The sequence below is a fragment of the Schistocerca piceifrons genome, chromosome 4, assembly GCF_021461385.2.
Source record: "Schistocerca piceifrons isolate TAMUIC-IGC-003096 chromosome 4, iqSchPice1.1, whole genome shotgun sequence".
Lineage (NCBI taxonomy): Eukaryota > Metazoa > Arthropoda > Insecta > Orthoptera > Acrididae > Schistocerca > Schistocerca piceifrons.
In genome coordinates this window covers 799,433,401-799,577,579 of record NC_060141.1, presented here as the reverse complement: position 1 = coordinate 799,577,579, position 144,179 = coordinate 799,433,401, and positions in this window count along the sequence as shown.

Genomic DNA, 144,179 nt, shown 5'->3' with positions numbered 1-144,179 from the left:
TGAGTGTTGTTCTGAGTGTCGTCATGTCAACAACACGTTCAGGAAGACTCTTAAGTGTACCCAAAGGATACCTTGGTCTCCATAATGAATAGCACTTTTTCTTTTACATTCTAGAGAAAAACTCCACAATCTTTCACCAATTATCGCTAAGACTGGTAAGTAAAATTATGTTACAATGTTTCTCTTTATAAAAAGATTGAAACTGAGTCAAAACATACTACTTATGTGAGTACTAACAGTATTTTTACTTTACAGACAAATAAGGTTAGTACCGAGTATTTGTGAAAGATTCTAAAACACAGCAGGTGACTAAAATGCTCTGCTTATTTCCTTGCTTATTGCAATCAAAGAGCTGGAACAGAAGAACAAATAACTTCAGTCTATAATTATAAATATTTGGAAATGTTTAGAGACAAAGATTTACACAATTGTCTAAGCTCGAATGGGCTCACAGTTCAGACATTCAACAAATAAGTTGTAGCTCGGCAGCTTCTGGACACATATTTGTTCACTTGAAGCATACGTTTGATGTCTTATTCCCATTGTGTTGTTTGTGGTAAACTTGAATTTGACGACGCCTTCTGTTTCCACATCAGCCATCGCCGGTATGGTGTGCCTGCAAGGGAAAATTGGGTCTTCTCTGCAGTTTGTAGAGGGCAGAAAACTCATCTACATCTCTGACGATAAAATCCCTCCGTGAGATCATCTTAGAGATAAGTAACTTAAAAACCGTTGGCATTTATCATGGAAAGGTAAAAAAAATATTGCAAATCACGTGCACAGGCCATCGGTGGGTCCCAGCTTGGACACAGTAGTGTCTAGCCATTTAGTAAACTACACAGAAGCGCCGAAAAAACTGCTATAGGCATGCGTATTCAAATGCAGATATATGTAAACAGTCAGAACACGGCGCTGCGATCGGAAACGCCTATTTAAAACAGCAAGTGTCTGACGCAGTTGTTATATCGGTTACTGCTGCTACAATGACAGGTTATCAAGATTTAAGCGAGTTTGAACGTCGTGTTAGAGACGGTGCCCGAGTGGCACACAGCATCTGCGAGGTAGCGATGAAGTGAGTTTTTTCCCCATTAGAACCATTACATGAGTTTACCGTGAATATCAGGAGTCCAATAAAACATCAAATCTCCGACATCGCTGAGGCCGGATAAAGATCCTGAAAGAATGGGACCAAAGGTGACTGAAGAGAATCGTTGAAAGTGGCAGAAGTGCAACCCATCCGCAAATTGCTGCAGATTTCAATGCTGGGCCATCAACAACTGCCAGCATGCGAACTATTAAACGAAACATCATCGATATGGACTTTCGGAGCCGAAGGCCTACTCGTGTACCCTATATGACTGCGCGATACAAAACTGAGCCTCGCCTGGGTCCGCCAACATTGACATTGGTTTGTTGATTACTGGAAACTTGTTGCCTGGTCGGGCGAGTTTCGTTTCAAGTTGTATCGAGCTGATGGAAGTGTTCGGGTATGGAGACAACTTCATGAATCCATGAACCCTGCATATCAGCAGCTGGTTACGGCTCTGTAACGGTGTGGGGCGTGTGCAGTTGTAGTGATATGCGACTCCTGATACGTCTATATACGACGCTGACAGGTGACACGTATGTAAGCATCCTCTCTGATCACCAGCATTCATTCACGTCCATCGTGCATTCCGACAGACTTGGGCAGTTCCAACAGGACAATACGACATCCCATACGTCTAGAATTGATACAGAGTGGCTCCAGGAACACGATTCTGAGTTTAAACATTCCCGCTAACCATCAAACCCCCAGACATGAACATTATTGAGCATATTTGAGATGCTTTGCAACGTGCTGTTCAGAGGAGATCTCCACGCCCTCGTACTCTTGCTGATTTATGGACATCCCTGCAGGATTCATGGTGTCAGTCTTCTCCAGAACTAGTTCAGACATTAGTCGAGTCCATGCCATGTCGTGTTGCGGCGCTTCCGAGCTTACGGAGGCCATACACGGTATTAAGCAGTTGTAAAAGTTTCTTTGTCTCTTCAGTGTATGTTGACTCAGCCCTTAGTATCATTATAAAACTTAACAGATTCTGGGAGTTTCTTCTCATTCACCTGACATACAGCTTGCATGTTAGTCAGAATAAGGACTTTTTTCGTTTTCCTATGGTATACCGAGAGAAGACCTTCGTTTAACTTGTAAAACTCTTTGAGTGCCAATTAAACTTGTTCTTTCTTCTCCAGCTCGTCAGCCAGGTTCATTGAGGTGAAAAAAATTGTCAGTCGTGATGTTACGACCACAGTTGAGGAATGGCTGTGCCAGCTTGATAATGACATGGTGACCCAGACCCTTGCTTCGGTAACGGGTTTTCTGTTTGCACAGTAAGGGAATCCATTGTGGATGTAGTGCTTTCTAGCATCACACAAAAGCCAATATTTTATCCCATACTTAGCACGTTTACTCAGCATGTACTGTATGAGTGGGCACCTGTACTTACAAGGATTCAGTTGCTCGTCGATAGTCGTGGTCTCGAAGGCTTGTAGCATTCAGTGCAGTTGTCAGTAAATTGATTCCGTATTTCTGAAGCAAAGTAGAATCTATCAGTCTCCTTATATTGTCTCCTTGATGAGATAGAATCAGATCTAAGATAACTGCGTATTTCTGCAAATCTGTTCCCTGGCATGGTGGTTTGAAAGAAAGGAGGTCCTCACGTATTGCTCCATAAGTGTTTATATGGAGCGTCACACACTCCACGAGTGCCACATATTCCACGAGCGTAGAGTAATACAACGGAAGCATCTAGTTCTCCCAAGCTTAGGGACCACTCAGTACGCGCTTCCTTCGGTGTACTTTTTTATCAATTTCAGGATCATGTCGCTGACAAACAGCCGCAACGCGGACAGTGACGTGTAGTCTACAACATATCGTACGGCGTGTGCCGTCGGCCACATGTTTTCCGCAACACATTCCGTGCGCTGCGTCTACCTGCTGTGTCGCCTGGCTCAACCCGCGTCCACTTGTTGCCACTGGAACTCTCCAGATCCTTGCCAGGCAGTGGATGCCGCACAGCAGTTCTTCTTGCTCGTCCACGGTAGGCTGCTGCGTCACGTCTGGAACCCAACGTACTGCGACGTCGTCCCCCTCTCGCTGCTCCGTCAGCTGCACCCATTGTTACGTCGTCGCCTTCTTGTGAGCAGCTCACATCATCTGGATCCTCGCCATTGTCAGCTGCAGTTTAAACTTTATGTCAAAACTCTTTGTAATTGGTGAGAGATATGGAATGACGGCAAAAGAATGGCCACGACGCAGTTTGATTTGCATCGGCACATTAGACGACCAGTGCTATATAACTTCTGAGTAAAGACTTCGGTGACTTACCGACTCCATCAGGTAGCTGACCGATAACTCCTTTGCCTCACCGTCCTTGTCGAGGGCCCTGTGCTGCATAGGACACATATTTCGCTCATCAATGGGAGGGATGTCCATGCTCTTGAGTAGAATCCTTAAATCTGACACCTAAAAAAAGAAGGAACAAAGCAGTACATTGCACAACGCAGCAGGTAGAGTAATTCAAGCTTATATTGCGCAAGCAGTTTCTGCTTGCTGTTCCTCTGATGCGTGTGAATCACTTGTGTCAGCAATTTCCACTAGAATAAAATCGTCCTCTTCTGCATTCATCTCAGCACGAGATTCATCACTCGATTGGTCAGTGCAACATTCTCCACACAGTAGAGAATCTCGGCCTCCTTAAGGCCGCATCGTGTTGCCATCTTAGTTTTCTATTTCAAAAATGACCCACACGGTTATATATATATATATATATATATATATATATATATTTTTTTTTTTTTTTTAAGGCATCCAGTCGTCTGACTGGTTTCATGCGGCCTGGCCCAAATTTTCTCTCCTGTGCCAACCTTTTTATGTTAGAGTGTCACTTACAACCTACTTGCTCAGTTATTTGCTGCATGTATTTCAGTCTATGTCTTCGTGTACAGATTTTATCGTCTAAAACTTCCAAAGGTACCGTGGAAGTCATGCTCTGATATTTTAACAGGTGCCCTGTCATCCTGTCACTTTTCCTTGTCAGTGTTTTCCGCATATTCCTTTCCTCTCCAACTGCGCAGAAATGCCTCGTTCCTTGCCTTATCAGTCCACTACTTTTTAACATTCGCCTGTAGCACCACATCTCTAATGATTCGATTCCCTTCTGTTCCAGTTTTCCCACAGACCATGTTTCACTACCGTACAATGCTATGATCCAAACGTAGATTCTCAGACATTTCTTCCTCCAATTTAGATCCGTATGTAATACTAAAAGACTTCGCTTGGCCAGGAATGACCTTTTTGTTAATTCTAGCCTACTTTTGATGTCCTCCTGCTCCGTCCGACATTGGTTATCTTACTGTCTATGTCGTAGAATTCCTTAACATCATCTACTTTGTGACCATCAATACTGATATTTCTCACTGTTCTCATTTCTGATACTTCTAATTACTTTCGTCTTTCTTCGATTTACTCGCAGTCCATATTGGACTGCTCATTCCATTCAGGAGATCATGTAATTCTTCTTCGCTTTGACTTAGGATAGCAGTGTCATTAGCGAATTGTATAATTGACTGATCCATCTCGGCTCTTGTACATATTGTACATTCACTGTCTTTCCCTATGGCTTACTCTACTTCCCTCATATTTTCGAACATCTTGCATCGTTTGACATTGTCAAACACTTCTTCCTGGTCGAAAAATCCCATGAAAGTTTCTCGATTTTTCTTTAGTCTTGGTTTTATTATCAACCGCAACGCTAGAATTGCCTCTCTGGTGCCTTCATTTTTCCTGAAGCCAAACTGATCATCATGCAACACATTCCTAATTCTCTTTTCCATTCTTCTGTTTATTATTCTTGTCAGCAACTTGGATGCATGAGCTGTTAAGCTGATTGTGCGACAGTTCTCACACTTGTCACCTCTTGCAGTCTTCGGAATTGTGTGGATGATACGAGGCGTACATTTCTAAAAGAGGTATTTTGTTATACTCATACATTCTAAGCCGGCCGAAGTGGCCGTGCGGTTAAAGGCGCTGCAGTCTGCAACCGCAAGACCGCTACGGTCGCAGGTTCGAATCCTGCCTCGGGCATGGATGTTTGTGATGTCCTTAGGTTAGTTAGGTTTAACTAGTTCTAATTTCTAGGGGACTAATGACCTCAGCAGCTGAGTCCCATAGTGCTTAGAGCCATTTGAACCATTTGAACCATACATTCTACACAATAACGTGAATAGTCGTTTTGTTGTCACTTATTCGATCTTAAGTCCTCCGAAGCTCTTTTAAATTCTGATTCTAGTAATGGATTGCCTATTTCTTCTAGATCGACTCATGTTTCTTCCTCTATCACACGACAAATCTTCACCGTTGTAGAGGTTTTCAATGTATTGTATCCACCTACTCGCTCTCTCGTTTGCATTTGAAAATAGAATTCCCGTTGCACTCTTAATGTTGCCACCATTGCTTTTAATTTCACAGAAGATTGTCTTGACTTTCCTGTATGCTGAGTCTGTCCTTCCGACAATCATTTCTTTTTCGATTTCTTCACAATTTTAATGCAGAATTTTCATCTTAGCTTCCATGCACTTCCAGTGATTTGAAATTCAGTATTCCTGTATTTCCCTGAACATTTTCGCACTTTCTTCTTTCATCGATCAACTGAAGTATTTCTTCTGTTAACCATGGTATCTTCGCAGATGTCTTCTTTGTACCTGAGTTTTTCTTCTCAACTTCTGTGATTGCCCCTTTAGTGATGTCCATTCCCCTTCAGTTGTAGTGCCTACCAAGCTATTCCTTATTGCTGTATCTATAGACTTAGAGAACTGGGGAAATGTATCTCGTAACTTCTTAGTACTTCCGCATCCCACTTCTTTGCGTATTGATTCTTCTTGACTAACCTCTTAAACTTCAGCCTACTCTTCATCACTACTAAATTGTAATATGAATCCCTATCTGCTTCTGGGTAAGCTTTACAATCCGGTATCTGATTTCGGAATCAATGCCCGACCACGATCTAACTGCAGTCTCCCTGTATCACCCGACCACTTTAAGTATACCTCGTCCTCTTGTGGTTCCTGAACACGGTATTCGCTATTACTAGCTGAAATTTAATGTAGAACTCAGTTAGTCTTTCTCCTCTCTGATTCCTTGTCTCAAGCCCATGTGCTTCTGTAACCGTTTCCTCTACTCCTTCGCCTACAAATGCATTCCAGTCCTCCATGACTATTAGATTTTCATCTTCCTTTACATACTGTATTACCTTTTTAGTATCTTCACTCACTTTCTCTGTCTTCATCTTCTGATTGCAACGTCAGCATGTGTACCTGAATTCTCATTGCCGGTGTTCGTTTATTGTCGATTCTGGTAAGAACAACCCTGTCACAGTATCGCACGCTTTGTCGAACCTTCTTACTCCCCTTATACCATTTTTTGATACTGGTGATATTAGCCTCTACTCATCTGACCAGAAATCCTTGTCTCCTTTCCACTTCAATGACCCCTACTGTATCTAGATTGACATTTTGCATTTCCCTTTTCAGATTTACTAGCGTTCCTACCTCGTTAAAGTTTCTGAAATTCCACGCTTCGACTCCTAGAACGTTATCCTTTCGTTGATTATTCAATCTCTCTCATGGTCACCTTCCCCTTCGCAGTCCCGTACCGGAGATTCGAATGGGGGACTAATCCGGAACCTTTTGCGAATGGAGAGACCATCATGACACTTCTCCAATTACAGGCCACATATTATGCAGTGGTTTCCATTGCCGGCTGCATCTTCATGCCCTTGATCATTTCTGATTCTTCCGCTTTTAGAGGCAGTTTCCCACCCCAAGTACGAGAGAATGCCCCGGACCTCTCTCCGCTCCTATGCTCTCTTTCGCAACGCCGCTGGCAGAATGAGGGCGACTTCTTATGCCGGAACTCTTCGGCCGCCAATGCTGATAATTAATCAAAATTTTATCAATTGCGGGTTTCGATCCCGGGAAACGTTTTGAGTATTAACCAAAGATACTACCCCTTTTTTCTCCGTTATTGTTCGTTGTATTTGGTCGTAGTGGATGTAACATGACACCCGCTGAAGTTCGTTGTTGACCTTTTCACTCAGTTTTTTTATTACAGAGACCAGTGAGCTCTCTGACCGAACGCGATGAGCTACCATGCCGGCTGCCACTAAACAGCATTATTGCAGTTATTGATGTTACAGCTAAGTTTTTTGGTACTTCTTGGTAAGCTAAAGGATGAAATTCCCGTAAATGATGAAAAGTCACAGGTGCGATGATTATGGTGTGAGGTGGGTCTCTTGAAAACCCTTGTGGATCAAAAACGACGTACGTGGTACTTCTAGCCTTAAATATATATTCAGAAAGTAACAGTGACAGGTACACTCTAGTGACTGACTTCCGTGCTCATTTTCTTTTGCATTAAATTACAGAACACTAGGGATTCGAAACCTGTCACCCAAATAAACTACAATTCAATCTGTATAAATTACTTCTTGAGCTTTCTTTAAGCGTAGTCACAACACTAATAATGGAATTACAGATCTTAATTTTCTTAATTTTTCACGTTAGGTTATCAAAATAGTAACGAGATGTAGTTGGTAGGTATCTAAGTAATTGTTTTGTATCACTCCATTGTTGTTATTGATAGGATACAGTCCATCATATTTACTTATCAGGAACTGCCTCTCTACTTTATTTGTGTTACATTTAAAAATTCCGCATTAATCTTGTGATGTTACAAAATAGAAGTGATGTTGCTATTCAATGGAAAGTTGGAAATTGAGATTTAACTAACTGTTTTATCAATCACAATTGGCGTAAGAATCATGGATTGACCATTGTCATAAAATATTGCATTATGAGATGTGAATAGTTTTTACTTGCGGTTTCGCGTGGCTTGAGGCAGTCACAACTAGCGTGCTATTGATTAAGAAGTTGCGTTATCGTCTTTCTAATTACTTCATGATCGTAGATACGATCATACCCGGTTGTGAAGTTATTGTTATGACAAAAAAATTTCCTAAGGGACCAGAAAGTTCTTAAGGGCGCAAAAACAACTGTAACATCACACAAAAGAGAAATTCAATATTAAAGCTGGTGCAAGAAGACGATAAAACAGTTTTCTTTTTATCAATGTAACACGCACATTGGACTGCTGATCTTGGAGTCTGTAATATTAGCAAAATGCATAATTAAAATGAAAATAATACTGAGGAGATAATAGAAATGAGCACTGCTAAATGATTCAGTATTCCCAGAACAAATATTTATTATAACTAAACATATATCGTACCTTAAGCTTAATACTACAATGACGGTAGATTTTTATGTCTATATCATGTCCATTGAGCGCTCTTTTATATAGCCATTGTCCTCTTGAGTCGCTCGTGCTTCGTCACGGTAAGTTACAACAGTTCTTCTTCCTACACTTCACTCAAAACTTAGACGGAACACGTTTTTATTTATTTAGTAAAAATAATTAGATCAGACCGCCACAAATCTGCGTCCGTCTTACTCGAGAAAAACAGTAAAAGTCTTCTTAGCGCTGAAGGCTTCATTTGTTCTCCAGCGAACAAAATAGTGAAGGATCGCACATCTATCCGTATTTCTGTTTATATTGCCGCCCAAAGACGACGAATTACATTATTTAGAAAATTCCACCGTCGCTATGCGACGCCTCATTATACATTAATCATTATTTACAAACAAGTATTTGCTTCTGGCTGAAAGTATTAACTACTCGTATTTGCTGTTTTAATGAAGTCAAAAATAGCGAATATCACAATCTGAAGTTTGGGCTTCATTGATACTCTATTTTGTGTTCAATTTTAAGGCCAACAACATTTATGAAGTGATGTTTTGGCCAACATCTTACATTTTCTTTGTTGAGGTCAGCCTTATTTTCAGTCAGAAAAGATCAAAACCGTGTTAATGGGCTAACAAAGGAAACTGACGGTGTTATGTCATATGCAAGTTCCACATACACGCACGGTGATAAACAACTGTGGATTACATTTGAAAGTTGCAGACTTGAGCTGTTCACACAAAAACATTTTTAATATTTTGAAGGATGATGACCTCAGGGCTGAAACTAGTTGCAGAATAAAAAAGAAATAAATAAAATTCTTCGCACCGTATTGTGGTTATTTACTACATAACGTCTTCTGTGTCCAAAACTTTTGAGATTAACCTGGTAGCAATCTAATGCTAAGTCACACTTATAGTACCTTCAACAATTGACGCGTTTCTGGTTGCATAATCAGGATCTGCATTATCTTTGTAAATAAATGGACCAACGTTTCCAGTAACATACTCGCCAGACAACCATCTCTTTACTCGATAGCAAGATTTCAACATCAACACCATATTGACAGTTTGGCATGGCACTGTTTTGATTCCAAGACAAGAACACAAATGTGATAAGGATAAACATTGTATATGGTCAACAATGATTCTAGAAGTTCACATGGAATCACTTGTTGCCAGTATGTAGTGCACTTGAAACCACAAAAGATAGCGTGATCAGGCGAAGTTGAGGGTTAGCATTTCTTTTGCCGACCCCTTCTTTTGTTAACTGCTTTGTCGAAGGCACACTAAACTGCTGTTATCAAGCAGACGCAAAAGAGAAGAAATGGGGGTCAGTTTGGAGGACATATGTAATCCCATATTGCAAAGTTTTCAAAAATGGTTCAAATGGCTCTGAGCACTATGGGACTTAACATCTGTGGTCATCAGTCGCCTAGAACTTAGAACTACTGAAACCTAACTAACCTAAGGACATCACACAACACCCAGTCATCACGAGGCAGAGAAAATATTGCAAAGTTTGATGGAGCCTTGGGAGACTTACAAACGAATAAGTCATAGATAAAATTCCATCGTTATTTCTAAAATCACTGGGGAAGATGGCAACAAAACGACTGTTCAGATTGGTGTGAACAATCTATGAGACTGTCGACAGACCGTCAAACTTTCTGAAAAATATCATCCACGCATTTACGAAGATAGCAAGAGCAGGAAGTGGCAGCATTATGTTACAATTAGCTGAGCAGTTCATACGTCCAAGTTACAAGAAAAACTAGTATACAGAAGTATGGCAAGAAAACTGTCTCTTAGGTGCCGTTGAGCTCGGTTTTACGAAATGCAAAGATACCTGTGTGGCAGTTTCGACGTTCTGCTTGCTAGTGAAGTCAGAAAAATCAAGACACGTTCATATGATTTGTCGACTTGCAAAAAGCTTGCGTCAAAGTAAAATGGTGGAAAATCTGCGAAAGTCTCGGAAAAATTTGTATCATTGTTAGGGAAAGGAGAGTAATATATAATACACATAAGAAACACAAATGAACAGTAACAAACGAAGACGACAAACAAAGGAATCGGATCAAAAAAGCTGTAAGACAGGAATACAGTCTATCTAATCCATATCCACTAATATTCAATCCATAAATAGGAGAAGCAAGGACGGAAATGAAATACGAGTGTTGTCCAGAAAGTGAGTTCCGTTGGATGGAGAAATGGAAACCTCTGGGAAAATCCGTTAAAGCTTTGGACACATGTGTTGGACAGTGTCTCTAGTATGTCCGTCGATTGCGTTGCGTCGTTCTTTTCAGTTTTGAATGAACAGTGAGCACGTAAAGGTGCGCAGGAAATAGCGTCTCCCGCCAATTATGAGGGACTGGTTAAAGATTTCGCCTGTTTCATGCAGTCCACATAACACAACTGTCGAGCAGTTCCTTCTTCATGCCAATTGTCGGTCGCACACTGCAGGGGTAATGAAGACACTCCTGCAGCGTTTCGGATGAGAAGCGTTTGATCACCCACAATACAGTCCGTATTTGGCTCCCCCCGCCCCCTGCGTGTCGTCTCTGCTCGCAAGAACCGCTGGCCATGAATACAAAATTTTTCCAGAGACAACGAGCTGCAGACCAGTGCAGATAACTGGCCGAAAGTACAGGCGGCTGCTTTCTATGACGAAGATATAGTAAAGTTAATACAGCACTACGATAAAACTCGAAGTTGGAGTAGCGACTATGTAGAGAAGTAGGTGGAAGGTGTACCCAACTGTTGCAAATAAAACGTTCCTGGGGTTCACTGTGGTTTCTATTTCGGAACTTACTTTCTGGACAACCCTCGTATTGGCTCAGAATGGGGATTACAGCTCACGGTAAAAGAATGCCATGATGACCTTTGCTGATGACACTCTTATTCTCAGTGAAAGCGAGGATGAGTTACAGGACGTACCGGATGGTATGATCTAGTGAGCACAGAATTTGAACAAAGAGTAAAGCGAAGGAAGAGAAAAGTGATGATCAATAACAGAGACGAGGAGATTAATCAGATACTTACTTTCAAACCTGGGAACCAAGTAGTAGATGAAGTGAAGCAATTCTGCCACCTTTGAAGCAAAATACCTCATGGTAGACGAAGCAAGGGAGAAGTGAAAATTTTGACTGCCACTGACAAAGAGAGCATTCCTGCCGAAGAGAAGTAAGCTAATATCAAACATAGGCCTTAATTTGAGCACAGCATTCCACGGAAGAGAATGTGGGAAAGCCCGAACAGGTGCTATTAAAAGATGTTGAAAAGTGGCAGTTTGATCAGACAGGATACGAGGATGTTCTCCGCAGTGGCGGAGAGGAAATAAATATACGGAAAAGACTTACAAGAAGGAAGGAAGGAAGGTAAGGGTTAAACGTCCCACTGACATCGAGGTGACTCAGCTAACGAAAGGATGGAAAACGAAATCGGACATGCCCTTTCAAAGGAACTATTCGGGCATTTACGTGGAGGAATTTTGTCAAACAACGGAAAAGGTAATCTGGATCACCGGACGCACGTTTGAATCATTGTCCTACTAGATGAGAGTAAAGTATGCTAACTACGGCACCATCTGGATGGAAGAGAATGATTCATGTTTTAGGACACCAGAGAAATGCTTCCGTGGTACCAGACGCAGCTGTAGAGGGTAGTAACTGTGCGGGTGCCAGGGATTGGAGCATATCTAACAAACAACTAAGAATATTTGAGGAGACTGGTTGTAAGTGCTACTCAGAGATGAATAGGTTGGCACAGGAAAGGAAGTCGAGTCGGGCTGCATCAGAGCAATGAAAGGACTGATGAAAAAATAAAAATAGAAAAAGTAAGTTACAGGATTTCGAATTCTCCCTGGAAGGGATGAAGGTTCTATGATACTTCGTGAGGTCGGGTATCAAACGCTGCCGCCAGCCAAGCATCTAAGAACGGTGGGAGGACGGTTTCGTCATGACCCTTCCAAAAATGCGATTTAAAAGCGTTTACATTTTTTACATACGTAGATTTCGAGAGTCCGCAGCTAAGTTTTAGGAACTGAAGTAGCAGGACTACCGAGTCTCGAAATTAGCAAGGAATTCTACAGATTACAAACTGTTTAACGGAGGATACTTTTGAGCTGATTGCATGACGACTTGTCCAGGTGGATGGACTTGCGATCTAACAGCCTGCAGAGAACATGCCAACAAGGATAACCATACCTGCTGTCGACAATAAATCTATCGCTGAAACTTTGTGACAGATTAAAACTGTGTGCAGAATGGGTCTCGGACCTAGGACATTTATTTCCCTTTCACAGAGAAGTACTCTGCCAGCTATGGTTTCCAAAAACGACTAACAACCCGTCCTTACAGCTTTACTTCCACCGTTACCTGATCTGCCTTTCAAATTTCACAGAAGTTTTCCTGCGAAACTTATGGGATTAGCATTCCTGGAACAAAGCAGTAAAGACGGATCGTAAGTCACGTTGGGGTGGCTCACGTGTCAGAGTACTTGCCAGCGAAAAGCGAAGTTCCGCGGCTCGAGTCCCGGTCCGACACACAGATTCACTCTGCTAGGAAGTTTCGCATCAGCACAGAGTGAAAACTCATTCTGGAGATCTGTCCTTGCCCACGAGTCCTTGGACAGAACCGACGAACTATAAGATGTTGAGTGAAGAACACACACTAAGAAAAATATAACAGAAAGAATGACGTACTGAATGTAGTCGGAAGTAACTAATAGAAACAACATTCAACCAATTTATACGCACACGCTCACTCTCAGCCTCTTCCTCCCCCCCCCCCCCCCCCCACCGTCACGTCTCACACTCACAAAACACATCGTGCATATCTTTTACTCTGCAGTGCACTCCTCTTAGGTTTCGCGTGAGGTCAGAAACACAGATTTCAGCTCCAATGAATTCAGAAGCTGATATTAATGGGTGTCTTCATCAACTCCATTACTTGAACTGCGAAATGAGTTAATACTCGTCCATAATCAGTCCGCGTTTCTTAGAATTTTCCGTTGGTGGTCAGTTGGCACACCTCTCCGTATGCTAGATATACCCCTTGTGTCAGGTCTGCCTTCCATGTATGTACGATGCTCCTATGAAAATAAAAACCAAGAGATGTGCTACTACCACATCTAACACAATAGTCCCAAAGACGAAATACCATCTTCATGACTGGCCCTTTCAAGGGTATGTACGTACTTTCTGTTCGAGATAATTAATTATTTACGTTCATTATAAAACAACATTCTCCAGCTTGATTTTACTTCTTTCATCTACAGCAGTGTTGCGGCGCAGACGACTTAACATCACATTTCGACACATAAAGTACAGTTATGTATTTGTCCTTCAAACCTAAGTCGTGATAATAAAAATTCCTTAATGTGGAAGTCTTCATTTCTACTGAAATTTCCTCTTTCCTTTTGTTACACTGTCTCTTATTGAAACAAGGGCAATTTTCACGATATTGTGTACTTGTATTCTGCTCATCGGCAGCACCGTTTTACAATATTCAGTTCCATCGTGTCCGCTAAGGTAATCAGGAGTTATACAGTCTGCATCGTTTGGTTCTTCATTGCTTGCTTCACTTGGGATGCTAGAAGACGTGAGTTCGTTATACTGGGGACCACCAGTAGCTGATTTTCTATTGTCTTGCTGATCAAAGAGATGTTAATTATTAAAACTTCGAGCCGGCCGCTGTGGCCGAGCGGTTCTAGGTGCTTCAGGCCGGAACCGCTCTGCTGCTACGATCGCAGTTTCGAATCCTGCCTCGCGCATGGATATGAGTGATGTCCTTAGGTTAGTTTGGCTTTAATAGTTCTAAGTCTTGGGGACTGATGTCCTGAGATGTAAAATCCCATAGTGCTTAGAGCCATTTGGACCATTTTGATATTTTCGTTTTTATTTCCTTTTAGCCAGCCCTTCGATCCGCATGTCAATGCTATTCAGTCAACATAAACACGATTTGTAAAAGCAGTCCTTGAATATACTTTCGCACCACTGAATCATAGAGAAAACTGCCTTTAATATTAATTTGATTCATGAAACGCTGATGCAGGGTTTGATTAACTCCATGGGAGCGACGTGACAGACCAGGAAGCAAAAGGAGCAGACACAGCTGAAGTTGGACAGTTTTGGAGAATGTTCAGTTAGATCAGCGCTTGTGATGATTCGGTTTTACGAAACAGTGTGGCGACAACACTGACTATCCAAGATGTAAGTCGTGAAGGGTGTTCTTTGCTACTGTACAGAGTAGCTGTAAACAAATATTTCGGTGATGTTTCGCTCGTTATTTATAGGGTTAAAAACACACCTCAAAAGTAACCACTGACCTGGGAGGGTGGGCCACCGAAGTCCACAATATAAGTACGTCCACACCAGTTGAACATTTGAGAATCTGCTTCTGCGGGCTCGCTTTCAACTTAGGAAGTAGTGAAATGTAGGTAGATCTCAAAATGAAAGGATTTATTAGTTAAAGAGTTAAGAGGAAATTAATATCAGGAGAAATATGAATGAGGTATGTTGTGACTGCACGAACTACAATCCTCTGCTATGTGTGGGTTCTTTGATTGCTCTCAGAGACACAACATATGAAATGTTAGTTCACTTTATTACAAGAGAAACCTTTATACAGTCTGTTGCCACAGGAATGTGCCGACTGTTTACAGCTCCCTTTGAATATTAGAGCATCACTTGAGCTACATGTTTACTAAAGCCTTTTCTTGAAGTACATAGGTCATGAAGTTCTGAATCATAACCCAACCTAACTCATGAATAACATGTGTGTCCTAACTAGACGACGTTGCTGCCTTATCGGACGTCACGAACATGTGTTGCCCATTGTCCGCAGCTCGTGGTCGTGCGGTAGCATTCTCGCTTCCCACGCCCGGGGTCCCGGGTTCCATTCCCGGCGGGGTCAGGGATTTTCTCTGCCTCGTGATGACTGGGTGTTGTGTGATGTCCTTAGGTTAGTTAGGTTTAAGTTGATCTACATTCTAGGGGACCGATGACCATAGATGTGAAGTCGCATAGTGCTCAGAGCCATTTTTTTGTGTTGCCCATTCCTCTGCTCGGCTGCATGTCGGCCTATGTGCGGTGGAATATCGATCATTGGACAACACAGTAAGATGCGTACGACGTTTAGTGGTGCGTGTGTTTATGATTAACAGTATGTATGTCTGTACTGAACTAGGGACCTAGAAACGACGGAGAGGCTTCGTCCCCGCCGTAGTCCTCAGTGGTAAACAACCCCACAACAGGCTACAGCAGTCCACTCACCCCACCGCCACCCCACACCGAACCCAGGGTTATTGAGCGGTTCGGCTCCCCAGTGGAACCCCGCTCCCCCTCCCCCATCCGGAAACGTCTCATTCCAGACGAGTTTAACTCCAATGTTTGCGTGGTAGAGTAATTATGATGTACGCGTATGTGGAGACAGTGTTTGCACAACAATCGCCGACATCGTGTAACTGAGGCGATGCAGGTGGAAAATCGCGTTAAAAGCCATCCACAGGCTGGCCGGCACACCGGACCTCGACACTGATCACGCAGGGGGCACACATGCCCGCTCGGGAAGCAGTGCATTAGACCGTACTGATAGCCAGGCGGGCTATGATTAACAGTCATGTATGCAAAATGAGAAGTGGTACTTGCTCAGGAACGGCATTTGATTTAAGATTCAGTAAACTCAATGGGAAATATTCGAGAGTGACGATAACGAGAACTAAACTGCTGCTGTAAAGACAATGACGCATAGTAGAGGTAGCTGAAAAATTCAACAGTGGCTGCCATTCCAAGTATTTCTTAACAATTATTAACTGTATTCGTAGAAAATATAGTACCTTCCCTCTTTGACCTTTATGTAAATTTGCAACTAACTAAATAATTTCTCAGATTTATTTTCAACTGCGGAATCTTTCTGATATGACCTTCATCACGTATGAAAATGTTGCCTGTCGGTGACACACGAAATTATTTTGTGGACAACGATTCGAAGCCGAATTTCCCACTTGTCAATTGCAGTCGCATCCGACCCAAACCTCAGAGTAAAGCTGCGAGCGATGCGTTCGTAGTCAGTATGGCATATGGAAGTTAGGGTGGGTCACAGAAGCAGGCACGGATAGACCTAGTAGTTAATGAGACCGCTCGCGAGATGAGAGGAACCAGATTCGAGCCCGGAACCGGCACACATTTTCATATGTCACCGACAGTTAATATCTTTATATCCAACGCAGCTGTTGTCGGAAAGATTCCGAACTTGCAATATACGAGGGGCGTTCAGAAAGTAAGCTCCGATCGGTCGCGAAATGGAAACGACTATGAAAATCCGATAAAGCTTTGCACAGATGTGTTGGGTAGTGTCTCTAGTATAGCCCCAGTTAGCATCACGTCGCTCTTCTCATTTCTGAGCTCGCAGTGAGTGCGTAAAGATGTCTAGAAAATAGTGTCTGCCGCCAAGTACGAGGGCCTGGTGAGAAATTTCGCCTGAAGCTATGCAGCTAACATTACATAACTGTCGTGCTGTTTCTTCTTCAAGACAATTCTCAGCCGCATTCTGCAGGGGCAATGAAGATGCTCCTGCATCGTTTTCAAATGGAAATGTGAGATTACCCACAATACAGTCCGCAATTGTCTCCCCCTGAGTTTCATCTCTGGTCACATGAACCGCTGTCTTTGAAGACAACATTTTGACACAGACAACGAGGTGTAGGCCAGCGTGGAGAATTGCCAGAAAGCACTGGCGGCTGCTTTCTATGATGAGGCTATTGAAAAGTTGGTACAACGCTATGACAAAAGTCTAAGTCAGAACGGCGACTACGTAGAGAAGTAGCTGAAAGGTGTAGCTAATTGTTACAAGTAAAACATTTCTGATGTTCACTGTGGTTTCAATTTGGCAATCAATCGGAGCTTACTTTCTGAACAGGCCTCGTATTTCATAAATTTAGTATAGCTGCAGGATAGTCAGCAATTTCGTTTCTTCAGACAATGTTAAACAGAAAGTAAATAATTTCCGAAGGCCTTGATTAAATTTGCGAGGGCTGTGTGATTTGAAGCACAGCGTGTGGAAGAGAAGTGTCATACAGTCCGCCACGCACAGAACGTATTTAGAAAAGTAAAGGAATCTCCTTTTAACATAAAGTTGTGCTCGGTAATGAATAACTGTGATTATCAGAAGCACAGTTAATGAAGTAATCTTTACTTCAGGTATAATTTGTTGCTACAAAACACAGTTTAGTGAGTCATACGCTTTTCAGTTATGTCATAATCTACTGAACGGCGTCAGCAATAAAGGAGAATTACAATCAGGCGGGGAAAGTTGTTGAGCGAAACAGCAGCTGGCTGCAGCCGCACCTGCACTGCTCCACGTCGGGCCCATTGTGAGGGCGGCTGTCCCACGTGTGCGCAACAAAGGCCAACTGCCGCCGACGGCGTGTTTAATCAGGGTAAGCGCAATTTGGAAATCCTATTTTCCGCTGCGAATTTTGCTTTGTTTCCGCAGTGCGAAACAAAACAGACATTGGCGGTGGAGCGGTGGAATGAGGTAACGCCACTCCAAGCTGGACGCACGAGCTGCAAGTGAATGATTCTGAGCGAAAGGATTTGAGTCAACCTACTGCAGGGTGACCTATGGGAGCGGACGTTTTTACATTGGCTACTACATCAATGCGTAAAGAAGTGGGTTGCGGAACTACTAAGGAACGAAGTTCTGTGAAGCTGAAGAGATACACTTGAAGTTCTCTCAGGCTTCATGTACGGTGATAATGAATAGCTCATTAAGAAGTTGAAGAGGCATCTCTAAATTGGGCAATACAGATGTTGAAAAGAAAAACATAGCCACGGGTGTCAGAAGAAATACTTCAGTTGATTGATGAAAGATGGAAGTACAGATATGTTGGTGAAAATCAGGAATACAGAAATACAAGTCACTTAGGAATGAAATAAGTTAGAAGTGTAGTGAAGCAAAAACGAAACGGCTCCGTGAAAGCGAAAGAGAAATGATTGTTGGAAACACTGTCTGAGCACAAAGAAAAATCAAAACAACCTTCGGTGAAACTAAAAGCAAGAGCGTCAAAAGTAAGACTGTGACGGCAATTCCATTGTTATACGCAAAGGACAAGGCAGACAGGTGGAAAGACTGCAATGAAGGTCTCTGTGAGGAGGGCAACTTGTCTGATAACTTGATAGAAGAAGTAACAGCAGTCGATAGGGAAGAGAGGGGATCCAATAGTAGTATCAGAATTTGAAAGAGCTTTGGATGTGTCACGATCAAAAAAGGAAATGTAATCCCGTTGGAATTTCTAAACCATTAGTATATATGGCAACAGACCGACTATTCATATTGGTGTGCAGAATGTATGAGACTGTCGATATACCATCAGATTTTCGGAAAAACATCATCCACACAGATTCGAAAATGAGAAGAGCCGACAAGTGCGAGAATTATTCCACAGTCAGCTTAACAGCTCATGCATACAAGTTGCTGACAAGAATAATATGCAGAATAAGTCAATAGAAAATTAAGGATGTGTTGGATGATGATCAGTTTGGCTTTAGGAAAGGTAAAGACACCAGAGAGACGGCTCTGACTTTGCGGTTGATAATGGAAGCATGATTGGAAAGAAATGAAGACAAGTTGGTTGGATTTGTCGAACTGGAAAAAGCGTTAGATTATATAAAATGGTACAAGTTGTTCGAGATTCTGAGTGAAATATAGGTAAGCTGTAGGAAATGGATGATATCCAATAGGTACAAGAAACAAGAGCGACAAATAAGATTGGAATAGAAGAACGATTTCTCGGATTATAAAGAGTGTAAGACAGGCGTGTAGTATTTCGCCATTACTGTTGAATCTAGACAGCGAAGAAGCAATGACAGAGATAGGCGAAAGATTCGAGACTAGGAATGATGATAGGATATAAGTGATAAGATTAACTGATGATGTACACATTAGTGATCGTTAAAGCCACAGTATTTCCTGTCTCGCTTGGCAAAGCTAAAACTGCTGTTTACAGCTAGAAATACGTGAATATAATCTAATTAATAAAATCCAGGGGAGAAGAAAATGCCCTCTCTAGACACCCACGCAGTTCATAAAATAAAGAATGACCGCATTTCGTGAAAATTGTGATTTTATTTCAATGCACGCTGATTTGGAGCCTTGGGGCCTCATCTTCATGGGCCTCGACAGTCTACATAGCTTTTTTTTCTTTTCCCAGATGTGGTTTAATTCTGTTCCTGGTAAGACTACAATGATTTAATAAAAAGTGGCACATTGTGAATATACGTTTACAAATTAATACAAATCGAAAAATAACTTACTGTTTCCGATGTTGGATACATGGTTTAGAAGCACAATGTAAGCAAACATGTTTATTTACACACGTAAACTTTTCATTCTACAGCATTTTATAAAAGCAGGTAAAACAAGAAAAGAAATTTCAAATGTCAAGATGCTCTATTTTTACAAACACACAGGTGCCATTATTTCATAGATACAAAGATATTGCAGTATTAGTTATACAGGATATCATTTACAAAATAAATATTTGTGAATATGTTATTTTGGATTATGTTGTCAAATGGTTCCACTATTAAATACTAATCTCCTTAGGAAAGACAAACTTTTAAAATTACCGAAAAAATTGCGGCTGCTAAACTCTGTTAGTTCATTCAACATGTTTTCAGAAGATATTTCTTTGTGTAACATTATTTGTAACTGTTCCAGCACATCAAGTTTTTTACCATGGTTTCCATTGTGGAATACGGTTAGGATGTTGTGGATGTCACTTATTCTGTAGGCTTATCAATTAAGCTCCATGTGGTCGGCCTTTGTGGATCTGTCAAATTGATTAAGTCTAAAAGCATCTGTGTGCTTTTTGCAGCTTCTGTGCAAAGTTCTTTCTGTTTTGCCCAAGTAAAATGTAGAACGTCCGTGAAATTGTAATTTATATATTCTATTGTGTTCTGTAATTAGGGTGTTTGTGTTTTTCTGTGTGGAGTAAGAGGTGTTCAGATTTGTTACCTGTGGAGAAAGATATTGTAACAATTGTGTTTCTAAAGAGGTTAGAAATTTTTTGTGATACTGTACTGAAATGGAGAATGCTTGTGAGGAAATGTATTTTGTTAGTTGTTATACTGTAGTGCTTTTATTATTGATGGTGGCTCGTATTTTGTTGCATAGCTTGTCACTAGTTTTTTCTAAAGGCTGTTGTTGCGGCTGCCTCCGAAAGAAACACAAAAAAGAAATTAAGGAATACTTAAAACAAGTTGATAAAAAGTAACCATTTCGTGCAACAAGTGTATGGAAGATTTCACCACGAATGACAAAAGCGGGACACCTCAAGGGCGTCTGGAGCTGCCCAATGTATATCCACCTCAGACCAGAACCTGGAACAGGACCGGCATAAGAGCAAGCGGTCAATTTTTGGAACTCTTCATAACTATTTGTAGTGACGACAGCAAATACTAATTTTTGGAGATTACATCACCTGCTCCACTTTTCTTGGTTGGTGACCAGCAGGAAGATTTTCAGATCGTGGAGGACAAAGAGGATCATTTACAGCTTTTACTTACATCTTCAGTCTCCCTTTGGATACTGTCGTTTCTATTACGTTCCTGGTTTCCATGAAGCTTTTCCTTGAAGCTTTTTGTTGACTTCAGTCTCAGAACAGTTGTAATACCGGATAGTAATAGACGGTTTGTATTCGTGACCAGGTTTGTTTGGTCCACTCTAGCTGTTTTTGCACTACTGCTGTCTGGTGGAGTAATACTTACCAGGTGATAACCATTGAAATATCACGCAGGCCACAAACATACAGTAACAAGCTAGTATGTCTCCTTCAATGCCACGCTATCTTCACTGGTGTGAGCAGACATGTATTAGAGAATGCATGCTGAGAGCAGTAGGGAGCTGGTGTTGAGTGGTAAGGTACTGAAACAGAATACGTTTATTAAAATTTAGACGAAGCCCTTTATTTAAACAAAAATAATGTCACAAACGTAAAATGTAGCAGATAAGAAGAGGAAATACCACCACAAATTATTCATATGTTACAAGAGCGTACCGGTGGTATAATTTTCTAAAAAAATCTCAACACAGTAATTTAATGACTTCAACATTAAGTAACAGTACCAAACAGATTTACAATTACACTTACGAGAAGGAAACGTTGGCACTACAATTTTGAGCAGCCATTTCAAACAGAATTTACTACGGCGATTTACAGAAATCGCTGCTGGCAGAATTTAACAAAATGAGAAATGAAACGTGAAACGGCAACTACGAACTAGAGTTGCTGTTACAACTTAAAGAAACCAACTGTTGGCAGAACTTAATAGAATGATCAATATGCAAGATAGCATTTGTAAACACAATTTATTAACACCACATAAGAAGAGCAACTGTTGGTAGAATTTAGATATGATCCATGAGCATACAGTGAAACAGCAACTGCCAACCACGGAACTTCTTTTTACAAAAAAAAAGAAACAAAAAAAGCACTGGCGTGAATATGATTTAGTGTAGTACTGACAGTTAAAATGAAAGTTAAATGTTACTGATACTGGGTAGTCCACCGATATACGGGAGCAGCTACATTTACTATCATCGGCCCAGCGCGGCTCTTTTAAATTTGTAAAACGTGCAGTACACGGCCTCAATTAGACAAGTTCTTGCAGAAAAGGTACTCCAAACTTTGCGCGACGATAAAGGTCAATACCATTATCCATTCCCGAATATACTAACAAATTGCGTCTGTTAGGCGGGACTGACCGACGGTAGCTCCATTAGCGTAGCTTATCAATAAAGAAAGGTATTAGAAGCAATTCATCTATCTGTTTCAATAGAGGCTTTTCTAATTACACTATGTGATCAAATGTATTCGGACACTCCAAAAAACATGCGTTTTCATGTTAGGTGCATTGTGCCGCCACCTACAGCCAGGTATTCCATACCAGCGACATCAGTAGTAATTGGATACCATGAGAGAGCAGAATGGGAACTCACGGACTTCGAACGTGGTCAGGTGATTGGGAGTCACATGTGTAATACGTCTGTAGGCGACATTTCCACCCTCCTAAACACCCGTAGGTCCGCTGATTTTGATGTGATAGTGAAGTGGAAACATGAAGGGACACGTACAGCACAAAAGCGTACATGCCGATCTCGTCTGTTGACTGACAGAGACCCCCGACAGTTGAAGAGGGTGGTAATGTGTAATAGGAAGACATCTATCCAGACCATCACACAGGAATTCCAAACTGCATCACGATCCACTACAAGTACTATGGCAATTAGACGGGAACTAAGAAAACTTGGATTTCATTGTCGAGCGGCTGCTCATAAGCCACATATCACGCCGGTAAATGTCAAACGACGCCTCGCTTTGTGTAAGGAGCGTAGTCATTGGACAATTGAACAGTGGGAAAACGTTACGTGGAGTGACGAATCATGGTACACAATGTGGTGATCCGATGGCAGGGTGTTGGTATGGCGAATGCCCGGTGAACATCATCTGCCAGCGTTTGTAGTGCCAACAGTAAAATTCGGAGGCGGTGGTGTTACAGTGTGGTCGTGCTTTTCATGGAGGGGGCTTGCACCGCTTGTTGTTTGACGTGTCACTATCGCAGTACCATCTTGCTTACCGCTGTTGAAGAGCACTTCGCGGATAACGATTGCATCTTTCAACACGATCGAGCACCTGTTCATAATGTATGGCCTGTGGCGCACTGGTTACACGATAATAACATTCCTGTAATGTACTGGCCTGAACAGAGTCCTGACCTCGGTCCTACAGAACATCTATGGGATGTTTTGGAACGCTGGCTTCGTGCCATGCCACATCGCCCGACATCGATACCACTCCTCAGTGCAGTTCTCCTTGAAGAATGGGCTGCCATTCCCCAAGAAACGTTCCAGCACCTGATTGAACGTATGCCTGCGAGAGTGGAAGCTGTCATCAAGGCTAAGGGTGGGTGAACACCATATTGAATTTCAGCATTACCGATGGAGGGCGCCACGAACTTGCATCTCATTTTCAGTCAGGTGTCCGGATACTTTTGATCACACAGTGTATATATTGGCCCGGTTCCACGCTCCACGGACACACAAAATGAACAGACTGAATTGCAAGATCCCCTCTCTGTAACAATGAGGTACAGATGAAAATTGAGACTAAATTAACCGACTATGCATATGCAGAAGAGACCACCTTGAGATTTAGGGTCAGCTCGTCTTCACAAGGTGCAATACAATAAGGAACAGTAATCAATGCTTTAACTACGACGTTAGAGAAGTGACTTATATTACATATGGCATAGCCATACTTATCACGATCCAACTTGGCCTAGCAGCTCAACTGATACCGTGTGATTACGGACAAACATCGGTAGGGAGTGCCTTAATTGTCAACTTGGCCGAAGTACTACACTGGTTCTACTGTGCTTCCGATAGGGTTTTCGGTAACTGGAACAGCGAGCACAAGACGGGTAGACCACATAACGACGTAACAGCCGTAAAAGAAAATGCTTACCGAAATTTCTCAAACAGTAGCAACAGGACATCGAAACAGCACAAAGTTTTAAACGTAGATGCTGGCCCAGTTTGCCGCTTGTAGATGGAAGGATGGGCCACGTCGAGGTATTAAACCATTGATGTAGAGGGCGATTAAGTTACGTCCATGTCTGTGAAAATATCAAGTCAATGCTTACACAAATTTCGTTTACTGGCAATCGAATTCCAAATCAAGGAATCGACCCCGGTATAGTCAATTAATAAAATTTTTGTCAGATTAACTTTATATCTGAGGTTATCAGTCTCCTAGACTTAGATCTACTTAAACCTAACTAACCTAAGGAGATCACACACATCCATGCCCAAGGCAGGATTCGAACCTGCGACCGTAGCAGCTGCGCGGTTCCAGACTGAAGCGCCTAGAACCGCTCGGCCACAGCGGGCTGCAGTCAGATTCAATGACATCAGAGACACTCTACGCCAACAGCATGGCAAATGTAAATAGTTCGGTTAATCTGTTATGGACTTCTGATGACTTGAGTGTGCATATGTGTGTGTTTGGGGGGGGGGGGGCGGTGGGGGTAGGAGGTGCTAGGACATAATTCGGGATTCATATTAGTTTTCTATCAAGAGTTGTTCCACCATATTGTAAAGCATATATCGAATCGCTTGTATATAATGAGGTATAAGTCTCAAGGAGAATCAAATTCACATATTTATAAAGTCCGCTCATTTCAGATGTTCAGATCTGTGTGAATTCCTAATGGACCAAACTGCCGAGGTCATCGGTCCCTAGACTTACACACTACTTAAAGTAACTTATGTTAAGAACAGCACACACACGCATGCCCGAGGGAGGACTCGAACCTCCGGCAGAACGGGTCGCGCAATCCGTGACATGGCGCCTCAAACGACGCGGCACCTCCTCGCGGCAGGGCTATTTCACTTTGTAGCCAAATTGTTCACTACAGACCAGTGGCGTTTCTGCATGTAGTCTCTCAATGTGCACTATGGTGTTTTGATAGTGCTGGGTAGAAGTGGGCGGTTATGCGTGGCAAGAATTGTAATGCAAGCGTAATTAAGACTCAACACTGCCAACAAAAACTGCGTGGTGTAATCTCTGCCCATCGCGTATCAGTAGTATTTATATTAACTGCAGGGACAAAAGAACAAAGGAATAACTTCTTACGAAAACTGCAACTCAGTTCCAATCCAGTATTTAATGGAGGATGGCTCAAATGGCTCTGAGCACTATGGGACTTAACATCTGTGGTCATCAGTCCCCTAGAACTGAGAACTACTTAAACATAAATAACCTAAGGACATCACACACATCCATGCCCGAGGCAGGATTCGAACCTGCGACCGTAGCAGTCGCGCGGTTCCAGACTGAGCGCCTAGAACCGCTAGACCACCGCGGCCTGCATTTAATGGAGGAGTAAATTATGTCTTTGTGTGATAAAAAAGAACGTGAAGATTGATGTGATATTAATAAACTAAAGGAGCATCGAAGGAAAGGTCTCAAAATTAGTATCGCTTATTGAAGGTTACAACACCTATATGGTATTAGGAATAGAAATTTGGTTGAAACCGGAAGCGAATTGCAACAAAATTCGTAGACATGTTAGTCGCCTGTGGTAGCGATATATTTACGGTAGTAAAGGATTGGATAACACCTAGGGAAGTTATCACAGATTCCGGACGTTAAGCATCAAAGGTAGGCCAAAAATTGTAATCGGATCCTGCGGCAGGAGCTGTAGTGGCAGAGAATGCATTCGCGAAGGTGACGTCATAAACGTCCTAACAATAAAGAGACCTGAACTTATCGAATCAGTAAACGTAGTGGAAGGCATCAGTGACGGGAAGGCTGTGATAGCAACCATGACTACGAATTTTACGAGGAATGTTAAGAAAGGTAGGAAAATACTTTTGCTTCGCAGGCTTGACACGATACAAATTGCAGAATATCTGCGCAGTCATGCTGAGCACGAAGATGTGGAGAAGAAATGGGAAAAGTTCAAAAGCAACGTTCCGTATGCCTTAGATAAGTATAAGTGCCAGAAAATTGCTAAGTAAACAAAGAGATCATAAGCACTGATTCAAGAGAAGACTAAACTTAGCAGGCAAAGAAGAGATGAGGGTAAGGAGAGCAATAAGAGAAGCGTTCAGTGACTTTCAAAGTACAATTTTATCAAATGTTCTGAGTAAGAACCCTAAGAGAACTTCGTCTTACATGCAATCAGTAAGCGGTTCGAAATAAACTATTCAGTCTCTGAGTGACCACATTGGCACAGAAACGGAAAATGAGTGGGACAAGGCAGATATATTGACTTCGGTCATCCGAAATTGTTTCGCCAAGAAAGTTTGTTGCAACAATCATACGAACATCGAAACGGCAGAAATCGAGATAACGAATCGCGGAATGGAAAAGCAACTCCTATCGCTTAGTAATAGACTGGCAGCAGACCTAAATTAGATACCTATAAGATTCTATACAGATTATATGAAAGAATTTGCTGTCCTTCTAGAAGCAGTTCATTGTAATTCGCTGGAGGAACGAAGGGTGGAAAAAAGCGCAGATCATTCCCGTTTTCATGAAGGCTCGGATGACAAAAGCACCTATATCGTCACCTTCAATCTGTTGTAGGACTATGGAACATATTTCATGCTCAAGAGTTTGGACGTTTTTGGACAAGGACAATTTTCTCTGTAAAAATCAACGTGGATTTCGCAAACAAGAGATCTTGCGAATCTCAGTTCGCTCTGTTCCTCCATGAGATCCATAGAATGTCTCGGTGTATGCAAAGTCTGTGGTGGTATTGAACCAAGTTCGCCGTTAACGGCAGCTTTCTTCCGCAAGCAGAAGCCTATTGGAGTGTTATTCTATTTCATGTAATGTATAAGAGTTAACTTTGCACTCCTCTACACGACTGAAAAGCGAACTAGTACTTTGCATGTGTTGGGCGGCTTTCTTGATCAAGTGGAAATTTGAGAAGATCGTGCGTTTGCGGTGGAGCGTTATTGCCTCCCGTGTAAATTGTTGGGTTGACTGCTTCTGCACATTTGGTGCATTTATTTAGTCGAGGGAAGATCTATTGTGGTGTATAGAACACGCGTTTGCCTGTTCTGTAGACGTGGGAAAGACCTTAATTGGCTTGTAAATTATGTGGGTGATTTAGTGGTTTACAGAATGCTGCACATTAGTACGGTTTCGGCTTTGTAGAGAAATAATTTCCAGTGCATATCTTCGGAATTATGATGCGCTAGCTTTCGGTAAGCTACTGCTGTGTGATTGATATCGAGAAGTACGGCGAAAATGATATAATATTATGGCGAAAATTGGTGTGTTCATGTAATCCTACAGTCTGCAGATGTCTGTAGAAACGCAAGCAAGCAGGCAGGTCCGGACCACAAAGAGAGCGCACTTGTACCGATTGGGAAACGAGTGTATCTTTGTACATCAGTTCTGAGAGTTAATTCGATTCACTGAGAGCTTTCTCACGTAAAATGGGTGATTTTGTATGGCATACGATATGAATTGTGTGTTTACTAGATCGACACGGTACACGTTGATATATTGCTGAGTAGGAGATCGGTTTCACGCACTTTCAAGCTCCTGGCCCCAGTGGGAGGAGAGTGTAAATGAGTAGGTGTGTTTACGAGTTTGACGAAATGTATGGCACTTTGCGAAGTTTAGTTGTCGGTGCGAAGTGGCGATCAGTGTAGAGTAGTTTATTACTGCTGGATGCCGCGTCTGTAGAAAGAAAGAAAAGGCTGATGGTGCTTCGCTAGGACTGGGGAGCATCGTAACATATAGCCGGTGTGAGTGTAGGCGTACGATAATTATTTTAGGTGCTGTAAAGATATAAAATATATCTGCACGGTTTGTCTAAAATGTGTATATACTGTACTGTAAAGTTAGTGTGGCTTACATTGTGTAAAATGTCTATATATTGTAGTGTAAAGTTAGTATGGTTTATGTTATGGCATGCCTGTAGAGGATGACTGTGTCTCCTATCGTGAGTATAGAATGAGCAGATTGATAACGACGAGGATTTGAGCGAGAATTTTTAAGTGGAAAATTATATTCGCTATACATATTGAAGTACAGTCGTCAAGAGGAGAGATTACTTGTACATTGATTGGTGTCAGACTGTAGCAGCTATAGTAATATTTAATTGTAATTACAGTGGTAAATATCTTCCTCGCTTGCAATATTCTTGTGAGTTTGGAATGTATTTGATAATGTGGAGACAATTTTGGGGAGTTTAACTGTGAATGCAGTTTAGCGATCTGTGTAATATAATGGCTGAAAGCACCAGAAATAATAGGTGGATGGTGCTTCGATACCGGCAGCATAAGTAATTCGGCGTGTAAATTCGGTAAGAGCAAATGAGAATGCTCGATTCATTGACATCGTTTGTGCTGGGATATAGGGGTCTGTACATACCAGAGGGCACGTTTGTGTATGTTGAAATCTGGAGGGGAAAGACGTTAGGAGCGCTGGGATGAGTGCATTCGATGTTATTTTCGTAAGGAGGTCCTGTTAGAGTAGGAATTCCCGTGCATACAAGCTGGGACATATCGAAAGCTAGCATTAACTTTTTCTGGGATAATACACAATTCTGGAGATGTTCAGTTGGATATTATTTATTTTTACAAAGCAACGTGACCTAAGAATGACATTGGGAACGTAGTAAACAGGGCGAGCTGCCACGCAAACGTTTCGCCGGGAAATGTGGCGTGAGCCATGCTGGGGGTGGTACCCACAGCTAAACATATCACGTATGTTCCGTTAGATGGAAGCAGGCTGTGCTATTTTGCCATATGCGGCAAAGCCAATGCTGGCCTGAGGTGTCTCGAATACGGGGATGCCCCTTGGAGTTCTGTGATGTGGGTATAAGGGAAACTGTATACACGCAACTTCGCCTGCATTCGGGGGCAGCTCGCGGCTTCGCTCCCACCCGATCACGTCAGCACGTGTGTCTAAGTGAACACGTATTTGGCTAGGAGTTTCTCAGAAATGAAGTATGAATGAGATTTCGCCGCTTGAAACACCTGAGCGGGGGCCTGTACGTGGTTTGACAGCTAACGGCCGCGCCATGTCTGTGTGCTCTACTGGACAGAGGTTTGTGGAGGGTGCTTGCGGGCAATGACTGAATTATTTTGCGAGCGGGTGTGTAGGCTGTGCTATGAGTTATTTGGACAGTTTACGAGTACCTAGTGTGTCTCGACATAACTGTGTTGAATTATTTAGGAGGAGTATGAATTTCTGTAACTAAATTATTTTCTTTAATTAGGAGTTGTTTGCATTTCTGCCGAGTGTGTATTGTGAGCGCAAGCTTAAGATGGAGAGTATTTTTGCCTCAGTGTGATAAATATATTCGATCTCTAAATAAAATGTTATAAAGTAAATGGAGTGGACTCCTCCTTCCTCTCCACAGCAACGTAGCGGAGCATGAGTAATTTTAGCCCCTACAGACTCCAATGCGATTCTGTCTGTTTTAATTATTCGGGAGTTGACAGTCTGGTTTGAAACTTTCTTTGCTTGTAACCATCTATGAATGCACAAGATAAAATCTACTATCTCATTTTATTCTGCGTCTGGAATGCTGTGAAAAGAAACACTTTACTATTTTCCTTCACCTCTGCCTGTGCCCTTTTTAGGATATGGTTGTTATTGGGATCGTATACTTAAATCTGCCACTGCTGCAGACTGCTCGTTCGCGGCGCAGCTCTGCACCGCCAACGATATCCAATAAAATGCTGATAATTCTTAAATAAAATGGGTAATGTCCGGTGCGAACTTTACAGTACTTGTGACAAACAGATTTTACTAGATAAATATACTTTAACAGAAACAATTAAAATCTTTACACACCTTTTAGAAGACTAGCTACAAATGGCGTCATTCATCGAATTACGACAAATGAAGACTACCTAAGAGCCTAATACAAAATCACGGGTTCCTCTCCCATTCAAATCGTGCAGAAGACAAGCGATTCTATTACAATATACTGCCTATTTAGATGTTAACTAATTTTTGTACGGTCTTGGTCATTTTTAATTACAAATTCGTTTCTTCTGTAGCGGTTTTCACATCCTCCGCCACAGATAGTATTTCACACTCTTTGAATAATCGTTTATAATAGCAAAATTTATAATTATCTTTTTCCTCAAAAAATTAAGTGTCCTTTTGAAATTCAATTAACAGAAATACATATAAATTATTTTTAACAGTGAGGATTAGACATCGGAATGTTCTTTTAACTTTCACTTTGGATGCGTGCTGCCAGAGAACGTTACAAGACCACCATCTGGGATTAGGTTCAAATGGCTCTGAGCACTATGGAACTTAACTGCTGTGGTCATCAGTCCCCTAGAATTTAGAACTACTTAAACCTAACTAACCTAAGGACATCACACACATCCATGCCCGAGGCAGGATTCGAACCTGCGACCGTAGCGGTCGCGCGGTTCCAGACTGTAGCGCGTAGAACCGCTTGGCCACTCCGGTCGGCATCTGGGATTAGGTCATAGGGGGGATGACAGTATGATCTGATGGGAGTAATGTGTGCTATATCAGCTGGACAGTAAATCTCATGGTGGAGACACCGCCTGTAAAATAAAGACTTGTGTTCAGATCTGTTTTCCCACTATTTCGCTCCACCATCTTGGATGACGTCATATGCTGCGCACGTTAGTAAACGTAAGTACAGGTTAGTGCAAGTTTGCCCGCCAACATGGGTCGGTAAGGGGGCGTGGTGCTGGGTTGACGATCGTGGTGGAGACTTTAACTATTTGATTCTGCGGTGTCACCGCCAGACACCACACTTGCTAGGTGGTAGCCTTTAAATCGGCCGCGGTCCGGTAGTATACGTCGGACCCGCGTGTCGCCACTATCAGTGATTGCAGACCGAGCGCCGCCACACGGCAGGTCTAGAGAGACTTCCTAGCACTCACCCAGTTGTACAGCCGACTTTGCTAGCGATGGTTCACTGACAAATTGCGCTCTCATTTGCCGAGACGATAGTTAGCATAGCCTTCAGCTACGTCATTTGCTACGACCTAGCAAGGAGCCATTATCAATTGCTATTTATCCTGTGATGCATGTACAGTCAGACCGATGTTCACCAATTGTGGATTAAAGTTAAGTATTCCAGCAGCTACGTACGTTATTGGCTATATTAATTACCTTGTCCTGTTGCAGACCTCACGCCATCCTGCGTGAGCTTAACGCGTGCCTTTCGGCTTCCTCTCATAGTGACTTGGCTGTCTTGCCAAGTCACAACAGATTCCAAGTCCAGGTGGGTGTGGCATTGGTGAAAATTGATTCCAAGTCCTAGGGTCTATGAAGTCGAATCATAGGACTACTGCAGTAGCCAATAGGAATGCAGCATTCTAGGGGTGGGAGGTGCTAGGTCATGAATGAACACCGCTCTGATACTGGGAAAATGTGGAACTTCTCATTTGATCACTGAACATTCTAAACTGACTTATTGAATATGATTATAATTTAAACGGAATTAAGTATTTAGGTTAGATGAGCGAAGTTGGTGTAATTTGTGTTCAGTTACATTTGTTAGCATATTTACAGACTATGTCCGGCACGAGTATAAAGGTGCGGGCTTGAGGCAGTCGCTCGCTCGCGGGCCGATGATGCAGCGTGTGTCCGAACGAGAAAATACTACGTTTCCTGCCACCTACATATCGAGAAATGATCATCATGATGAAATAAAAGAAATCAGAGCTTTTACAGAAAGATTTGTGAGTTCGTTTTTTCCCGCGCGCTGTCAGAGAGTGGAGCCGGAGAGAAATAGCTTGAAGGAGGTTCGATGAACCATCTGCCATGCACTTAATTGTGAATTGCAGAATAATCATGTAGATGTAGATGTATGAACAGTAATCGGCGTAACAGACACGATCACAAACGTATTGAATTAAATCTTTCCTATACTCATTTCCTTGTATTACAACAGCCTCAAATTGTATGCACATTACTTGCTAAGAACATGTTCCACATTTGAAGATGACTGTCCCATAATGGGCATTCACGAATCCATGCCATTTCCATTCGACATTTATGCAACTGCAACTGATCGGTGCTAGCTGCACAGCCCATTAATTGTCAGCATTAGAGAACAAACAAATAGTCCTTATCTCACTTCTGTTAACCACGCAATAGCTGCGCTACATGCCACTCTACCTCTGAAACGCGCAGCAAAGTTTATTTAGTTTACGGCCGAATTCACCAACGCCATTTAAAATTAATCTCAAAATATTAATGCCTCGGTAGCCCTAGGAATTTTTGTTTGTTACTGAGCAAGAAAAATATATTCTTAAGAAGCTGTTAACATTAGTTGACGTTTTTAGATTCGGCTGTTAGTTTCTTTATCCATATTATTAAAAACCACGGCTGAGAACTGCAGGTCGCACAATACTCGGGACGCATGTAGCCCGCTGACCGTAGTTTGGCAACCACTGATCTAGGCGCTCAGTTGCTCAGCAAATGCTCGTCTTCTCGCCCGAACACATCTCTGCAGCCGTTGTTCACCCCTGTAGTCTATGGCCCGTGGTGCAACTCAGTTGAATGGGTGCCGGTGTGGACAGCACCGTTTTGCCACGCGCGGTATACTTCATCCACGGCGGCACGCGAATAGTTTATAAACTCAGCCTGAAAGCCATTGATCATGCCACTTTTGGACGTCAGACAAATCGCTCCGTTTCCGCATTACGACACCGACTGCACTGTTTTATCGTTCCTGCCCCCACCCTTCCGACCAAATATTATATACCACTCCCTGCTAGTGCTGCCACTTGCTGTCTGTGAGTGGTTATTGCATGTTGACGTCGGACACGGGCGGTGCTCACGGTATTGTGACTGGACCGTGCATTCTATTGCTTTCAGTAGGATAAGCCGCAGCTATACGCAAATTTGAAGTACATGGTGATTCAAAAAGAATACCACAACTTTAGGAATTTAAAACTCTGCAACGACAAAAGGCAGAGCTAAGCACTATCAGTCGGCGAATTAAGGGAGCTATAAAGTTTCATTTAGTTGTACATTTGTTCGCTTGAGGCGCTGTTAACTAGGCGTCAGCGTCAGTTGATGCTAAGACGGCGACCGCTCAACAGAAAGCTTTTTGTGTTATTGAGTACGGCAGAAGTGAATCGACGACAGTTGTTCAGCGTGCATTTCGAACGAAGTATGGTGTTAAACCTCCTGATAGGTGGTGTATTAAACGTTGGTATAAACAGTTTACAGAAAATGGGTGTTTGTGCAAAGGGAAAAGTTCTGGACGGCCGAGAACGAGTGATGAAAATGTAGCACGCATCCAGCAAGCATTTGTTCGCAGCCCAGCAAAATCGACTCGCAGAGCTAGCAGAGAGCTGCAAACTCCACAATCAACTGTATGGAGAGTCCTACGTAAAAGGTTGGTTATGAAACCTTATCGTCTGAAATTGGTTCAAGCACTGTCTGCAGCTGATAAGATTAAAAGAATCGATTTCTGTGATTTTATCCTTGCTCAAATGGAAACAGATAAATCTTTCGTTTCAAAGATTGTGTTTAGTGATGAAGCAACTTTCCACGCTAACGGGAAAGTCAACCGTCACAATGTCTGTATATGGGGCACTGAGAATCCGCGGGAAACAACTCAGTATGAACGTGACTCGCCTAAGGTGAACGTTTTCTGTGCCATTTCAGCCAATAACGTTTTTGGTCCCTTTATCTTCGAAGGTGCTACTGTAACTGGACTACAGTATCTGGAGATGTTAGAGAATTTGCTGTTCCGTCAGCTCGAACAAGAAGCACAACAATTCATATTTCAGCAGGATGGAGCGCCACCACATTGGCACTTATCTGTCCGTAACTACCTGAACGTCAACTACCCGAGGCGATGGATCGGCCGCCAGGCAGCCCATGACTGAGCACATCACTGGCCTCCAAGAAGCCCTGATCTTACCCCCTGCGATTTTTTCTTATGGGGGTATGTTAAGGATATGGTGTTTCGGCCACCTCTCCCAGCCACCATTGATGATTTGAAACGAGAAATAACAGCAGCTATCCAAACTGTTACGCCTGGTATGCTACAGAGAGTGTGCAACGAGTTGGAGTATCGGGTTGATATTGCTCGTGTGTCTGGAGGGGGCCATATTGAACATCTCTGAACTTGTTTTTCAGTGAAAAAAAACCTTTTTAAATACTATTTGTAATGATGTATAACTGAAGGTTATATTATGATTCTTTCATTAAATACACATTTTTAAAGTTGTGGTATTCTTTTTGAATCACCCTGTATTTCTTCAGGATTAACTTGTAACTTATGGCATTAAATCCTTGCGACTGGATTCTTTTTGGATTTATTTCACTATTATCCGTGCCTATTAGCAGCTCACTAAAGCTTAGGATACAAAATGTAATACCAGTTTCTTAAATTAAATAGAAAATTAATTAAAACCTACATTATGCTTACCGCTGGCTTTCTTTCCGACAGACGATAACATTTTCGCTGTAGCAAATGTACCGATTGTATTAGACTTCGGAAAAAGCGAAGGCAACAGATGTCCTATTATATAAATAGATACAATATAGTGAGTAAAGACTTTCTTCCCCTACGTAGCAAACGAAAATTATTTATTTTTAAACACTTCACTGCCGAAATTAGTTGCGCAGTTCATATACACTGAAGAACCAAAAAAGTGGTACACCTACTTAATATCATGCGCCGCAACACGATGTGGCATGGACTCGACTAGTGTCTGAAGCAATTCTGGAGGGAACTGACACCAAGAATCCTGCAGGGCAGTCCATAGATCTGTAAGAGGACGACAGGGTGGAGATCACTTCTACACAGTACGTTGCAAGGCATCCCATATAGTATTGTTCAAGTCTGGGGAGTTTGGTGGCCATCAACAGTGTTTAAACTCAGAAGAGTGTTCCTGGAGCCAATCTGTAGCAAGTGTGGACTTGTGGGGTGTCGCATTGTCCTTCTGGAATGGCCCAGGTCTGTCGGAATACACGATGCGGCCGGGAAAAGATCCTGCAAGAACAGGACCAACGACAACTCAAGAGAATCGTTCAACGTCACTGAAGTTCAGCTCTTCCGCAAATTGCTGTAGACTTCAATTATGGGCCATCAACAAGCGTCCGCGTGCGAACCATTCAAGGAAACATCATCGACTTTCGGAGCCGAATGCCCACTCGTGTACCCTTGATGACTGCATGACACAACGCTTCACACCTCGCATGGACCCGCCAACATCGACATTCAACTGTTGGAAACATGTTGCCTAGTCGGACGAGTCTCGTTTCAAATTGTATCGAGTGGATGGACGTGTATGTATGTGGAGACGACCTCATGAATCCATGGACCCTGCTTGTCAGTAGGGAACTGTTCATGCTGGTCGAAGCTCTTTAATGGGGTGGGGCGTGTTCAGTTGGAGTGATATGGGAACCCTGACAGGTCTAGATACGACCCTGACAGGTGACACGTACGTAAGCATCCTGTCTGATTACCTGCATCCATTGGAGATATGATGTTTTACCGGATTCCCGATATTCGTGGAACTCTCGTAAAATGGGCGTACGGGTAACCGCCACTTCATCGGCACCTTCGAAATACTGTGTCCCATCGCTCGTGTGGCGACTGTAACACCAAGTTCAGACTCACTTAATTCTTGAAAAACTGCCATTTTAGCAGCAGTAACCGACCTAACACATCCTGAAACTTCCTGGCAGATTAAAACTGTGTGCCAGACAGAGACTCGAACTCGGGACGTTTTCCTTTCGCGGGCAAGTGCTCTACCAACTGAGCTACCGAAGCACGACTCATGCCCCGTCCTCACAGCTTTACTTCTGCCAGTACCTCGTCTGCTAGCTTCCAAACTTTATAGAATCTCTCCTGCGAACCCTGCAGAACTAGCACTCCTGAAAGAAAGGATATTGCGGAGACATGGTTTAGCCACAGCCTTGGGGATGTTTCCAGAACGAGATTTTCTCTCTGCAGCGGAGTGTGCGCTGATATGATACTTCCTGGAAGATTAAAAGTGTGTGCCAGACCGAGACTCGAACTCGGGACCTTTGCTGTGAGGACGGGGCGTGAGTCGTGCTTGGGTAGCTCAGTTGGTAGAGCACTTGCCCGCGAAAGGCAAACGTCCCGAGTTCGAGTCTCTGTCTGGCACACAGTTTTAATCTACGGGGAAGTTTCATATCAGCGGACACTCCGCTGCAGAGTGAAAATCTCATTCTGCTAACACTACCTGTTTACGCATCTCTGTATTTGCATACCCAAGCCTGTAGCGGTTTCTTTGGCGTTTCAAAAAGAAAAAAAAAAAAAATGGTTCAAATGGCTCTGAGCACTATGGAACTCAACTTCTAAGGTCATCAGTCCCCTATAACTTAGAACTACTTAAACATAAGTAACCTAAGGACATACGTCCATGCCCGAGACAGGATTCGAACCTGCGACGTAGCGGTCACGCGGTTCCAGACTGTAGCACCTAGAACCGCTCGGCCACCCCGGCCGGCTTTGGCATTTCAATGAGTGTATTTAGCACGGTATTTTTCGGAGGTTCGAAAATTGTCGATTACAACAATTTGACTGCAGTGAACCAGTAATAAACTAACGGCATGCTGATTACAATTTCGGTTAACGAAAACATCAGATTTTCTGAAGTTAGCAGGTACCCATTGTTGTTAACATACGAAAATCGTACAAGTGCATTGGAAATGCAGTTTTTTCACCGCATTAAGAATTTCTTTCAGGGAAAACATTACTAATGAAGAAAGGAAAAACAAAAGTTATACTGGCACCAGTGATGCTTTCAGGCGTCGTGGTGCGACTCTACAATCGTACTCCATTGCCTGACAGTGTGAACCGTCCCTGTAATAGCTGAGCAGCACTAGTTTCTCACAGGCAAGAATCTGTATGCCCAAAGAGACCAGAGTCTTTCGCTAGACGGTATCTCGGAGGCTGGTGTCGATGGGAGGAGACAGTGCAAGGGATAGGCGTCGGTGTCTGCCACCGCCCTCATAGCACGGAGCAGCGCGACTTCAAAGCGCTGCTGTTTACCGAGCAGTCCTATTCACGGCGCGAGCAGAATGGGCGGCTGCCCACGGCGGGGCCCCTTCACCGGCCCCGTGTGTGCGTGTGAGCCGGACGACGGCGGCACCTGCCGGTCCACTGCCGGCGCCCCCCGCGGCTCAGCCCTCTGCGGTCCGGAGGGAAAGACGCGGCTAAAAGCCTAATCGTGTCGCAGCTGCGGCGAGATGCGCGCCCGCCGCGCCGCGTAGTGTTTATCGGCAGAAGTTGCGACTAACTGACTCCACTCGCCTTGCCGCACCGCGGAACACGCTCGCCACTGTACATCCGGCCGCCCGTGCTCCGAGGCGGTGCCGCTCAGGCGCTCTCCCTGCCAGTGCGGCAGCTCCTGTCCACTTGCTGATCGCTTCTGTAGCAGTAGAAAACGACCAGCTCCGGTGTAGGATGTGCCGCACGTCACAGTTGAAGACATTCCTGCAATAACCACTTCTCACCGAAATTAAGACAAGCAGAAAAATGCCCCTTTGGGGGCACAAAACGTACTAATACACACCTGGAAATGGAAAAAAGAACACATTGACACCGGTGTGTCAGACCCACCATACTTGCTCCGGACACTGCGAGAGGGCTGTACAAGCAATGATCACACGCACGGCACAGCGGACACACCAGGAACCGTGGTGTTGGCCGTCGAATGGCGCTAGCTGCGCAGCATTTGTGCACCGCCGCCGTCAGTGTCAGCCAGTTTGCCGTGGCATACGGAGCTCCATCGCAGTCTTTAACACTGGTAGCATGCCGCGACAGCGTGGACGTGAACCGTATGTGTAGTTGACGGACTTTGAGCGAGGGCGTATTGTGGGCATGCGGGAGGCCGGGTGGACGTACCGCCGAATTGCTCAACACGTGGGGCGTGAGGTCTCCACAGTACATCGATGTTGTCGCCAGTGGTCGGCGGAAGGTGCACGTGCCCGTCGACCTGGGACCGGACCGCAGCGACGCACGGATGCACGCCAAGACCGTAGGATCCTACGCAGTGCCGTAGGGGACCGCACCGCCACTTCCCAGCAAATTAGGGACACTGTTGCTCCTGGGGTATCGGCGAGGACCATTCGCAACCGTCTCCATGAAGCTGGGCTACGGTCCCGCACACCGTTAGGCCGTCTTCCGCTCACGCCCCAACATCGTGCAGCCCGCCTCCAGTGGTGTCGCGACAGGCGTGAATGGAGGGACGAATGGAGACGTGTCGTCTTCAGCGATGAGAGGCGCTTCTGTCTTGGTGCCAATGATGGTCGTATGCGTGTTTGGTGCCGTGCAGGTGAGCGCCACAATCAGGACTGCATACGACCGAGGCACACAGGGCCAACACCCGGCATCATGGTGTGGGGAGCGATCTCCTACACTGGCCGTACACCACTGGTGATCGTCGAGGGGACACTGAATAGTGCACGGTACATCCAAACCGTCATCGAACCCATCGTTCTACCATTCCTAGACCGGCAAGGGAACTTGCTGTTCCAACAGGACAATGCACGTCCGCATGTATCCCGTGCCACCCAACGTGCTCTAGAAGGTGTAAGTCAATTACCGTGGCCAGCAAGATCTCCGGATCTGTCCCCCATTGAGCATGTTTGGGACTGGATGAAGCGTCGTCTCACGCGGTCTGCACGTCCAGCACGAACGCTGGTCCAACTGAGACGCCAGGTGGAAATGGCATGGCAAGCCGTTCCACAAGACTACATCCAGCATCTCTACGATCGCCTCCATGGGAGAATAGCAGCCTGCATTGCTGCGAAAGGTGGATATACACTGTACTAGTGCCAACATTGTGCATGCTCTGTTGCCTGTGTCTATGTGTCAGTGTGATCATGTGATGTATCTGACCACAGGAATGTGTCAATAAAGTTTCCCCTTCCCGGGACAATGAATTCACGGTGTTCTTATTTCAATTTCCAGGAGTGTATATTCCAGTTTATTTCAAAGATTCTGACTGAAAAGTGTTTTACCAGCTGCCTCTTTCTATGTTCCTCAGCATCTTCAAAAATTTTCAGCAAAATTATGGCTTGCGAACATATTCACTCTTTCTTTAACATGCAATTAACGTCAAACTCCTGTAACTCCCCTAACTGTAAATTTCTCGTACACAGAAGTTCACCACTGTAAGTCGCTGCTAACCATCCACTCCTAGCTGCCCTTTCTCACTCACTCATTCAGCCACAGTCATTGTCATTATATGTTTGTGTCTCTCTGTCATTGTGTCTTATGTCACAGCCACAGTCCCCTCCTTTCTTTCCTACTACTACACTCTTCTCTCACTGTCATTCTCCTCTCTGCTAATATTCTATTGCTGCTGTCCTTTCTCACTCTCACTATTTCTCTCTTCATTGTCGTTGTCATACTGAGAGGTGGCATGAGCCCCCTCTGATATTTCTATCTTACTCTGAGTAATTCGATTTCCCTCCATAATTGCATGCGGTGAAAAGTTTCTATTCCTTGACACGCTGAGTTCCCACGAAGCGTCTATGGTCACTCGGGTGGCTCGGTGACAGGCGGGTGCTGCTGATCTTGAAAGGGTTAAGCAGACGGCTCTGAGGGAATGGAGTGGATGCTTTCCAGAAGCCGACATTGTTATAAGAGCGGCGGCGACACGCCCACAGGGGCCTCACGGAGCGGCAGGACTAAAGATTCTGTTACTTCGCAGAAACTTAGTGAAAACACTTTCTGGCGGGCTACCAGCGAGGCTTGGGAATGACTTGTGTTCCCAGGCAGTCTTGGCGGGCAAATCCCGCGTTTTGTGCAGAATCCTAACTGTGATTGGCTTGCTCACGGGATAGCTCCGTGACGTAGCAAAATCGGCGCAGAAATTGGCGCCAAGCATCTCCAGTGGTGCAATAGTAGCGCGTCGGCAGTAGAGTGGAATTTTACGCCAGTTTTTGAGTTGCTGATTGACACGTTTTAACCACGGCCACTGTCGTGGGGGCGGGAATGTTCTGTGTTCGGCTTGTACGGGTGCTCTTGAGGGAGTCGGCTCTCGCCTTTCGGTCGGAGTAGGTTACAAGACTGAGCTCTTGATGCTCTGGACAGCTTGCATTCCTTTGGCTGTCTAATATACTTTTATTTAATTATAGCTGTTTGACGAAGTTGCTGAAGTTTCGACTTCAACGTAACTTTCAGAGTACATCTGGCAATTGAGTGTTCTGCGTACAAGCGGCCTATGTTGTCTGTCTTGAGAAATTTTGCCTAAAGTTGACTGTATAAGAGTTACTGTGTGACTTCTCTTGTTAAAAATCAATCACTCTACCGTCAGTGACTGTGTGGCGAGCCTTCTTCGTCTCCCTCAGAGGCGCATTTGTATTGCTAGGATGTCTTTAGTCTGGAACAACCAGACCAGGATAATTTGTATCGGGCTATACTCGCGACATTGTCATCAGCATGACGGGACGTCGAAGCAACCACCCATCGCCTCCAGTACGCCAGATCGTATTCTTGCAGTTAAGAAGACAGCTTGGCAATGTATGTCAGCAGCACCGGCAGATTAGGGAATTTTCCTAGGTGATAGTCAGAGCTCAGCAGAGCGCGCCTGTTCGTCTTTTCTAACTTTGTTCTGTCTTGGGTGTTCATTGTCTGGGTTCTCACTACGGTAGCAGGAATTAATGTTGGGTTGGCTGTGAGTTTCTCTTAAGATTTGAGTTGCAAGGAATTGGCTCCACATACCACTCCGTCATAAACGTCACAATCTAGTTTATGGACAACTTCACCTTCACAGCATTTATTTGAGTATCCAATTTGATCCAATTTGATGTATTGTAAATGTTTCATGTGTTTTGTTTATTATTTTGAGTTTATTCGTAATTAATCAAATTGTTCTTTGGGACAGAACTTTCATTCTGTTAATCGGTAGAGCAACCCTTTCATTTCTCACTACGTTAATGAAACTTCCCTTTATTTAATTAATTTCTATTAAATTAATTTATTGCAGGTGCCAAACTCTTTTCTACTCCACTTGTAGTGTCGATTACAGTCAGTTCGCGTTTCTTCTTAATCCATGTTCAACAGCAAAAGTCGGTGTTAGAAAAGGGGGGGAGGGCTTAGAGCATCATTTATATATGAAGATTCTACAAGAACTTAGTGTTAAATACACTACTAGCCCCGGCACCTCGCAATATACTCTATCATTATCTCCATCTCTAACCCCCTTCCCCTTTTTCCATTTCTTTACTCCTCTCACTGGCACTGTCTATTTTTCTCCTTTCTTATCACTGTTGTGTCACTGTCAATCATGTTACACTGCTACTGTGTCCCTCTCTTTCTCTGTCTACCAACTTTCAGTATTTCTTACTTTTCCGACTCTTTGCCACTGCCACTGCCTTCTTCTCTCTAGGCATAAAGAAGCTCGTATATGATCACAAGCGAAAATTTTTGGGAAAATTTTTAAAGGTCCCCACGAAAGTCGGTAACCCACTTTTCACTTAGAGTTATAAAAAGACAGGAACATCTAGCATTTTTATGCTCTGATGGGATCATTTCTCCGCTGGTTTCCTTATATTTAATTATTTTACTAATATGAAATTGAAATAACGGGACAGTAGTTATACACCTCAGACCGGATTTAACGTGCGAAACATTTTTCAAGTGCTTTAGTACTACAAGACAGGGTTCCCAGATGACGAAGATACTTTACAGCATATTTCTGCGTGATACGTCACTTCATAAACTACTCTTTGCCCCCACAGCGGATTTTTCATGAGTATTTTACATTAACAAGTAGGGAAATCAGGAACAGCTCTATCTCGGAAACGGATAAATGTATCAAGAAAACTTTCAAGGTTGTTCGAGATCGGGATCTTAGCAATATATCGCAAACTTTCAGCCATTTTGCTGTGCATAGCTGTCTCGGAATCCTTCGCTGGGTGAAATATGACAAAAAACCTTTTTCTCGGAAACTCCCACGAAATAAGGGTGCCTCCAAAAGTCCCATCAAGTCCCAGGGGCTATCCATAACCTTAGAACCCACATATTTATCACTAATAGAACCCGAGGTACAAGCACCGAAAAATCCCGTTTTTATGTGCGGCGTTTTGCAACATATTAGGTACACATGCTGTCGCATGCATACTGATTTTACTATCACTGCATTGTTTGGAAATTATTCTGTCATGTAGTGCAGGAACAAGAACTGTCCATAGGACCAATTCAGAGTTTTTCGACGCCGGGTGTTTGAGGCAAGAAGTAGACATATGCAAAGCTTGCCTTGCTTTTGCACCAAGCAGTGGTCTGTTTCTGGTACCTGACATACACCCAGAGATTTCACTGAGGTTAATGTTAAACAAGATCTATTTTTAAAGCGGTTGTTCCACCTGAAAGAAACCTGTTACTAACAGGAAGAATGCTGAAATTGAGAAGCTGACTATTTGAAAATACAGGTTCTTTGCATGCTCCACGGAACATAAGCACGTAGTTCGCCGTAACATATCCTTACCACAACTCATTTGTAATGATTTCGATATTCAGAAAGCCTCAACTACGTTGACTTGTCCCAAGGAAAAACATTATAAAGTGTCTCTGCCGGTTAAAAACTGAGAAACAGGAAATTGGCATGAAGTTTGCCACGCATTATGTGCCTACTTCAGACATGGAGTTCTATAACAAGCTAGCCTGTGGCAGAGCTGTCACGGATGCTACAGTTAATTCATTAGGACAACTTCTTATCCTTCCCCAGCGGAGATTTTTATTAGGATACCCATTTTTTAAATTCTCAGGCTCATCATAACATTCCGAAACCTGCAAAATGCTAATACTTGGGTCTGTTGTGTATTTATTTCACGCCGGAGTAAGAAGACAAGTTTAGAATGAGAGAGTTCAATGAAGATCAAAATTGGTTTTGGTGTGGTTACGTAATAAGGCACTAGGAAGTTTTGCTGGCCTAAATAAAGGGTTGGGAACACACATGAGCGATTAATAAGTTTTTACAATTTCTGGACAGTTCTTTTGTGTTTTACTCGGGAGTATGTACATGTGGGTTATGTAGTTACTGCACCAGTGCCTGGAATTAACGGGAAAATCTGAAGCGGATGAACGTATGCGATATTTGACGCAATTAGTTTAAGAGATCACTGTGAAATTTAATCCATTTGGTAAACTAATCCAAGGCTTTATCTGAATTCAGCACCACAACTACACAGAAAATCGTTTTACCTTTAAGAAAAAGTAATTCGCTGATCTGTATTTGCCTGCAGACAGCTGTCATCACCCTTCTCAGATAAATGGGGTTCTAAAAACACTGGTACACAGGACACGCAGCATCTCAGACGCAGAGACTCTGCCCCAGGAGCTGGAACACCTCAGAACCGTATTCCGAAAGAACGGGTACATGGAATGTCTACACTATTTACTACATTTATTCCGAACACTGGCGCACTGGCGCACTATCGGGGAAAATCGGACGCATATTAAAGAGACACCGAGTTAAAACTGTCTTTTGCCGCCCAATAAAACACGAGCGTTGTTGGGATGTGTGAAAGATGATCTCGGCTTGCGGAAGGCCGCCGTATACCAGATTCCCTGTTAGTGTGGTAAGACTTATATTGGGCAGACAGTTCGCACCATCGAAGATCATTGCCGAGAACATCGAAGGCACACACGCCTGAATTATCCAAACAAGTCCGCGGACATAGGGTACTGTTTGTCCGAAAAGCACGAGTTGGATTACAAGCGTGCCAAGATCTTGGCCCAGACTTTTATATAATGAGAGAGCGTTGTCAGAGAGGCCATCGAAATTCGCACCAGGGACAAACGCATCAAGCAAGGCTTGGGAACCATTACTGAGTATAATGAAGAAGACAATCAGCAACGGAAACGATCCGGCGAGATGAGCGGACGTGGCAGCTACACCGACGCTGCTAAAGACGCCCTGCGTCTCCACGACTGCCGACGAGCGCCCGCGGGCGCGGACTGCGGAGGGAATGTCCGGGGGATAGAGGGGATATAAGGCCACTGCCCGCCCTCGGGAGCTCAGTTCGTCAGCGCACCTGACGACGGCGACATGTCTGATAGCCGAATTATTATGCCCGTTGGAGACTATGAACCGGTAGTACGCATGTTGATACTGTGGTGTCACCGCCAGACACCACACTTGCTAGGTGGTAGCCTTTAAATCGGTCGCGGACCGTTAGTATACGTCGGACCCGCGTGTCGCCACTGTCAGTGATTGAAGACCGAGCGCCGCCACACGGTAGGTCTAGAGAGACGTCCTAGCACTCGTCCCAGTTGTACAGCCGACTTTGCTAGGAAAGGTTCACTGACAAATACGCTCTCATTTGCCGAGACGATAGTTAGCATAGCCTTCAGCTACGTCATTTGCTACGACCTAGCAAGGCGCCATTACCAGTTTATATTGAGATTGTTATTAATGTATCAACAAGAGCGATGTTCTCCAATTATGGATTAAAGTTACGTATTACATCAACTTCGTACTTTATTTGCTACTATAAATTCCCTTAACTGTTCCAGACCTCACGCCATTCTGCGTGAGCTTAACGCGTGCCTTTCGGCATCCTCGCATAGTGACTTGGCTGTCTTGCCAAGTCACAACAGATACTTCAATGGAGTGTCTTCAAGCGTGTCTCTTTCCACTACCAATTATAACACACTTAGTATACAATGGAGCGCCATTCAATAAGTCCCAAACGGCAGAATGCTGCTTGTTTTATATTTGGTTCCTAAAAGGTGCCAACACGCGTCAGGAACACAGCCGCCATACAGAATTCCGTGATCGAGTGTTAATGAACTATCGCTACTACAAGGCGGGTGTAGCCGACGCGATCTGGGCTCAGTTGTGAGAGTTTTGAGCCAAGGTATTGCCGAAAGAGAATACTGACATTTGTATTTCATGGATAAACATGTTCAGCTTGATATAAAAATTCAGCTAAGGGCGAGAGAGAATCACGAACAAGCAGCATCCCGTACGACTTGTGAAGACTTTATGGGGTGCAACATTTTCATATTTGAAGAAAAATATCAGCGGAGATCACTACTAACGACGAAGAGTGTGCCTTAGGATGTACGATATAAACCGCTTGATTAATCCTTTGTAAACGGTTGCATTTTCGTCAAGTTTGTGCACGCTGTACGCGAGTTAAATCTTTCTTGGCAGGTAATGTCGACAATACGCAGTACTGGTTTCCGCAGCGTGGTGTAGGATGAGTGCAGCAGTTCTAGTCAATGGATCTTAGTGACGACGAGTACGCGATAGAGACACACGCGGAATATCGTTACTAAAATTTGCCGACTAACAAGTTATGTCTAACACAAGTGTTCTGATGGATTTTGCGAATCGGGATAGACGTTAACTGTCTCGGCGCGGGACTCGAACCACGATAATCCACTTAAAGCTAGCGGTCGCCTTAACATTTTTTCTTTTAAAAAATTATAATGCCAGAAGTGTTTTACGAAAATTGTAGGAAGACGAGGAGAAAGGAAAGGAAGGGCAAGAATTATTGATGTCAGCTGCATTGGGACTTTATGCAGAAGCCGTCAGAATGTGTGTCATACCAGGCTTCGAAGCCGGGAAATCCCGCTTATTAGGCAGTTTCGTTACCCGCTGCGCCATTTTTTTTTTTTTTTTGTGCAGGCGCTCCATCCGTCTTTTTTTTCCTGGATAGGAAAGGGAAACTAAAAAAATCTCTACTCGACACCGCCACTTGTGTCCTAACAAAAAAATTAATTGCACCTCTTCAGGCGTTGGAGCCTATCCCAAAACAACTAACCTATTACTACAAGAGTGTAGAAAAGGAAGAAAGTAGGGGCAAGAACATAGAGAGTAGCGATGAAAATGATAGTGGGTGTGTACGGACTTTTGTTTTTGTTAGTTTATTTTATTGCATTTTTTTGTTTATTTCCGTTTTTTGTATGCAAATTGTCATTTTCTTTTATTTGTGTTTGAGTTTTTAAGTTTTTTTACTCTTTTTATTTATTAATTGTTTTAATTATCTTAGTCTATGTATTAGAATTCCAGGAGTCGCTAGCGCCTTCCGATTGGCGGAACATCCAAACGTGTCTTCTTGAAATTTTAATGCAGATTACGTATGTAGTGCGTTCAGAACATCACGTCAGCAAAAAAAGCATCAGCATCTCATGGCTTGGACGTTCCAGCTGGAAGGCGGGTCATGAAAGGCGCTCCGTAGAAAATTGGAAAAGAACTGCTTGTATCTGGGGTTGCAAACAAGTGCACAGTGTCGATATTTAAGGTACGTCCAATAACCTAGTTCTATTTTCTCATCGGGGCCAAAAAGGTAGCGGACCGTATGACCCCATATCCAGTTCACAGCGTTAGCTTTGTTGAGGGGCAATGAATTACATCCGGGAATAAAAGAGTCAGGAAAGTGACCTGAGCAGGTGTCTGCTGGGTAAGGAAAGGCAAGATACGCTGCGCGAGCCTCCAGAAGTCCTACGACGGACGAGAATCGATCAGCGTCCGTGTCCTCTACACCACAGTGAACACAGAGGGGCGTGTCTGCGAGGCGGATGAGGTGCAAACGAAAACTGGTTGACCTGTTTGCCATTGACACTGATATTCCAGGTGGACTGAAGGCTGGTGTCGAGATAACCACCATGTACCGCTTTCCACAAACGACGCCATATGATATGGGGAAGCTTGTGTTCGATGGGGTTCGGGGTTCGACACATTGCAAATGTCTGGAGTATACGTGGAAGGGGTAAGGTGTGCAGGATGTAACTTAATTCAAAAAACAAGTGCCGAAAGTGATACAAGAGGGGTGGAATGTCTGGTATCACGACTGAGGCTGACTTGGAGACTGGCGCGTGTTCATGCAAAAGCAATCCGGACAGGCTCTGCGCTGCCAGACTTTCAGTTGGGAGCTAACGAAAAGTGCAGTAATTCCGTCTGGCACATGGATTAAGCCCACCCCACCACGCTCCCGCGGGAGGGCAAGGGAGGAATATTGAATTTGAAATAACATCCCGGTAGAGACAAGGGATCCCACCGCCACCAACATACACCGCGCGTGGGTAATCGGAAACGGGAACAGCTATGCCACATGGGGGATGCTTGAGGCGTGGTAAACATTCACGTATTGCGCATGCTGTACAATGTCGAGGGATCTATTCCAGCCCTGATCGTTTGGAGGAGACGTCTATTGCGGGTTGCCGTTGAGCAACGGAGGTCATTCATAAAATCAGTGCCCAAACAAAAGTGGCTCTGAGCACTACGGGACTTAACATCTGTGGTCATCAGTCCCCTAGAACTTAGATCTGCTTAAACCTAACTAACCTAAGGACATCACACATTTCCATGCCCGAGGCAGGATTCGAACCTGCGACCGTAGCGGTCACGCGATGACAGACTGAAGTGCCTAGAACCGCACGGCCACACCGGCCGGCAGTGCCCAAACAGAGGACGCTCCTGGCCACACTTAGAGGAGCGACATATGTCTCAGTTAGGCCCTCACCAATGTTGGATTTGGAGATCTTAAGAGAACTGCCCGATGCCTCCCCACATGTCACCACTCAAGTCAGAGCCGCGCGAACATCGTCTTCATTGCGCTGGTAGAGGACTAGATCGTCAGCACAGGCTGTACAACAGAAGCGGTGCCCATGCAATGTCATGGCGACCAGGCGTTGGGGAGGCCCCTGGAATAGGGGCTCTAATGCTAAGGCATACAGTGTCGTGGAAAGTGGGCAACCCTGTCGGACAGAGCGCCCAATCGCTAGTGGTGCAGTGAGGCGACCATTACAGAGTATTCTTGAAGTCGCCCCGCTCAAGAGCCGCATTGCCATTGTTACTATACGAGCCAGAAAACCCATGTGTTGAAGGACCGATTTCAGAAAGGTATGGTCGACACAGTCGAATGCCTGACTGAAGTCAAGCGATGCTAATGCGCCAGACAAATGTTCCGAGCGCGATCATGTCCATGTAACGGCAAAGGGCCGTATGGATGTTCTTGTTACGGCCCACCAAAGTGTGATCAAGGGAGTTGACGTCTCTTGCTGCCTTCTTGAGTCGTGAGGCCAACAAACGGGTAAAAATTTTCATGTCATTGTTGAGTTGAGCGATGGGCCGGTAATCACAGATTCGTGATCGCCCATGTGGCTTAGGGACCAGGATGATGACCCCATCAAGGAAGGTGGCTGGGATTGTCGTCGTGGGCGACATCAGTTCACGACAGATGGACGTCCAAGTAGGTACGAAAAGATAACTAAAACACTTGTAAAATGGGGAGGCCGTCGGGTCCAGGGGACTTGTTTGCAGTTCCCACCTTGATATCATCTCGGAATTCATTGGAGGTCACTTGTTCCTGAATTTCTTGAGCCACGTCCTCTGACACAGTGTTGATAGTCAGTGCTGCTACCTCCTCAATTAAGTTCAGGGGATACGGGACGGCAGCGTACAGCCGGCGGAAATGAGAATAGAAACCGTGACCAATGGCGCATTGCGCAGTGTATCATCGTCATTCCACATCGGTGAGGTCGTGGATGAGAGCTCGACGGCGACGTCGGCTTTCTGTGAGGAGGTTGGTACATCGATGGCGTTTCGTGAGGCATATGGTGACAGGTGCAAGATCTGACGAGGGTCCCTTCCAAGCGTCGTATAATGAGTGAAGTGATCTGCGTTTTAGCACGATGCACTACCGTCGGACAGACAGGAAAAAATTCCATTGAAGTGCAGTCACGAAGTACCACACACTAAAGGTGCTCGCGTGCCAAGCTTTGAAGTCTTTGCCATATCCCATCAGTGCAGGATCGCCACCAGGATATGGTGGATGGGTATGCGAGGTGACGTCGAAAACGGAAGACCCCCGCATCGTCATCGATCCATCGGCAATCAGGGACAGTGAGGTGGAAAACGTTTAATTTCCACGGGCCGCGGCGGTGCCACACCTGTCGGCGGGCGAGGACGACGTCGCAGATGTAGGCGTCGTGGTCAGAGAAAGCCAGAGGCCATACTTCGGCCTGTCGTGTGTTTGTAGCAAGTGAACGTGTGAGGTATGTATGGTCGAGGCGACTGGACGAATGCGCCGTATAGTATGTGAAACCTGCATGGGGGACAGGAACCTTTGTCCATGAGTCAACAAGCTGAGCCAGCCGCTGTGGCCGAGCGGATCTAGGCACTTCAATCTGGAACCACGTTACTGCTACGGTCGCAGGTTGGAATCCTGCCTCGGACATGGATGTGTCTGATGTCCTTAGGTTAGTTAGGTTTAAGTAGTTCTACGTTATAGGGGACTAATGACCTCAGATGTTAAGTCCCATAGTGCTCAGAGCCATTTAAACCATTTTTCAACAGGCTGAAGTCTGTCGATGATGACAGCCGCACGCGAGGCATGATGTGGAAGTTGGTCAGCAGGCCCCTGGGTGGAGTTGAAATCGCCACCGAGGACAATCCAGGGGACCCTCAAAAAGCGATGTTACCTGGTCTGCAAAGAAGGTGTGCCGGCACGACGTCGACTGGAGCCGGACGGCCCATATGCACTGAGGATGCGGACGCCGAACAGTGTGACAGCCATGCCTCTAGCATTAGGAAGGTACACTACATCTTCAGCAGCGAGTCCATAACGGAGGAGGATGTTAGTTAATATAACGTTACATTACCTATAGATTACCTGCCTCGTCAACAACTTCATAAGCATCCTTCTTCTCCCTCTCTCCATCATCACTTTTCTTCTTAGAGAAATTATTATATAATTCACATTCTACAGTTACTATTTTTCGGTTCCTTATCAATTTAAGCGATACGCGTGTTGAACATTTCTTAACTTTTGTAAATCATATCTGACCAGTTTTATTTCATGTATGTAGTGTCTATTGACGGATTCTCAACGCTGGTGGCTGTAGGCAGAGAAACTGTATATGCTGAGCATGTGTTTGCTGCTGCACCGAATGTGGAAGATCCAGCGTTATGGACAACAGTTCACAGGATTACATCGACGTTGTTGAAAATTACTTGTCTTTGCCAGAAAATGTTGCACGAGCTCCGTGATAGTATTGGTAATCCTGATGAAAAGGCTTCCGAATGGTTACCGAGATACAAAACATTTAATGTACATTGTTACTTTTGTTCAGTATTATTTAATATATTGTCTTGGTTTACAACGTACTGCACTAGCGTAGCCGAAATCCAAACGAACTGTTTAATATGGGACATTTGTGTTCAATCAGGTCAGGAAAATATCTCGAATTGGCCTACAAAAACTACGTAAGCTGCATATCGTTCGATATTTTCAATGAGTCCTCGTTATCTTCACGCATACTATTAGCTCTAGAGAAGTTTAACGTAGTTAAGTGTTTCACTGCAACACATTTTTGCTAGAGGCCTCAATTTTCGAGTTAGTCAACAAAAACGTACAGAGCTATCTTAGCTCGGAAATCATATGAAGCTTTTTGTTCAGAATCACTAATACTATCACCCTCAAGGCATGTACCTTTCCCCCTGACTCACCGTGTATGACAGTGACTAGGAAGGGTTCCCAAAAAAATTTTAATTATTGCCTTGAAAAACAAAATCATGTTATTGAAAGTTCTGTTTGTTTGGTGTTCATGATTGTAGTCCTGACACACATTTAAACGCGGAGGTAATAATTGAAACTTTTATTCTATCCCTGCAATCAGCGTTGATAAGTGTGTTTGGTAGCAAGTACGCGATGAATCTCGGTGACGACGTAACTCCTGAATCACCGTTACCGTTCACCAGCTATTTTTTTTAACGAAAACAGAACTCTTATGAGGCTATATTGGACTGAATTGCTAGCTTGCTTTCTGCCTGTCATGTTGCTTGTTCATTTGACGCTATATATCATCGATTAAGCTTGGTGGTACGTTTCGTGCACTTCGGACCCTGTACTAATCCCCTTACCTTTATGAATCTCACGTGGAAATTGGTGCAAATTTCAGCAGTGTTCTCGTTAGATTAACGTTGGCTACCTACATAGGGCCTTAGATTATTCATCACTCAGCACTTTCGTGACAGCTGAACACCGGAACCGTATCACGATATCAAGGCAAATAGGTGCGCAGTCTTGCAGCATTCTATGCAGCACAGCGGGTTATTTCTGTCTGGTGGTTTCGAGAACATAAATCTCGAGAGAAGCGTTCCCGAACAAGCTACAAAGGTGTTTTGCATCAGTCCTCCATTATTTCTACATCAAAGCAACCTGCTGCTTTCTTTTTTCTGTCAATATATCCCTGCCTTTTGAAACGTGATCCTCCAAACCTCATCAATAACCAGTGATACATTTTGCATTCTTTGTTCTTATGTCTATTGCGTAATATATTAGCCACTTTTTTTGCTTGAAAAATAAGGTTTTAAATAGGGCTTGTATTGTATACAAGTGTTTTCCTTAAAAGTATTGATTCATCCTTTTACAGTTGATTATGAAAAATTGACGAGTCAAAGGACCCTTACTATAAGGTTCTACGATACAACGAGTGTATACTGTCCATCTCTTGGAAGTTACAAAGAACTTATACCATGCATTTGATCAAAAATACATGGACCAAAAGGTACACCCAAACTGCGGATTACCCTCTACACTTTTCAAGACATATACTGTTAATATAATGAGACGTGTCAAGAAGAAGCCCTGTAGTTAAAATAAACATAAGATTACATGTAATACAGCTTCCTGAATAATAACTTGCTCGTCAAATCGCAGTAGGTATCTAGATCAATAGATCTGCTAGAGATATAGCATGAAAATATTTCCACAAGAGTTCAAGACTACGGGTAATATTCTGTCTGAAAAATAATAAACAGAGCTCTTGAACGAATGTCTCATATCCAAGAACTTGGTTTCGGCGTGACGTACGACATCATGATACTTATCACAAACATCACAACCACCAAGCCATAAATGTAACAATAGGAAGTTCAGCGAGAAGTAGGAAAGGGAGGGTTCATCGATCCATCTTAATACTAATTTTCTACCGTTCCATCAGGAAAAGCGGGTGGGCTATATGAACACTTTCCCTGGGACCCTAATGCCTCTCATTTTAGTGTGATGGTCATTTCTCACAGTGAAAATTCGCAACAAAAGAATATTTTCGCATTCGCAGGAGAATGTTGGTGCCTGAAATTTCGACCAAAGACCTCACCGCAACCGAAACCACCTTTGTTTTCAATATTGTTGCCGTAACTCGCGTATCAAATTCGTGACACTCTCTCCCCTGTTTCGCGACTGTTCAAACCGAGCTACCCTTCTGTGAAACCTTTGATGTCTTTGCCTCCTATCTGGTACGGAACCCTTACCGCACAGAAATACTATAGATGAGGACGAACAAGCATAGTGTAGGCAGTCTCTTTAGTGAATTTGTTGCACCTTCTAAGTGTTCTGCCAATAAAACGCAATCTTCGGTTCGCCTTCCCCACAACATTGCCTATGCGATAGTTGCAGTTTAAATTGTTCATAATTATTATCCCTAGGTATTTAGTTGAACTGACAGCTTTATATTTACGTGATTTATCGCGTAACCGAAATTCACGGATTGCTTTCAGTACTCATGTAGAGGACCTCACATTCTTCATTATCAAGAGACTGTTTCCACTTTAAGCACCACACATATATCTTTTCTAGATCACTGAGCAATAGGTTTTGACCTTCTGATGACTTTACTATACAATAAATAACAGAATCATTTCAAAACAATCTAAGAGGGCTGCTTAGATAGTCTCTTAATTTTCTTATGTAATTAAGAACAGTGGAGTACATACATCATTTCCTTGTGGAACGTCAGATATCAGTTCTGTTTTACTCGATGACTTTCTGTCGATTACTTCGTACTGTGACCTATCTGACAGGAAATCAAGAATCCAGTAGCACAAATACAGAGATTCTCCGAATGGCATTCAGTTTGGTTAGAAGTGTCTTGTGAGGAAAGGTGTCAAAAGTCTTCAGGAAATCCAAAAATAATCAATGTGAGAATCCCTGTAGATGGCACTAATAACTTCATGTGAGTAAAGAACTATTTGTGTTCCCAAGAACGATATTTTCTGATTATCTGTCAGCAGAACGTTTTCTCCGAGGTAATTCATAACGTTCGAAAATACGGTGTTCTCCAATTTGCTACTGACGTCAGTGAAACGTTTCTGTAATTCAATGTATAATATCTATTTCCTTAACTTAATACTGGTGTGGCATGTGCAACTTTCCACTATTTCAGCATAGATCTTTCGTCGAGACATGTTTGCTAAGTGTGGAGCTATTCTGTCGTCATGGTTTGGAACCTTCACTTATTTTGATTCATACCTCCATTTTAATCTTCATCTGCACACCTGTTTTTTTCTACCTGCATCTTCGTTTTCTCACGACGGTGCTAATTTCACTTCAGTTAGACACTGATCCAAAACCAGTGTTTCAGCATCGTCTACTTTCAACGTTTTGCAGTGTTTGGACTGAGTAAAGCATTATTCCACATAATAAGCTTATATCCTCTGGAAGTGTAGTCCTGTGGCCGTCCTTCGTTCATTTACGGTTTGTGATCTGAGGACTCCACTTCCAAAAGTCTGCATTCCCTTTATATTATTATTCTATTATTCATTACTTAGTCGGGTTGTGCAAGTAACTGAAAGTTAGAATCTGCCCATGTACGTCTTGAAATTGTATAATAACATGTGTTGTCAAAATCATGACGAGTCTCTAAGTTGTGACTCGATTTGAACGAACCGAAGATTGATAATCAATAGCTGAGATCAGTATCTTCAATAAAAATACGTATTTGATTTGTGACTGATTGCTGAATTTCTTCGCCTTCTCTGAAATATACGTTTATGCAATACGGTGATAACACAGTGCTGTGGACATGAATGCTGATATTATTTACTCACTAAAAGTAATCTGAATCGGAAAGTTCATGATATATTGATGAAAGTCTGATTGTGATCAAGATACACGCTCTCATTATTTGCTTGGAAGTCGCCCCTACGTCACATCAATAGCTCAGCATCCGAGTTTTTTGAACACATCATATATATTGTCAACTCACTTACCGTTTGGAGAAAGGTGTAAAGACGGAGTGATAAAGTTTCCGCTGCAAAAGGTACACTCCTATACAGCTTATCGTGCCTGTATTATTCTCGCTAATCACATGCCTCGATAATAGATGTTACTTCCTTAATGCTTCGTGAGCTATTTCTTTGATGTCGAACTCTGGAATGGGAGTTTGTAGCAATGGTTTTGACCACAGGTAGCAGTGAATCACGCCTGGTCGTGGTAGCATATGCATCTTGTCCCTATTAAGGGAAATAAACTGCTGTCGGAACCTCTCTCATTAGCGTCTGGTCTTTGGTGAGTCCTCAATTACCCGGCCATGTTTCTTTTAATTGATCCTTGTTTCACTAACGATCCATATATCTTGGGAGGGTCGTTGAATTAATTTACACCATTTGGGAACATGCTTACCTATTAAGTGCTCTAGAATACATTACCTTATAAAGTTTCCGGATACGAGAAGCATTCCAAATAAAGTCTGCAATGGATCACTTTCGCATTCTACGGAAGAAATCGTTCGTCACGGCATTCAATTTTACATCACTGCCGCTCTGAAAGCACTCGGCAATACCAAGATTTCAACACTCATTTTATCCCTGGAAGTAAGTTATTAGTACTAACAAAAAGTTAAGTTACTGAGATACTGGCCAGTAGGCGTAAGTATTTACCACTTTAACGTTTCTGCTTTACTTCTGGTATTTAAGGAGGGGTTTGTGAGCTTTACATTTTCGTTGGATGTGCCATTTTTCATATTTGTACACTGAGCAAGTTTCAGACAGTAGTTTTCGATAGTCGATACTTTGCACCACAGAGATCCTGAGTATAAGCACTGTGATCTTTGGTTTTCAGCAGCATTGTCGTTGCGGTACGCATCTACGTGAGGCTACTGGGAGAGTGGGGTGATAGCAATGCTAGTGAGCGGCTGGAAGTAGCTTGCAGAGCACAGAGATAAAAACAAAAATTATGAATAAATTGTGAATTATAATTTGGTAAAAGTTAATTGGACAAGTGAAGATTATGAGGTAAAGTTGTTGCTGCATTCCTTGCTTGCGCGTGTTTGTGATGTGTTTGAAAAACGGGAAGTTTTAGTGAATTTTTCTCCTCAGTGGTTTGTGTTAGTTCACTGTTCAGACGAGAACAGGTTGTAATCAGAGGCTATACATCTTGCCACTTCCTTAGCATTTTCAGAAATGAATTTCCCCACAGAGGAAAAGTTGTTGTAAAAGATATATTTTTGTAATAGGCCACGAGTGTCAGTTTCTGCAATAGAGTTTTTTTTAATGACAGTTACTTTCAGTCAGTTAGCAAATTCAAATTTTACCACCGTGTCCGCACGAAAGAATTTTCACATTTTTAATTACGTGTGCCACAACATTGCACAGATCGCACTATAGTTACTTCAGGTGTTAAGCATGATGTGTTTAGAATAGTTGCATGTCCTTTCATTGCACTGCGCAAGGCTCCTCCTTTCCTGCTTAGCTTGCTTGCTGCTGCTCTATATATTTAATGTTCATCACATCGAGAAGTAGTGAGTTTTCGGTGCCGCAGCTAATTCATATGAAATTTTGCTAGGACTAGTCAGGTTACAATTGGATCATTGACAGTCTGCTTCGTTTTTAAAAGATTAGGGTTAAGTAAGGAGTACATCAGATTTCTCTTCATATGCAGACAGTCTTAATCTCACAGAGCAGTGTTGTTATGCGTGTGCTCTATTTGGTGTTTTGTACATTTGCTTAGTCAGAATGCGTACGTAATTTCACAGGAGATCTTAGTTGAAACGTTTTGGTTACTTATTGTTTCAAAATTCGGATGGTACTTTATGTAACATTTTTATTTGTTAGCTTTATGGGTGGGAACTGCAAGTCACATACTGTGTCATCATGCATTGTAGCACTGCTCACAGTACCGCACAATACGTAGTTTCAGAGTATAGCTCACTTAGTTCACAGATTTGGTTTTCTGATTACTTGGCTGAAGTTTTTGGAAAAATACAGTTATACTCACAGTTTTGGTTATTCCTTTTATCAGATAGCCTTTCCGTAAGTACCACTTGCATTCTACTAATAATTTTCGGTTGTGCAGACGGATCCCGTCACGTTCTGCACATTTTCAGGTGAACAGACAGTATTTGTGGCGAATCTGGAACATGCGTAATGCGCTGGCGTCGTTCGGCGCATGCGCCGGGCGATCCCATGCGCAGGACAGCCGAGTTGTGTGTGCTTGCCATCGGTGGTAGGAGTGAGGAATGATATAATCATTGAGCACCCAATGACCCCATCGATTTCGCTGTGACTCCAATTTTTATCCAGTTGAAAGCCATTGCCACGGTCTAGAGGATTATCGGCAAGTCGTATTTCCTCCGGTTCTTTGGTTACTTAATCCCCAAAACTGGAAACTGCAGCTAAAATTTTTGTTCCCTTATATTACATTTAGTGTCCCATGGAAATATAGCGTTCTACTACTGCTGATTTTAATGGTTGTATCTTTCGTGTTATATACAACACTTCTGGACATTTCGTGTCGGCTGGCCTATACACGCAGCGTTACACTCACAGGGAATTTTGCAAACGCACGCTTCTTTTTAGTTGTAAGTCATCTTTAACGGGTCGAACCAGGGCCAAACTCTTAGCTGGTGGACGGAAGATAACCTTGATTTTATTTTTCGTAAGGAATCTGCCTATTTTAGAGGATACATTTCGCATCCGCGAGATTCGGCGTAAATACATTGAATGCACCCGGTCTCTTCAGTAGTTGTCTGATCACCTGAAGACGGCCCAACATCTCTGGACCGAAATATCTTGGCAGAATGTCGACGGGGTCCGGCTGTACACCCGAAAATGAACAGAAGAAGGAATACGCCGGGAAAATTTCAGAAATTACTCCAATTGCGTTGTTCAGCATTACAACACAAATACACGGGTTGTAACGAATGGCAGTCCAGTTCACTCCAGTTTCGTTCACAAAATTAAAAGAAAAGGTACAACACAGCACTAGCCCCCACATGAACAGCGACGTATTTAGTTTCCGATCAGTAGCTTTTAGTCGATAGTTTGAGTAACAAAATAGATACCATAATATTGCGTCGTGACCATCCGTCAAGACCTGTACTTCCCAATACGCTTGTTAAGGTTATGTCCCAACCCGTTTAGAGTGGTACTTTATGAGGGCTGTACACCTACATTGCATCCATACAACGGAAGACTCCGTGCTGAGGAAAAAATACGCGAGAGTGACTGCTGGCAACAATGTCCGTATCGTACCAGAGACATTCGAGAGTGACTGATCTCTGAGTGAAGAGACTGGCCGCGTATCTTATGGTCGGATATTTTGAGTATTGAGTTACTCCATGAGCCTAAGAATGTTCCCTCTCCTCTGCCAAGTACTGTGGTATTCAAACATAACGATACTCGCTCACTGTAACTTGGTAACCTGATATTTCTGTTCTGTTGTTTCCGTGTTGCAGCAACCTTTATTCTAGATGTCGATGAATAAGGTCGACTGGAATTCTAAATATCTTCGAAGGAGACAATACGGTACGTAAATTATCACAATAAGCGAAGTACTGTATCTCGTCCTTGCACCACATTTGTTTTCTCGAAAAATTTTCCATTATCAACCGTAGACAAAATTTTTATAAACAAACCAGTGCCAATCGAATTCTTCAGCTGCGAGATGTCGTAATTTAATCTGATCAACAGTTACGCAAAAGTAATTTAAAAGGCGTATCTTTCCCTTTGAACGTAAAGAATTTCTGCGCTGGTAAAACTTCTTCGTTACTTGAGTTTCAAACTCCAGAGTGAAAGTGAACGGACCGAGACTGTTTTCTCTGTACTTACTCTCAACATTTCTAAACTGATACACAATACTTTAGCGCAACGCATTCTGACTTTCAGTAATCCCTACAAAAGAATAGCCCTGACTAAAAATAGCGTATGCCCTTCATGAATCACTTACCTCACCTAAATCTTCGTTACCTGATCTACTGCAATACAGCGAGCACCAGTATTGTCAGCTAAATAAAATATTCTAACTACTGAAGGCACTAAGAACTGATAGGCATATAGTTAGCAAATGAAAGATTTGGATTGAGAACAAACAATGTATTTACCTTAATAGTGTTCAAAAGTTATAATATGTATATGTATAAGTTCCTGACATCCAGTTTAACAAATTTCCTTTTTCTGACGGACACACGTCCAGATCGTCAGCTCATATTAACACCTCAGAACTCTGGCATCTCTCTCACCACCTCCAACTGCCGAAGCCTACGGGCTGTTTGCATCCAACTGCCCAACACTACACTGGCGAATAACTTCCAACAACGAGTCCAAACAGCCACAGACTACACACAGCGCAGTCAGCGATTTTAATGGAGAGCGCTGCGTGGCGTCCCAACATAAAAACCTAAACAGCCTGCATACAAGGGCTCGAGTTCAGTATGGTGTGTACAGAAGAGAGGGGCATCACATTTCAGTATATTCATAAAAGGTCTAAAATCAATATCGGCCTGTGAGTAAAGAGAAACAGCTTGCGGATACGAGATGACCTACATCTCACAAGGTGTGTTAAAGGTCACAAGAGCCAGTCTATTCTAGTTATCAGTAAGCTTCAGGTCATGACAATTCTGTCGCTGTCGTTGTTACAGTATAGTGGGATATTAACACTGTTAAGGAGGTATAAACACACAATGACTCATCAGCTCATATCAACGTAAAAATGAGTAGTGTAGGAATATACTATGGCAACAATTTCCTTATCGTTGCCCTTCTAAAGAATCAAGAGCAGTTTAAAAAACCGGTAGCTACCATATTGGATACACATTCCTTTGACAATGGTGAACGCAGCAGCTCAGTTTATCAAATGAATATGGCGCCGGCATGTGTGATGAGGACGAAGTACTGTATCTCATACGGATGGCAAGAGAGTCCAGACACACGATGTCAGCCCATCTGATCACTTCCGGTGCGTAGAAGTTTTTAGGTGCCACCGTTCAAGGTTATTGCTCATATGCGTAATGCCCTAAATTCAGGGAGGAGAACGACGCCAGGCATGCTGTCGTAACTACGAGCAGACTGATAACAGGGACAGATGGTCCACAGTGCAGTCTGGAACCACGAGACCGCTACGGTCGCAGGTTCGAATCCTGCCTCGGGCATGGATGTGTGTGATGTCCTTAGGTTAGTTAGGTTTAACTAGTTTAAGTTCTAGGGGACTAATGACCTCAGCAGTTGAGTCCCATAGTGCTCAGAGCCATTTTTTTTCCACAGTGGAGTTAATCTCTAGCCCGTGGAATGTCTGAAGACAACTCGTGGGCAACTAAATCACATATCAGATCTCCTCACTACCAAATACTGAAGCCACTTCCCCATAAACTGTAACTCCACTCACCATAAAGTAGCGAGTGTTACGAAGATGCACAAGAACTATTGGGAGAGTAATGTATTGTGGTAGTTCACTGCTTTTTTATTGTACCGTTAATTAAATTTGAAATATGAGAAGCGTAACGAATATCGTAAACTAATCGAGAACATTATTGTTCGTTTTCTTTCGTGTTTAGATGGTGACACACGTGTGATCCTCTGTTATACTGTTACAGTCGTTCAGTGGCGACGGAACAATACTCAGCTGAAACTTGAATTACGATCCTAAAGCACCGTACTTTCCATCGGAGGAGAAAGCTACTCCATTCCCATTATCAAATTATTTCACCAGTTGTGAACACTGCGAGACAAGAAACAAACTGTTATCATTTCAGCAAACACAACACTGGAGGACCAAGCACCGCACTCACGGTGCCTGCTGACTTACGAGTCTACCCCCGTCACCTGACACCGGCGGCCCAGGGCCTCATTGAGGATGTCCGCTCCATGCTCATGGCGCTCTCCCAATGGTATCACCTTCTGCGCCCATGTCGATGTTACCTTAACTATTGGATAGAAAAGTTTAACGCTCCAGGTAACATCATAAGGGTCTCAGTTCCACAGAAAAGAAGGTCCACAAGTTTTATAAAGATTATATCCAGTAGATGCTACTCATTTACGATTAGATTCCGCAGGATTACCACATTGTGGGGCTCTACATCTACATCTACATCTACATGGATACTCTGCAAATCACATTTAAGTGCCTGGCAGAGGGTTCATCGAACCACCTTCACAATTCTCTATTATTCCAATCTCATATAGCGCGCAGAAAGAATGAACACATACATCTTTCCGTAGGAGCTCTGATTCCCCTTATTTTATCGTGGTGATCGTTCCGCCCTATGTAGGTCGGTGTCAACAAAATATTTTCGCATTCGGAGGAGAAAGTTGGTGATTGTCATTTCGTGAGAAGATTCCGTCGCAACGAAAAACGCCTTTCTTTTAATGATTTCCAACCCAAATCCTGTATCATTTCTGTGACACTGTTTCCCATATTTCGCCATAATACAAAACGTGCTACCTTTCTTTGAACTTTTTCGATGTACTCCGTCAGTCCTACCTGGTAAGGATCCCACACCGCGCAGCAGTATTCTAAAAGAGGACGGACAAGCGTAGTGTAGGCAGTCTCCTTCGTAGGTCTGTGACATTTTCTAAGTGTCCTCCCAATAAAACGCAGCCTTTGGTTAGCCTTCCCCCATAACACTTTCTATGTCTTCTATCCAGTTTAAGTTGTTCGTTATTGTAATACCTAGGTATATAGTTGAATTTACGGCTTTTAGATTAGACTGATTTATCGTGTAACCGAAGTTTAACGAGTTCCTTTTAGCACTCATGTGGATGACCTCACACTTTTCGTTATTTAGGGTCAACTGCCACTTTTCGCACAATTCAAATATTTTTTCTAAGTCGTTTTGCAGTTTGTTTTGATCTTCTGATGACTTTATTAGTCGATAAACGACACTGTCATCTCCAAACAACCAAACACGGCTGCTCAAATTATCTCCCAAATCGTTAATATAGATAAGGAACAGCAAAGAGCCTATAACGCAACCTTTGGGAACGCCTGACATCACTTCTGTTTCACTCGATGACTTTCCGTCAATTACAACGAACTGTGACCTCTCTGACAGGAAATCACAGATCCAGTCTCATAACTGAGACTATATTCCATAAGCACGCAATTTCACTACGAGCCACTTGTGTGGTACAGTGTCAAAAGCCTTCTGGAAATGAAGAAATACGGAAACGATCTGAAATCCGTTGTCAATAGCACTCAGCACTTCTTGTGAATAAAGAGCTAGTTGTGTTTCACAGCAACGATGTTTTCTAAACCTATGTTGACTGTGTGTCAATAGACCGTTTCGTTCGAGGTAATTCATATTGTTCGAACACAATTTATGTTCTAAAATACTGCTGCATATCGACGTTTATACGATATGGGCCTGTAATTTAGTGGATTTCTCCTACTACCTTTCTTGAATATTGGTGTGTCCTGTGCAACGTTCCAGTCTTTGGGTACAGATATTTCGTTGAGCAACCTCTTGTATATGATTGTTAAGCATGGAGCTAACACATCAGCATACTCCGAAAGGAACCTAATTGGTGTACAGTCTGGACCAGACGACTTGCTTTTATTAAGTTATTTGAGTTGCTTTACTACTCCGAGGATATTTACTTCTACGTTACTCATGTTGGGAGCTGTTCTCGATTCGATTTACAGAATATTTACTTCGTCTTCTTTTCTGAAGGCATTTCGGAAGGTTGTGTTTAGTAACTGTGCATTGGCAGCACTGTCTTCGATAGTATCTCCATTGTTATCGCGCAGAGAAGGCATTGATTGTTTCTTGCCGCTAACATACTTCACGTACGACCAGAATCCCTTCGGATTCTCTGCCAGGTTACGAGACAAAGTTTTGTTGTGGAAACTGTTATAGGCGTCTAGCATTGAACTCCGCGCTAAGTTTCGAGCCTCAGTAAATGATCGCCAATCTTGGGGAATTTGCGACTGTTTAAATTTGACATGTTTGTTTCGTTGTTTTTACAACAGTGTTCTAACCCGTTTTGTGTACGAAGGAGGATCTGCTCCGTCGTTTGTTAATTTATTTGGTATAAACCTCTCAATTGCTGCCGATACTATTTCCTTGAATTTACGTCACATCTGATCTTCGCCTATATTATTAATTTGGAATGAGTGGAGATTGTCTCCCAGGAAGGCGTCAAGTAAATTTTTATCTGCTTTTTTGAATAGGTATATTTTGCAATTATTATTCGAGGATTTGGTGGCTACAGTATTCAATATCACTACGACAACCCTGTGCTCACTAATCGCTATATGTTGACTGCTATGTTCCAATCACTGTTCCAGTGGTCCCACAAATTTTCTGTGGAATGAAGTTCGGGTGATTTAGCGGGTTAATCGAGATTCAGTATAGTATACCTTTATTTTGTTGGCCTATTTGGTTTTTACGATGTACCATGGGTGATAGAAAACTTTTGACCAGCAGTGTATACATAACAAGGATTTGGTTGTGTGTGAATATGCGCAGGGGTCGGAGTTTGCTAGACACTAACGTTTAGGCTGTAGTGAATTTACGCTACGCTGTCAGCACACTACAGTAGTGGAGAAAATAGTCTGTTACAACATGAGCACATGGCCACATACACCAAAAATACATTCCAGAACATCATGGCTCTCCCAGCTAACACAAAATAACGTATCCTGTTGAGATATTTGTTTGAGGACCGGTGCTCGGTGAAGACCTCTTCATCCTACCTTGTTTCGATCATTTATGTTCTGTAAAGTCAGTTGTGTAGACATTCCTCGTCCATATCGACCTTATTAGTCATCTGCTGAATGAAAGTTTTCACAATACATAAACCATGGACAGGAAACGTCAGCTTACCACTTTAAGGCATGGACGTATTTTTCTGTGGTAGTACAAAGCGGTGACTATTATTCTGCCAAATTGTTCCCTTATATTCATTCCATGAAAATAGAGTAAAGGTCGTTAACGAAGATACTGGGCCTGTGAAACGCACGCCAGTTCCGCAACACATCCCCCCTTTCTTGCCACGTAGCGACTATAATAAGTCTTCAGTGATTACACCTTCGTATCAGAAGAAAACGCAACAGTTATATCTACATAACAAAACGGAGTTTTAGTTACCAACACTACTGTTCGCGGCGTGGCCTGTCTAAGGCGGTGTGGTCACCTCTACCTTACGCTTCAACGACCACCACACGAGTGCCATGTTCGCACACAGAATTTGCTTGCGAAAGAGTCAGGGGATGCACATTTCCGGCTTATAGGCAGACCGAAGGGGGCCACGTGTCTCTACTCAGGTGCCAAAGACTTCCTAGTTCTGCAGAGGTCAGTTGTGAGAGGAGCAAGGATACATTAACAGTAAACAAAAATTGACAGCAGCACCGTGACAAAGGAAAGAGAAAAATGTTAAGTGACAGAAATAAATATAATGTATTTGCCCGAATAATGTACGTAACTATATAACGTACCTATACCCCACGGTGTATGCAAGGTTTTAATGTGACAGGAGTGCGTAATGTTCTACTATTAATTAGATACAAGGCGTCGAGTGCGAAGGTCAGTGCTTACCAACAAATATAGGTGGTTACAACCTGGTCGCTATCACACAGGTGCTTATTACTACTTATAATAACGACCAAAATGGTAATAAATTAAAGTTTGATTGTAGCTGGCCGTAATTTAGAATGCCACAATATGGTTTGAGTGAATTCAGATTGCAGAATAAAACGGTAGGCATCTCCAAAGACAAGCAAGAGTCATTTTTCTTAAAATATGGTAATGACTTTGAAATCACGTAAATATCTTATGAGGAAGACAAACTAGCCATTGGACAAACTGCACACGCTGTAACTTACATGTAAAAGACTCGTGCTTAGAACGCAAAAGACATTAATTTGGAATGCAATGACATTAGCTACCTAAGCAATGAGTAGCAATAATTTATGGAACCTGTCTGGTGTTACGTAACTTGCTTTGTGATGTGTTGCTTGTGGCGCGAATTAGTTTCTATTATGAGATCCATTATTGGCAACAGACTCTTCTTGATTAGCGAACAGCTTAAGTGCATTTGTGCAACACAGAATTCTTCCTTACTTCCAAAACCTTCTTGCGACCATATGCTCTGCCCATATACTTGCTCGCCCACTTGTAATTTGCCTGGCCACATATTACTACAACATTATCGACGCAGAACATTCTAGCGTTTGCTCCTCAACATATACTCTGTTCCGAGCTACAGATGCTTCGTAACTACTACTCTGCCTTCACCTCTACGACTGCGTGCACTCGTACTAACAAAGTTAGTGTTACATGAAAGCTATTCTCTGTGCTTCACACAGTAAAAACTGCCCTGGCTTGGCCAGAGTGTTTACAAATATGATTTGACGTAGATAATTCTTACTTATCCCATCACTTTCATAAACACTAGTTACTCACAAAATTCGTTAATATACACATTTACAAAAAAATGTTATAAATTCGGGAAATGAGCTAACTGAAAAATACGCGGGGCACTGTGTCGTAGTGCCACAGCTAGACTACCCACTCTCTTCCATTTCCTCTTGCCAGCAGAACTGTGGCAAAAGCTCCGTCGGAAGCTGCGTTGCGGTGTATTCCGACCAGGAGTTCGCCCCCCTGTGGAGCGATCCCGAGACGGATGGGATGTGGCCAGCGCGCCCTAACCCTACCGGAACACACAAGTCGGCCCCTCTGATGATGATCGATCGGACGTAAATTGACACCCGCCCCTCACGGACACCACCACAGAGCTCTGCCCTCCAGATTTCTTGTGCCGCGGAGAGAGACCAACACATCTTTCTCCGTCCCCTGTTGGAATGCAGCAGTGCTTCCGACTTCTCGAATGTATTTGTCGGTTCACTGCTCCCAGAAAAACCACCTCGTCAAAGCTTTCCGAAACATCTTGGCAACTTTTATGATAGAGAATACAACTTCATACATTTTCTTTTGTCCGGAAACTTATTGTTATTAGAAGCTCTCGTGACTTCACTTGTACATTTATTAAAATATTCAGAGCTATCAAAGCGTGGTTCGATGAATTTCTTTAATTCATATCTTCAGCTGATCGTTTTTCAAGAAGATATATTCACAGAATCAACACGAGACTTAAAAATTTTGGTATCTTCGGTAAAAAAAAGAGGAGTAATTCTTATCCATTCTACAAAGAAACACAGTGATGCTTGAATCAATTATTGCATGAAAACACTTTTCCATGTCCAATTTTATCAACAGTTTTGATATCCCATATCCCGCACTGTACTGCCCTAAAGGGCTATGCCAGTCGTTTTACTGCTTCCGTACGACCAATTCCGCTCTTCACAGATTTACTAATCTTAGATGTCTTTATTCTTCTTAATTTAGTCACCTCTCTGTTCCCATTCCTGGCTGCAGCAGTGAGAGGGAGAGCCTATACTTAGTAGCGATCTGGAGATACGGGAAGATTCAGTGCGGATTACGTGTTCATACAGATATCCCGAAAACATGTTGTTGGACGTCAAGGCGTACACAGCAAATAATTACTGTCGCAAATAATAATACAGTAACAATGAAGAGTAGCCTGAAGATGTACTGAGGAATGATGAAGTACATTTGAAGTTTTCTAAGGCTTTAGATACTGCGATAATGAATGTTACAATAGGGACTTCAATTGAATAAGAATGGACACCTCTGAAATTGGCCACCCTAGAAATTGCACATACAAATGAAGAGAAAAGAAAAATAAGTTAGAAGAAACCTTAGTTAACAGAAGAGGTACTTCGGTTGTTGGGCCAATGGAGGAAGTACAAAATTGTTCAGGGGAATACAAGAATTCAGCAATATAACTCATTCACGAATAAAATAAATAGGAAGTACACGGAAGTCATGGCGAAATGACAGCAGGAAAAATTCCAACCAGTCGAAGTACGGAAGGACTGATTAAGTATATTAGAAAGGTAAAACAACTTCCAGTGAAATTAAAAGCGAAATCGTCACATAATAGTGCAAGAGAAATTTCACACGTGAACACACACGTACACACACACGTACACACACACGCACACACATACACGCACACGCACGCACACACACGCACACATACACACACACACACACACACACACACACACACACACACACATACATATACACACACACACACCCGCGCGCGACACATTACGTAATATGTCCAAGAGTTCTCTCAGATTCTGGGATAAACCTCGTCTGCTAAGCTTGACTCGGTTTGTTGCCTCCGGTGTTGGAAATGTTACAGTTCTCCCCAGCGAGTGTCCTAATCGCGCAACATATCTTAATTCTACGAGAAGAACATCTGACTCATCTATTGTTGAGAGTCTCATTGCATCTTCACATTGATTATATATAATCTGTGGGTGGAAAAGCTTTTGATGACTCTCTTCTAAATTTTCATTAGTACAGTCTCGATTTGTACTGATTAGTATAAAAGCTTCAATTCTTCTCTGATGCCAACCCTGGGCATGTTCTTTCTATCAGCTTAGCCTTCACATCCATGCCCCACTCCTACTGTGCTTTGTCCCGTGTTATGTTCTTCTTCTTCTTCTTCTTCTTTCTCTTGGGCCCTTTTCCAGCATCGGCGCAGCGTTGGCATGGTTAGGAACGAATTTGGCAGGGTAATTTAAGGCGTGGCCGGATGCCCTTCCTGTCACCACCCATTCCACTACACATGAAAGGAAGAATGAGGAGGATGATGATGAAATGATGAGGACAACACAAACACCCAGCCCCCTGGCAGAGAAAATATCCCAATCCGGCCCGGAATCGATCCCGGGACCTCGTGACCCAGAGGTAGCAACGCTAGCCACTAGACCACGAGCTGAGGACTTTGCACCGTGTAATGTTGTATTGTAATAATTGCATTCTGATTACAACTGTCATCGGTGTTACATGTTAAGCTAGTCCTGTCCTCGATTTTTATATCTTCTTCCCAGTTGGGAGTCTTGAAGCTTATATCCCAACATGGGTCAGTCGAACAAGTAAGTGTTCCGTTTCCGACGCCTTTGTTTCCCTTCGTGTTGATTTCTTCAGCCTAAGTGACCTTCGTATTCCACGCCAGGGATTTTTTCCGGTTTCTTTTGATCTTGGATGGTGGTTTCATATTTACTTTCGTCTAGTGCTCGTTTTTCAGTAAACTGATTATTATATATTATTGATTATCCAACTTCTTTCTATTCTGAGTTACTTTTCTCCCTGTGGACCACCTCATTTGCATCTTGTGACCTATCAGTTCCAATCTATGTCTTCACATTTTTTTCTTAGCCCAGTAGGAAATATATTTTAGTTTACAGGCTTTCTCGGCGTATTGAAATGATAAAATTTTCTACGTGGTCAGCCGAGTAGTAGAATCGACGCAACGTTTCGATGAGTCTTGACCCATAGAATTCCGACTTCGCCTGAAGATGATGGTTACAAAACTCATGGCAATGTCGCGACAAGACCATCACCTGAGAAGATTTTTATCACAAGAAAAGTGTACTGTCATAGCGCCTGTTATGTAGGATAGGGCTTATTTTTCCTCTTACTAGAAATGCACATTGAAGGAAAGACTAACATCTTAAAGCCCTCGTTTCTGTGTCCCTGTTTTCCACTGTGTGAACAAACTGCGTTCTCTTTTTACAATGTCAGAAGTGTGTAACCTCGGCATTTCACACACTATGTAATAATGCATTCAGACATCCCAAAAACATACGTTTTTTACATTAGGTGCGTTATTCTGCCACCTACTTCCAGGTACTCCGAATCAGCAACCTCAATAGTCATTAGAAATCATGAGAGAGCAGTATGGGGCGTTCCGCTGAACTCACGGACTTCGAACGTGGTCAGGGGATTGGGTGTCACTTGTCATACGTCTGTACGCGATATTTGCACAATCCTAAACCGCCCCAGGTCCACTGTTTCCGATGTGACAGTTACGTTGAAACGTGAAGGGACAGGTACAGCACAAAAGGATACAGGTCGACCTCGTTTGCTGACTGACAGAGACCGCCGACAGTTTAAGAGGGACGTAATGTGTAATAGGCAGACATCTATCCGGACCATCACACAGGAATTCCAAACTGTATTAGGATTCATTGCAAGCACTATGACAGTTAGGCGGGAGGTGAGAAAACTTGGATTCATGGTCGAGCGGCTGCTAAGCCACACGTCACGCCGGTAAATGCCAATCGGCGGTTCGCTTGGTCTAAGGAACGTAAACACTAGACGATTGAACAGTGGAAAAACGTTGTATGGAGTGACGAATCGCAGTAAACAATGTGGCAATCCGATGGCAGGGTGTGAGTATGGCGAATGCCCGGTGAACGTCACCTGCTAGCGTGTGTAGTGCCAACAGCAGAACTCGGAGGCGGTGGTGTTATGGTGTGGTCGCGTTTTTCATGGACGGGGCTTGCACTCTTTGTTTTTCGCGTGGCACTGTCACAGCACAGGCCTACACTGATGTTTGAAGCACCTTCTTGCTTTCCACTATTGATTCGGGGATGGCGATTGAATCTTTCAGCACGATCGAGCACCTGTTCATAATGCATGGAGTGTGGCGGAGTGCTCACACGATATTAACATGACTGTAATGGACTGGCGTGCACAGAGTCCTGACCTGAATTCCTATAGAACACCTTTGGAACGCCGACTTCGTGCCAGGCCTCACCGACCGACATCGATACCTGTCCTCAGTGCAGTACCCAGTGAAGAATTGGGCTACCATTCCCTAAGAAACCTCCCAGCACAAGATTGAATGTATGCCTGCGAGAGTGGAAGCTGTCATCAAGGCTAAGGATGGGCCAACACCGTACTGAACTCCAGCATTACCGATGGAGGGCGCCACGAACTTGTAAGTCATTTTCAGCCAATTTATCACAATTGTGGATTTGAAGGCGATATACACTTGACTCCGTTCCACGAACAGTTTCCGTATAGCTGAGGCAATCCCTACAACATGAAGTATTGTTGGCTTCCTTTCAGTCCTATTTGGAAATTGGCCTTAATCTACCCATCAAATTCATCTCATTTCCGACCACTTTCTAAATAACTTCTTGCATATGGTCAAAGAATTCTTTTTCGCGGCATTTGTGTTCATATAAAACAGATTAGGTACAGATTATTACCTTTTGATGGGGTTCATATTTTGGAACCTCATTTCCCTCAGCATTTTCCAAAATTTTCTTAGAGTCCTTTACATTCTCGGTCTCAATTATTAAATCATCGTTTGTAGTCCTCGTTTCCTGATTTTAATATTTTGTTGTCTAGATCTTTCTTTCCTCTCTTTTCCTCTCTAACGGTTCAAAACAAAGCCGGTGACATTTTCCTAGACCGATTTAATAGATTCAGAAGTTCAGAGAAGTAGTGTGGATTCACTAACAAACGTGTCCGGGTAAAAGTGCACATTACATTGTGTGCTTTTTAACACACGGAGAACACCACCCGGGACACGCGCATTCTAACAGCGGCCGCGAGGGGATCTCCGCGCGAGGGCACAGTGGCAACGAGATGTTCCAACCAGTCTGCGACAGAAATGGGAAAGTGTTGCTGTTTAGGTGTTCATTCTTAAGGCTAGCCTTTGATGGAAACTCTCCACACTGCTTTATAATGTGCAGGGCTCATCATCTCTGCGATGCTCTATTCAAACTTCTCTCACACTTCCTTCGATTTCCTAACTCACGGTTCAGTGATGACTCAGAATGTGTCCTAGCAACGGATCCCTTCTTTTACTGAAGTTCTTCCACCAATTTCTTTTTTCTCAATTCGAATGATTACCTACCCGTCAGCTATGCGATCTGCCCCTACAATTTTCAATATTCTTTCGTAACACCACATTCTGAAAGCCTCTATTTTCCTTTTGCCTGAACTGTTTACGGTCCACTTATCACTTTGGTAGGGGGCAGCACTCCGTACAAATGCCTTAAGGACAGACTTCCTAAATATTAAATTTGTATTAGATTTTAACTCACTCCCATTTTTCAGGAACGCGTTTCTTCCCATAAACTGTGAACATTTTATATGGAGCGTAATTCAGCCTCCATCCGTAATTTTTCTGTCCCAATAGCGAACACCATCTATAACTTTTAGTAGCTGATGGTCTAACCTAATAATATGATTTAAACTGATTACATTATATCACCCTTGTATTACTTTCGTTGATATTCATCTTGTTACCTCTTTTGAAAGCATTGTCCGTTCCGTTCAGCTACTATTGCGCATCCTTTGCTGTCTCTATCAGTATTACAATGACATCGGAAAACCTCAAAGTGATTACTTAACTTCCTGAATTTTAATTCTCTTTCAAAATTTCTCCTTTGTTTCCGTCGCTACTTGCTCAATGTACAGACTGAATAACGCTGGGGGAGGGTAAGACCCTAAAGAAAAAGATGGGAAAACTTTCTGAAAAGCGAATCCAAAGACGCTACACAAAGTGTGTCTACCAGTACCAATAGCACGCAATTCAAATATTCTATGAGAATAGTCTGGAAGTGAATCTTACCTGCTGCTTCGATGTCTATTCGCTCCTCCTTCAGTGACACCTACTTGTAGCAGTTGTGGACTGATGTTAGTGTTCAGAAAATTTCTCTCTGCACGTGTATGTAAGTGACTGTGGTCGGGAGTAGTCAGGTTCCACTAGCAGTAACGTTAAAATATTTTCCCGTGGAGCAACGGGCTCCACTCAATATCATAAACAAAAATGTCTTGAAACAGTAAGTCTTTCATCCAGTACATTACAGCAACAAAATATTATTCACAAATATTACTGATTTTATTAGTATTGCTCTCTTATGGGTTGTGTGTTAGCGATCAATAGCATTTTTCAGTCTGAATCGCATAGTCAGGTAATAGGCGGTGAAAAGGTTTAAGGAGGTGTTTACGTTTGCCAGATTTCATCGATGATACTGCTAGATTCACTGATAATCATTATTTGATACTGTTGTAGAGTCCTAGTCTATGAGGTCCCCATAGACAACAGACTCTCACGAGTGCGAGCATAGTCCATCCTGTTGCAACCTACGTCCTCAATTATTTGCTGGATGTATTCCAATCTCTGATTACCCCTACAGTTTTTGCCCTCTACAGCTCCCTCTAGTACCATGGAAGTCATTCCCTGATGTCTTAAGAGATGCCCTATCATCCTGTCCCTTCTCCTTATCAGTGTTTTCCACATATTCTTTCTTCTCCGCTTCTGCGCAGAACCTCCTCATTCCTTACCTTGTCAGTCCACCTAATTTTCTACATTCGTCTGTAGCACCACGTCTCAAATTCTTTGATTCTCTTGTGTTCCGATTTTCCCACAGTCCATGTTTCACCAACATACAATGCTGTGCTCCAGACGTACATTCTCAGAAATTTCTCCTCATATTAAGGCTGGTATTTGATATTAGTAGACTTCTCTTGAGCAGGAATGCCTTTTTTGTCATATCTAGTCTGCTTTTGATGTCCTCCTTGCTCCGTCCGTTATTGGTTATTTTTACTGAATAGGTAGCAGAATTCCTTAACTTCATTGACTTCGTGACCGTCAACACCCTAATGTTAAGTTTCTTGTTGTTCTCACTTCTACTACTTCTCATTACCGTCGTCTTTCTTCTATTTACTCTCAGACCATATTCCGTTCAGCAGAACTTTCACACAGCATAGCAATGTCATCAGCGAGTCGTATCATTGATATCCTTTCACCTTTAATTCTGGTACAATTTTGCACAGAGCGCAACTTAATCATAGCTAACACTTGGTTCAAGAATCATAAAAGAAGGTTGTATACATGGAAGAATCCTGGAGATACAAGAAGGTATCAGAATGGTACGACAGAGATTTAGGAACCAGGTTTTAAATTGGAAGACAATTCCAGGGGCAGATGTGGACTCTGACCACAATCTATTGGTTATGAACTGTAGATTAAAACTGAAGAAACTGCAAAAATGTGGGAATTTAAGGAGGTGGGACCTGGATACACTGAAAGAAACAGAGGTTGTATAGAGTTTCCGGGAGAGGATAATAGAACTATTGATAGGAATTGGGGTAAGAAAGACAGTAGAAGAAGAATGGGTAGATCTAAGGGATGAAGCAGTGAAGGCTTCAGAGGATCAAGTAGGTAAAAAGATGAGGGCTAGTAGAAATCCTTGGGGAACAGAAGAAATATTGAATTTAATTGATGAAAGGACAAAATATAAAAATGCAGTAAATGAAGCAGGCAAAAAGGAATACAAACGTCTCAAAAATAAGATCGACAACAAGTGCAAAATGGCTAAGCAGGCATGGCTAGAGGACAAATGTAAGAATGTAGAGGCTTACTCACTAGGGGTAAGACAGATACTGCCTACAGGAAAATTAAAGAGACCTTTGGAGGGAAGAGAGCCACTTGTATGAATATCAAGAGTTCAAATGGAAAGCCAGTTCTAAGCAAAGAAGTGAAAGCAGAATGGTGGAAGGAGTATATAGAGGGTATATACAACGGCGATGTACTTGAGGACAATATTATGGAAATGGAAGAGGATGTAGAAGAAGATGAAATGAGAGATACGATACTGCGTTAAGAGTTTGTCAGAGCACTGAAAGACCTGAGTCGAAACAAGGCCCTGGGAGTAGACAACATTCCATTAGAACTACTGACGGCGTCGGGAGAGCCAGTCCTGACAAAACTCTACCATCTGGTGAGCAAGATGTAAGAGACAGGCGAAATTCCCTCAAACTTCAAGGAGAATATAATAATTCCCATCCCAAAGAATGCAGGTGTTGACATATGTGAAAATTACCGAACTATCAGTTTAACAAGTCACAGCTGCAAAATACTAACGCGAATTCTTTACAGACGAATGGAAAAACTGGTAGAAGCGGACCTCGGGGAAGATCAGTTTGGATTCCGTAGAAATGTTGGAACACGTGAGGCAATACTAACCTTACGACTTATCTTAGAAGAAAGATTAAGAAAAGGCAAACCTACGTTTCTAGCATTTGTAGACTTAGAGAAAGCTTTTGACAATGTTGACTGGAATACTCTCCTTCAAATTCTAAAGGTGGCAGGGGTCAAATACAAGGAGCAAAAGGCTATTTACAATTTGTACAGAAACCAGATGGCAGTTATGAGAGTCGAGGGGCATGAAAGGGAAGCAGTGGTTGGGAAGGGAGTGAGACTGGTTTGTAGACTCTCCCCGACGCTACTCAATTTGTATATTGAGCAAGCAGTAAAGGAAACAAAAGAAAAATTCGGAGTAGGTATTAAAATCCATGGAAAAAAAATAAAAACATTGAGGTTCGCTGATGACATTGTAATTCTGTCAGAGACAGCAAAGGACTTGGAAGAGCAGTTGAGCGGAATGGACACTGTCTTCAAAGGAGGGTATAGGATGAACATCAAGAAAATCAAAACGAGGATAATGGAATGTAGTCGAATTAAGTCGGATGATGCTGAGGGTATTAGATTAGGAAAGAAGTTTTGCTATTTGGGGAGCAAAATAACTGATGATGGTCGAAGTAGAGAAGATATAAAATGTAGACTGGCAATGGCAAGGAAATCGTTTCTGAAGAAGAGAAATTTGTTAACATCGAGTATAGATTTAACCACCAGGAAGTCGTTTCTGAAAGTATTTGTATGGAGTTTAGCCATCTATGGAAATGAAACATGGACGATAGGCAGTTTGGACAAGAATAGAATACAAGCTTTTGAAATTTGGGGCTACAGAAGAATGCTGAAGATTAGATGGGTAGATCACATAACTAATGAGGAGGTGATAATAGAATAGGGGTGAAAAGGAATTTGTGGCACAACTTGACAAGAAGAAAGGACCGGTAGGTAGCACATGTTCTGAGGCATCAAGGCATCACAAATTTAGCATTGGAGGGCAGCGTGGAGGGTAAAAATCATAGAGGGAGACCAAGAGATGAATACACTAAGCAGATTCAGAAGAATGTAGGCTGCAGTACGTACTGGGAGATGAAGAAGCTTGCACAGGATAGAGTAGCATGGGGAGCTGCACCAAACCAGTCTCAGGACTGAAGACCACAACAGCAACAACACCTTGAATTTTAATTCCACTCCTGAATATCTCTTTTATTTACATCATTGCTTCCTCAATGTACAGATTGAACAGTGGAGGCAAAAGGCAACATCCTTGTCTTACAGCCTTTTTAATACGAGCATCTCGTTTTTGGTCATTCAATCTTATTATTCCCGCTTGGTTGTTGTACAAATTGTATACGACCCGTCTCTCCCTATAGCTTACCCATACCTATTTCAGAATTTAGAACATCTTCCACAATTTTATATTACCGAACTCTTTTTCCAGGTCGTCAAATCCTTTGAAAGTGTCTTGATTTTTCTTTATCCTTGCTTCCATTATTAACGACAACGTCAGAATTGCCTCTCTCCTTTTCCTAAAGCCAAACTGATCGTCATCTAGCGTGTCCTCAATTTTCTTTTCCATTCTTTTGTATATTACTCTTGTAAGCAATTTGGATGCATGAGCTGTTAAGCTGATTGTGTGATAATTCTCGCACATGTCATCTCTTGACGTCATCGGAATTGTGTGGATGATGATTTTCCGAAAGTCATATGGTACGTCGCCAGACTCATATATTCTACACACCAACGTGAATAGTCGTTTTGTTACCACTTCCCCAATGATTTTAGAAATTCTGATTGAATTTTATGTATCCAAAAATGGTTCATTGGCTCTGAGCACTATGGGACTTAACATCTGAGGTCATCAGTTCCCTAGAACTTAGAACTACTTTAACCTAAACAACCTAAGGACATCACACACATCCATGCCTGAGGCAGAATTCTAACCTGCAACCGTAGCAGTCGAGCGGTTCCGGATTGAAGCACCTAGAACCGCTCGGCCACCGCGGCCTTCGTTATCTATCCCTTCTGCCTTATTTTACCTTAAGTCCTCCAAATCTCTTTTAAATTCTGGTGCTAATACAGGATCCCCTGTCTCTTCTGAATCGACTTCTGTTTCTTCTTCTATCACATCAGATAAATCTTCCCCTCATAGAGGCTTATAAAGTATTCTTTCCGTCTATCCGCTCTTTCCTCTGCATTTAACAGTGGAATTCCCGTTGCGCTCTTAATGTTACCACCGTTGCTTTTAATGTCACCGAGGGATCTTTTGACTTTCCTATATGCTGAGTCTTACAGTCATTTCTTTTTCGATGTCTTCGCATTTTTCCTGTTGCCATTTCGTTTTAGCTTCCCTGCACTTCCTATTTATTTCATTCCTATGCGACTTGAATTACTGTATTCCTGAGTTTCCAGGAACATTTTTGTACTTCCTCTTTTCATCAATCAACTGAAGAATTTCTTCTGTTACCCATGGTTTCTTCGCAGTCACCTTCTTTGTACCTATGTTTTCCTTCCCAGCTTCTGTAGTGGCCCATTTGTGAGATGTCCATTCCTCTTTAACTGTACTGCCTACTGAGTTACTCCTTATTGCTGTACCAATAGCCGTACAGAACTTCAAGCGAATCTCATCGTTCCTTAGTACTTCTGTATCCACTTCTTTGCATATTGATTGTTCCTATGTCTTAAACTTCAGCCTAGTCTTCATCACCCCTCTATTATGATCTGAGTCTATATCTGCTCCTTGGTACGCCTTACAATGCAAAATCTGATTTCGGAATCTCTGTCTAACCATGATGTAATCTAACTCAAATCTTCCCGTATCTCGTTGCCTTTTCCACGCATGCCTCCTCCTCTTGTGATTCTTGAAGAGAATGTTCGTTATTACCAGCTAAAACTTATTATAGTACTCCATTCGCCTTTCTCCTCTCTCATTCCTTTTCCCATGCCCATATTCTCCTGTAACCTTTTCTACTCATCCTTCCCCTATAACTGTATTCCAGTCCCCCATGAGCATTAGCTTTTCAACCCTCTTTACATACTGTATTACCCTTTCAATATCCTCATACACTTTCTCTATTTCTTCATCTTCAGCTTGCGACGCCGGAATGTAGGCCTATATCTGAACTATCGTTGTCGGTGATGGTTTGCTGTCGATTCTAATAAGAACAACGCTGTCATTGAACTGATCACAGTAACACACTCTCTGCCCTTCCTTCCTATTCATAACGAATCCTACACTTGTAATACCATTTTCTGCTGCTGCTAATGTTACCTGATACGCATCTGCCCAGAAATCCTTGTCTTCTTTCAGTTTCACACTGACCCAAGCTATACCTAGATTGATCCTTTGCATTTCCATTTTCAGATTTTCTGGTTTCCCCACCACGTTTAAACTTCTGACATTCCACGCCCTGACTCGTAGAACGTTATCCTTCCGTTGACTATTCAGTCTTTTTCTCACGGTAACCTCCCCCCTTGGCAGTCCCTTCCAGGAGATCCGAACGGGGCACTATCCCGGAATCTTTTGCCAATGGATAGATAATCATGACACTTCTTCAGTTACCGACCACATGTTCTGTGGATACACGTTACGAGTCTGTAATGCCGTGGTTTCCATTGTCTTCTGCATGCTCATGTCGTTGATCATTGCTGATTCTTCCGCCTGTAAGGGCAGTTTCCCACCCCTAGGACAAATGAGTGCCCTGAACCTCTGTCCGTTCCTCCGGCCACTTTGACAAGGTCGTTGGCAGAATGAGGCTGACTTCTTATGCCGGAATTCCTCGGCCACCAGTGCTGATTATTAATCAAAATGTAAGCAGCGGTGGGATTCAAACCGGGACAAAGACGATTTGATTATGAATCAAAGACGCTACTGCCCTTTTTTGTGCATTTTGTTCGGTGCATTTGGTCTAAGCGGACGTCCACTGAAGTTGGTTGTTGATCTTTTCACTCAGTTTTCTTTTATTACAGAGACACGCCAGGTCTCTGAACGAACACGCTGAGCTACCGTGCCGACATCCCTAGACCACCAAAGTAACCTTGAACTCTGCAGCACTAACTCTGATTTAGTGATCAGTAGACTCAACCCGTTAACGATAATATCTGACACAGAAACTGGCACACGCACGCAACATCGTGTAGGAACCCCGCGAGCACTCGGGAAGTGCCGCAACACGACGTGGCATTGACTCGACTAATGTCTGAATTAGTGTTGGAGGGAACTGACATCATGAATCCTGCAGGGCTGTCCATAAATCCGTAAGAGTACGAGGGGGTGGAAATCTCTTCTGAACTGCACGTTGCGAGGCACCCCAGATATGCTCAGTGATGTTCCTGTTGGGGGAATTTGGTGGCCAGCGGATGTGTTTAAACTCAGAAGTGTGTTCCTGGAGCCACTCTGTAGCAATTCTGGACGTGTGGGGTGTCACACTGTCCTCCTGGAATTGCCCAAGTCGGTCGGAATGCGCAGTGGACATGAATGCGATCAGACAGGATGCTTACGTACGTGTCCCCTGTCAGAGTCATATGTAAACGTATCTGGGTTCCCATATAACTCCAACTGCACACGCCCCGTACCATTACAGAGGCTCCACCAACTTGAACAGTCGCATGGTGACACGGAGGGTCCATGGATTCACGAGGTTGTCTCCATAGCCGTACACTTCCATCCGCTCGAAACAATTTGAAACGAGACTCGTCCGACTAGGCGACATATTTCCAGTCATAAACAGCCCAATGTCAGTGTTGACGAGCCCAGGCGAGGCGTAAAGTTTTGTGTCGTGCAGTCAACCAGGATAGATTGGGCCATCAGCTCCGAAAGCCCATACCGATGATGTTTCGTTGAATGATTCGCTGACACTTGTCAATGGCCCAGCATTGATATCTGCAACAATCTGCCGATGGGTTGCACATCTGTCACGTTGAACTATTCAGTTCAGTCATCGTTGGTCCCGTTCTTGCAGGATCTTTTTGCGGCCGCAGCGATGTCGGAGATTTGATGTTTTACCGGATTCCTGATATTCACAGTACGCTCGTGAAATGGTCATACGGGAAAATTCCCCATTCATCGCTACCTCTGAGATCTGTGTCTCATCGCTCGCCCGCCTATTACAACAGCACTTTGAAACTGATTTAAATCTCGATAACCTGCCATTGTGGGAGCAGTAACCGATCTAATAACTGCGCCAGACGCTTGTCTTATATAGTATTTTCCGACCGCAGTGCCGTATTTTGCCTGTTTACGTATCTCTGTATTTCAATACGCAAGCCTCAACCAGTTTTTTTGGCGCTTCAGTGCACATGACAAGCTTCAGTAATGTATCAGAAAGAGTTATCACATAATAACGAAAGCTAGGTTCAAGATATGTACTTTCCAGAACGAAGCCATCTGAGAAACTAGGCAAGAGTAGGAAGTCACCTATGGTAGCGAAACTAGATCTAACGTGTTTTTCCTTAGCCTCTTCGCTTCCGGCGCGTCTTATACGACACACTGAACTAGTGGCTTTTATCTACATACGGAATCCATGCAAACCAAAGATACACGCATCAATACTTCGCTCATCTTCCGTAAGGTATTATTAACTGTGTTCTCAGTTATAGGTAATAGCAATTATATACTGAAACTGAAGACTTTAAGAAGAAACAGCATGTTGGACCTTATTTAAGACTCTCCAGCATATTTCTCGTACTGGAAAGCTTGTGTGAATCGGAGATTTCGTCTTTGAGTACGGGAGTCAATTCGTGGGAAGAGAATGTTGGATGCTGATGATTGAAGAAGATTTAAGTAAGTTGATGGAGGAGAAATTGTGCAGAAGCAATAAGGTCCTTAGTTATAAATAGAAGGTAACTAACCTGTTCACATTAACGTATCCAGCAGGGCTAACAGCTGACTGCTTGAAAAGCTCTGAAGCTTTGCAATTCCTGAGAAAAATAAAGTTAACCAACTGCAAAGATGTGGTACAAACAGACTGTCGTATGTTAGAAAAAGTAGTCAGTGTAAGGGACAAATTTAGGTAGACAGTACTAAGGCAGAAAGATACTGGGATGGGCCATAGCGCATAATAATGAGAAACATGCTGTTGAAGGAGAGAAAGAAATCACTGGGTTTAGTAAATACTGCGTGGATTCAAAATATATCAGAGCAAAACTGATCACTACACTAAAAAATATTAGTAGTCACTAATACGCAGTCCAGAGTAATATTTCTTGATGTAAAGTATTGGGTAGAAGCCTTACCTTTTGTAGACATTTGACAATATTAAACTGAGCGGAGTCCATTGTAGCTGATGTCTTTGCAAGAAAATCTTTGCACGTAATTGGTAGTCGAACTCGACACCCCGTATATAATCAAGGAGCATTTCCTTCGGCTGAATTCAATTGATAATCAGTACTACGGCGAAGTATCGAATGAAGAGGGCAGAGATATCAGAGCAATAAACGTAATATTGACATAACGCCCAAATCCTTTCCAGGGAAAAACTTTTGACCCCTCAGTTGAGTGTTAATGGCTGCATGTAAACAGTCTTCGCTGACACAGCACAGCAGTTTTTCTCTCATCGCAGAGGAAGACTGCGTCAACTCGAGCTCCTATAAATGTACCGGCGCTGGAAAGCTGAGTTGGGGAAGAATAATCTCGAGCTTAATGCCTTAGCGCACCGAGCCAACATTTCAAATTAGTTACGACTTCTCAAAATGAGCCACGCAGCAAAAAGAGGATGGAGGTTAATAAAGCTGCCCGAACAAAACCATTGCTTAATAAGTAGCCCAAAGAGAGACAGCAACGAAACTGGAACTTGGAGAAAGTAGCGAAAGCACAGCCACCAGCTTTTGTTTTTCTCTCCTCTGCAGATTTAATTAAAGTTTTACGGCGGGCTGTCGGGTGAATTATATCGAGATCGCAGCCCGAGGCACACGCTGCTAATTTCAGTTGCACCCGCCCCGCGTGCCCGTCCACCGCTTTAAACTCGAGGCGTGGCAGTAAGGGACCCCTACCGCCTCCACTTGCCTGCTGTGCTGTCCGGCGTCGAGTATGTCGCGTCATCTAAAACACATGTAGGCAGATTTGAACTACTGATAATATCTGAAGACAAAACTCCTAGACTTCGAAGGCCAGGTCATGTTGTACATCAATTTCTTCTTGCAACCCCCTTTCAAATCCTTTGATTTTTCAGAATCTTCCACTGTCCCTAGTTAGGTCAACACCGTCAAGACATTTTATGCGTTCACTTATAAAAAGCTTCTTCTGAAGATGAGGTGTTATTGGGTGATGTTTTTCGGCTAATCTTGGTGGCCAAAGGTCACTGCATAGGTACCAAAAGAGTCGGATTGTTTACCAAAATACTATTGCAGTGCCGCAGAGGTAGGTTCCTGGTAATTGCTAGTATACATCGCTCGCAGTGGCCTGATACCTACTTATTAATGATGCAAAGCCACGAAGATGAAAGGCTGTAGTCAGCATCTCTACTGAAATTACTTTCACTCTTAGAAATCTAAATAGCCTCCCCGACTTCCTTACCATAAACACTGCAGTCGTTGCTAGCACTCCTCCGTTGTTGATATCTACTTGGTCCAGTCACATCAATGAGGCCGACGCCTATGTTCGACTTCAAAGCACAGTATCCACTCGGCGGCTGCATTGGCAGCACTAGCAGCGAAGGGTACATAAATCGTGACGTTGAGACGTGGATAAAAGGTGCAGTCGTTGTTGTAATGCGGAAACGAAGCAATTTGTTCGACGTCTAACAGCACATGACCATTGTCTTTCGAGCCATGGTGGTATCATTTCCGAAACGGATAAGTTTGTAAACTAGGTAAAATACACTCCGAATGGCAAAATGGCAGAATCGAAAACTGATGCAGAGGCAACTGTGGTGCATCATGGACCTAGATGACATGAGTCAACAACGACGGCGGAGATGTGTGCGGCCATGAGGACGTGAAATTCTAGAGCGATGGACATCCGAGATGAACCATGGGGCTATTTGCAGGGTCTCTTCAAGGAACGTTCGACGAATGCGTATGGGCCTCCGCAGCATGCGCCTTTTTCGTGCAGCCTTACTGACTGCTTTAAATCGTCTACAAATGTTGGAATCTGCACGCCAGTACCGAAAATGGACGTCCACTGAGTGGCGACATGTGGCCTTTTCAATTAATCACATTTTATGCTCCGTCGGACTGATGGCTGTAGGCGTCTAAGGCCTTGCAACAATCATCGGAATGGTCCAGGCCGTAGGAGGAGCGCTATTATCTGCGAAATGTTCTCGTTCAATTACCTGGCTTATATTGTCATTCTGGAAGCCACAATCTATCAACACATGTAAGCATCTATACACTGTTTGCATCTGCCTCAGCAATATGACATCTACCAGCAGAACAATGCAACGCTACGCACAGCTGGCAGCGTACGTGCATGGTTAGAAGAGCATCAGAATGTTTACCGTACTCCCCCGGCCACCAGACGCCCCAGATATAAAAGTAGTCGATAATCTTAGCGATCACCTCGATCGGGCTGTCCACGCCGTGGATGCTCAACCAAGAAACCTAGCGCAGCTGGCCACTGTATTGATGTCGACACAGTTTCACATCCTTGTCGGTACCTTCGAAAACTTTGTTGCTTCTCTTCCAGCACATCTGCGCTACAAAAGACAGTGGTCACATTAATGTCACTGGAGCGTGTGTATCCTCACTAAAACTTTCCCGATGTTGGCCGGCCGGAGTGTCCAAGCGGTTCTAGGCGCTACAGTCTGGAACCGCGCTACCGCTACGGTCGCAGGTTCCACTCCTGCCTCGGGCATGGATGTGTGTGATGTCCTTAGGTTAGTTAGGTTTAAGTAGTTCTAAGTTGTAGAGGACTGATAACCTCAGAAGTTGTCCCACAGTGCTCAGAGCCATTTGAACTATTTTTTGTCCCAACGTTACACTACTACAAGGTTTCTCATTTTGTTGTAACGGCGTGTGGCCTTTTTCCTTCTTAATACGTTCCTTAACTGTCCCAGTTTCACAGTTTTCCACAGCCACACGTCTGTCACTGCAAAAATTTCGAGTCACTCCCGCAGTGTGGAGGCGATCAGGTGCCCCCGTTTTGGGCTGGACCACATCTTTAATCATGTTCTGGTTGAAAAACATGGTGTCAGTGCTATTTTTTGGAATAACTCTGTTAATGTGCAAAGTAGCTATAGAAACGAACGGTAATGTAACAGAGTGAGAAGGTGGTTCCCCGTCCTCCTTATTCGCATAATTAATCATATCTAATTTGAAAGCCCTATCTGTTGACAAACCAGTGTCTCTTCTAGGAAATTCATTTCTGGTTCCAAACTCTTTTGCATCCGAGGACAATGTACTGAACACTGCTTGATTCTGAATTGACCTGCTAACACCCAGGAAACCCACTTTCGCAGGACAAGCGCGGGAAACCGCCTATTATAAGTGAAAGCGAAGTTGAGCCTTTGGCTATGCTCAGATAGCCAGGGAGCAACAGAAGATCCTGAATGATACCTCAGCAGATTTACCTTAGGGTAGACGGTTGAAGAAGAAGGTGTAGAGGAACTTGATGCAGCCTAACAACGCAGAATATTTTACGTTGTGACAACAGTGACGGAAGTGTCCTTGCACACTTACTAAGAATATTTGCTTTAGAAACCCTGTAGACCAGTCACTGCTCATGGCAGATCCAGAGGAACTAAGACTCGAAGGAAAGCTTTTTAAGGGAAGCAGTGCGACTAAGGGACGAAGTGAAAATTTTTGCAATCGGCTGCACTAAAAATTTCTGTTATGTACAATTAGGACGTATAAAGATTGCAGTGGCGTTTATCCAGTTTTTTCCGCTGTTTAGGTCTTACATTGGTACCCTAATACGCAAAAGTTGTTTAGACTTTTAGCATTTCTAACAGATCCTAAGAGACTAGCAGACTGTCCTTGGAACAGGCAGCTAAGTTTTAAAGGCAATGTTCTAACAATTGGCAGTGAAGAGAGGCGAAAATTGGCGTCACAGCGCCAGTAACAGTAAAAAAAAAAAAATGGTATTGGGTAAGTTGATTTAACTGTTTATTTCCTGCTAAACGAGGTCGAGCTTGAATGAATCTGATTATCTGAAATTATTTACATTGGACTTAAGTTTCAGACCATCTGATCAGATAACTGAACAGTGGAAATTTACGTCCGATGTACAGAAAAATACAAACTTTAATCATGTGAAGATGCCTATGGTTGCAGTATATGTCAAAAGAGTTGTTATTTTACGATACACTCATATGTACACTTTTGTAGTGGCGTTGCGGCATCGGCTTGAGCGGGCCGCAGCAGACATGTAAGTGGGTCGTCATTTACGAAATTCAAGCATGAAAACCTCAGGGGACATGGCAACACTTACTGGTTTCCTGGTAAAGTGATGGACAGTATGCTTTGCTAATAAGTCGCTTGAGAAAAATGCACTGAGACATCTTAAGCAAATATGCTTTTTACACTTGTATTTACGCAGTTGAGATAAAAGGATTCGGGACATATTTCTGGTTGAAACGCAGTGATAATCGTCTCCTTTGGAAAATAACTGCATGTTCACATGCAACTTATGCTAGCCTGCAAATTCAGAGAAGTGAAAGGGTCTGACCATTTTGTTTGTAACTTTACCCTCTCTATATGGCTTGTTCTCTTTCAGGTCATAAAGATAAAACGAAATTCTGATAATCTGTGCCTCTAATTTACGAATGTCCTAAATCTTAATGAGGAACTCATTACTGTCAAAATTATAAAACCCACACTTGTCAATACTTCTGCCTTATCATGATACGTGCTGTGGATATTTCTAGTAATTTTTCCCACATACCAAAATTGACCATCCAAAACAATAGGCGTCTTTTTCATTTTGGACATTAAAACATGCCTTCTTATTAGTTATTTCCTTGGGATACACGATACAGCTGGATCCCCCTTTCATCAGAGCAGACATGTGTGTGGGTGTCGAGGTGTAGTCCATGCATGGCTGAATACTTCACCTAAGCCTCTAACCTCCATCTCAGGAAATGTGTCATATATAGCACTCAAGATGGTGAAACCACTTAGCTTGTTTGGGAGGATGCTTGAGTTCACAATACAGCGAAGTTCTGCACTTAATTGTGGGATGCCATGGTTCATTAATGATTTTGAGGAGCTGCACTTTCAGAACAGAAAGGTTTGTTTTCGGAAATCTGGGCCCTGCTGTTGCGTGCTTTATGCGAGAAAACAAGATGAGCTCCTCAAATGAATCCTCTATCACCTCATAGTTTAACTATGGCATCACATTACTGACCTGATGTCCATCTTTAATAAGGCAGGAGGGGGAACAGCCACTAGCCCAGGATCACTATTACTAGCACTACGACTAGCATCTGAGGACTGCAACCATGCTGCTGGTGAGGCCAGCTGTAGGGTGAAGCAATGAAATATGTGGCGTGGTCCAGAGGAGGACGAGCAGATGCTGTCGTGCCAGGAGGGGCCTCAGGGCTGTGGTGAGAGCTGCCATGTGGAGGAACAGAGCATTATGGCAACTTCCAGCCTTGACAAAGTTGGCGGCGACGTGTTATTGACCAAGTAGCATTTGGTTAGTGGGATGGATGCCTACCTTCAGTCGCCAGAGTGATGGCACAAGTGAGGCAGTGGTGGAGGGTGTGTCCCACAACCCAGTTAGGAACGTCATAGTGGCCTGGTGGAATGTAGCTGAAGTGATGGAAGCCTATGGCCAGCAGAGCGGAGCCGTGGCGACGGTGGTACGACAGTAGCCACAGTGGTGTCGACTGATTCGGCAGCGGCTTATGCAGCTACAAACCTCATCCTGGTCAATGACGCACGTTGCACAGGACCGTGTTTCGGTGATACCGTCTTCACCTGCCCTGGTACCTGGGCCACAGTCTACTGAGGGCATCGTGGAGTGGATCGCGCCCATGGCAATGCTGGGTGCCCAACTGTAAAGAAAGAATGAGGTCTGCTTCGCGACTGAGTAGGTGTACCGTTTTTATTTGCGGAGGAGGCAATAAATTTGACAGGTAATCTGGGCGTGTTGGAACGGTTTGCATTTCCACAGGTCCAAGAACTGCAAACTGACATCAGCCTGCTGCCCCTTCTCACACGGCCTCGATGATAAGGAAGGCTTGGCAACCACACATTTCCATGTCATCGGATTGGCAGAGGAGGAGCGATTTACTGGCCTCCGAGGTCACCAATCTGTGAGGAGAAGTCGCTACGGTCGATATGCCAGTTAGAGGACAATATCTAGAATTATGCTTTACCAAAACTATGGTTGTATGATTACTGGTAGTATTGGTACCGTTTGGAGGGAGAGGGACATAAACGAATGCGGAAAAGAAGACTGGGAGCCGACGCCTTCTCTTTGTTTTTCTGCTTGTTTGTTTTGCACGTAATTAGAACCGCACATCATTCAATGTTAGTCCAGTATGTATTATATATCCTTACAAAGATATAAACTACTTTCTATAAGAAATAAAAATTAGTCATACTTAACAAAAGCAGTTAATTTTGATGGGAGTACAATTCACATGGGAAAACACAAGAATGTATATAATTAGCTTTATTTTGTACTTAACAGAACGTTCTGCATTACGATCATAGGCAAGAAGTTCCAGTTATTACTAATAAATGCGAAATTTGTTTATGAATAACGGCAACGTGTTTTATATAAGTTTGACGAAGTACTGAAGCGGTGTTTGATATATTCTGGTTATGCGGTTTCATTTTTCCATATAGTTGAGGAAGTTGCTATACTGTTCGTTTTATTTTTGCTACAACATACTTCTGTTTCATGTTACTCATCATTAATATTCGAATTAAATCTGAGTTAAACATTTCAGGCCGGGGTGGCCGAGCGGTTCTAGGCGCTACAGTCCGGAACCGCGTGACTGCTACGGTCGCAGGCTCGAATCCTGCCTCGGGCATGGATGTGTGTGATGTCCTTAGCTTAGATTGGTTTAAGTAGTTCTAAGTTCTAGGCAAGACCCGTGGTCTAGGGGTAGCGTCTTTGATTCATAATCAAAACGTATTTTGATAAATAATCAGCATTGGCGGCCGAAGACTTCCGGCATAAGAAGACAGCCTCATTCGGCCAATGGCCTTGTCAAAGAGGGCGGAGGAGCGGATAGAGGTTCAGGGCACTCTCTTGTCCTAGGGGTGGGAAGAATCAGCAATGATCAACGACATGAGGATGCAGAAGGCAATGGAAACCACTGCATTAAAGACACGTAACGTGTATCCACAGGACATGTGGCCTGTAATTGAAGAAGTGTCATGATGATCTCTCCATTGGCAAAAGATTCCGGAATAGTCCCCCATTCGGATCTCCGGGAGGGGACTGCCAAGGGGGAGGTTACCATGAGAAAAAGATTGAATAATCAACGAAAGGATAACGTTCTACGACTCGGGGCGTGGAATGTCAGAAACTTGAACGTGGTAGGGAAACTAGAAAATCTGAAAAGGGAAATGCAAAGGCTCAATATAGATATAGTAGGGGTCATTGAAGTGAATTGGAAGGAAGACAAGGATTTCTGGTCAGATGAGTATCGGGTAATATCAACAGCAGCAGAAAATGGTATGACAGGTGTAGGATTCGTTATGAGTAGGAAGGTAGGGCTGAGGGGGTGTTGCTGTGAACAGTTCAGTGACCGCGTTGTTCTAATCAGAATCGACAGCGGACCAACACCGACAACGATAGTTCAAGTATACATGCCGACGTCGCAAGCTGAAGATGAACAGATAGAGAAAGTGTATGAGGATATTGAAAGGGTAATGCAGTATGTAAAGGGGGACGAAAATCTAATACTTATGGGCGACTGGAATGCAGTTGTAGGGGAAGGAGTAGAAGAAAAGGTTACAGGAGAATATGGGCTTGGGACAAGGAACGAAAGAGGAGAAAGACTAATTGAGTTCTGTAACAAGTTTCAGCTAGTAATAGCGAATACCCTGTTCAAAAATGACAAGAGGAGGAGGTATACTTGGAAAAGGCCGGGAGATACGGGAAGATTTCAATTAGATTACATCATGGTCAGACAGAGATTCCGAAATCAGATACTGGATTGTAAGGCGTACCCAGGAGCAGATATAGACTCAGATCACAATATAGTAGTGATGAAGAGTAGGCTGCAGTTCAAGACATTAGTCAGGAAGAATCAATACGCAAAGAAGTGGGATACGGAAGTACTAAGGAATGCCGAGATACGTTTGAAGTTCTCTAACGCTATAAATACAGCAATAAGGAATAGCGCAGTAGGCAGTACAGTTGAAGAGGAATGGACTTCTCTAAAAAGGGCCATCACAGAAGTTGGGAAGGAAACCATCGGTACAAAGAAGGTAGCTGCGAAGAAACCATGGGTAACAGAAGAAATACTTCAGTTGATTGATGAAAGGAGGAAGTACAAACATGTTCCGGGAAAATCAGGAATACTGAAATACAAGTCGCTGAGGAATGAAATAAATAGGAAGTGCAGGGAAGCTAAGACGAAATGGCTGCAGGAAAAATGTGAAGACATCGAAAAAAATATGATTGCCGGAAGGACAGACTCAGCATACAGGAAAGTCAAAACAATCTTTGGTGACATTAAAAGCAACGGTGGTAACATTAAGAGTGCAACGGGAATTCCACTGTTAAATGCAGAGGAGAGAGCAGATAGGTGGAAAGAATACATTGAAAGCCTCTGTGAGGGTGAAGATTTGTCTCATGTGATAGAAGAAGAAACAGGAGTCGATTTAGAAGAGATAGGGGATCCAGTATTAGAATCGGAATTCAAAAGAGCTTTGGAGGACTTACGGTCAAATAAGGCAGAAGGGATAGATAATATTCCATCAGAATTTCTAAAATCATTGGGGGAAGTGGCAACAAAACGACTATTCACGTTGGTGTGTAGAATATATGAGTCTGGCGACATACCATCTGACTTTCGGAAAAGCATCATCCACACAATTCCGAAGACGGCAAGAGCTGACAAGAGCGAGAATTATCGCACAATCAGCTTAACAGCTCATGCATCGAAGCTGCGTACAAGAATAATATGCAGAAGAATGGAAAATAAAATTGAGAATGCGCTAGGTGACGATCAGTTTCGCTTTAGGAAAAGTAAAGGGACGAGAGAGGCAATAATGGAAGCAAGGCTAAAGAAAAATCAAGATAATGTCGCGAGTATAGTTCGAAACAAATTATCCTGGTCTGGTTGTTCCAGACTAAAGACTTCCTAGCAATACAAATGCGCCTCTGAGGGAGATGAAGAAGGCCCGCCACACAATCACTGACGGTACAGTGACTGATTTTAACGAGCGAAGTCACACACCTTAACTCCGATACAGTCAACTTTAGCCAAAACTGCTCAAGACAGACAACATAGGCCGCTTGTACGCGAAAACGCTCAATTGCCAACTGTACTCGGAAAATTACGTTGAAGTCGGAACTTTTGTGGCGGTGTTCGTAGCGACAAACACTTGGCTGTAGAAATGGCTTACGAAGTCACCGCCACACTTTTAATAGCGGGCCGACCGGTCCGCTGGAACAGTGAACAGAAAGATGAAAACCCAAACACTCATATTAAATAAAGGTCAGTACTTATCTTTTATTAATGAAGATACAGTAACACAGTAGTGAACTCGGTGTCTACAGAAATCTGTCTAGTTCGAGTCGGAGCGGCTAGGTCAGCGTCGGCTGACGACAAACAACAACTCTGCTGCGATGAACACACAACTGACTAGTAAGTACACAATTTGGTGGCGAGTATACAACTGAGCGGCGAATACAGAACTGTCCTAGCGCTCGCGACTCCAGCGCTTAAGAAGCCAGAAGCCAGCGGTGGCGCGCGCAGACTTGCGGCGATTTCCTGTATCGCTGGCGCTGCTTATGCGGACGGCGCCCGAACTTTGATGCTGCCAACCTTTTGGCAGTGGGCTCGGGTGGCATTACTGGCTAGGACATAACACTCCTCCCCCCCAAATCGCCGCACCGTCGTGGAATAATGACGTGGCGAGCGTCGACGGCGGGGGAGGGGTCTGGCCGCAGGCGTAGCAGAAGAGACCGGGGCGGAGACTGTTGTCGGTGGCAGTCCCCGGTCCGCACCCCAGCATTGGCTGCGAGGGGCCTCGGGAAACACCGACTGAAAACCGAGGTCAGGGTGCACGCCTGTGACCACGGGCGCAGCTTCTGGTACTGGACGCGACGGGGCGTCGGGACCCACGAAGAGAGGCAGCGTCTCCCGACGCTGCGTCGACGGCTGCTGAGTGGGCGCCGGACAAGGCGCTGCGGTGTCAGACTCCTTGGGGGTGACCAAGGAAAGCGGCTCCAGGACAGGCTGCACAGCCACCGCTTGGGACGGCGGCCCGGCTGAGGGGTCGACGTCCATCAGCTCCGAAGGCGGTGGCGACTGAAGAGGGACCGCAGGCGCCGGAGCGACCACCTGGGGCGCTCCCGAATGAAGCTGCGCGGGAGGCATCAACGGGACGGGCTGTCGGCGTGGTAGCGGCGACGGCTGCTGCTGCTGCCCTGGGGGCGGCAGCGAAGTCGGAAGGCGCGGCTGGAACCCGCCGCGGACCAAATCTGTGGACAAAGAACGAGCGGCAGAATCCGGACGGCCAGCGCGGCGCAACTGGTTCTGATGCCTCCTGTGCACCCCAGTAGCACCTTGAACAGTATAAAAACCGCGACCCTGGACACGTATCACGGTACCACGTTCCCAACGACGGCGACCGTGATAAACTCTGAAAAAAACGGCGTCGTTGCGCTGAAAACGCGTGCGATGCTCAGAAGCGGCGGGTCGATCCGGGGGGTGCAACAACCGTAGTAGGGTGCGATGACGACGGCCGTGGAGAAGTTCCGCAGGCGAAGGGCCGTCGCGTGGCGTGGTCCGGTACGACGACAGGAACGTGATGAGGGCAGCTGACGAGAGTGTGTAGCACGAAGGCGGTCCATATGATCCTTGAATGTGCGTACAAAACGTTCCGCTGCACCATTCGATTGAGGGTGGAACGGCGGAGTAAGAACATGGCGAATGCCATTGGCAGAACAAAAACTTTCAAATTCAGCAGAGGTAAATTGTGGACCATTGTCAGACACTAAAACTTCTGGAAGACCCTCAATACAAAAAATTGAAGTCAACGCCTGTATAGTTTGTGCAGACGTTGTAGACTGCATGGCCACAACAAACGGAAAATTACTAAATGCATCTATCACGATGAGCCAACGAGAATTCCAATATGGACCAGCGAAATCAATATGTACTCGCTGCCAGGGACCGGCAGGGCGTGCCCACTCAAAATAGCGTTGAGGCGGAGCAGCTTGGTGTTCGGCACACGTCGAACAATCTGTAGACATCTGCGTAATCTGCTTATCAATGCCGATCCATGTACAATGACGGCGGGCAAGCTGCTTGGTGCGGACCACTCCCCAATGACCTTGATGCAACAAGTCGAGGACCTTGGATTGGAGCACTTGGGGAACCACTACACGAAGCTGGTCATTCTCGGTGCGTAACAGCAAAGCTCCGTGCGAAACAGACAACAGATGACGTTGCGGATAATAGCGACGAACCACAGGATCCGATATGTCCTTTGCCGTGGACGGCCAACCACGTTGAACAAAACGTAATAGTAAACTCAGATGAGGATCCGTAGCTGTCTCACGTGCCACCTGACGATAATCAATCGGAAAATCCCGGAGGGATTGATGCTCATCGGCGTCAATCTGATGGCAAGAGTCGTCAGAGGAATCGAAGACATCATCCGCAGCAATCGGCAATCGAGAAAGAGCGTCAGCGTTTGCATGCTGAGCTGTAGGGCGATACAGTATCTCATACTGGTATTGTGATAACAAAAGAGCCCAACGTTGTAGTCTCTGAGCTGTCCGCTGAGGAACTGGTTTAGACGGATGAAACAGTGACGTCAGGGGCTTGTGATCTGTTACTAAATAGAAGGGTCTACCATAGAGGTAGTGATGGAATTTTGTGACACCGAACACAAGAGCCAACGCTTCCTTGTCCAATTGGCTATAATTACACTGAGCTTTGTTTAGCAATTTAGATGCGAACGCAATAGGACGTTCGGTGTTACCGACTCGGTGAGACAACACAGCACCGAGGCCGAAAGAAGAGGCATCACAAGCTAACACCAGAGGCTTGTTAGGGTCGTAATGGACCAGACAACGATCATTCAATAAAGCCTCTTTAAGCTGCTGAAAGGCTGATTGGCAATCAGCTGACCACACAAACGGTACATTCTTACGGCGGAGACGATGCAACGGTGCAGCGATCTGTGAAGCATTAGGTATAAACCTAATATAATAGGTCAATTTGCCAAGAACTGCTTGCAATTCATGCAGATTGCGAGAGGCGGGCAAATCACGAATAGCTGCTAAATGTGACTGGGAGGGATGAATGCCTTGAGCATTAATAACATGTCCCAGATACTCCATCTCCGTAAGGAAAAATGAACATTTATCTATGTTGCAACGTAGGCCTGCCTGAGACAACACTTTAAACAAACACTCCAAATTACGGAAATGTTCAGCAGGCGTCCGACCGGACACAACAATATCGTCTAAATAATTGCAACACGATGGCACATTAGCCAGAAGTTGTGACAAAAAACGCTGAAAAACAGTTGGAGCTGACGCACAACCAAAAGGCAAACGCAGAAAACGGAACAACCCCAACGACGTGTTTATGACAAAATACTGTTGTGATTGCTCGTCGAGGGGCAATTGCAAATATGCTTCACGGAGATCAATTTTGGAAAAGAAACGAGCTTCCCCTAACTTATCCATCAGCTCGTCCGGTCTAGGCAAAGGAAAAGAATCAATGACAGTCTGAGGATTAACTGTCGACTTAAAATTAGCACACAAACGTAACTTGCCAGACGGTTTCTTTATAATAACTAAGGGAGAAGCCCACTGGCTCGCTGAAACGGGTTGAATAACACCGTTGTTTTGCCAACTTGCTTAGCACAGGCAATTTGAGAAATACATGGCTGATCTAACTCACACTCAGCATAGTCAAAAGTATATTGGGCTTCAATGATGTTCATCACAGTCTCTAATGACGGGTCAGGCAACTTTAAGATAGCAGCACGAATACGAGAATCTGCGATGTTTTGCGTAATAGCGTCTCGTAACATGACATCACTGTAGGAAGCTCCACACACACAATTAAATCGGCACTGACGGGTGAGGCCCCGTAAATCTGTTAACCACTGTTTATTAGATTGATGTGGCAGTTTCTTTAATCTGAAGAACTTGAATCTGGCTGCTGCCACATGAACTCGCGACTCGAAATACTCAGCAAGCTTGTTAACAACAACGTCATAGTCTAAAGCTTCTGGCTGGGATTCGGGGAACAACTTACAAAGTAGTCGATAGATTTCCACGCCTGCAGTGGAAATTAAATAAAGCTGCCGCTCAGTACCTGTGATTTTGTAGACTGTCATGTGCGCCTACAACTGCGCGAAATATTCTTGCCATTCTTCTCTGGATTCATCAAAAGCCCGGAACGGTGGTGCTGCCTGTGCTTGTTCCTTTTGTGTTGGAGGATTAGCCCCTTGTTTGGCGATTGCTTCCACCAGACTTTGTATTTGCTGAGTCTGTAACAAGATCAACTGTTGTAATTCGGCAGACATAGTGAACACAAATTAAACCAGCACACAAAATTTTATCGCTATAATTAGTATAACCAGAAACAAGTTGAACCAGCCCTGCACACGAGTTCGGAAGTCCTCGTCGCCAGTTTTGTGGCGGTGTTCGTAGCGACAAACACTTGGCTGTAGAAATGGCTTACGAAGTCACCGCCACAGTTTTAATAGCGGGCCGACCGGTCCGCTGGAACAGTGAACAGAAAGATGAAAACCCAAACACTCATATTAAATAAAGGTCGGTACTAATCTTTTGTTAATGAAGATACAGTAACACAGTAGTGAACTCGGTGTCTACAGAAATCTGTCTAGTTCGAGTCGGAGCGGCTAGGTCAGCGTCGGCTGACGACAAACAACAACTCTGCTGCGATGGACACATAACTGACTAGTAAGTACACAATTCGGTGGCGAGTATACAACTGAGCGGCGAATACAGAACTGTCCTAGCGCTCGCGACTCCAGCGCTTAAGAAGCCAGAAGCCAGCGGTGGCGCACGCAGACTTGCGGCGATTTCCTGTATCGCTGGCGCTGCTTATGCGGACGGCGTCCGAACTTTGATGCTGCCAACCTTTTGGCAGCGGGCTCGGGTGGCATTACTGGCTAGTACATAACAGGATCTTCAGCAACTTCGTCAAAGAGCTACAATTAAATAAAAGTATATTAGATAGCCAATGGGAGGCAGGCTGTCCAGTGCAGTGAGAGCACAGTCTTGTAACCTACTCAGCCCGAAAGGCGGGAGCCGACCTCTCAAGAGCACCCATACAAGCCGAACACAGAACATTCCCACGCCCACGACAGTGGCCGTGGTTGAACGTTCCAATCATCAACTCGAAAACCGGCGGAAAATTCCACTCTATTGCCGAAGCACTACCTTTCCACCAATGGAGATTCTTGGCGCCAATTTCTGCGCCGATTTTGCTACGTCATGGAGCTATGCCCTGAGCAATCCAATCACAGTTACGATTTTGCAGAGAACGCAGGAATTTGCCCGCCAAGACTACCTGGGAACACGAGTCTTTCCCACGCCTCGCTGGTAGGCCGCCAGATACGGTTTTGACTAAGTTTCTGTGAAGTAACGGAATATCTAGCCCAGCCGCTCCATCATGCCTCTGTGGGCGTGTCGCCGCCGCTCTTATGACAATGTCGGCTTCTGGAAAGCATTCACTCGACTCCCTCACACCCGTCAGCTTAACCCTCTCAAGATCAGCAGAACTCGCCTGCCACCAGACCACCCGGGTGACGGGAAACGCTGTGTGGGAAGACCGCATGTGAAGGAATAGCGTCATTTCACCGCATGCAATTAGAGAGGAAGGTCGAATTACTTATAGTAAGACAGAAAAATGAGAGGGGGCTCATGCCACCTCTCAACTCTAGCATTATGTCTTTCAGTACCATGTAAGCTTATCTCTTGTCAAACTTTGTGCACACTTTTTTCACAGCAATTGAGAAGTAAACGGTTGCTGTAGCAAATTTAGTGCCGAAGCTGGAGTACCAGTTGTGACTCTACTCGTCACTGCGTCCTTAGGCGTCATTCCACTAGGAACCTATACCTCTGCGCCGCCCCGTGTCGTGCTCGACAGCGCCGGCAGTCGGGACAGGCGCGGACAGCGGTCGCCGCACGGCGGCGGTAATCGCTACCCCATCTCCGGATTATCCCGCCCCGGTCCCCGGAGGCCGACGCGGCCGCGGCCGTGTGACATCGGACCAGCATTAGCGCGCTGTGTACGCGGCCGCACGCAGGCCGGCCCCGTCTGTGAGCGGCTCCCTCCCGTCTGGTCGGCTCTGTCGGCCGCGGCTCGGCGGGTGGCGTGTGACGTCACTGGTGCGGCCCGCACTGTAACCGCAGACAGCGCCGCGCCCCACCTGCGGCCACGTGCAGGTACGTGTTTGTGCGGCCGCCGCTGTGCTGCTGCGTGCTGCGTGCTGCGTGTGTCGATGGGGCAGACGGCCCTTACCGTGACTCTCTAATCACCACTGATGCCGTCTCGTTGCCCACACAAGGGCGACCTAACATTTTCAGCGCGCAGCGAATAGCATTACTAACATTACATCCAATTCAGATATACGAAAGTAGGCTTTAAGCGGGAAAATTATAAATCACCTCAGAAATGTTGGATTGAGCACTGAGTGAAATACAGTGAGTCTAAAAAGTATTCGTCAAGCCGTAATTTTTTCAAAAAGCTGAGTAGATGTTACGTGAAAGAAAGGGAACATAAAATGTGAACATCCAGTCATATGCTATGAACCTTGGTCAGTCATTTTGATTGATGACAAGGAAATAAATACATCCATAGCGATAATAAATTTGACAAAATGGAGAATTTAGTCAGGGACTACTTCAAAAAATATTCGTCCACTCATTTTTTTTTTTTTAAATTTGCAATCTGAAAATTTGATTTCAGTTACAAAAATTAATATTTAGTGGGGTTTCCCTTTGCAGTTATTACCGCTTGCAGTCGTCTGGGCTCCGACTTGACCAAGTTTGCCGTCAGAGAGGCTGGAATTTTGTCCCATTCGTCTTGAAGTGCTTTTTTTAGGTCTCTCTTCTTAGAAATGTTTCTTCTTCTGATGATATATTCCAGTACTTTCCGAAGGTGTGCAATAGGATTAATGTCTGGGCTCTGAGGAGTGGTGTTAAGTTGTTTTGGGGTATTGTACAGGAGCCACAGCCTTGAACTTAGAGTCGCATGCTTTGAGTCGTTACCTCGTTAATAAATTTGATTTCCTAGTAGATCTTTTTTTTGGCGCGAGGATTCAAATTGTCTTTTAAAATGTTGATTTACGTATGGCGATCCATTGTGAAACCTTCCCGTCTCCTCTATATCTCTTTTGCTACGCAACCTTCCCTTCTACAATAACCTATGAAACCTTCCCTTGGGATTTCAAATGAAATCTTCCCTTTGACATTAGTTATCTTTCTCAATCATCGCATACAAATTTAAATGCTGCTCATTAAAAATGATTTTCTGATTATTTCGACGAAACATAGAATGTGTCGTCGTCGTGGCCCTCAGTCGTTACCTACAATAACCCAAAACTGTTCTTTACCTTTTTTTACTGTTACTGGATCGCCATCTGACTGCTACATCGAACTGCGACATGAATATGTTTTACTGTACGGTACTCTATTAGCTGCTGGTGGGCTGTCAAAATAAGTGGCTGTATTTATTACCAAAGCTGACGTTATTCTTTAATGGCAAAGCTGACGTTATTCTTTAATTAATTTGACTGAAGTTACGTAATTCACAGCTACACTTTTTCTTGACCACAATAAAATTTTGCAAAGCTTTACGTTGATAGTTTTTGGGATGGATTATAATCATTAATGCAATATTGCTGGCAAAAATTAATTATAATCTGAATGAAATGATTTTACAAACGTTCAAATGGGACTTACTTTTTACAATAATCTTACAACTAGCATTGCTCAAACATGCCTTCAGTAGTTTCTCAAATTATAATTCTATAATATTGGTTCCTCTTATGGCAATAGTTAGCTGATGTCTCCGTACACCCGTGTATAATCTCTTGTAAATCATAGCTGGTGGCTGGCAGGGACACCGCTTCTCTCAACCTCTCGCTTCAGACCTGCTACCGACTCGCTTCACATCTCGCTTGCTAGTGACTTCCTACGAACGTTAAAGTGCGGTCTCTCCCGCCAACAATGCTTTCTGGTGCAGACAATCTCTGCTACCACTACAAAATGTATCAATGCGCGGTCTTTCCCGCTCTTTTCTTAAAATGTATCCATACGCGGTCTCTCCCGCCCTTTAAAATTGTATCAATGTGCGGTCTCTCCCGCCAACAATACTTTGGTGCAGACATTCCCTGCTACCACAATTATTTCCAAAATGACAAATATTAATTATTCCTATTAATAAAATATAAACATCTTCCATGAATTGTGGTTTGACAATAGACAATAGAAATATACACGTCTTACAATTGTACCTTCTATGAAATGTAATGTTCCAACACCTGCAGCACTCATACAGCGCCACACCATCAGGGAGCCGCAACTGCGTTTAACCGTTGGCACAAGATTGCGTGGGGGCATCTCCACATTCTTCTTACGCCACACCATTCGCCTGCCATCCGACCCGAATACGTTAAATTTACTCTCATCAGAAAATATTACTCTATTCTAGAAGTCTTCCTTTTTGAATTTATGTTCCGTCGCAAAATTAAGACGTTTCTTTCGAATATGACATTTATTGTGAAAAGTCATATTCACTACTAAGATTTAGATTTTTTGGATAAGTTTCACTGGAAAATTTAAAATAGTTACTAAATCTGACATAAGAAACCATTAAAAACAACAAATATTTTTTCGAGTGCTTAAAATACGATGTACCACACTACGTTACGAAATTTTCAGAAGGTGGACACGAAGTACCCCACCCCGACGCCTAGTCATACCCTTAGTATTGCGAGGGTTAAGTGTTTTTACTTAGAGTTTCACTGTACATGACTTCCTGCCACCATCCGCCTTTCATGTTCCTGCTCACCCAAATTAGCTGGTAAGGTTTCTTTCAGTTGGCGAAGTGCACTCTGCCCACACGAATAGTCGCTCTGCGAGTCCAACAGTTGCGGTAAACAGCCGTTATCAGTCGAAGCATCCTTCTCACTTGCTCTCAGGATGTGACAAAATGCTTTATCTGTAATCGGTTCCCTGCCAAATCCCATGAAGCAAGTCTTGATGTATGGTGGCAACTGTTTGTGTTATCCGGTATAGTAGCTTGTCGAACTTTCCCGTAAGCATAGGTGGAAACACACTCTCTTTAATGCAACCCCATACACATAAGTCCATTGGGGGTTAAATCAGGCGATCGTCGTGGGCAATTCAAGTCGGCACATTGCTACGGAGATACGAGATAACTTCTCGATGGTAATCTGGTGGCGTTCCATCTTGCTAGGAAAAAAAAGTTCTGTGAACTTATGCTGTTTGTAATTTAGGCACCAGTTAATTTTGAAGCATGTCTAGGTACGATGCGACAGTTGCACTTGACTCGCAAAGAAAGTAAATACCGTACATCTTGTTACAGCTTAAAACACAAGAAAACATTTAACTTAGGCGAGTTCCACTTTAATGTATGTGTGGAATGTGGCATCATTACTTAATCTTCAGTCTGCATTCCGTTAAAAATTTCTGCGCGGAACACAGCTCGTTTTCCTTTGTCGCTTTATTTGCAACAGTTCCTGTTTTTAGGGTTTGAACGAAAGGTGTTTCAGTAATACCTCCCACGGACTACGAATGTAAGACTGCCGAGCCTTACCAACTGATGCGTCGGAGACTGCAGGTCTACACCGGCCCTGCGTCGTATGTGATACACCGCCAGTTTAGGTGAATCCATTGCACCATTTAATAACAGTTTGGCTTTGAGGTGGTGGATTGCGATATTTAGACCTTAATTGTCTGTGAAGAAGTTGATTTGTATTAATGAAACTATGAACAGCACTGTGCACGTTCTGCTCCATTATAGGGCTCCATATTGACTGTTTGAATGACTTACTCCTGCATGTCAACCAGTGGGGACGTCGGCAACTAACATGTTAAGCGGGAATAAAACTTGAAAATATATGGCATCCCGTGTCGTATCAAAGAGTTCTGTAATTTAATTACTCTTTTCACAATCAAGAGTTACTTCTGTATAACTGATTTATTTAAACCTTCTTCTAACGGATTCGCAGAAATACTGAAAAATGTTAACGATACTGTAATTCCTTGTCTGCCTTGGCTATACAATAAATTCTCCAACAGGAACCACTAAAATGTTGATATAAATAAAATTTTGTTTTTCATATATTTTCGTGGTTTAACCTACAGCATTAAGTGAGCAGTTATCGTATTTACTGGTCATCAAACATTAGTGTAAGTTACACACTCAATCAACAGACTCATTTCAGTACTGCTGTGTGCTTGGAGCATTCTGACATGCTCAGACTGCCAGTCAGCAGCCCTTCTCCGCGGAAGACGATATTAAGCCGTCCTCACATGGGATGGGGCGGCTAACGTTGACATGGAAAAGGAGAGGAAACCCAACCTCAAAAGACACAGACCCTGGCTTCACACGAAACGTGCTTGTTACTATGATTTGCGACTGTAGCGCTCTCCAACAGCAGCTGGCAGCTGCATCTGGATCGGAAACCATACTCGTTGTTTACGAAAATGGACTCGAGGAACATTCCCAAGTTATATGTATTAAAATGCTCATTTTCTACTTTATCCATATGCTGGTCTTTTTGTTCCGCCTCTAGAATTCATTAATAACAGCGTCAATACCCATGAACATGGTCTGTGCAAGACAAAAAAGGAAAGCTCTGTGACCAGTCAGTAGGCACATAAATACATATTTTCAAAATAGAGGTAGCTATGAGTGAATGTATACACACACATCAAAAAGAGTTTTCCACCACCTCGATTCCTAGAGTTCCTGAACATGTACAGAAAATTGCAATAGAGATCAACATAAACATCATTTCCGCCCTTTTTATTGCTCATGAAAACCACATATTGCATGTTGTACCACCATATAGCGAGGCCTTCAGAGGTGCTGGTTCAGATTGCTGTACACACCAGTACCTCATACCTAGCAGTGTGCCCTCTTGCATTGATACATACCTGTATTCATCATGGCATACTATCCATAAGTTCATGAAGGAACAGTTAGTAGTAGAACAAATGAGGTGCTGGGCCATTTTGTTAGTGTGCGTTACCTACATCAGGGGCAGTTATACACTCAGCGACAAATCTATTGCTCTCCTTTGATTGACGGGTCCTTAGCCTATTGTTCTGTTAAGTGGTTTTCCATGTCACCTCCCTTAACCTATTGTTCCCATCCCCTCACCCTCCCTGCAAACCTCCAGCCCCTCCCTGCTAGAGGTAGACTTTCATGTCTGAGTTTTTGAAATAGCCTGTATCACTACTATCAGTTGATTGACTACTTAATTTGATTAATTAATTAACCCCCATCCCCTCTGATAAACCCCCTCCAATCCCATCCTCTCCTCCCACTGTTTTTTCCTGCAAACTAAAATTTTTAGTACATATGCTTCATTATATCATAAACTATCATAGACAAATGAATGAAACTTTCAGAGACTCTGCATAATATGAAAAGCCACCTCTGGTACTACATTCATTAATAGTCTCTCATAAGGAAGTTCACAAAAAATATTTTCTGCAGAAAAAACTTAATAGTTTTTGTTAATATATTTAAAAAAGTATTTCTTAAAAACTATAAAATGGATAAAGTAGATTTTACTACAGTTGACTCTATTAGCATCATGTAACATACAGCAAAAATCCTACATCAAATAGTTTTTTCACAAATGGGCCAAATACTTGCCTAAATTAACATGGGTTCGATAGGCAGGATGTGGTTCCCTTAAATATTTACCGCTAACACTATGTTGATATAAAAAACTTACCCAAATTAATTAAATCGATATCCTTCACATGCATGTGGTAGTTTTTCTCTTAATTCGCAACGTCCTATTGGTCTTATAGTATTGTTCGTCTGTATGGGCTGGGGCGCCTTACCAGTTGGGTCTGATTCAAGAGATCGAGAAGGTCCAAATAAGAACGATAAAATTCGTGACAGGTACATTTAACCATCACAGGAGCATTACATATCTGACTGAAAAGTTTGAAGTGGGATACACTTACAGACCGACGACACGCAAAATGGAAGGAGCTGCTAGTGAATTCCAAAATCCTATCTTCGCTGGGGATGTAGAGCATATATTATTACCACCAGCTTTTATATCAATCAATAGTCACCATTCAAAGATAAGGGAAATCAGAGCTCGTACCGAGGCGTTCAGACAGTCGTTTCTCCCTCGCACAAACTGCGAGTGGAACAGAAGGAGCGAAATATAACATTGGTGCGAATAGTGCCCTCCACCAAACACTGCTTGGTGGCTAGCAGAGTATATTTGTAAATGTAATATAGTTTCAAAAAATTGCTAATTATAAAAAACACATCCCGCCGCCCGACACCTGATGCCGACACCGGAGTACGGGTGCACTGGCGCTCCCAGTGAAGCTGCGACGCGACAGTTCGGGCTCTGCAAGGATGAGGCGCTGACATCTCCTTCATACTTTACACTTGTGAAATTCCTATCGAAATACATATTCACCTAGGTACCGTTGATGGTGCGATTACACTTAGCTGCTGTTCGGTCCACCGCCTAGAGATGTTGCAATACTTCCCAGGGCAAATTCCTAACGGTGACAACCTGTCAGTCTGTGAATTTACCCGTCAAACTGCCGGTCTGGGAGCTCCATCCACCATTGTTTTTTGCAGACAAGACTTTCAGAGGCAAAATTATTTTGCACAGATCGCTACATTGCACTGACAGTTAAACCCCGCAAAAAAGTTGTCTACAGATTATCAAATACATACAAGATTCACAACAATATTTACCAGTCTAACTACGATTAAATATTACGATTGCTGCTGCAGTCTGAAACCGATCGATTTACAGGTAATGTTTCCTCTGGAACGAATCTCAGTGTCTACAGTACACATAATTTTCCACCTAAAAAAAATCTCTCGCGTTTATCGATGTCCTTAATCTTTACGTCCCTCACGATAGGACACACACTCAGGTCCTCTGGTCATGCCACAACATAAGCCACAGTAACATTACACTGCAATATATACACATTTTACGCAAACAGTGCAGTTATCTGTTATATCTGTACAGAACACGAAAAAATTGTGGTATGCCTACACTCACACTGGCTATATGTCCCGATTCTCCTCAGTCCTAAGAAATTATCTGACGAACTCGTCGAATCACCGCTTCAGGAAGGTGTTGCCAGGATTCTCTCAAACACGTGTTATGAAGGACAGATGTCCGGAACTGTGTGATAACGAATACCGCACCCGCGGACGTGATGCTTAGTAAGGCATCACCGACGCGGGTTGATGTACTGTCATCTATATCACTACCGATAGAGCAACAGCGAAAATGCTAGGATCCGCTTAGGGGTGCCAATGAGGAGGTGTATTGTTACAGCAGTATTCCCCTTCTTGTTGTACACTATAGCATGTCCAGTTGAACACTTGCATTGCTATATTGTGCAGCTGTTTACGAAATGAATCTGTCACCACTTACGTTAGGATATACTTCTCAGTGCGTTTAAATCACAATTCCAATGAATCATTCCGTTATGACTAGACATACGCATCTTTTATTGTTTCGACGTGAATAGTAGTTTTATTACTTCCCACAAACATATGTCGGAACATAAGCCACGGTACCTTCACGGTCAAGCAGCAGCATTACATTTTTCACTATCAACTATAGGTGTATAAAAAAATTATGGTATGTCCACACTTGCACCAGCTGTTTGTCGTTTTCACACTGCAAAAAAGTCTCCCACAGTTACGTATTTGTCGATGAATAAAGGATTTAATTACAATTGAAAATGCCCTAGTGTATTTTCGGTTTATCGATTTCACCACTTCCACGAAACCTTTTGGTATTTCCGGTACTTGTAAATGCAGCCAACACACACCGGCGTCTTTTATATTTTCAGACAACCAAGTCGAGATTTGTGTCAGTGCATTCCATGCATAGCTTCCACCACACGCATACACACACACACACACACACACACACACACACACACACAAAAAAAATCCCCCCCCTCCCCTCTGACTAAGAAATCATTGTCAGTGCGAAATGTTCTAGAGTACTTTCATTCTGAGTTAATTTTCACGAGCAGAGCAGGTGGTGGAGAAACTGCGAAACTATTTCAGTCTAAGCGCATTTTAAGTTCATGTTGCTAAGCACCGTAGATGTTTAACACTTTGGAATAGGAGTAGGATCATCGCGGGCGGATATGTTGTTTCAACTGCAAAAATTGAGTTTGTTACGAAAATATACAAATATTTTGTTTATTACATTTGCGAGGGATGGTGATACTGCCCTGTTTAAATCCTATAACGTGTGTGTGTGTAGGAGCTGAATTTTCAGACAGGAATATCATGTTGTGTAGAAACCTGAATGCGAAGAATGCTTTATTACAAGTGTGTAATAGTCTCGTGTGTGTCTCTTTCAACGCACTAGCTCTATCTAACTGAATAATCACCGTGGTTTCATCGTAATTCAGTTATTCAACTTCAAGTGTGTCCTAGATATCTGTGCATAAGATAATGCTGTAGTTCTGAGGAGCGGCAGTGAGTCTAGTGTGCAAAGTATGGTCATGCTTTAGTTATCGCTATTGAAGGGGGATTAGTGACTGCTTGTTCAACAACAGAGCTGTAGCCGCACATTAGAAGAAATATTACATAGCTCTTTCTTCCATAATATGTTACGAGAATTAACCTTGAGAACTACAGATTCAGGGGGAAAAATGTTACTGCTTACATCGTATTTGAGCTGATGAAATCAAGAAATGCGTGTGATGTGTTCTTGCATATTTGTATGAAACTGATGAAGAGCCGTCGCCACGTGAACCCTTTTGATTATTACATGTTCCCTACACAACTTCTACCATTACTACGTGATATATATTTTACTTGCACCTGACATGAGCCATGCTTTAAGCACTATGACTCGAATGTGCGATGCCACACTGATGGGCCGCCATTCAGCGTCCCTTATGTCACTTTAGTTTAAGCTTTACAGTAACGTCATTCTCCGTTTTCTGAGTTGTGTAGCGGTTAATTTTTTCGTAAAACGAGGGAGGTGTGACTATGAAGTAGAATGCGGATTGGGGGGGGGGGGATGGCAAGTATTAAGTATTATTTAGCTGACGTAAAAAACTTAAAGATCTGGACAGTTACTTTGGTTCGAATTCATTCAAACACAGGCAATTAGTAACAGCAGCGAAATTACTAAATATACCGTCATACCGCAAAAAATCATAGTGTCTTTGATATCGATGAACTATAATTTCACTTTCACGCTAACAGCAATTCTAAAATAATTGTTGGCGCCCGACACCGGAAGACATATACGTAGCTGCAGCTGTAGTAAAAATTCAAATTCCGCAATCATCTGGACGCAGGCATTGCTGGCAGACGGGCACAAACGTTTCCAGCGTAATCAGACTGGCACCGACCTGTACAGCGCTCAAACAAGTTTTCCCCTACTGGTAGGGTAGAATCCTGCGTTCCTACTGGCTCCCTGAGGGAGGTGATTGGATGATGGGGTGGAGGCTATGTCAAGACCATTTTGCCCTCAGTTGACCTCATTCTTTCGTCAAGCATCGTAGTGTGAAGTCGATCATCTTACCTTGCTCCTGTGCATCAGTTTTCTCCTGTCTTGTGTACATGTTACCAGTTTAGGTAAAAAAATAAAAGAGAAACGTTCAGCAGCGGCATCAAGCACCGTCGGTAGTGGCAGTGGCGGCAAACTGCAGAGGCTCTTAGAGCATGATGGGGATTTACCTGGTGAGTATAGATTCAAATAGGTGACTTTAGCATTTCTCTTCCGCTATGAATTTCATAGTATTGAATACACTTCTTCTTATTGTTTCAGCGCATATCGACCAACACCAAAGCGTGGATGATATGAACCCTGTCGTGGAACAGCAGACACAGTGACACCATGTGCTCCCTCAGCAGCAGCAGCATCGGCAGCATTGTAAGTATATATACCATCTTTACACTACTGGTGTGACGAGAGAGTCCGTAGATGGTTTCGAGAGAGATCAAAATCGATAACGATAACTTTTTTTTTCTTAGAATTTCATGTGGAATACGTCTTATTGCTTCAGCATACATCCAGCGGGTAGCTGATGAAGCTCAGTGGCAACAGCAGCAGCAGTGGTGCCTCAATCATTTCTCCTCAGACAAGTTATTAGCTACGCATCTAGTAGACTACACCTACAAGGATCCGGTACGTGTTATTGTGCCTATTGAGGAAAAGAAATTCATAAAGTTTAAAAATGCTTACCACCAGGAGCGATACCCGTTTGTCGTGTACGCCGACTTCGAATGCCTCCTCGATCCCGTGACCCTCTGTGAAGGCGACCCTACATCCTCGGACACCACCATTACAGAAAACACGTACCGTATGAGGCAGCGTACCAAATTGTAACTGCTACAAAGCTTACGTCAGGGATAATCCCGCTGTTAGGTTGCTCTCTGAGCTCGACAAATTTTCACACTAGGTTGATACGCTTAACAGCGGTAATGTTCCCATGACAAAATCGAAGGAGAATGAAGATTTGTATGTTGAGGCCACTGATTGTCATATTTGTGGGCCGCCTTTAGACAGAAAAGCGGGAAGTCGTCATAGGGACTACTGTCATCTTATGTGGAAATTCTGTGGCGCAGCTCACAATTCATGCAATTAGCAGTACCAGTTACCAAGACACATACCCGTTTTCTTCCACAGTTTAGATGGGTATGACGTTCACTATAGTTGAGTACTTAGCTGATTTCGGTTTTGAGAGTGTCGAGAGTTATATTTCATTCTCCAAACGAATGACGCCAAGAATTCTGCTCCGCTTCCTTGATCCGCTACGTTTTACGCAGGTGCCACTTCAGAAACTGGTTGAAACTCTACCTCGGTGGGGGGGGGGGGGATATGCATATCACTCGACCTGCATTTCCCGATGACGAAAAGTCGACTAGGAAGGGGGTTTCCCATATGAGTATGTGGATAGTACGGCCAAACTCAACGATGCCAGACTATGCAACATAACTGCATTCTCGAGCAACCTCACAGGCGACGCCATAACGAATGCAGAGTGTGTGCATGCTTTGAACGTCTGGCAGGAATTCGATATTTCCACTTTAGGAGAGTACACATGGCTTTAGATGCACAGAGATGTGTGCTTGCTTGCGGCCATTTTCGAGAAGATCCAGAGTCTATGTATGTCCACGTATTCTTTGGATCCTGCCTTTTATTACACGGAACCAGGGTTGTCTTGTGACGCGATGCTCAAGAAAACGAAGTGCAGCATTGAATTATTGACCAATGCTGACATGCTTCTTTTCTTTGAGCAAGGGATCCGTGGGGGAATTTGCCATGGTGTCCATAGGCATGTGAAAGCAAATAACCCATGGATGGGTGACAGGTTCAATGCATTCTTCGATTCAAGTTGTATAACGTACCTCGACGTGAATAACTTATACGGGCACACCATGCAGCAATCACTGCCAATTGGTGAGTTTCGATGGCTGTCCAAAGAGGAATGCAAGAGATTAAGTGGAGAAATCATGGGGGTATGGCAGCTGATTCTGATGTAGGGTATGTGGTAGAGGCAGAACTCACATTAGTTTGCATGATGCACATACCGATTTGCCACTGTGTCCAAAGCAACTAATTCCGCGAGGAGGTTCCACACGAAAACTTATGACGGCGCTGGGGGATAAGCAGAGGTATATTATTCAGTAATCGTAACCTCCAGCAATGCCTCAGCTTGGGTATGGAGCCGATTAAAATCCCCCAGGCTATCTCCTTCAATCAGTCCCCATGGTTAAAGGAGGATATTTATTTGAATACGAGACGGAGAGCTTCCATCACGTGTGACTTTGAGAAAGGTTTTTATAAATTAATGAATAATTAAATTTTTGGTAAAACTATGGAGAATTTGAGGGGGCCACGTGAAATTTTTATTAGAACCGAATGGGATGGGCGTATGGCGTAAGAAAATGCATTACCAGACCGAATTTTAAGCAGGTCACCATATTCCACAAGAACTTTGATGCTGTGGAGATGTCGAAGACTGTAGCAGAGTTTAAGAAACCTGTCTACATGGGGGTGTGCATACTAGAGCTATCCAAACTCCACATGTACCGCTTTCATTATGAATTTGCGAAAACTCATTTCACAGATCCTAAATTAATTTATATGGATACATATAGCATGGGTGAAGAACTGCAATCCATATGAAGTAATCACGTGCCACAGTAATGAACTCGACACGTCCTCATATGCGACCGATAATCCTTATGGTATTTATGGTATTGTTCCACAGAACAAGAAGGTTATTGGTCTCATGAGGGACGAGTTGAATGGATTGCTGATTGTGGAGTTTGTAGGTCTATGGTCAAAAATGTATGCATATCACACATTGTAAGTTGCCACCTGAACCGTGATTTATTTTCAAAGAATATTCTTAAGAATTTATTTTATTTACTAGCGATTCATCAATCAAGAACATTAACACATTTAATCACGCTATGTAAGCATGGAAGTACTTGCCAGGGAGTAACTTATGAAATCATAACCAAATTTCTTTTAACAAATGGGAAGTTTATTCACTTTAATAGTGCCTAAAAGCATTTTTTTTTAAAGAAACAAATTGAAAATTATAATCAGAAAGCACCCTCTAAATGTCAAAGTTACAATTTATTCAGAGGCAGAAAGAAACAAGTTTTGACTGTAAGAGCTTTCGGGCAGAGAACCTTGCTGCTCCCTTTTGACACGGCCGTAGTTACGACCGCTCACAACAGCCTCTGAAAGACTACACTGGTGCAAATCTGCAAGACACCAGATTAAACTAAGAGTTTTAACAATTTACGCAAGCACACAAACTATGCAACCCCAGTAGGAGGGAAAGAAATGGTCCAAAACGCTAACAATTAAATATTAACCTTGCCAACGAAGGTACAACTTGATTTTAACTTCTAAGAAAAGTCTTATGGTGAAAGGGTGGCAACTTTATATACTAAAATGATCACTTAAATAAAAGCCCATGAAATGCAATCTTATATAAAATTCTACAAGGTTGGCAAACAATAGTTAAGATCGTCTACAGTACACAGATACCGCCTCTCGAGATCATAGGCAATAATATCAAAGTTTCCAAAGATAAAAGCATATTTCAGGTATTAGGCCGTTACACTCCAAGCAATATATTCCTTAACACACCAAATCCGACAAACATGACAGAGGCAGCTACTACGGTAGATTGATAGGGAGATTACTGAACAACCAGAACCGCAGGTTGCTCTAACCCACCCCTACTCCACAAGGGAAAACCGGACCACTCAATTTATAAACAACCACCTTCCCGCGGGTGGCCAAACGGAAAAGAATGGTGGGACGACCCCAAAGCAAAACGGCTGGTGACCTTAGCAAGAAAACAAGTAGAATTTAACAAGAGTAAATCAAACAACATATCACCAATGACAAAACTTCAAATAAACTGCGACTTCTCGAGAAGACCAGGCGCAGCACCCCCCAAGTCGCTCTCCCGAACCGTCCGCTGCCAGCCGCTTCAACGGACGCAGGAAGGCGCGCCGTCTCCCGTCTCACGGCGTCGCAGCTCGCACCGGCCAGACTGATGTCGTGGGTAGACTCCTGTTGCTCTCGTGTCGACCACGAAGTCACTACCCCTCGCTATACGCCGCGGCCCACTGGACTCACGTGGCGACCTCACATGAGCCGACACTCAAGACGTACAAGTCATCTTGTGTCTCAGTACGCGACCGACCAACCGATCGATCCAACCGCCAATGACCATTGCCTGAGCAAACTCGAGCAGACTGGCGGCCTAACGCGCAGACTCAGATGCAGGAACTAAGCCCCGATCGCGCGACCAGTCGCTGAGTTCTCTTACTGGTGGAGTGGAAAGACTCTCATTTTGCTTTAAAGGTTGATCCGAACGACAGACATACTAGCACTCCGAACGACAGACAGAAACTAACTGCCTAACAAATTGGGACGAGAGACAGACTAGCAGGCTGGGGACGAGAAACTGACCCAGACTGACCCCTTGGCGAGCTCATAGCGCCTCTTGAATGCACGTGAATAGGTAACCTTTCCCCTTTTCCCACGAGAGGAAGACACCAAAGCTGCAATTGCCACAGCGGCGTCACCACCAGAAACGGAAGGCGACTACTTCACACTACGCTCTTCAAAACAGCAATTTTTACCACGGCTCACCACCCAGAGGCTGAGAGCTCCATGTATGGAAGACTATTTGCAATGCCTGCACAGAAGTGTTCGTAGTGCTGCACCGCAGCCACCGCATATGGTACAGCAAACCAGTATTCTATCGATAGCACATGAGATGATAAAAGGGTCATTTGTGATGACGCGATTGAAACGCGCCCATACTCCAGCTACTCACTTGTAGCGAGAGAAGGGGTCGGGGACTAGAGAGAGAGAGAGAGAGAGAGAGAGAGAGAGAGAGAGAGAGAGAGGGGGGGGGGGCGGGAGGGAGACAGTGAGAGGGAGAAAGATAAAGTGCCTGCAGAGTGGTAGGATGACCCTTTTAGCACAGTGTAAATAATGGATGAGTATGTTGTGTGGTGTGTATCAGTCTGCGTGCTTCCGTGTATGTCTGAGTGTGCGAATGAGTGTGGAAGCCTGTGTGTAGGAAATAAATCTGTATGTCTGTGTAAATATACATATCTTCATTATTACAAATTAGTATATCAAGAGAAAAAGCATTAAAAACTTTTAAAATGAAACAACTGGCAAAAAAGTCTGTATGTAAATATATTTCATTAGTAACCAATATGCCAAGAAAAAGGAAAAACCAATTTTTCGCTCTTCATATGTGCGTGTGTGTGAGTGGTTATAGATTAGATTTTAGTTCCTAAGTTTCAGCTTCCGCTAGCCATTCAGTCAGAACTAGTTTTAAGTATATGAGTTCCACCCAGTTAAACTGTTTATATTTATATGCTCACTTGCTTGTGGTAGTGGAAAATGTTTAGAGCCACCAACTTCAATGAAATACGTTCACCTGCTTGTTGTATTGGGAAAAAAAAAGTGTTCAGCTCTACCTAAAAGTCTTTTCTGTTTCGGGTGAAACTTCACTAGTGGTAGTATTTAGCGCGTAAGATAGTGTAATTAGTTTGTAGTACTACCACTGCATTTGTTGTAAGCTGATGTAACGTAAATCTGAATATTGTATCTGTTAACTGATATAATGTAAATCTGAATCACGCCTCTGTAAACTTATATTTCTCAAACAGTGCTAAATCTGAATTTAATAATAAGTTCGATTATTTTATTCTGAAAATGCCGAATGTTATTATTTGAAACCTCAGTCATCATTCTTTTGATTAAAATGATCACACACATACAATTTAAGAGATCTGACTGCAGTTACACCTGCATTGGACGCTCGGCTACATGACGTACCGCTTTGAGAACATACACATTTTCAGAGACTTCCCTTTAGCGAGGGGCGAGTAATATGAAAGCACACCTATTAATAGCACAGGTAGCGCTACTCCCCAGGTGACAGCCGCAAAGGCTGTGGTAAGTGGGTCAGACAGTTCGGTGGAAAGCATGTATGGATGGATGCAGGTATAGTATCACCGATAAACTTACTTGCTAAGGACATAGGTGTCGAAATGAAAAAGGAAATATACAAGGATTGTTAGGGAAGAAAGAAATTATTTATTTCTCATTCAACTTAAAAGTAATTTTACATTCTGATAAGCAGATACAACAGCACTTTTTTTTATACATGTTCTTGAGTCGATGGATATATGAACATCCGTAGAATTCCAGGTCTTGAATAGCCGCATACTTGAATATTCGACGCATCCATGAGATGTAGTCCTTCACGTAGACGTTGGTGTCCATGTGATTGAATAATTTAAGTGCAGTCAACATATCTTTATAGGTTGTACCAGGATCATCCAAGTGAATTTCATGGAAGAAATGTGTTAGCCACTTCACACTCTTCCGTTTTTTATTACACTTCATCTCTTTGAAAGTTCTTGGTCACGCAATGTTTCCGGAGAATGTATCTGCTAAAAGTTCTGTGTACACTCTAACCGCGAAATCTTTAAATACGAACTGACTACGCTCACCGACATAGAAACCCAGAAGTAAAGAAATACATCATTAAAAAAGCAATAACATCTTACTGGGCTACAGAACATACATAATTATCACGGTGCCAGTTTGACCACGCTGGACATGTAGGTGCCGGTCTGCGAGCACTGTCTGCGTCCAGATGATTGCGGAATTTTTCCTATAGCTGCAGCTACTTATTTGTCTGCCGGTGTGGGGCGCTAACAACTATTTTAGAATTGCTGTTAGCGTGAAAGTATAGTTCACCGATTTCAGAGATATGATGATTTTTTTTAGCAGTATGACGGCACATTTGGTAATTTCGCTATTATTACTAATGGCCTCTGTTAGAATGAATTCCAAACAAAATAGGTGTCCAATCAATTCTTTAAGTGCTTTACATCAGCCAAAATAATACTTTATATCTGCCATCTACCCCCCTCCCCCCCCCCATCCGATCCGCATTCTGCTTCATATCACACCTCCATCGTTTTGTGAAAAAAATTAACCGCAACACGACTCCGAAAACGGAGAATGGCGTTGTTGTAAAGCTTAAACTACTCGTATAATGACGTAAGGGACGCTGAATGGCAGCCCATCGTTGTGGTACCACGCATTCGAGTCATAGTGCTTAAAGCGTGGCTCATACTTTGACATACGTCAGGTGACAAGTGATATATATATCACGTAGTAATGGTAGAAGTTGTGTAGGGAACATGTAATAATCAAAAGGGTTCACGTGGTGACGACTCTTTATCAGTTTTCATGTAAATGTCCAAGAACACATTAAACGCATTTCTTAGTTTCACCAGCTCAAACACGCCGTAAGCAGTAACATTTTCTCCCCTGAATCCGTAGTTCTCAAGGTTAATTTTCATAACATATTAAGGAAGTAAGAGCTATAGAAATTTCTTCTAAAGTGCTGCTACAGCTCTGTTGTTGAACTAGTAGAGTCGCGCAGACACTATCACCCTTCAATAGAAATAACTAAAGCATGACCATACTTTGCACACTACACTCACTACCGCTTCTCAGAGATACGGCATTATCTTATTCAAAGATATCTAGGACACACTTGAAGTTGAATAACTGAATTACGATGCAATCATGGTGATTATTCAGTTAGATAGAGCTAGTGCGTTGAAAAAGACACACACGACACTATCACACACTTGTAAGAAAGCGTTCTTTGCATTCAGGCCTGTAGGAGGTTTCAACATAACATGATATTCCTGTCTGAAACTTCTGCTCCCACACACGCGTAATAGGAAGTAAACAGGACTGTATCACCATTCCTCACAAATGTAACAAACAAAATCTTTGTATGACGATCGAACGGGTTCTTTTGTTTCTCGTAACAAACTCAATTTTGCCGGTTGAAACAACATATCCGTCCCTCGGTGATCATACTCCAAAGTCTTAAACATGTATGGCGCTTAGCAACATGAACTTAAAATGCGCTGAGACTAAAGCAATTTTGCGGTTTACCCACCCACCTGCTCCGCCCGTGAAAATTGTCTCTGAATGAACGTACTCTAGTGTATTTCGCACTCACAATGATTTCTTAGTCAGGGGGGAAATTATGTGTGTGTGAAGGAAGATATGCGTGGGAAGCGCTGACACAGACCTCGACTTCGGTGGGTTTCTTGGAAGTGGTGAAATCGATAAACAAAAAATATTCTAGGGATTTTTTAAATTGTAATTACATCCTTTATTTATCCACAAATACGTAATGGCAGGAGACTTTTTTTGCACTACGAAAACGACACCCAGCTGGTGCAAGTGTGGACGTATCATAATATTTTTATACACCTATAACTGATAATGAGAAATGTTATGCTGCTGCTTGAACATGAAGGAACCGTGACTTATGTTCCTAGATACGTTTGTGGGAAGTAATCAAACTACTATTCATGTAAAATCAAAAACAATAAAGATTGTGTGTAACTAGTCATATTGCAAGGATAGATTGGACAAGGTGAATTGTAATTTCAACACACTGAGAAGTATATGCCAACGTAAGTGGTGATAGATACATTTCGTAAACAGCTGCACAATATAACAATGCAAATTTTCAACTGCACATGCTATAGTGTACAAACAGGAGGGGGAATACGGCTGTAACAATACGCCCACTCTTCGGCACCCCTAAGCGGACCCTAGCATTTTCCTTGTTGCTCTATCGGAACTGATATTGATCACAGGACATCAACCCGCGTCGGTGACGCCTTACCAAGCATTACATCCGCGGGTGCGGTATTTATTATTTTCTTTTATTGGCAATTTTTGTTTAAACTATATTCCATGGTTTTCACCAACCAATAGGATGCGGCGAATTAAGAAAAACTACCTTTACATATGAAGAATAACGATTTAATTACTTTGCATGAATTTCGTATATCAATGAGGTGTTAGCGGTACAGCAGTTAATGGGAGGGAATGCGTGAGTGGGTGACATGTAGCTGAACAGCTTGTTAAGTGCATAACACTAGGTTAATTTGTATAATTTTTATGTAAAACGTAGTACAAATGTTTAAGGAGGTGAGTGACAAAGAAGAATGCACCAGAAATGACGTTGAAAAGGATGTGGAATCCTAAAAGTGTACCAGAAAATGGTGGGAGGACATAACTAATTACTTAATTTGGTATCAATGTAGGTAGAATATTTTAAGTGCAGTGACATGGAAAACCACTTAACAGAACAATAGGTTAACTGCCGACAAAGACCCAAACATTAGGTTAAGACACCCAGAATTCAGTGCCTAATATTAGGTTATGCAGCATGTTTGCGTCATGTGACTGCTTCTTACAAGACCTACATGCTTCCAAACACGTGAGAATGGTGAGCAAGAGAAATCCAACCACCACAAACAGAATATTTTTTTTAAAATGGAGAATATACCATTTCCATATATTCCATACATTGTCTAAATTGTTTAAACAATATTCCACACAGAACAATCGAATTCTCTCCAAATGATCCATCAACTTAGTCTTTTTCCCGCCAATTCCTAGGAAGAGGTGACAATCAGATGACTTAGGTTAGTGGAGGTAGCCAAATTGCCCTTTTTTCCCACCAAAATTCAAACTTCCAGCCAGGGGTGTGTGGCCCTTGCATCAAGCGCTGTTCATGTTAGAACACATTAGTACACGTTAGTGCACATTAGCCTGCCAACATGGGTTGGTAAGGGGACGTGTCGGTCGGTTGATGATCGTGGTGGGGACATTAACTATTTCAGTCCAGGTCCAGGTGGGCGTGGCACTCGTGAAAATCTGACAAAATTTGATTTTCCCACCTGGGAGAGGTATGTGGCATAGGATGGGCTTGGCACTTCCCCACCAGAGAGGTTACTTAACTGATCAATTCAATTAAGTAATCAATGTGACCTGTCTTCCTGCCTTTTTTTCTTAGGTTAGTAGAGGTTGCATTGTCCTAATGGAATTTGAACTTCTCACCAGGGGGGTGTGGCACTTTTGCACCAGAGAGGTTAATTAATTGATCAATTTAATTAAGTAGTCAATCAAACTGATAAGAGTGAAAGGGTGGCCTATTCCAAAAACTCAGACCTGAAAGTGTGCCTGTAGCAGCATGGTGGGAGTGGGTTGGGGGAGGGGGAGGATGGTTGCGAATAATAGGTTAAGTGCCTGTCAATCAAAAGGAAATGGGGGCTACATGGAAAAGCACTTAACAGAACAATAGGTTAAGTACCTGTCAATCAAAGGAGAACAATAGGATTGCCTGTGAGTGCATACCTGACCCTGATGTAAGCAACCCATACTTACAAAATTCGCCAGCACCCCACTGGCCCCCCTACTCTCGCGTCAGTCTCCTCCTGCCATAGCCCATTAATTTCGCTGCAACATACTAACTGACATGTTCTCCGTACATCCCAAATTGATTTCTGCGGTTATTTCACACAGTAGTTATTGTCTGTTAGCACTGACAACTCTACACAAATGACGCTGCTTTGGTTGTTCAGTGAAGGCTGTAGGCCACTGTCTTGTCTTGGGTGAGAAGTGATGCCTCGAATTTGGTATTGTCTTCACACTCTTGAGTCTTCGATCTCCGGACACTCAATTCGCTACCGTTTTCCGAAATGGAATGTCTCATACACCTAGCTCCAACTATCGCTCCACATTCCAAGTCTCTTAATTTCCTCGTGCGGCCACAACGACGTCGCAAAGCTTTTCACTTGAATCACATGACTACAAATGACAGCTCTGCTAATGGATTACCCTTTTATACCTTTAATACCTCCAGTACGAGTATGTATCTCTATCCCGTGACCTTTGTCACCTCAATGTACGTATCTGAAATTACCTGCGGACTGGAAATAATATGTTGCGTTTTGGAAGTTACAACTCGTGTGTACAACGAGTAGTTCGAATTTCAACACATTTTAGGTTCAATGGACTTTCTACTTTAAATATACATATTTTGGAACTGCTAGTGTTAAACCTGAATCCACAGAATAAATTTATATTTAATAGTAATCGTAGCAGAAAATGGCAAATTAATTGTGATATTCAAATAATGTACCATGGCAAGTAAAAAAGTTATCTTTGTCTTCAATTTTTTTTACAACCCATTTAAATCTAAAGAAATACACAAAACATTAGAAGAAAGCAAAATTTAAGTTTCTTAGTGGAGTACAGTGTGATACAAGTTGAAAGATGGAGAAATGCATCGTCCAACATTACACTCTACAGAATCATATTCTCGGATTGACTTTTCGACTTACTTGCAAGAAAATCCACTGTAACAACAAAAACTGCGAAAATAAAACATGTAATCCGCGTCATCAAACAATATTTCGTTCTCATCATCTGCACGTTCGTCAAGAACTTAGTAACTCTTTCGCTCCAGACCTTTCTCCTCTTCAATGCACATTTTGAACCCAAAATCAACACACAACGCACTAAACAGAGATAACTTAAACGTCAGCTGACGCTTATGAAACAAGAGATTTTAACAAAGGTTTCGAAAACGACGAAATTTTTAGTGACACCGCCGCCACCATCTAGCAAAAACTACGGAGCCTGCAGACTTGACAGACGTTTGAGGGAGCCGCAGATATAAGTGTGACACCGGGGAAAATCATCATAACTGGCTTGACATAATATTACTTCCACAGCAAGCGAAATGTTAGTAGGTCCAGTCAATATTTGCGTCAGCCATTGCATGTGTCAGACGATTTTTATTCTACTTTCCCACTCACTAAACAGCATTACATGGACATGAAACCATAATGTGGTAAATTTTCTGATGGTACTTTAAATCCGCATGGGCTCTTGGAGAACATTGCTATCTACTGTTCGTGATCTTTTACGCTTATTTGTTAAATAATAACTGTAATAAATTTCAGATCTCTCATGAATTAACAAGGGCTATTCGGAAAGTAAGGAACGATATGTCGCGAAATGGAAACCACAGTGACAATCAAAACTGTTTTAGTTGCAACAGTTAGCTGCAACTTCCAGCTACTTATCTCCATAGTCGCCGACCCGACTTAGACGTTTGTCGTAGCGTTGTACCAACTTTCAAATGCCCTCGTTATAGAAGGCAGCCGCCAATTCTCTACGTTGGCCTACAGCTCGTTGTCTATGCCAAAATGTTGTCTTCATAGCCAGCGGTTCATGTGAGCAGAGATGCCCCTGCAGAATGCGGCTGAGAATTGTTTTGAAGAAAAAAACGTACGATACTTATGTAATATTGGCTGCATAGCTTCAGGCGAATTTCTCACCAGGCCCTCGTACTTGGCGGGAGACACTATTGTTCTAGGTATCTTTATGTGCTCCCTGGATGCTCAGAACTAAAAAGAACGACGAAGCGCGATCGACGGGCATCCTAGAGACACTGCCCAACACACCTGTGAAAAATTCATCGAATTTTCACCGTGGTTTCCATTTCGCGACCGATCGATCCTTACTTTCTGAATAGCCCTTGTATTTTCCTCAATCTTACGATTTTTGTGTTCAGTCCAGATGCACACGTTTAGTGTCTGTTCACGTTAGTAGCCGCTATAAGCACAACTTAGTGCAAACGATCTAGGTTCGGCAGAATTGATAGTAGCATGAACTGCCGCCAGCCACGACTCATTCGCGAATTCGAACGGCAAGTTGAATACCCTCAAAATTCTATTTCCGTATCCAGCGGGCAACATAGTTATGTGACTTAGAGGACCTTCAGTTTGTCGAGATTGCCTCTTTCCAGCGTTTCATGTGATATGTCTTCCACAAAAGCTGTCTCTTTTGAATGTCATAAACAGAGGATTTTGAATTTAATCTAGAATGAGTCAGTAGTTATTCTCGAGTACCTGTAACACATGATTTCCCTATCTTTAAATATCGTAGCCCCCGCGGGATTAGCCGAGCGGTCTAGGGCGCTGCAGTCGTGGACTGTGGCAGCTGGTCCCGGCGGAGATTCGAGACCTCCCTCGGGCATGGGTGTGTTTGTCCTTAGGATAATTTAGGTTAAGTAGTGTGTAAGCTTAGGGACTGATGACCTTAGCAGTTAAGTCCCATAAGATTTCACACACATTTTTTTTTTTTTTTTTTTTTTTTTTTTTTTTGCAAGTCGGCGGGTGGAGCGCGATCCTGTCAAATATGAGTCGTTGTTCTATTATGTGATTCCGTTGTAGTTACTCAATGTGTGCAAACAGAGCGTGCGATGACCCTGCCAAGCTCCTAGCTCCTACGAGTGAGCGCCGGAAGACAAACGTCCGCCGCAGCGAACCGCAGGAGGAAGCACCGCACGCTGCCCGTGCTCGAACTCCTCTCGAATTAACCCAAATTATTAAAGACTTTTAGTTTAGCGGACGTTGATATTGACTTTGACAGAGCGGTCACACATAAGAAAAGAAGGAAAAGAAACAAGAACCGAACCCTTGTACAAGAAAACATTAAATGTATTAAGCAGTAGAGCATTAAAAGATGGGATAACCAAATTACCATTGTAGCAATGGCAGGAGTAGGAACGCTTGAGACACCTTTTAAGTTCTAAATTGTTGGAAGATCCACCACGTGTATAGGACTTGACAACCTCTACGTTCCCACTACCTCCTAGGTTTACTCGCAGTAACATTTCTTCCACCCCACTACAATTACAGCGGCAAGTAAAGGTATATCATTAATACAATAAGTACATTAATGCTTTCAAGTTGCACGACCTCGGCGTTTAGGTCTCTTACGCTACTGATGTAAACATTTCCGCCACGACACCAGAACAGATGGAGCCATTTTCACATCTGCGTACCTCTTCCGCAAAGTTATTAACGTCAGTGGAGCCACACGTGCGCAGCTGTTGGGTCATACAGATGGACGCCAGTATTCATCAGCGTAAGAGAACATTCGCTAACCAATTATATCAAGCACTAGATGAGGTCATCAATATTGTTGAAGCACAACAGTAGCATGTGAGCACCCGCTATTATCTGGCGCGGTAATGGAATAGCTGATGCTCGCTGACACGCCCTCCCTTCAGAATCCTCTAGTTGTTGTGATGAATGATAATTCCGTATAGTGTAACAATCCATAACTTCAACAGATCAGTGCGCTCGAGATTCAGAGACGGGTAACTTCCTTCAGGTAATAAAATTTTGTAAAAGTGTTTGTCCCTTTTGGCGCACATACACATGGAACAGGTTGAAATACGTGCTTTTTTTTGAGTACATCTTTCAGTAGAGCTTATCCTGTCAGCTATGTGCGGTCTTTTATAATTGTTACGTGCCATGTTTATCATTTTATACTCATCCGAGCGCCTAAAGGAAACCGTCTGTTGGTTGCTGGATGTTCACAGTAGATGCTTCGAGCTCTTTTTAGGAAATCTGTCAGTCAAAACAGACGATCAAGGGGTCCGTAGGAAGAGCTTTTCAACGCGAGCCGATTGGACCGCTGTCTAGCGCCCGGATACCAGGCCCATGATTGGCCGGAATGTGCGCCAAAAGATACGTCCTCTCGGGTGTGTTGAGAAGCGATCGGCGGGCAGTGGAGAACGGGAGTGAGCTACAATGTTGACGCGCTGAAGATGCTGCTGGCCGGTGGGGACACGTTGCGCAGCTGTACCACCAGGCGTGCAATACGAAGAGATGCAACACAACGGCACTGCTTGCTGGCGTACCGCTAGTTAGGTCGCGATCAGAGAATATTGGTTGTCACATTTATCTGCACCAAAATATTTCTGAATTGCTGAGACGTTTGCCACGTGGTTCGCAAGCTAAATTCTTTACGCTGCCCTGTTTTAAGTTGACCAATAGGTTCAATAACTGTAACTCATACCATTTTTCTCTCGTTCTGCTGTTGTCCCGTGCAAATTCCTGAACGAAGTTGTACTTTTATCAGTCCCGCCAATCTCTGTGAATGAGTAATAGCAACTTTCTCTATTGTTCTTTGCCTTTAGCAACGCTTATTTCTGTTGAAGCATGTTGGATCATTCACAAGCTTATAAAATACCTTCACTTGTTCCCATAGAGGTAAACCCCCGCACATGCTGATCGTTCCACCTGTTAAGTTATTCTTAAGTGTACATTTCACAAGGGACAGTAGAATTTAAGAATATTGCTTGTTACCCAATTCTAATTTCCTTCGTGTGAAAGCAACCGTTACTAAATTCAAGATTTGAAATCCATTTTTACTTCAAGCTCCGTGGGGAATTTTTAGATGCATCAGACAATAGAGTTAGAAATGCATGAGGTACGGCTATAGATTGTGTGTGTGTCCATTAGGCGATACTGTGTGTTTGGTTTCCGCCGTGTTAGGTTAAAGAAATTCTTTTACATGTTTTCAGGCCAGAAACTCCTCCAACTTGAAATACCCACAGTGTGAACACTGCGTATGTGGTACAACACCACCGTAAGCGGTTGTGTTAAAAAAGAACAATAGGAGTTGGTGATTGGGGGTTGCTGTCACATTTTTGCTATTTTCAGCCAGAAATACAGATTAAAATCATTAGTTTACAATGGGATCACCCCATGCTAACGAACACTAAAATAACAGCCGGTGCATTATAAGATAACAAAAAGAATGTAGACCTACTTACCATTCGAAAAAATGACCTGCCGCTAGTCGTTGTAAATTTTCAAAATGACGGTAGAGCGCTTGTGAAAGACTCTATTTATCAGCGTGACTGTCGACTGACTGACAAACGATGTTTCTTGAGGAAACAGAATAAGTCATGCTGTGAAATTATTGAACTGTAATAGTGGAATAATAAAAATAATAATAATAACAATAATAGTAGCAGTGTTCTGGTCTAGAAGGTATAGAATTATTGATTCTCCAAATAATGAGTATCACGCTAACAAGAGGGAAATGCGTCTGTCAATTGAAGGATCTTTTCTTGATTGCTACTACGCTACTGGCCATTAAAACTGCTACACCAAGAAGAAATGCAGTTGATAAACGGGTATTCATTGGACAAATATATTATGCTAAAACTGACATGTGATTACATTTTCATGCAATTTGGGTGCATAGATCCTGAGAAATCAGTACTCAGAACAACCACTTCCGGCCGTAATAACGGCCTTGATACACCTGGACATTGAGTCAAACTGAGCTTGGATGTCGTGTAATGGTACAGTTGCCCATGCAGCTTCAACACGATACCACAGTTCATCAAGAGTAGTGACTGGCGTATTGTGACGAGCCAGTTGCTCGGCCACAATTGACCAGACGTTTTCAGTTGGTGAGAGATCTGGAGAGTGTGCTGCCCAGGGCAGCAGTCTAACATTTTCTGTATCCAGAAAGGCCCGTACAGGACCTGCAACATGAGGTCGTTCATTATCCTGCTGAAATGTAGGGTTTCGCAGGGAAGGAATGAAGGGTAGAGTCACGGGTCGTAACACACCTGAAATGTAACGTCCACTGTTCAAACTGCCGTCAATGCGAACAAGAGGTGACCAAGACGTAACCAATGGCACCCCATACCTTAACGCCGGGTGATACGCCAGTATGGCGATGACGAATACACGCTTCCAATGTGCGTTTACCGCGATGTCGCCAAACACGGATGCGACCATCATGATGCTGTATACAGAACCTGGATTAATCCGAAAAAATGACGTTTTGTCATTCGTGCACCCAGGTTCGTCGTTGAGTACACAATCGCAGGCGCTCCTGTCTGTGATGCAGCGTCAAAGGTAACCACAGCCATGGTCTCCGAGTTGATAGTCCATGCTGCTGCAAAAGTCGTCGAACTGTTCGTGCAGATGGCTGTTGTCTTGCAAACTTCCCCATCTGTTGACTCAGGGATCGAGACACGGCTGCACGATCCGCTACAGCCATGCGGATAAGATGTCTGTCATCTCGACTGCTAGTGATACGAGGCCATTGGGATCCAGCACGGCGTTCCGTATTACCTTCTTGAACCCACGGATTCCATATTCTGCTAACAGTCATCGGATCTCAACCAACGCGAGCAGCAATGTCGCGATGCGATAAACCGCAATCGCGATGGGCTACAATTCGACCTTTATCAAAGTCGGAAAGGTGATGGTACGCATTTCTCCTCCTTACACGAGGCATCACAACAATGTTTCACCAGGCAACGCCCGTCAACTGCTGTTTGTGTATGAGAAATTGGTTGCAAACTTTCCTCATGTCAGCATGTTGCAGGTGTCGCCACAAGCGCCAACCTTGTGTGAATGCTCTGAAAGGCTGATCATTTGCATATCACATCTTCTTCTTCCCGTTGGTTAAATTTCGCGTCTGTAGCACGTAATCGTCGTGGTGTAGCAATTTTAATGGCCAGTAGTGTATACTTTTGACTCTTGGTTCATTCCCTATATAAGCAAAAACAGCTGTATCTCACAAACAACCCGTCAATGTCAAAAGAACATTCTACACGGCAATTCTGTTTGAGTGCGTATATAATTGGTATATTGCTAGTAACTGTCACTCCCCACAAATATAAAATTAAGGGACAGTGAATGTTAATATTGGCATTACATTGGAAAAAAAAGAGCGAGAAAATTGTATACCCCAGAAAGATACGCGAAGTAAGCTTCATTTCTGATCAGCATCGTGTTCAGATAAGTTATTGCTCTTCTACAAAATTTAGCTCCAAAAGCAAATGGTCGATTTGTTTAAACATTCTTGCGAGATTTCTTCGAAAGTTGGGGGTACGGTTGCGCTACTGAAGCTTCAGTAAGGCAGTACGGTCTTGCAAAAATGGTTCAAATGGATCTGAGCACTATGGGACTTAACATCTATGGTCATCAGTCCCCTAGAACTTAGAACTACTTAAACCTAACTAACCTAAGGTCATCACACACATCCATTCCCGAGGCAGGATTCGAACCTGCGACCGTAGCGGTCACGCGGTTCCAGACTGAAGCGCCTAGCACCGCACGGCCACACCGGCCGGCTATGGCTTTGCAAATCTATTTTTCGACGTCTTCGCAACAGGTTAATCCCTGATAAACGCGACGCTGTACTTGGTCGGCAAATATCTTTCTGAATTATCTTTTTACTATAAAGATACTATCTTATTAACAAAATCAATTTACAAATATACTTTCTTTCAATATAAATCCCTTATTCTTGTTGAACTGTTTCCAGGCAAAGCATGAATACACAGAGTACATTATAAAACCAGAAACTGACACTAAGCCATTATCCATACAAAATCGCCCCAGTACACTTTGGTCCACCAACAAGCCGTCCGCGAGACCGTTGCGAATGTAGGCAGCTGACTGCAGTACGAAATATTGAGCCAATTAGTAAAAATACATTTTCTGACGAAAGAGTGAAACATGTGAAGCATTCTAAATGAAACTTTGCTAGTTGAGAAGATATCTGATGTTATTACAGTGATGACAAAATCGAGTGAAATTTAGAAAAAACTTTACAGTTTGAGCCCACTTATCCGTTTGACGTCGCACCCGCTCTGGCCTCGATGTAGGCACTTATTCGGTTGAGGAATGGTGTCGTAACACCGTTGTATCCTCTCATGAAATCAGCTGGGCCACAGATGTATCTGGTCCACGGAATCCCATTGTAGGCAGTGGGATGGTGATGGCGTCCCTCACAAGTTCTATTGGGATCTTGCTGACAACCAGACTACTTCAAGACAGTTCATAAGGAGCGTGGATGAGCTTCGTCCTGTTGAAAAATGAGACAACGATATACTGAAACAGGTATCACATGTAGAAGCAGATTATCTGTGACGTACCTACGTGACATCAGAGTTCCTTCAATCAGTACTGGCCGTGACCTGACGTCATTCCCGATGGCTGCCCGTAACATGCTGCCTGGAGAAACACCTCTGTGCCTCACCAAAATATTGGAAGAAAGAGACCCCTCCCCACGTCGCTATCATATCCGCCCACGATATTCGTCTGGCGTAGAACAGAACCATGATTCATCGTTGTGCACAGTGCGATGTCACTCATCAGCTGTGCATCCTTCCTAGTTACGGTATCATTCCAAACACAGCCGTTTATGTGTGTCGTGTCAATGGCAGCTCACCCATGTGACAGAAACTCCCTAGTCTGGCTACTGGTAGCATCCGACCAACGGTATCCGAAGACATAATGCTACAGGGAGTCGATTACTCCTTCTCAGATGGCAGACGCTAGTGTCAAGATGTTACGATGTGCTTCCTGTGGTCAGACATGGTTGACCAGAACCCTGAGGACGAGTACGTCTGCCCCCACGCTGCCACGCAGTGAAAGGGAAATGCAGAGGCCCTATGGTGGTCAGTGAAGCGAAATGGAAAGAAGCCGAGGATTACTGGTCAGACGAGTATAGGGTAATATTAACGGCAGAGGAAGGTGATATGACTGGAGTAGGATTCGTTATGAATAAGAAGGTAGGGCAGGGAGTGAGTTACTGTGAACAGTCCAGTGATGGGGCTGTTCTCATCAGAATCGACAGCAGAGCAATACCGACAGCTATAGTTCACATTGTAAGTAGGCTGTTTAGGTTTTTATGTTGGTAACGCCACGTAGCGCTCTGTACGATAATCACAGACTGTGCTGTGTAAAGTCTGTGGCTCGTTTGTATTGTTGGAATATTTGCTATTGTAGTGTTGCGCAGTTGGATGTGAACAGCACGTAGCGTTGCGCAGTTGGAGGTGAGCCGCCAGCAGTGGTGGATGTGGGGAGAGAGATGGCAGAATTTTTAGAGCGGACGATCTGGACGTGTGTCCATCAGAAAGAGTAAATTTGTAATACCGTATATAACGAACTGATATATATATGATGACTTATTAAGGTAAATACTTTGTTTGTTCTCTATAAAAATCTTTCATTTGCTAACTATGCCTACCAGTATATAGTGCCTTCAGTAGTTAGAATCTTTTATTTATCTGGCAGTATTGGCGCTCGCTGTATTGCGGTAGTTCGAGTAACGAAGATTTTTGTGAAGTAGGTGATTCATGAAAAGTATAGGTTATTGTTAGTCACGGCCATTCTTTTGTAGGGATTATTGAAAGTCAGATTGCGTTGCGCTAAAAATATTGTGTGTCAGTTTAGTGCTGATCAGAATAAGTAGAGAGAGAAATATCTGAGTACGTTCATATCTGCTCGGCGGTTGGAAAATCAAATAACGTAAGGGGTTTACCAGCACAATCATTTATAAATTTTCCTAGGGGGATGTTGCAACGTATAGATGCAGACGTGACAAGCAAAAGACGAAGAGATAGAGGAAGTATACGAGGATATTGAACGGGTAATTCCGTACGCAAAGGGAGATGGAAATCTAATAGACATTAGACATAGGTGATAGGAATGCAGTTGTAGAGGAAGGAATAGAAGGAATGGTTGCAAGAGAAAATGGGCTTGGTTGTGGGAATGAAAGAGGAGAAAGGCTAACTGAGTTCTGTAATAAATTTCAGCTAGTAACAGTGTATAATTTGAAACTTCCTGGCAGTGTATAATTTGTTCAAGAATCAGAAGATTAGATATACTTGGAAAAAACCGGTAGATACGGCAAGATTTCAGTTCGATAATATGGTCAAGCAGAGGTTCCCGAACCAGGCACCGGATAGTAAAGCGTACCCAGAACCAGATATAGAATCAGATCGCAATTTAGTAATGATGAAAAGGAGGCTGAATGTTAAGAGACTAGTCAGGAAGGATCAATGCCCAAAGAAGTTGGATACGGAGCTACTAAGGAATGAAGAGATACGCATGAAGATATCTGAGGCTATAGACACTGTAGTAATGAATAGCTCACACACCTAGGTACATGGAAGGTTGCTCGCAGAAACCATGGATAACAGAAGAAAGACACCTTCAACTGATAGACGAAGGAACGAGGTACAAAAATGTACACACAAACTTAGGAATACAGAAATGCAAGACACTTAGGAATGTAATAAATAGGAAGTGCAGAGAAGCTAAAGTGAAATGGGTAGAAAGAAAATGTGAAGAAATCTAAAAGGAAATGACTGTCGGAAGGACTATTTCGGGATACAGAAAAGTGAAAATAACGTTAAGTGACATTAATAGCACGGGTGGTAACATTAAGAGCGCAATGGAAATTCCACTGTGCAGAGAAGAGAAAATGGTTCAAATGGCTCTGAGCATTATGGGACTTAGCTTCTAAGGTCATCAATTCCCTAGAACTTAGAACTACTTAAACCTAACTAACCTAAGGACAACACACACGTCCTTGCCCGAGGCAGGATTCGAACCTGCGACCGTAGCGGTCGCACGGTTCCAGACTGTAGCGCCTAGAACCGCTCGGACACTCCGGCCGGCTAGAGGAGAGAGCGGGTATGCGGAAAGAGTAGACTGAAGGCCTCTATGAGGTAGAGGACTTCGCTGATGTAGAAAGTATGAGATGACAGACATACCATCCGAGTTTCGAAAAAATATAGGCCACACAATTCCGAAGATAGCAAGAGCCGAGAAGTGCGAGAATTATTGCACAATCAGCTTAACAGCTCATAAAATCCAAGTTGCTGACAACAATAATACATAGAAGAACGGAAAAAAGAAAATTGCGGATCTGTCAGATGACGAACTGTTTTGCTCTAAGAAAGGTGATGGCACCAGAGAAGCAGTTCTCAGGTGTGGTGCGATATTGTAACTACAGAGTGGAGGAATAACAGTCCGATGTAGTTCAGTGAACTCCTCTCGGGTGCGCATACATGAGTGGGCGTACTTGAGTCAGGCCTGAGTTGGCATTTTCGTGATTTTGTGGCGACGAGCACGCTGCTGTCGTTTCTTCAGCTTCCTGAGAGTAGCTCAGTACCCTTCCGAGTGGATCGCTGCACCATGAGAGGGGGCACGAAACAGAATAACCTTTCAGAGTACCAGAAGACGGTCACCATGACTTTTCCGGCTGTGGGTATATCTTTGCTCCTCTTCTTCGGAGGAGGAGAGGTCGTATGTCACCTTTCCATGGATTGCCGTTTTCTTTCCGGTTGGAAGTGATGAATCCAAGTTTCATCGGCTGTGATGATGGACAACAAATTTTCGCTATCAGCGTCGTAACATCAATCAATTCGGCACAGATAGTCCTTCGTTCCTCTATATGGTCTTCGGCTAGAAGGCGAGGAACCAACGGGCACACACTTTTGAGTAGCCCAACTGGTGGACGAGTGTGTCAGCACCACGAACAGCGCCTATGAATATCAACGACGCTCTGGTATTCCGCCAGAAGGAACTCAGTGACAGCTTTCTGCTTGAAGGCACCTCCGTTAAGACGCCATTGTGAAGACTGTGTATAGCGCCACCAGTTGTCGGAACTTCAGTAAACTTTGCGGGCTGAAACGGGAATATTCCACGATGTCCCACAAAAAATTCAGAATTTTTCCGGTCGAAATTGGCTAAGAAAAAAAAATGTTTTACCTGGTACACTGAACGCCCCGCGTATTTCTTTCTCTTTTGACCTCTCTTTCAATTTCAGATGTTAATAGTTCTTTACTGTGAAACACCTATGTCAGATTGTGTTTGGTTTGCTCTGGAAAGGTGGCGACAACGCAGAAAAAATACCTGAGATTCATCCGTAGAGCTTTCATTCAACAACAAAAATATACGCTACTTAATGAATTCAGTTTGGACATCCAACAAGCGGTATTTACATTAAGAAATCAGCTATTTATTCATTGTTTGATTACAATTCAGAATACGGCGTTGTCGCGTCTCGAAATATAAAGGGTATTTGTATCAACTTCGAGCAACCAAAAGTCTCGAAAAATATGCATTGTACGAAAAAAGTGTTCCAGATCTAAAGTTAATATTTTAAAGGGGGTGATCACTTGGTGCTGAGACTGGCCACCCTCTAACCAGTCCCGTGGGCGGGATGGGGGTCAACTTTTAATTGCAAATGGGAACCCTCCATTCTGCTCAAAGAAAAACCTAGGATTCACGTAAAACTTTTTTCCATTTGTGGTGATGGCACTGTAACCTAAACAACTCTGTTTCTTCCGATTTTTGCAATTAAGGAACAAGTCCTTTGATTCTACATTACATTTCCGATAAAAATGTAATTTTATTCTTCTAAAAAGTGTTAAAAGTTTAACTAAGGTCTTGATTGCAGAGTAAAGCTTTTACGTTTAGACATTTCAAACTCTGGGACACAAGCTACATATAACGTAACATAATTTTCTTTTCACTTCGAGGTTGACTTTAGTGAGTGCCCACACCATCGCGAATCTTTCAGTGAACCACCTCGAATCTTAGCAACAGTTTTATAGATTTCAGTGTGTTCTTCCGTTCAGCTATCATAACTCTTGGGCCGATTACAGCGCCACTTACCATGAACGGAAAAACAATTTATGTAGGGTATACCCGAGGTACTTTTTTTTTGTAGAATCCATTTGAAACTAAAAATGTGGACCCCATGGGGGTGGGGGGGAGGGGGGGTTGAGGGTGGAATGACATGGTCGCCAGTTGTAGCATAGGTGGATGTCCCCTTTGAAACTGATAACTTTTCATCTGCAAAATTTTGTCATATAGTGTGTACTTTTCGAGATATTTAATTCTTAGAAGTTCAAACAAACAACCTGCATAACCTTCTTGTACGGGTTTTATCTCACCTCCATCAGACAAAAGAATAAAACGGCAGCAGCATTACAACAGTTGTAAGATAACAAACTACCCTTAAAATTCCACCATGAGACAATCTCTGCTAAACGGAAAGTACTACCATCTCCATTGCGGATACGTTTAAAGCAATGCTTCAGTGCAGTGGTTCCCAACCTTTCTGAGACGATTAACCCTGCACGAGATCTCTCTCTCTCTTTTTTTCTTTTTTTTTGGTGCGGCCCGCCACGTAACTCGTCATTCGTTGTTCCGCTTTTCCACAGTCTATATTTCACTACCATACAATGCTGTGCTCCAAACGTACAGTCGTGGAAAAAACGAGCGAGACCCCTCGCCTTGTCGTTATGCTGATCCGCGCAGCTTCAAAGTCTGCTACACAGCATAACAGGCAAGGAGACCAAGTGCTACCAACATTCTATGCACAGGGGTGCAATTGAAAAGCTATCCGATTTATGTCAGACTGTTTTCAATCATGTGTAAGACTATATTAATGCTGATTAGTGTGTTAAACACAGGCCGGCCGGGGCGGCCGAGCGGCTCTAGGCTCTACTGTCTGGAACCACGCGACCGCTACCGTCGCAGGTTCGAATCCTGCCTCGGGCATGGATGTGTGTGATGTCCTTAGGTTAGTTGGGTTTAAATAGTTCTAAGTTCTAGGGGACTGATGACCTCGGATGTTAAGTCCCAAAGTGCTCAGAGCCAGCCAACTCAGGCTAACAGCCCTCTATTATAACCACAGACACGAATAAGTCGGCAATTTCGGAATGAAAATGGCAAAATGATCTTCAGTCTCTGTTGCATAGAGCTTTCTGGACTCAAAAACATGAATTTTCTACCTTTATGTCACCGTTTATGTGACAATCATTCGGGATGTTTATCGAAATAACAAAACACAGTTATTACCGATGAATTTAGTAGGATGATTCTGCACCACCCCAGGAAATAAACGGCTACAAAGCTACCAAACGTGTTATAGAAGTTTCGAATTCTCCATTAGACTCGCCACAGCCAGAAAACGTTCATTAGCCGAAGTGTTTCTTAAGCTAGCTGGCAATGGGAATGCTCGCACTTATAAAACGCGTTGGAATTAATATTGGGATCTGAATTACCACGTGTGCAGGCAAATGGATTTTATTTGCATTCCTGTAAACGAGATTTAGATCGAAAGCGTAGCTACGAGTAATATGCTGATGTATCGACTGCATCTAGAAAATTTCGAATAAAGAGTATGGGTAATTATTTATGCGGCCCTCATCTTCAGTAACAGTCGTAGCTATTTTCGTCACCTAAATCGGTAAAAATGGAAGCCTACTAGTCTCGCTTTCTTGACCGTCTATCTGTCTACCCAATCCTTAAAAACTGGTTACCTCGAATACGGGTAGACATAATAAGCGGGAATGTATCGCACTTCCTGCAGTATATAGTCCCTTGGTGGTGTAAAAATGTGAGATTCTATGTCGACGCAATCGAAAGATACAGCCGTTTACGTAAAGAAAATTTACGCGAAAGGACAAAAAATGGCTCTAAGAACTACGCGACAATACTGATCAGCCCAACTAACCTAAGGACATGCCACACATCCATCCCGGAGGTAGGATTCCAACCTGCGACTGAAGCAGACGTGCGGTTCGTGACTGAAGCGCCTAGAACGCTGGTACGGTAGCTCAGCGTGTCCGGTCAGAGAGCTTGCTGGCCTCTGTAACAAAAAGAACTGAGTGGAAGGATCAACAAACGAACTTTAAAGGATGTCTTGTGACGTCCGCGACGACCAGACACAACGAAAAAAAAAAAAAAAAAGAAAAGGAACCGCTCGGCCACCGCACACGACTAAACTCTTTTCACCTCATGTATAATGATAATATATACTGACTAGTGAATATAAACTGTATTTGCCAGCAACTCAGATCGTTTGATCACGGAACTTTTACGAAGCTACATTCAAATTTTGTTCGAAGTCTTCTGCAATAGACACTTATAAACACCCTAGGAAAGTCATATGCGATATCCACCTCTGAAGGCGCTGGCAGATGCTGCAGTACTGCAACAAGTAGTTAAGAATTTATTGTTATTGGTCCATGCATGACACTTTATTTCAGTATCAATTTAGCGCACCTAGGTGTTTGTATATGGCTAAAAATAATGAACAAAAAATAAATAAACAGCAAACAACTTCGATGTTAAAATCAAACGAAACTCACATGCCGCAATTACAACATAATTTCGTTGTTACATCTACATGACTACATCTACAAGATTTCTTTGCAATCTAGACTATTTCTCTACCATCCCACTCTTAGACTATCAGTAAAGCAATTTTAAGAAATTCTCGCGCCCCCAATAGGTTTTATTGCTACCTTTGTTCTTCACCGGCGACCTGTGGATTTCAATATGAAACTTTCGTAGAATTTCATACTTGTTACCGCCTAAATTTTTCTCTTCTGTCAAAACTGAATTGACGTAAGTGTGGCACTGAATGATTTGTAACTGAATTTCGTTATGAATCTTCACGCATTACTAAATTTGCACACTTTCATGGTAGGTCAGCCTTGTCTGAACGTTGACACACACCGTTTCGATGACGAATGCGCATATTATTTTGCTAATTCCTAACGATCTGGGGTACTGTGTATTGCTAAAACAGTTATGTTATCTCGATAAGCTGAAATTCATTTTCATTAGTACAGTTCATACTAATTAGCGTTTCTTCTTTCATTTGTATCTTATTTTTACGTGTTGTGTTTAAGACACTAATCAGCATTAATATAGTCTTACACATGATTGAAAAAAGTCTGACATAAATCGGATAGCTTTTCAATTTCACGCCTGTGCATAGTATGTTTGTAGCATTTCGTCTTCTTGCCTGTTATGCTGTGTAGCAGACTTTAAAGCTGTGCGGATCAGCAAACGAAAAGGCAAGGGATCTCGCTCGTTTTGTCCACGACTGTACATTCTCAGAAACTTCTTTCTCAAATTAAGCCCTATGTTTGATAGTAGTAGACTTCTCCTTAGCCAGGAATGACGTTTTTGCCACTGATAGTCAGCTTTTGATGTACTCCTTGCTCCGTCCGTCATTGGTTAGTTTGCTGCATAGGTAGTAGAATTCCTTAACTTCGTCTACTTCGTGAGCATGAGTTCTGATGTTAGGTTTCTTACTGTTATCATTTCTGCTGCTTCTCATTACGTCTCATTTCGTCTTTCTTCGATTTATTCTCAGTCCATGTTCTGCATTGTTCATTCCACCCAGGAGATCATGTGAATCTTCTACAGATTCACTCAGGATAGCAATATCATCAGCGAATCTTGTCATTGATATCTTTCCATCTTGAATATTAATTCCATTTCGGAACCTTTCTTTTATTTCCATCATTGCTCCTTCGAGATCATATAGAAACCAACACCCTCAACAGAGTTTAGTGTCTAACTAGAGTTGAGAATGGAAGAAAATAAGTAGCAGTTATTCTGAAACGAGCAGGAGAAAATATTCTAAATACACAAAAGCAACAAAAACACATGTGGTACCATGTCCAATCCAACCACAGCTCAGAGCAATCTAAATTCAGCAAGGATGACATAATTTACTAATCCGGACCTGTGAACGATTTTCGTTGACGGATACAGGACTCAAAAAGTGTAAACTGCAAGAAATAAAAAAAGAAAACACCCACCGAGGACGCCACACTTGTGGTGAAACATGTCTGGGTAGTAAAAGAATACAATTGTGTGCTTGCAAAAAGGCGGACCCATCCTTAATTCATTATTATTGGAATGTGCCAAATTTTAAAACCACCGGAAAATGCCGAACATTTTATTAACGGTCAACAAATAAAATTCACCTGTTTTTTAAGTGTTGTACTAAACCAAGAAATAATAAAAGTCAATGACGTGGCTAGTGTTGCTTATCTTTAACGATCTCTTTTGTGTATGGTTTGGTTTCGGTCACTGTACATAAAAAGTCTTGTTCCGAGTTCAATCGGTTCCTTGCTTTTCCTTTCATTGCCACCACAGTCGCAAATCCACTTTCACACCTATAATTTATGGCGAACGGTATTGTTAATGCTTTTTCTGATAATAATGGATACTTGTCACCCAGCTTTCTCCAAAACAAAATGATGACTGGCAGTGGGTCTCCAGTGATTTCGCGGGCGAAACCGATGAAGCGCAAAACAATCAATGTGCATACTTAGATGACAATACCTTATCTAATTTGGAAAGCTTTAAATGGTATATGAAACTCATAAAGAAATCTGTCGTTACCAAATGTGCAATCTGTGGCCATTATTCATTGTTCATATACAAAGCATGTTAGGTCTTCGAACGACATGCGATAAAAAAAATTCAGCCTTGTGAACAAGTAGTTAAATGAAAATATTATTTTCACTGTACATCACCCACCTTTTTAACACTGGTGTTAAGGCTGAGTACAGCCCTTTCTCAGATGACTGTGCAGCACGATAAATGCGGCACTTGCAACCTTAACTTGTTCCACCTGCGAGACTGCGGCGACCATCGTGAACCACTGTGCACTGCGCTGCGCATCTCCGCCCAAAGTGAGTGAGCGCGAATCCTCACATTGCTTTGACGCACCGACAACATGCGGAGCGTGTTCGGCGCGGAGCACTCGGTGTGGACGCGCCTTAAAGTGCGCACGCTATGTTTTTAGGACACTTTGAAATTAAACATAGACTGATAACCGAATCACTACTGACGAGAAATAGATATTGGTCTGTTATGCGTATATAAAATTATTTCATATAGTGACTACTTTAGGCCGCTGAAATATGTGACCTTAAGTGCTAAAATCGAAAATAGTAGCATTATTTCAAATGTTGGTGATTGGATGAAGTTCTTAAAGTAAGAAATACACATGTATACAACCTTTTAGAATCATAAAACATGCATGATGGGAAGGAATTCAGAAATTACTTGCCAATGACAGCAAATATTTTCGAAAGGCTTGTAGAGATGATTGGCGGACGCATTTCGAAAGAAATGTACGAAGATGTGTGAATCTTTCCAGGGCTCTAAAACCTCAGTAAATGACAATTGCAAAATAATGATAGGAGTACTGGTAGCATTGGTGCGGAAAGAAACAAGTGAATATGTAAGATATAAACTGGGAGCCGACATTGTTTCTTCATTTTTTTAAATTTTTGTTTCGTCGTTTGCTTTGCACATAATAAATAAGAACCGCGCATCAATCAGTGTTAGTCCATTGTGTATTTTATATCCATTCAGTATAACTTATTCTTGTTATTTTGTAATCAGGGCAACATTCATCATCATCATCAAAGGCAAGAGTTTGCTGTTGCTACATAAAAACGCGTCAGCTGTTTATTAATAAGAGAAACATATTTTATATAAGCTCGAGGAAGTATCGAAGTGCTTTTATATATATATATATATGTATATATATATATATATATATATATATATATATATATATATTGTTGAGAAAATTGCGTTTCGTGGCGCTATTAGATAAATGTGTATTGTCCTTTTTATTTCTACAGATCAACAATTTTCGAATAAAACCTGAATTAAACGTTAAGATGTTCAGTTTTGCTATAAATACTGTTTATTTTTAAGAGACTAACACCAGGATAACTATGTAGAACAAAAATGTCCGTAGGTTACACAGCCACTTCCGTTTTTCAGGGGAATATAGTGAGACAGCGATCCCATATGTACAGAAAGCGATCGTTACGAGGTAACGTCTGATAGGTATCCAACACACCTAACGTTGAGGTAATTTGTGTGCCGCCTGAACTGACTACAGCTACTAGGAAAACTACCGTAGTTACGCTTGCTTATGATCGTCTACGGTAGTCTACGGTAGTTTTACAACTGTCAAGAAACCAAATAAGACCGATAAGCACCAGATACTAAAACTGTTTAGTGTGAGCATGTCCGTTTTTAAAATTCCGCGTACTTTTATTAGAAGTGGCTTGTTACATGCTGCAGAGGCGTAGACCTGAGGCACGTTGTGCGGTGCGGGCTACGGGGAGACGTTTACCGTCAAGCGAAACAGGTGGCGAACGCCAGTGCGCCGGGGCCGATATTAGCTGCGCGCGGGCAGTGTGGGCCGAGCGGCGCGCGGCCACGGCCGGCCAGGTCGCCCGCCCTCTGTGCGACGCCGAGGGCGCAGCGAGGCGCCGGCCGCTGCGCGCCGTCAAATATTTGCGGCCGGCTGGCAGCGGGCGGCCAGCGCCGGCCGCAGGGCAAATATTGGGACGCCGCGACGAGGCCGGCCGGGAACAGCCGGGCCGAGCCGAGGCGGGACCGGACCTCACCGCCCTGCCTGGTCGGTGCCCGGGCCGGCCTCGTTAGCCACGCGACGGCTGCGACCGCCGGGCTGCGAACCGCCGGCTGTCCGCCAAAGGGGCGGCTGCAATCCCTGCCTTGCCACTGTAAAGGGAGAAAACCCACTGGGACACCACAGTGGTTTGACAAGTCTGATAAAAGGAACAAGTAGCACTTGTTACGTAAACTACTCTCCTCACTTCTCGACATAATCTCTTTTGAGGGATATACATTTTGTTGTGTCGATCTTCCTTGATAATTACAAAAAAAAAAAAAAATATCTTTGCTCGCCAGACTCGGCTGTAGCTATGAAAGAGCACACGTGGACTTGCGGTGCATAAGATTCTAAATGAGCGACGATTACTGACAAGGGAACCTTCCCATCGCACCCCCCTCGGATTTGGTTATAACTTGGCACAGTGGATAGGCCTTGAAAAACTGAACACCGATCAATCGAGAAAACAGGAAGAAGTTGTGTGGAACTATGAAAAAAGTAAGCAAACAATACAAACTGGGTAGTCCATCCGCACGATACGTAACATCAAGGATAGTCTGAGCTCACGAGCGCCGTGGTCCCGTGGTTAGCGTGAGCACCTGTGGAGCGAGAGTTCCTATGTTCAAATCTTCCCTCGAGTGAGATGTTTACTTTTTTCTATTTTCGCAAAGTTATGATCTGTCCGTTCGTTCTTTGACGTCTCTCTTCACTGTAATAAGCTTAGTGCCTGTGTTTTGCGACCGCACAGCAAAACCGTGCGATTCGTAGACGAAAGGACGTGCCTCTCGAATTGGAACCGAAAACATTTGATCGCAAGGTCACAGGTCAACCGATTCCTCCACAGGAAAACACGTCTGATATATTCTATACAACACTGGTGACGGCATGTGCGTCACATGACAGGAATATGTTGTCGACCCACATAACTTGTACACTTGGCGAATGGGTAAAAAGATTCTTCTATCTTCCCCGATTTAGGTTTTCTTGTGGATGTGATAATCACTCCCAAAAAAGTGATGAAAACATAAGAGTTCCTCACATAAACTGCAACAAATGAATGCAACAGTTTCACAGTTGCACAGTTTTCCCTGTGCTCTGTAAAAAAACATGCTTTAACGTTTTCAAATTTTTCCGTTTAGGTGTAGCGTCCCCAAACTACGGCGCAGTTACCTCGCATCGGGCGGACGGACGGACAGATAATAACTGTCCGAAAATAAAAAATTAAACTTTTCACTTGAGGGAAGATTTGAACAAAAGAACTCTCGCTCCGCAGCTGCTCACGCTAACCACGGAACCACGGCGCTCCTCAGCTCACACAATCATTGATGTTGCGCATCGACTACTCAATTTGTATATTTTGCTAATTATTTTCATAGTTGCACACAACTTCTTCCTGTTTTCTCGATTGATCTGTGTTCAGTTTTTCAAGGCCCATCCACTCTGCCAACTTATAACTAAATCTGAGGGGGGTGCGATGGGGAGGTTCCCTTGTGAGTGGCTAATTGATGTTGTTGTGGTTGCAGTCTTCAGTCCTGAGACTGGTTTGATGGAGCTCTCCATGCTGCCCTGTCCTGTGCAAGCTTCTTCATCTCTCAGTACCTACTGTAACCTACATCCTTCTGAATCTGTTTAGTGTATTCATCTCTTGGTCTCCCTCTACGATTTTTACCTCCCACTCTGCCCTTCAATGCTAAATCTGTCATCCCTTGATGCCTCAGAACATGTCCTGCCAACAGGTTCCTTCTTCTTGTCAACTTGTGCCACAAACTCCTCTTCTCCCCAACTCTATTCAATACCTCGTCATTAGTTATGTGATTCACCCATCTAATCTTCAGCATTCTTATGTAGCACCACATTTCGAAACATTCTATTCCCTTCTTGTCCAAACTATTTATCGTCCATGTTTCACTTCCATCCGTGGCTACACGCCATACAAATACTTACAGAAACGTCTTCCTGACGCTTAAATCTATACTAGATGTTAACGAATTTCTCTTCTTCAGAAATGCTTTCCTTGCCATTGCCAATCTGTATTTTATATCCTTTCTACTTCGACCATCCTCAGTTATATTGCTCCCCAAATAGCAAAACTCCTTTACTACTTTAAGTGTCTCATTTCCTAATCTAATTCCCTCAGCATCACCCGACTTAATTCGACTACATTCCATTATCCTCGTTTTGCTTTTGTTGATGTTCATCTTATATCCTTCTTTCATGACACTGTCCATTCCGTTCAACCGCTCTTCCAAGTCCATTCCTGTCTCTGACAGAATTACAATGTCATCGGCGAACCTCAAAGTTTTATTTCTTCTCCATGGATTTTAATACCTACTCCGATTTTTTCTTTTGTTTCCTTTACTGCTTGCTCAAAATACAGATTGAATAACATCGGGGAGAGGCTACAACCCTGTCTCACCCCCTTCCCAACCATTGCTTCCCTTTCATGCACCTCGACTCTTAAACCTGCCATCTGGTTTCTGTACAAATTGGAAATAGCCTTTCGCTCCCTGTATTTTACCCCTGCCACCTTCAGAATTAGAAAGGGAGTGTTCCAGTCAACATTGTCAAAAGCTTTCTCTAAGTCTACAAATGCTACAAACGCAGGTTTGCCTTTCCTTAATCTTTGATACAAGTTCAGAATGGCCATACCGTGGCTTAACTACAGTCACTAGATAACACAAGATCGAAGGCACTTGTTGACACAGCTCTAATAGCATTGCGACGTAGGGGTAGTTCACATGAGACAGAAGACTCTCCACTCCCCGACGGTTGACATGGACTTTGTCACGGCGAGTAAGCAGAACAACGACGTTACTCCGACAGGAACTTCACGGATGTGGGCAGGATCCGACCTCGAACAGACCTATACCCCTGGCCTCTGGCGACGCTGTTTCCTGCCAGGGAAGCGGCGGTGGCGCCTCAGAACTACGGTACGGGAGGCACGGCTCTTAAAAAAAAATGGCTCTGAGCTCTATGGCACTTAACATCTGAGGTCATTAGTCCCCTAGAACTTAGAACTACTTAAACCTAACTAACCTACGGACATCACACACATCCATGCCCGAGGCTGGATTCGATCCTGCGACCGTAGCGGTGTCGCAGTTCCAGACTGTAGCGCCTAGAACTTCTCGGCCACTCCGGCCGGCCACGGCTCTTCCTAGCACCTCATTGGCGCCTCCTGATACCGCTTTTGTGTGCAGTATCTCTTCGGTGGTCGATACTTCTTACTCCGCTTTCGATACTCGATGACACCGCACACATGGTCTAGCAATCGTTCGGCTTTTTCATCCCACTGAAGAAAATAGGTTCATTATATATTGAAAATGTCTTCGCAGCATAGGAAAGTTGTAAGTTAGGGAACAGCAAGAGCTCACTTGCAGTTACGTCTGATGAAGAGGGTGGATGAGGAACCAATTCCAAGCCCAATTCAAGCCACTGTTATCGCTGATGTGTGGCACGGTGCATTATCTTGGTGAAACAGCGTTAAAATCTTTGTCTTTTTTCAGAAACATTCAGGCGATCCAACAATGAAGCGTAATATTTGTTCTGCATTCTTCCAAGTAATGTATGAGGGTTATTCCTTGGGAATCCAAGAAAACAGTGGCCATCACCTTACCTATGGACAAAATGGTTTTTGCCTTGTTCAGTGTACTTACACCAGTTTTCATCCATTGTCCTGACTGCCGTTTTGACACTGGTAAGCAATGACTGATCCAGATTTCATCAACAGTCTTGCACACTATGACGAAACATCGACAGAAATTTTGTTTTTAATGTTGTGCCAAATACACATTTGATACACTGTGAGCGATTGTTGCATCGCAGCCCCCTCATAGCCATTTCTACCTCCAGGATATTATGCACTTATGCATCTTACATGCCTACAGTCTAAGTAATTTCACGAATTTTTATTTGGCGGACTTTCGTTATCATGTTACGGCTATGTCAGTGGTTTCCTTTTGATGACTTCAATCTTCGGTGCTTCTCCGACCACGTTTAAATTCAGTGATCCAAAAGTAAATGGTCTTCGATGACGATGCAGAGTCCGCGTAAACTTCATCCGGTTCTGTTTTGATTTGTGCGGTGGTGCAACCCTTTCAAGGGAAATGTTTAATAACAGCACAAAACTCTGTTTTCTCCGTTTTCAAAAAAAATGGTTCAAATGGCTCTGAGCACTATGGGACTTAACATCTACGGTCATCAATCCCCTAGAACTTAGAACTACTTAAACCTAACTAACCTGAGGACATCACAAAACACCCAGTCATCACGAGGCAGAGAAAATCCCTGACCCCGCCGGGAATCGAACCCGGGCGCGGGAAGCGAGAACGACCACGAGCTGCGGACAATCTCCGTTTTCAAATGCAGTCGACACACTGGCCATTTCATACGTCTGATAACAATGAATTGTGCGCTGCACATCGTTCAAATTCCTTGCAGCATCCTTGGAACAATTAAGCTTATCATTCATGAATGTGCAACAAAAATATTACATTCATTCATCGTAGCTTACCAGCCTTATCAAACCACCGTCGTACATCTACACTCTGCAAAACACTGTGTAGCACATGGCATAGAGTATGTCCCGTTGCAGCTGTTATTAGGTTTCCCGTTCCATTCACATATAGAGTGGGGGAAGAACGATTGTGTCAAGTGCTCTGTAATTAGTCTAGGCTGATCTTCACGATCGCTACGAGAGCGACACGTGGGAGGTCATGTCACAACAGCGTAATAACTTCAAGTGTGGATTAACAACTTCGTCATGATATACAGTGGTCAAAATAAATGTTTCAAAATAGGAAACCATACTTAATTTTTCAGTGAGTTACATTCACAAAAAAAGCACTATGTAGACTATAATCATAGACTTAATAGACACAAATAAAAGAAACACTAAGAAAATCTTATTAAAATTACCATTGAAAACTCTATAATTTCTTCTCATTGTCATGTTTCATGATATATTTTTAAGAACCAATTGGCCCTCCTCATAATTGGAGACACATTTGAAAATGGTTATTCGTTCTCTTTACCAAAGTCCCCATGTAAGGCTGGGAGATATTGTCCCATTCCTCCACAGTGGCCCCTTGATGTCCTGTGCGATCTCTTGTGGGAAAGAACGACTACAAACTATTAATGTCAGCGTGGCCCATGCGTTCTCCATAGAGCTGAGATTAGCGAACATAGACGCCATTCAGTCAGGGGGGAGGGGAGTGGGTGGGGGAGGGGGGGGGGAGGGGCCTGCATTGTAGTGCTTCACCATCAAGAATCCCGCTCCAATCTGTTGACGAAATAGAGCCACAATGCGTGCAATGATGTCACCCCAATACTTCATACAAAACGTCCTCCCATGTGTTGGCACAAGGGATGTCCTGCAGCCATACATTGTTCCACCGCAAAACGTGACTGAACCGTCTTCATAAGAGGGACGGTCGACGATACAGTTAGCGTGTAAGAGTTGTCCTCGTTGCCTCCACTCACTGGACTGGATTAACACAGGACTCATCAGAAAAGAGTGTTGTGTTGCACTGCAGCCTAGTCCACAGCGAGTGATTTCGTGCCCACGTCACACAAGCCCTCAGTGAACTCGGTTTAGAGGAGGAGCCTTGAGAGGTTTTCTAGCACGTAAGCCCTTCTCATGTAGCCTATTTCGTACATTTACGTTGACATCTACACTTCTGCAGCTGTTTGCACCACTGCCTTAGACTTGTAGCATAGTGTTAATGGTTTCTGATTCCTGTTATATGCAGATATAGATCCTGCACACCTTCTGTGACGATCTTCAGCCTATCCTATAGCTAGAAACTTGTTCCAGAGTCTAGAGACATCGCTTTGTGTAACAGCGGCATTTGCTGCGTACTCCACCTGTCTCATTCCTTGGACCATTGTGGTAACTGCACGGAGCCTCTTATCGTTGTCCGAACGATACTGCAGTGACACAGCAACCGTAATGACACACAGCACAAGTACTGGAGTTTCTAAATGTAACACGGTTGCTGTAGACTGCAAATACAGCCCACTGATGGTAGAAACATAGACTGTTTCCGACAGAAGATTACGAACGAACCAATGTACTCATAGCATAATGTAATTCAGGATCACAACGTTAAATATTAAAGTTTCAGAAATATGCAACATTTATTTTGACTACTGTATAAAAAGTTGTGCACTCTGAACACCACGAAGTGGCAGAAGATATATCAATAATTTACACATCATGTCGTCCCACATTGAAAGACACTTGAGACACATAGTACGTTGCATTATATTCCTAGATTCTGGTTCTTGTATCTTTGGAAATACACTTTCTGAGTTTAGTTGCGTCTCTTTCAACTGTCTAACAGTTCCATTTCTTCATAATCTCCTTGACAGCCTCCCATGGATTCTATAAACCTGTCACCATTCGTACTGTGCTGCTTTGTATTAGTTGGCTGTTAGTCCTATTTGGTACAACATGTAATATTAGTAATTTTCGCCTCACAAACATTAATATACGCTCAATAGTAAACGCCTGATGGCCTAAAGTTATCGAACAATTGTAAAGTAAAAGAAATGAACCATCGCATAGCAGCGACAGAATCTATTATTCTTTATCTTTGCCGTTCTTGCGCGGTGCCTGTAAATCTCTATGTACATGTATCGATTAATGGTATAAAAAGAATTCTGTTCTTTCAAGACAAATGAGGCTTTTGGCGCCTCACCTTTTACTGTTTGTATTCTATGGAAGGCGGACGCGGAGTTGCTGCGTTCCGCAACTGTATTTTATATTCTATGTGAAAATATTGAGTGAATATGCTAGATGTTTTTTTTTTAATCAGAAAAACATATAGTTTCTTGTAACTGATTACGAACAGACAGCATCAGGAGGACATTTTGACAGTTATGTATAAAGTATTTAACCACAATGGTCATCTATTGTAATTTAATATGAAAAGGTACGTAGCATTAAAAAAAACGTGTGTTAAAGATAAGTGTGCTTATTTTCGTAAATTAACCTTGATGATTCCATCTCCTTATTTACCTGAATGATAATTATTTTGTGTTACTTCATCATCAGGAATTACGATCACGCTGATGGGCCGAACGCAGCATGAGGCAGTAGGAACATTATCGTTTTCCTATTATTTCTGAACCAACTTTTTTTGTGTAGTGTTCCATTTCTTTTAAAGTCTATAAATCTTCTGGTCCCTTAGTGTTGATCCGGGTACGACTACATCGCGACTATAAAAATGCACAGAAATGATAATGTTTCTTCCGAACGATCTCAAATATATATATCAATATGCTGCTCTTATTCAGGTATTTAATGCTCAACGTATGTTATTATAATAGTGTAATCAATCCCTGATTCTGTTGCCAAGTGGCCCACCAAAATATTCATTTTTTCGACATTTAAAAAAAAAATAAAATAAAATAACAATTCTTTTTCTTTTGGTCCCCCAAGAACAACGCTACAAACAACCACACATATAAGCCGTGTTCTAAGATATATTGCACCTTTTGTTACCAATCTCCTTTGCCGGCCGCGGTGGTCTAGCGGTTCTAGGCGCGCAGTCCGGAACCGCGCGACTGCTACGGTCGCAGGTTCGAATCCTGCCTCGGGCATGGATGTGTGTGATGTCCTTAGGTTAGTTAGGTTTAACTAGTTCTAAGTTCTAGAGGACTAATGACCTCAGCAGTTGAGTCCTATAGTGCTCAGAGCCATTTGAACCAATCTCCTTTGTAGAGTGATTGCATTTCCCTAGTATTCAGCAAATGAGCCGAATTCTGCAACTTTCCATTACCTATAACTGATCCAAGATGATCGTTCAACTTCCTGTCCACACAGATTGTTATTTGTTTGAGTTGAACAATTCTACTTGGCACTCATTGATATTGTAGTCATAGGCTACGACGGGTTTTCGTTTTGTGATGTGCAGAGGTTTACATATCCGAATATATAAATAAATTTCCCAATCTTTGTACCACTTTGTAATCTTATCAGTATCTGACACAGTACTTTGTAGTATACAGTACTTCGCGTCTTTTAGACACTACTTCACTTTAGTACTTCGCGTTATATACGAAGAGCCCGAAGTCTCCATAAGTTTTGTCTGCGAGGTCATTAATATGGCAGCTGAACAGCGTCAGTCCTCACACAGTTTCCCAGGCATATCTGAAATTACTTCTACGTTTGTAGCTGTCTCCCTGTCCAACATAAAATGCTGTGTCCTCTTGTTGGATCCGCCAGAGGTGCATGCCGAGGAATAGGTGATTAATCTGAATCAGAATGGCGCAATAACTTTACTTAACCTCGAACAGCAACGCCTGGACAGTCTATTGTTCCGAGCATAATCGTCATAAACGATCACAATACAGAGAAACTACTGCAAACACTTGTGAAGATTCGGCTGATTCCGCTGGTAGACTGGGCTGGCTTCGTTGCGGCGCCATATAATGCAGGCTCGGCGGTGGTGCTATGCGCACGTGCAGCGGAAGGTGTGTACTCGACCTGGCCACGGACTGGTGGAGCCTTCATGTGATTTACTGCCGCCCTGGGAATGCGTTCTGCCTGGTGTGGTGCCTATGCTGTACGACTCCACTCCTCCGTGCCAAGAAATTCTGAATTCCATCACAAAAGTCGCTTCATACTCCATATTTTCGTAGTTTTGATAAAAAGCGTACAATCGGTACCGACTCAGCAGCTTTCCACAGATCAAGAAATGCTGTATCTATTTGACTTGTTTTTTGGTTTTCAAGCTGTCACGCGAAAAAACTGTGAATTGGGTGTCACATGATCGATGATTGCAGAATACATCCTGACTGACACAGAGCAGGTCATCCTCTTCAAAATCCCTAGACGTAAAATATGAGCAACATGTGACTATGTCGAAAGATGACAGGAGTTTCTCACACACACAATCACAGCTTAATATTATGAGTTGATAGAAAATTTTAGCAGTCGCCGTGGCCTAGGGGTAGTGTCGCCTTGCGCTATGAGCGAGCAGGTCGTATTTAACTTCCCCCTGTGCCGCAGCTCCGCTTGTGTCGAAGCTGCTCAGTCTTGTTGGTGCATCGGCCGGAGTCACATCGTAATTGCGTAGCGAAATTTGCTGTCGTTTTCCTCCTGGCGGCGGTGTTTTCTGCCGGCACCATGGTGTCCGTCGAGTCTCCTAACTCTGTTCCTCGTCGAGCTACTGTTCCTTTCAGCTTAGACAAGAGTACGTATCGTGTTCAGCCCGACTCTTTTGAAATTCGCGACTGGTTGGCTGATGTTATCCGTATTACACCTGTTCAGGTAGATATTGCTTACTTTGATTCTGATTTATATGCATTCTTTGTGAAGTTTTATAATTCCTTTCAAGTAGAACGGCTTCTCTCTCCGGTTGAGTCTAAAGTATTGTTTACACACCGAGATGGTTCCGTTAGTCAAGTCGTCCTTGAAAATACGGCACTCGAGTATACTCCAATTAGAGTTTATAACCTTCCTCCTGAGGTGGGCGATTCATTTTTTAAAACAGCGTTGTTTCCGTTTGGAGCAGTACGACACATCCGATGGGAACGCTGGTCAGCACAACATCGCTTCCTGTGTTATAATGCTATCCGGTCTGTGGACATGTGAGTTATAAAGAATATTCATTCCCACTTAACTGTTTATGGTTACCGGATCCCTGTTACGTACGCAGGGCAAGAAGGAACCTGTTTTCTCTGAAACGAAAGCGGTCATCTCAGATCTGATTGTCCGCGCCGTACTACTGTTCCGACGTCGTCTTTTCAGAAACGTCTTCCTTTAACGTTAGCAGACATAGTGTTGGGGCAACATTACCCCCTACTTCTCGAGAATTTCCACCGTCACCGGCGCGTCCCAGTGCGGCCTCTGTGCATGAGGGGACGACAGCTCCTGCAGCGCAAGTGAAACGCCGGTGGACTGAGGACGGTACAGATTTCGAGAGCGCCTCTCTCCAGTCTCGTTTTTCTGATACAGCGTTGACAGAGGGTGCACAGTTTGGCGGTAATGAGTTGTGTACTGACGTTAATTGTGATTTCAGTATTACCAGATGTTTCCGCAGAGACGTCGCCTGCTGGCCAGTCTTTACAGTATTCCAGTGCAGTACCACCCCTCCTCCACGCTGAGGCGGTGGGGCACCGAGATTCTACGGATTCTCATCCTGATGATCAGGTGATGCAATCCGACACCGGCACTGCATTACCCGTCGCTTCTGTACCTGATGTAGCTGTAAATCGTTCTGAGTTGTGCTCCCCGATTTCAGATGAGTGCAGGGGCGATGGCTCGTCTGTCAAATCGGGGCTTCATGTGCCCCCAACCCTTCCACATCAAGAGTGTATGTTTTCACAGAGTGATGCGAAACAGCGTTTTCAACCTGCACGTGCAGCTGCGCGTCGTAAAGAAGAAAAACGAGGATGCCTCGGGTTCTGGTGGGGAAGATTCGAATAACACCTTCTTTCCACCGCCTACGGACGTTGAGGAGAGAAGGGCGTGATGAGTGCATTTTCCTTAGTGTTGTTTCATTCACCTTGTGCTAACGGATGCAGGCATATAAATTTCTCACCCTGAATGTTAACAGGATGTGTTAGCAATTACCGCTTGCTGCGTTACGCCAGTTTACTTATGATTCCCAAGCGATTTTAACTGCGTTTTACGTCGTGTAGATCAGACCCCCAATTATACATGCTGTCGTGAACTTAATGATATGGTGACGTCTTAGCATCTCCGAGATGCTTGGGTTTGCAGACATCCTACATTGGTGAGGTTTACGTTTTTACATCTACTTCAAGTAGCCGATTGGGTTCACACACATGGCTCTGAGCACTATGGGACTCAACTGC